Here is a 107,481-nt window from a genome sequence, read left to right as displayed (position 1 = left end):
AGTGTGAACCCCACGTGGGACGGGGACCGTGTCCATCCTGAATAACTTGTATCTACTCCAGTGTTTAGAACAGTGGTTGGCACACAGTAAGCGCTTAACAACTACCATAGCAAGGGGGATGTCAATAAATGCGATTACTACCGCTACTATCACTACTCTCGTACCATTACTATCACTACTATTACTATCAATCAATCAATCGTATTTATTGAGCACTTACTGTGTGCAGAGCACTGTACTAAATGCTCAATTACTACTTTCGCTACTCTTACCGATTACTACTACTATTACGACTATTGCTATCAGTACTAGTGCTGCTACTGTTAATGCTTATTTTACTACTACTACTTCTATTATAGCTACAACAAAATAAGGAAAGGTTACAAGATCTATTTTCTTTGCAGACAAGTTTTGAGACCTACCCCACGATCCCTTCTCAAGTACCTTCCAATCAAACCATGCTTGACAAATACCAAATCCAGTAACATTCCAAAGAAGATCAAGGTGACCCGTGCATGGGGTTACGTGACATGGGAGTGGTATAGAAGCAGAATCACATAAAGAAAGCCAACAAAAAGATGGGGTGGAGAAGAAATCAAATGCATGAATAGAGAGATTTTGGCGGAGCGGAAATTTTAGGAATTTAGGACGAGACTAGACTAGACTAGATCTTGTCAACAGAGTTGAGTGACTATTTGCCCATGAAATGATTTGGGGCAGAAGCCTTTTCTTTTCACATTTGTATATGCTTATTGTAAAAAGATTCACTGCTCCCATTAAAATTCTTCAACACTGGAGTGTCAAATGGTCTGCTTCATGAAGCAATATGTCACTTGGTTTTAATTCCATTCCAGGGAGTGCACTTAAAGCTGCATGACACACAGTCATTCATTCATTCAATCGTATTTATTGAGCGCTTACTGTGTGCAGAGCACTGCACTAAGCGCTTGGGAAGTACAAGTCGACAACCTACAGATACAGGCCCTACCCAACAACAGGCTCACAGTCTAGTTGAGAAGCAGCGTAGCTCAGTGGAAAGAGCCCGGGCTTTGGAGTCACAGGTCATGGGTTCAAATTCCAGCTCCGCCAATTGTCAGCTGTGTGACTTTGGGCAAGTCACTTAACTTCTCTGGGCCTCAGTTACCTCATCTGGAAAATGGGGATTAAGACTGTGAGCCCCCCATGGGACAACCTGATCACCTTGTAACCTCCCCAGCGCTTAGAACAGAGCCACGCTGCTTCTCAACTAGACTGTGAGCCCATTGTTGGGTAGGGACCGTCTCTATAGGTTGCTGACTTGTACTTCCCAAGCGCTTAGTACAGTGCTCTGCACACAGTAAGCGCTCAATAAATACGATTGAATGAATGAATGAATGAATGTCTAAAATCCCCATTTTACAGATGAGGTAACTGAGGCCCAGAGAAATGAAGTGACTTGCCCAAAGTCACACAGCTGACAATTGGCGGAGCCGAGATTTGAACCTATGACCTCTGACTCCGAAGCCCGGGCTCTTTCCACTGAGCCATGCTGCTTCCCCTATAACATATAATGCATTGTAACGTGTGCATATGTGCTTGTACATTCGACTGCCCCATCAATATCAACTAATCAGTGGTATTTACTGAGCACTTACTGTGTGCTGAGCACAGCACTGAATGCTTAATAATAACTGATTCTTGTTAAGCGCTTAAAATGTACCAAGCCTGGTACTGAATGCTAAGATAGACACAAATCATCAGGTCCAACACAATACTTTTCCCTTATGGGGCTAACCTTTGAAGAAAGAGAGAGAACAGGTAGGGAACACCTATTTTACAGTTGAGGAAACTGAGGCACAGATCAGTTAAGTGACTTATGCAAGGTCACTCAGCGGGCAAGTGGCAGAGCCGAGTTCAGAACACAGGTCCTCTTGATTCCTAAACTACGCTCTTCCCACTGGGTCAGACTGCATCTCATATTAGAATAGATATTTATAAATATTTATGTATTTTTATAAATGTCTGTCTCCCTCTCTAGACTGTGAGCTTGTTGTAGACAAGGAATGTGTCTACAAACTCTGTTGTAGTGAACTTTTCCAAGTGCTTGGTCCGGTAATCTGCACACAGTAGGCACTCAATAAATAGGATTGATTGATCAATAAGGCAGCGTGGCTCAGTGGAAAGAGCCTGGGCTTTGGAGTCAGAGGTCATGGGTTCAAATCCCGGCTCCACCAATTGTCAGCTGTGTGACTTTGGGCAAGTCACTTAACTTCTCTGGGCCTCAGTTCCCTCGTCTGTAAAATGGGTATTAAGACTGTGAGCCCCCCGTGGGACAACCTGATCACCTTGTAACCTCGCCAGCACTTAGAACAGTGCTTTGCACATAGTAAGCGCTTAATAAAAGCCATCATTATTATTATTAAGGCAGGAAAGAGGATTTCTGACCTTTCTAATCTCGGAGTGATGGAAATTAGAATAGTCATCTTCTTGGAAAAATGAACAGTTTCCCTCCCAAACTCAGCAGTCTCCCCCTTAATTGACCTGCATGAATTTATCCCCTGAGCTTGAGACTCAGCGTCCGTTTCTCCTCTGCCTTCAACTCGGGATTTGAGATTTTTGGCACCCAGTCAAGGAGACAGGTTTTAAATGCTTCTTAAATCAGTGAAGTGGCACTTGGGCTGTGAAGACTTGACTGCTCTAGTGCCTTGTAATCACTTCAGCTGAATAACTCAGAGCAGGCTGCCAGTTGGACACTCCCTGCCTGCACTCAGAGGAAGCCAGCCTTCTACTGGCAATTCCACATATGTCTGCGTGTGTTATGTCTGCGTGCGTTATGTGTGTCGGGGTGGGGGGGGGTCTCTGTGTGGGTCTGTGTTTGTGTGACAGAGCGTTAGAAACACAGAGACATGGCAGGCTGAGAGACAGAGCATGGCCTTCTGGATAGAGCATGGGCTTAGGATTCAGAAGGACCTGGGTTCTAATCCTGCCTCTACCACCTGTTTGCTGTATGACCTTGGTGAAGCCACATAACTACTCTGTGCCTCAGTTACCTTGTCTATAAAATGGGGATGAAGAGTGAGAGTCCCATGAGGGACAGGGCCTACATCCAACCTGATTAGCTTGTATCCCTCTAGACTGTAAGCTCGCTGTGGGAAAGGAATGTGTCTACCAACTCTGTTATACTGTACGCTCCCAAGTGCTTAATACAGTGTTTTGCACACAGTAAGCATTCAATAGATATGATTGATTGATTGATTGGCAGAGAGGCTCAGCCCTGTGTACTGTATGGAGAGGATTTTCCTCTTGGCTGCTCCAGGCCTCGAGAAATCCACCTGACTCGGGGAGTCTGCAAGTCAGAGTTAGGTTTAGCGAGGATATGGGAAGCAGCATTGCTTAGTGGAAAGAGCCCAGGCTTGAGAGTCAGAGGATGTGGGTTCTAATCCTGGCTCCGCCACTTGTCTGCTGTGTGACCTTGGGCAAGCTACTTAACTTCTCTGTGCCTCAGTTACCTCATCTGTAAAATGGGGATTGAGATTGTGAGTCCCACTTGGGACAACCTGATTACCTTCTATCTACCTTAGCGCTTAGAACAGTGCTTGGCACATAGTAAGAGCTTAACAAATATTATTATTATTATTATTATTATTATTATTATTATTATTATTATTATTTACCCAGCTAGATGCCTAAGAGTTGGAACAGTCCTTTGTCTTTCCTTCTCCTCCTCCTCTTCTGTCTGATTGCCTCTCTGCCTGGAATTGTAGGCAATGAACACTCAGTTGAGGGGCTGGAGGAGATGCAGGGACAATCAGTCATCAATCAATTGTATTTACTGAGCACCTACAAAATGCAGAGCACTGTACTAAATGCTTGGGAGAGTATGATACAACAGAATTTGCAGGCACATTCCCTGCCCGTAATGAGCTTATAGTCTAGAGGAGGAGACAGACATTAATAAGAATAACAGCAGGAATGCTAAAGGTACATTTGGATGTCTGATTTTGTCTTGGCTTCATTTCTTTGAGAAGCATTTGAGAAGCAGTGTGGCTCAGTGGAAAGAACCCGGGCTTTGGAGTCAGAGGTCATGGGTTCAAATCCCAGCTCCTCCAATTGTCAGCTGTGTGACTTTGGGCAAGTCACCTCACTTCTCTGGACCTCAGTTACCTCATCTGTAAAATGGGGATTAAGACTGTGAGCCCCATGTGGGGCAACCTGGTCACCTTGTAACCTCCCCAGTGTTTAGAACAGTGCTTTGCACATAGTAAGTGCTTAATAAATTCCATTATTATTATTATTATTATTATTATTATTATTATTATTATTATTTCTGAGCTCTCGGTGCTGAAGCCTGAAAAAGAAGGACATGTAAATCTGGATTAATCCTTTTCTCTTGCTGCTGCCAGCACTGTTCATACAAGCATTCAATTGTATTTATTGAGCACTTATTGTGTGCAGAGGACTGTACTAAGCACTTGGATGGTACTAACCACTTGGGAGAGTACAATATAGCACTAAACAAACACATTCCCTGCCCTGAACAAGCACAGTTCTGAGAATCTCATCTCCAGTGATGCTTTTATGAACTTAAAACAAAATACTTTCTCCATACAAACATTCAACTGAATTTAACACCTCAATTCACGGAGAGCCCAATGACCTCTCATAGCCAGGGTTTCTAGTGTTACCAATCATGAGAACAAATAGGTGAGTTGTTTCCAATCTAGCAAGATTTTCTAAAACTGGATAAAAGCTTTTTCAACTATTTTGTATTAGGCTTAATTGATCCCTTTTAAATGATTCTTCCCACTCCTCCGATGAAAAAAAATTAATAAATAAGATTTTCAATATATCTCGATCAGTCATATTTATTGAGCACTTGCTGTGGGCATAGCACTGTACTGAGCATTTGGGAAAGTACAATATAACAAAACAACAGAATTGGTAGACACATTCCCTGCACACAGCGAGCCTACAGTCTAGAGAGGGGAGACAAACATTAATGTAAATAGATTACAGAAACGCATATAAGTACTGTGGGGTTGAGGGAGAGGTGAATAAAGGGAGAAAATACAAGTTCAAGGGTGGCACAGAAGGGAGTGGGAGAAGAGGAAATGAGATCTTTGTCAGGGAGGGCCTCTAGGAAGAGATATTTCTTCGATAGGACTTCTAAGGTGGGGCAAATAATTTTCTGGACGTTCCTGGCCATAAGCAGGACGTGGGCGAGAGGTCGGCAGTGAGATAGATGAGAATGCGATATAGTGAGTAGTTTGGCATTAGAGGAGCAAATTGTGCAGACAGGGTTGTAGAAAGACAGCAGCGAGGCAAGGTTGGTGGGAGCAAGGTGATTGAGTGTTTTAAAGCTGACTGTCAGGAGTTTCTATTTGATGCGGAAGTGGATGGGCAACCACTGGAGGTTCTTGAGGAGTGGGGAAACATGGACTGAACATTTTTTTAGAAAAATAATCTGGGCAGCAGAATGAAGCATGGACTGGATTGGGGAGAGACAGGAGACAGAGAGGTCAGCAAGGAGGCTGACGCAGTAATAGAGGTGGGATAGGATAAGTTGGTAACATCTAACTGTTAAACTAAATTAGTACTGAATAATAGTATAAATTGTGTCTTCCTACTCTATTTTACTCTCCCAAGTGCTTAGTGCACTGCTTGGTACACAGCAAACGTTCAATAAATACCATTGATTGACTGACATTTTTTTAGCACAAACTAGGTTTCAAGCACTATTCAAAGCCCTGGGACAATTAGAACATAAATTGATCTGACAGTGCCTCTGCCTCACAGCAGACTCACAACCAAAGAGATAATAACAGTATTAATAATGGCATTTAAGTGTTTACTTTGTGCCAGGCACTGTACTAAGCACTGGGATGGATACAAGCGATTCACGTTGGACGTAAGAGCAGTTATCATATATCAATCAGTCAGTGGTATTTATTTAGTGCTTACTGTGTGCATAGCACTTTATACTAAGCATTTGGGAGAGAATAATACAATAGAATTGGGAGACATAATCCCTGAGCATGGGGAACTTCCTACTACTACTAATAATAATAATGAGGGCATTTATTTACAGCACTTAGAACAGTGCTTTGCACATAGTAAGTGTTTAATAAATGCCATCATTATTATTATTTATTAAGTGCTTACTATGTGCAAAGCACTGTTCTAAACTCTGGGGAGGTTACAAGGTGATCAAGTTGTCCCAAAGGGGGCTCACAGTCTTAATCCTCATTTTACAGCTGAGGTAACTGAGGCACAGAGAAGTTAAGTGACTTGCCCAAAGTCACACAGCTGACAATTGGTAGAGCTGGGATTAGAACCCATGACCTCTGACTCCAAAGCCCAGGCTCTTTCCACTGAGCCACGCTGCTTCTCTATTATGTGACTTTGCCCAGGGTCTCACAGCAAGCCAGTGGCAGAGCTGAGATTAAATTCTCAATCATAATAAATAATAATAGTTTTGGTATTTGTTAAGCGCTTACTATGTGCCAAGCACGGTTCTAAGCACTGGGGGAGATACAAGGAAATCAGGTTGTCCCACGTGGGGCTCACAGTCTTAATCCCCATTTTCCAGATGAGGTAACTGAGGCACCGAGAAGTGAAGTGACTTGCCCAGTCACACATCTGATAAGAGGCAGAGTCGGGATTAGAACCCTTTACCTCTGAATCCCAAACCTGCGCTTTTTCCACTGAGCCACACTGCTTCTCTGCCTTCTCAAGTCTTCTGACTCCCAGAACATTCAAAAGCCATGAGGAAGTTAGACTTTGAGGTATCTCCATCTTCCTTCTCCATGAGCTCCAGCACCTGAAACATTTAGTGGACAAATTACAACTGTGATTACTTTCACCCATAAATCCCTGAAGAACAGAGTTTCTCTTTGAGATTCATTTACTAGATTGAATGTTAATTTAGATTCCTACGCTAATTTCCTGAGAACTAACATCGGTAGTTTGAAGGTTTTGTTCCTCTCTGACATCCACTCAATTCTTTTTCACTGGGCCTCGAAACTTTCTTCGCAAACATCTGCAGATTATCCAAGAATTTTCGAATTTATCTGTTAAAACTTGCTCTAGAGAAAACAGTTTTACAAGGACTCCCGTGTTTTTACTAGCAACTGGTTTGTTAGGTGCCACCCATTTACACGATTTCCAGTCTCTTGGCTGAACAGATTTTGAAGTTGCGCTTAAACTATTAAAAAATCTCCTTTAGTATGAAATTTATAGAGGTTTGTTTGGTCAGGATCTGGGAGGAGAGCAGGCCGCGGCGGTGTATCCAAATAGTTTCCAGATGGAGAGCTTGACTGGGGAAATCACAGCCAAGGTGGGTGACCTAAACGTTTCACAGATACAATAAGGGGAATTAATCAATCAATCAATCAATCTATCTATCAGTGGTATTTACCGAGCATTTACTATGTGTGGAACACCGTACTAAGTGCCTGGGAGAGTACAATACAACGGAATTGAACCCACAGCGAGCTTAAAAAATGTGGCAAAGTCACAGGTAGAGAAGAAGGCAGAGCAGCCTGGGAGCGACCGTGCTGAATGAAATAATAATAATAATAATGGCATTTATTAAGCGCTTACTATGTGCAAAGCACTGTTCTAAGCGCTGGATGAAATGACTTTCTTAGAACAGCAAATCTGAGAGCTAGATTGTAAGCTCCTCCGCTAGACTGTAAGCTTCTTGAGGGCAGGGATCCTGTCTACCAACTCTACTGTGTTCTGCACTCGGCGAGCCTCTGTAAATTCCACTTACTGAGAAGAACGGACCACAAAAGAGGAATGATAATTGCTAATGATAACTGTAGTATTTGTTAAGCACTTACCATGTGCCAAGCACTAAACAAAGCACTGGGTTAGGCAACCAGGTCCCCCATGGGGCTCGCAGTTGAAATAGGAGGGGAAACAGGTATTGATTTGCCAGAGCTAATAATAATAATAATGATGGCATTTATTAAGCGCTTACTATGTGCAAAGCACTGTTCTAAGCTCTGGGGAGGTTACAGGGTGATCAGGTTGTCCCACGGGGGGCTCACAGTCTTAATCCCCATTTTCAAGATGAGGTAACTGAGGGCCAGAGAAGTATATATGTATAGATGTTTGCACATATTTATTACTCTATTTATTTATTTATTTTACTTGTACATATCTATTCTATTTGTTTTATTTTGTTAGTATGTTTGGTTTTGTTCTCTGTCTCCCCCTTTTAGACTGTGAGCCCACTGTTGGGTAGGGACTGTCTCTATATGTTGCCAACTTGTACTTCCCAAGCGCTTAGTACAGTGCTCTGCACACAGTAAGTGCTCAATAAATACGATTGATTGATTAAGTGACTTGCCCAAAGTCACACAGCTGACAATTGGCAGAGTCAGGATTTGAACCCATGGCCTCTGACTCCAAATAATAATAATAATAATGATGATGATGGCATTTATTAAGTGCTTACTATGTGCAAAGCACTGTTCTAAGCACTGTGGAGGTTACAAGGTGATCAGATTGTCCCACGGGGGGCTCGCAGTCTTAATTCCCATTTTACAGATGAGGTAACTGAGGCACAGAGAAGTGAAGTGACTTGCCCAAAGTCACACAGCCTACAGTTGGCGGAGCCGGGATTTGAACCCCTTAACTCTGACTCCAAAGCCCGGCCTCTTTCCACTGAGCCACGCTGCTTCTCTAAAGCTGTGTTAAGGTGTCTCCTCAGTGCTGGTGAGATGACTGTGAGCCCCATGTGGAACCTGATTATCTTTTATCTACACTAGCACTCAATAAAGTGCTTGCCACATGGTACATTACGAATATCACAATTATTATCAGTTATCATTTCTCTTTTGTGGTGCAATCTTCTCCATTATCAGACTTTATCGAGGCTCACTGTGGTGCAGAACACAGTATTTAACTCTTGGGAAAATAAGATAGAGTTAATGAACTGGATCCCTGCCTTCAAAGAGCTTACAGTCTAGTGAAAGAGCTTACAATCTAACTCTGGAATTTGCTGCTCTAAGGGAGTCACTTCCTTCAACACTGCTGCTCCCAGGCTTTTCTGCCTCCTGCATCGATTGCCACATTTTTTAAGCTCACTGTGGGCAGGGAACGTGCCTGCTAATTTCTGCTGTATTGTACTCTCCCAAGTGCTTAGCTCACCTCTCAGGGTAGCACCTGGAGAGTTTCCAGTCCTCTACCAGTCTCGGCTACAGGAAGGAGAGTCAGGGAGAGGCCTACCCATTCTATTCCTAGCTTGGCCGGTGGTTAGCGAGGGGCAGGCAATGTGCTACAAGTCAAAACTCGCTGATGCTGAGCAGCAGCAGCATGGGAGAGAGTCATTCATTCATTCAATCGTATTTATTGGGCGCTTAATGTGTGCAGAGCACTGTACCAAGAGCTTGGGAAGTCCAAGTTGGCAACCGGTAGAGACGGTCCCTACCCAACAGTGGGCTCACAGTCTAGAAGGGGGAGACAGAGAACAAAACATATTAACAAAATAAAATAAATAGAATAAATATGTACAAATAAAATAAATAAATAAATAGAGTAATAAATACATACATATATACATATATACAGGTGCTGTGGGGAGGGGAAGGAGGTAAGGAAGGGGGATGGGGAGGGGGAGGAGGGGGAGAGGAAGGAGGGGGCTCAGTGTGGGAAGGCCTCCTGGAGGAGGTGAGCTCTCAGTAGGGCCTTGAAGGGAGGAAGAGAGCTAGCTTGGCGGATGTGGGGAGGGAGGGCATTCCAGGCCCGGGGGATGATGTGGGCCGGGGGTCAACGGTGGGACAGGCGAGAACGAGGTATGGTGAGGAGATTAGCGGCAGAGGAGCGGAGGGTGCGGGCTGGGCTGGACAAGGAGAGAAGGGAGGTGAGGTAGGAGGGGACGAGGTGATGGCAAAGACTCAAGTTTACTGCGCGGAAGGAGGCAATGGGAAACCACTTCTGTACTTTTACCAAGAAAACTCTATGGATACACTACCAGAACGATTGCAGATGGGAAGTGGAGCATTCTGGGAGAGATGTGTCCATGGTGTCGCTATTAAGCGCTTAGCAAATGCCATCATTATTATTATTTTTCAGAATTTATTGAGTCCCTCTTTTCTGGAAAGGAATTTCCATGTGCAAAGTTTACCACCCATCTGTAACTTCTGTGTCTATCTTTTCCTCTAGATTTCAACTCCTTGAGGGCAGGAGCATGTCTGCTAACTTTACTGTGCTCCCCTAAACACTTAGTACAGTCCAACCCATACAGTAAGCACCCAGCTTATACAAATTGATTGATTGACCGACTGCTTAGTTAGTCGGTTGATTCCATGTATACCAGACAAGCTAACCGCCAATGCCTAGCCAAAATTCGCAGGGATTATAACTGAATTTTCACCCGGGCATTCTTTCCCAGAATTTAGTACAGTGCTCTGCACACAGTATGGGCTTAATAAATCCCATTACCACAACTTCTAGACTGTGAGCCTGTTGTTGGGTAGGTACCATCTCTATATGCTGCACACAGTAAGCGCTCAATAAATCTGATTGAATGAATGAATGAATGAACTGCCTAGCCTACAAGGTTAATTATTTTTACCATCGTGTTCTACTATACCTTCAATTCCACTAATATCTTCTAGAGAAACTTTTTAAATGGTACTTGTTAAGAACTTACTGTGTGCCAATCACCTTAGAATGCCTTACAGTAGATAGACCTCGGCCAAGTCACTTAACTTCCCTCAGTTACCTCATCTGTAAAATGGGGATTAAGACTGTGAGCCCCATCAGGGACTTTGCCAACCCTGATTATCTTGTACCTATCTCAACCCTTAGTACAGTGCCTGACACATAGTAAACTCTTAACAAATATTTTTTTTAAAAAGCACTCCCTTTCAAAGAATATTTTAATCATCCTGCAGTTTATATTGATCTTGTCACATTTCCCTGTGAAAATTGATGCCCCTGATTTCTTTCTGGTTTTCAGTTAATCGACACAAGGAAGCTTTCTTCCTCACAAGCCTTTTCAAGTCCTCTGCCTCTAACCAGGCTCTAGCTTCTTGTCTTCAAGACTCGCTGAACTCGTTTTCCTAAATTACCTCTAATTCCTCTTTCTAAATCCAAATCTAGCTCAGAAAACATCGCTTGAGCCTTGAAATGGCTGTGACAAAACGGTCAACCTCGGTCCCTTACACGTAGGCTGAATCAAGGATTTCTTGCCTTGCCCTTTTCATCAATAAGAGGCCCACAGGTAAGTTTTCGCTTTTGGTGCTTTGTTATCTGAGTTCATCTGCAAAAATGTCCAGAGTTTGTCGGAAAGCAACCCGTTTTCACAACTCTCCCCGGAAAGGAGTTTTACAGTGCAGCAAGGCTTCGTGGAAAGAGTAAACATCGAATGAAGAACGCAGTTCTTCTTCGTATTATTGTCATTTTGGTGTAGCTGGATGTGAATTTGGGAAGTGGGGTAGAAGGGGAATGATGGACCATAGTCATAGACATCTAAACCGCAGTTATGGAAGTGATCTTAACCTTCTAAAAATTTAGGAAGCCTCACATCTGACATTGGTTGAGTCCTTCCCTGGTTAGGGAAGAGGCTAATAGGAACCCCTGGTATCATGGGGGGGATGGGGTGGGTATGGACTGTTTCTATATGTTGCCAATTTGTACTTCCCAAGCGCTTAGTACAGTGCTCTGCACATAGTAAGCGCTCAATAAATACGATTGATGATGATGATGATGATGGGGTGGGGCGGAGGTCTCTGGTTGTTTGGAGAGCAGAGATCTGCCACATGTCTGCTGTGTGACCTTGTATTATTAATGCATTCAGCATTGTATTATTGTATTATTATTTTTATATATTGTATTATTGTATTATTATTTTTCCTCTAGAGTGGAGAAAAGACAGGGATTTTTTTTTTTGCTCAGAAAGCCTGTTCAAATGATCAAATTATTCAGACAAAATTAGGTGCTTCCCCCCTCCCAGCCCCACAGCACTTACGTACATATCTGTCATTTTATTTCTTTGTATTGATGTCTGTCTCCCCGGCTCTAGACTGTAAGCTCATTGTGGACAGGGAATGTGACTGTTTATTGTTGTATTGCACTCTCTCAAGCGCTTAGTACAGTGCTCTGCACTCAGCAAACCCTCAACAAGTACAACTGAATGAATGAGTATTTGTGCGTTCAGGAATCTTTCCAGGAAAAAAAAATCTTGGGGGACATCTAGAAGTTAACAAAGCTCAATTTCATGAGATGAGAAGCTGATCCTCAACAGCTGCGTGGTTGTGGTTGGGAGTCTAAACTTGATAAGGAAATAAATTGGGAGTCCTGGGTTCTGTGCTAGTCAGTCAGACAATCATATTTACTAAGTGCTTACTGTGTACCGAGCCCTTAGGAGAGTATGATATTCATTCATTCATTCAATCATATTTATTGAGCCCTTACTGTGTGCAGAGCACTGTACTAAGCTCTTGGGAAGTACAAGTTGGCAACATATAGAGACGGTCCCTACCCAACAGTGGGCTCACAGTCTAGAACAATATAACAATATAACAGACACATTCCCTGCCCACAGCGGGCTTCCAGTCTGGAGGATTGCAGCTTGGGGAGAGGGAGAACTTCACCTCTCCCCACCTTATGTTTCCCCTCGTGTTTCTCTTGGTAAAATGGAAATGATCCGGGCCCCTTCCCCCACCTCTTGACAGGGTGGTCACAGCAGGAGCTGTAGGAGCTAGATAATGAGTTATGAAAGTAGCTCTAAGCTCCCAGGCATCTATCAGATCTGGAGAGGCATCACTAGCATTGTTTTGTAGTTGTTTAGGACTAGTCATAGGCCCTACTTGAAGCTCATTTGAGCCCGGGATTGGCCTGCCCTGGCTGTCCACCATCACTGGGCCATACTTTCTCCCCCTCGTCCCCCTCTCCATCCCCCCATCTTACCTCCTTCCCTTCCCCACAACACCTGTATATATGTATATATGCTTGTACATATTTGTTACTCATTTATTTATTTATTTTACTTGTACATATCTATTCTATTTATTTTATTTTGTTAGTATGTTTGGTTTTGTTCTCTGTCTCCCCCCTTTAGACTGTGAGCCCACTGTTGAGTAGGGACTGTCTCTATATGTTGCCAACTTGTACTTCCCAAGCACTTAGTACAGTGCTCTGCACACAGTAAGCGCTCAATAAATACGATTGATGATTGATGATTTTCTGGAGCTTCAAGTGGGACAGGGGCTTCCAGGGCCAAGGACTCAAAACTGGGGCTTGAAAAATGTAGGAAATGGAGAGAGGGATGGAGAGAAAGATTAAAAGATTAAAGAGAACAGAGTAAATGGGTAAGCCGTGAAGACGCACAATCAATCGATCAATCGTATTTATTGAGTGCTTACTGTGTGCAGAGCACTGTACTAAGCGCTTGGGAAGTACAAGTCGGCAACATATAGAGACAGTCCCTACCCAACAGTGGGCACAAGACACACACACACACACACGTACTCAGAACCGCTTATCCAGAAGTCATCTCTGGGGGAAGGGCAGGTAACAATGACAGCTGCAGAAAAATGTCCAGAAAAGGCAGCCAGGGTGGGCCCTCCCAGATCATCAAGACCAGTGCTGCTGCCCCTTACATTTGTGTCAGTCAGTCAGTCAATCATATTTACTGAGCGCTGACTATGTGCAGAGCGCTGTACTAACCCTTTGGGACAGTACAATAGAACAATTTAACAAACACATCCCCCACCCACAACAAGCTTGCAATCTAGATGGTGAGACAGGCGTGAATACAAATAAATAAATTACGGATCTGTACAATGTAAGTGCTGTGGAGCCGAGGGAGGGGTGAATAAAGGGAACAAAGCAGGGTGACCCAAAAGGGAGTGGGAGAAGAGGAAATGAGGGCTTAGTTAGGGAAGGCCTCTTGGAGGAGATGTGCTTTCGAGAAGGCAAAGAAGGTGGGGAGAGTGGGGGTGATGAAAGGGAAACTAGATTGTGGAACGGGGTGAGGGAGAGGCCTGGTGAAACCAGGGAGAAGGAGCATAGTGTAACCACGGATAAACCATAAACCCCCCTAATGGGTTGAATTAGGCCCTTTCCTCCACTACCCACAATTCCCTGGAAGAACAATAAAAACAATTACCTTAATCATACAGCTAACACTGTACTTTTCCTCTATAAAATGCTTTTTACATAGATGACAAGGCATTAGGTATCTCCTCTTTAACCCTTGAACACTCTTCTGCAAAGGTCCATAGCTCCGACAACCTCCCTACTCCTGGAACAATCCACTCTACATTTCCCAAATTCCTCACTCAGTGCTCTCCCAGATGAAAGGCCACCAGATTTTCGTCACAGAAAGTCAGTGGAGTGGGAAGGGTGAGTTGGTTTGGAAACTCAACAAGAGCCTGGACCCTGGCACTTATATTCATTTATTTGTTCATTCAATAGTATTTGCTGAGTGCTTACTGTGTGCAGAGGACTGAACTAAGCGCTTGGGAGAATATAATATAACAATAAGCAGGAACATTCCTTGCCCACAACGAGCGATCCTCAAGGGCCCAGTACAGTGCCTTGCCCACAAGGAGCGATCCTCAAGGGCCCAGTACAGTGCTGTGAGCATAGCTTAGGTGGCTATTCATCCAGCTTTATACTGACCAGCCCATTTTTTAGCCAGTCTGCCTCTGTCTAGTCAACACAGGATGCCTTTCTGGTGAGTATTCTGATTTTCAGAGCCAGCCTCCCTCTCACCTGGTTCCTGACTCCAAGTTCCACAACTTGGAAGTGACTCCCGAGTTTACAATTGTCTCTCTTTATTGCTGTATTGTACTTTCAAAGTGTTTAGTACAGTGCTCGCACACAGTAAGCACTCAACAAATATGACTGACTGACTGACTGACTGAATGAATGAATGAATGAATGAAGGGAACTCAAGGGCACGACAGCAAGTTGGAGACACGGTCAGGGGTCCCTCCAGAAAAGCACTCCAGTTTGGTGGGCTTATTACGATATTAACATTAATTAATATTGTGGCGGTATTATGCTACACTGCATGTCCACACATGGCATCATGGGAATCCGAATAGCTCCTGCCTGCTATGCCATCACTAGCCAATTCCTCAGTGATCAATCAATCGTATTTATTGAGTGCTTACCATGTGCAGGTTACCACACTAAATATTTTGGACAGGATAAAGTCAGAGAATTAGTAGACACGTTTCCTTCCCACAGAGATTTTACAGTATAGAGGAATAGGGCAGAAGCCCAATCAATGCTGTTGAGAAGAGCTGAGATCTCTTCCTCTGAGCTGAAGCCTAAGGGCTCAGGGGCCACAAAAACAGACAACAATTTTCAGAGGAATTTTATGTGAATGTAGACAAGCTTAAACAGCATCCCAACTACTGCCTTGTGTCACTGCTTTCTGGTGTCGGAGGCCGGAAAGATGTTTGTGGTAGAAAATTGTCTCTACCTCTCCAGTTAACAAGACACAGGATCATCAACCAAAGCTTAGTTGCCTGGGAAACCATCATCCCAATCCAAGATCCTCCAAACTGTGACTCCATGCTGTTCCTCACAAGCAACCAGTTCAGAATGAAGAAACTCAAGAATTTTTCCTCTCCTGCCTCTGTGACAAGATGAGGTAATCAGAAACCTGAAACCAAGGAGCTGCTCAGGAGCTGACTGAGTGACTGGAAAATGAATGCTGGATTGAAACTTAATAGAAAGAAACTTGGATTGCTGAGATACTAGGCTCCACAGTAAATCACGGCATTCGGGTTGGAGTGAGACTTTTAAGGAAGACTTTGGAAGAGTGAAGGAGTCGTAAGCTGGCACGTATTCAGCTGCTAAGACGGTCATCGGGGGTCCGGGAAATAGCAAGACAGGAACAAGTCTGGGGAGCTGGGAATAAAGGGAGAGTGAGCAAACCCCATCTTTGGGGTGATCCAAATCATCCGAAGGTTGGATTCTTTTGGGAAATGGGCCAAGGCTGGTCCTGGGGAGAAAACCGGGTGACCTCTGACCCCAGATGGAGCCCCGGTGGTTTCGCCCACCTGCAATTCTTTTCCAGCGTATGATTATTTGTCGTTTATGGAGCGACATATATGCACTTGGTGCTTTACTAATGGAAAACTAATTAGTTAATGTGAGGAAAGCACTTTGAAGATGAAAAGTGTTATTTAAGGCCTAAGGATGATTACTACCATTATTATCATAAAACACATAAAAGGCCAGGGCCCTTCCTTAAGGAGCGTGCAAGCCAAATAGGAAAGACAAATAAGACAGTATGACAATGCACACCTGAAGATGTTAGCAAAGAGACAACTTCAGCAGGAAGATGAGCGCTGGCCACCTTGGCAAAGCAGGTAGGTCTTTAAAAAGAGACTTTAAGGAAGCGGGTGGAGAGGGTGGTTTCCTTCCCAAGAGAAACCTCCTTTGAGGACCTCAAGTCACTCAGGTAACTCAGAATGATTTATTTCAATCCTCTGTCAAAAGGAAGACTTCAGCTGGTAGAAGAAGCCTACGGTAATATTTGCAGCTCCACCTCCAGAAGTCTATCTAACATGTCTCGGGTAGCCCCAGACTGTTTCCTTCGGCTTTAAGGAAACTCTGCTCTAGGTGTCTGAAAGGGTATGATCTGTCTTCATGACTTTGCCAACTGGCGGGTTCTCAATTTCGAGAGTGCTTAATTTTGTGTTGGAAATCGAAGGAATCCGGTCGGATTATTTTCAGGTTTATAGCTGCTGTTGAGCGTCTTCGAGAATGAAGTCTGCATCCCGATCTGTTCTTTCTTTTCTAAACATACTCAAGAGTGGTGGACTCTTCTTTTGGAAAAAACTCTCGCCTGTGCCTTTACGTCCGTAGGTATATAAGAATGCCTGGGCTTGACAAAGAAGATGAGTGAAAAAGGAATTTAGGGCTACTTGCTTTTGGTGATTTTCTCTTTTATCTGAAGACGTTATTGTTACAAAGAACGTCCGATTTAGTAGCGTTTGCGGCTTTAGATTTTAAGACAAGGTGGGGCTGGGGTTGATGTGCGAAAAGTAAGGCCTTGGTTCAAAAGTTAACAAGCTCCACTCCTCATTCCATGGAAAGGCAACGATCAATAGATGAGGTTGACATTTTGTTTCTATGGAATCATGAGCATGAAGTTCTTACGTAACAGGGGCTTGCGGCACTAAATAAGATACACCCGTCAGGTCTCTAAGCTGCGTGGCTTAGTGGAAAGAGCATGGGCTTGTGAGTCAGAGGTTGTGGGTTCTAATCCCGGCTCTGCCACTTGTCAGCTGTGTGACTTTGGGCAATTCACTTAACTTCTCTGTGACTCAGTAACCTCATCTGTAAAATGGGGACAAAGACTGGGTGCCCCGTATGGGACAACCTGATTGCCTTATATCTACCCCAGCCCTTAGAACAGTGCTTGGCACTTAGTAAGCGTTTAACAAATGTTTCCTTCCAGACTGTGAGCCCGTTGTTTCCTAGGGACCGTCTCCGTATGTTGCCGTTTTGTACTTCCCAAGCGCTTAGTATAGTGCTCTGCACACAGTATGCGTTCAATAAATATCATTGAATGAATGAATTCACAACTTTCTTCTTTTCTCCAGTCAATCATTTGGTCAATGGTATTTATTGAGCGCTTACTGTGTGCCAAGCACTGCACTAAGCACTTAGCACTGTACTAAGTGAATCCATCACTGGTATTTTTTATGGTATTTGTTAGGCGCTTACTGCCAGTGCTTAGAACAGTGCTCTGCACATAGTAAGCGCTTAACAAATGCCATCATTATTATTATGTGCCAGGCACTGTAATAAGCACTGGGTAGCTACAAGCTAATCAGGTTGGACACAGTCCCGATCCCACATGGGACTCTGTTGTATTGTACTCCCTGAGGTGCTTAGTACAGTGCTCTGCACAGAGCAATTGTTCAATAAATGCAATTAATTGATATAGACAATGATAATAATAACAGTGGAATTCGTTAAGCACTTACTCTGTATCAGGCACTGTACTGAGCGCTGGGGTGGATACAAGATAAAAAAAAACGCTACCACATTAGTACAGTCACTCATCCTAACCCGACTGGATTACTGCATTCAGCATCCTTTCTGATCTCCCAACCTCCTGTCTCTCCCCACTTCAGTCTATACTTCACTCTGCTGCCTGGATTATCTTTCTACAGAAAGACTCTGGGCATCTCACTCCCCTCCTCAAAAATCTCCAGTGGTTACTTATCCACCTCCATATGAAACAAAAGTTCCTCACTATTCGCTTCAGAGCTGTCCATCACCTCGCCCTTTCCTGCCTCACCTCCCTTCTCTCCTTCTCCAGCCCATCCCGCACCCTCTGCTCCTCCACGCTCACCTCCTCACTGGGCCTCGTTCTCGCCTGTCCCACCGTCGACCCCTAGCCCACGTCCTCCCCCTGGCCTGGAATGCCCTCCCTCTGCACATTCATTCATTCATTCATTCATTCATTCATTCAATCGTATTTATTGAGCGCTTACTGTGTGCAGAACACTGTGCTAAGCACTTGGGAAGTACACGTTGGCAATATATAAAGACAGTTCCTACCCAACAGCGGGCTCACAGTCTAGAAGGGGGAGACAGACAACAAAACAAAACATATTAACAAAATAAAATAAATAGAATAAATATGTACAAATAAAATAAAATAAGCACATCCACCACACTAAGCTCTCTTCCCCCCTTCAAAGCCTTACTGAGAGCTCACCTCCTCCAGGAGGCCTTCCCAGACTAAGCCCCCCTTTTCCTCTCCTCCCCATCTCCCCTACTCCCTCCCTCTGCTCTACCCCCCTCCTCACCCCACAGCACTTGTATATATTTGTACATATTTATTATTTTATTTATTTTATAAATGATGTATATATACAAAATTCTATTTATTTTGATGCTATTGATGCCCGTCTACCTGTTTTGTTTTGTTATCTGTCATCCCCCTTCTAGACTGTGAGCCCATTGTTGGATAGGGATTGTTTTATCTGTTTCCGAATTGTACTTTCCAAGTGCTTAGTACAGTGCTCTGCACACCGTAAGTGCTGAATAAATATGATTAAACGAATGAATGAATATAGCTTTAGGTGAGCAAAGTGGGACTGGCAGGACTGTAAAGGGAAAGTCCTGAGACTCGAATTGGGGCTGGGAGGGTCAGCGTGACCTAATGGAAATAGCACAGTCTAAGGAGTCAGAAGACCTGGGTTCTAATCCCGGTTCTGCCACTCATCTGCTCTGTGACCTTCGGTTCTCAGTGCCTCAGTTACCTCATCTGGGAAATGGGGATTAAATGTGTGAGCCCTGTGGGGGACAGGGACTGGGTTTGACTCGATTATCTTGTATCTATCCCAGTGCTTAAGACAACGCCTAGCACATAGTAAGCACCTAACATATACCACGGTTATTATTGTTATGATTATTATTAATGCTTTCTAGCAGCAAAAATATGAGTTGTTTCATCAATCAATCAATCAATCAGTGGTATTTACTGAGCTCTAACCACTCCTCCTTCTAGACTGTGAGCCCGCTATTGGGTAGGGACCGTCTCTGTATGTTGCCAAATTGTACTTCCCAAGTGCTTAGTACAGTGCTCTGCCCACAGTAAGCGCTCAATAAATACGATTGAATGAATGAATGAATGAATGAAAGTGTGCAGAACACCGTGTGAAGCGCTGGGGAGAGTACAATACAATAGACTTGGTAGATCCAATCCCTGTCTATAACGAGTTTACAGCCCACAGGAGGGGCTTACAGTCTACAAGCCTATGGGTCCATCATGGCTAGATGGAGAGATGGGAGGGAAAAATGGAGAGGAACCCATTAAAAGATGCCCCCCGTGGGACAACCTGATCACCTTGTAACCACCCCAGCGCTTAGAACAGTGCTTTGCACATAGTAAGCGCTTAATAAATGCCATCATTATAATTAAAAGATGCCACATACAGGAAATCTCCTTAATCCGCATATTTTCTTTATATCTTTCCTAGCCTTGTTTTCACTGGGACTATTTCCTTGCAAGTCGAGAAGAATGGACCATCCATTATGAATGTATGCTCAGATGACTTGTGGGGGCAAGCAGCATGGAAGTAGCCCGAGCCTGGGAGCCCGAGGACCTGGGTTCTAATCCCAGCTCTGCCACTCATCTGCTATGCGGCTTTGGAAAAGCCATTAACTTCTTTGTGCTTCAGTTTATCTCATCTGCAAACAAGGGATTAAAACTATAAGACCCATGTGGGACACAGGCTGTGTCCAACCTGATTAGCTTGTACCTATCCCAGGGCTTAGTACAGTGCCCATCACATAGTAAACGCTTAACAAGTACCATTAAAAAACCAAAAAAAAACAGCACAAACACAAACAGACAAAGACGATGAGACACCTCTGTGACACTGGGCACCATTTAAGGCCCCAAACAGTTAATCACCTGCTCTTGGGCATTTGATAATAATAATAATAATAATGGCATTTATTAAGCGCTTACTACTTGCAAAGCACTGTTCTAAGAGCTGGGGAGGTTACAAGGTAATCAGGTTGTTCCATGGGGGCTCACAGTCTTAATCCCCATTTTACAGATGAGGGAACTGAGGCACAGAGAAGTGAAGTGACTTGCCCAAAGTCACACAGCTGACAATTGGCGGAGCCGGGATTTGATGACTTGTGGATCTCAGCTGCCTCCCTGATTATTATTGTACTTACCCTTGTGGGAATTACCCGAGAGACACAGAGAGAATTCTTTCCTAATTGTGATGGCATTTATTAAGAGCTCCATTTGTGCTAAGCACAGAAGCAGATACAATGTTATGAGAGCAGATACAGTCTCCCTCTCACACAGGGCTCACAATCTATTAGCCCTAGTTTACTGATGAGGAAACTGAGGCCCTGAGAGATTGTAACGGGCCCAAGATCACAACGGTTCAATGGCATAGCCAGGCCTCGAACCCAGGTCTCACAAACTCTTCCTACAAGGCCACACTGCCTCCTCATATTTAGATTTTCCTGGCCTCTTGAGAAAGAAAAAGTCCCCAGGTCTGCTTCAGAAATGCTGAGAAATTAATGGCTCCAGATGTGTTGGTGTAACAGTAACTTGGAAAAGCACGTGTTTTAGTTTTTCCAGGGATTTTTTCAAACCCAAATGAGACTGCACAACAACACGTTGATATAGCCTCTGAATTTTGGGAATCTTTGATTTGTCTTTTAGTAGTACCAGCCGGGGAAAGAACGGCCTACTCTGTGGTAGGTACTCGGAGATTGACAGAGAGAATCGTTTCCACTTCTCAATGTGATAGCTTCAGGATGCTTTCATTTGAAGAAGTCTATGAGAGTGATTTCAAGTTGCCTATTTTAAAAACGACGAAGATGAGAGCCAAAAAACAGGACATAAATTTAGTGCCGAGGATTAAATTTTATGTTATCTAAAGATTTTTTGGAAGTAATAATAATAATAATAATAATAACAATAATAATAATAATAATAATAATAACATTGGCATTTGTTAAGCATTTACTATGTGCCAAGCTAAGCGCTGGGGTAGATACAAGGTAATCGGGTTGTCCCATGTGGGGCTCACAGTCTTCATCCCCATTTTACAGATGAGGTAACTGAGGCACAGAGAAGGTTAAATGACTTGTCCAAGGTCACACGGCTGACAAGCGGTGGAGCAGGGACTAGAACCCATGATCTCTGACTCCCAAGCCTGTGCTCTTTCCACTAAGCCACGCTGAAATGCTTAATATGTGTCATGCACTGGGCTATTCATTCATTCAATCGTATTTATTGAGGACTTACTGTGTGCAGAGCACTGTACTAAGCACTGTACTAAGCACTTAGCACTATGCACTGGGGTAGGTGTAAGAGAATACCTCAGACATATCAGAATTTGATGATTTTGTAGTTACGCAACTCAAAGATTAACTCAGTCATCCTTTGGAACACAGTTTCAGAAAAAAAACTATTTTACTCAATATGTTGATCTACAGATATGAACTAAAAAAACAAGTAATTGCTTTGGGTTATCGAGAGTCATTTCTGCATACTCTATCCTTTCCAGTCAGGTTATATTTCATCCACCGTCATAGAGACAAATCAACTCAAACGATACTTTATTCTGAGAGAGACTTTTCTCCCCTCCATTGGTCAATAAGTCAGTTTTAGAAGCTTCTCGTCAGAAGAGAAATGACTTCCCTGCTCAAATTTCATCACGAGGTCATCGCCGGTAGCAGCAGCAGCGGCAAAACAGGCGGTTGGATTAATAATGGCCTTGCCTTATATCTGCCTTCGTTTTGTTCCAATCGAAAGAGAACATCTCGACAGCAAAACTAACGTGACGGTTGGGTGAAAGACGCCATCTGGTCCCTTCTTTGGCCAGAAATACGGCTTTAAAAATCCAGCCTCACTCTCGATCTCTGCTCTTCCCCAGAGAAAGATGAATGGACACGTGTCAGGTTCTAGTGGGGGCCTTCCTGCAGCCCCCAAAATAAGCCCTTGGGAGAGGAGAATAGAATTAGAAGGCACCGTCCCTGCTCTCAAGATGCTTACAGTCCAATTGGGGAGTCCATTTTCGCCCTCCCCTCCTTCTAGTAAAACACACAGCTAGCGGGCCACGTGTCCAGTTTTGTGTCAGCGGAGCGTGTCCCCATTCCTTTCAACCTGGTACAGGTATTTTAAGCACCCAGTGGCCCTTCGCTTTGGCCCCTGCCACTGAGTAGGAAGCAGCATGGCCTAGTAGATAGAGTTTGGGCCTGGGTATGAGAAGGATCCGGGTTCAAATCCCAGCTCCACAACTTGTCTTCCATGTGACCTTGGGCTAATAATAATAATTATTATTACAGCATTGATTAAGCACTTATTATGTGCAAAGCACTGTTCTAAGCCCCGGGCAGGATACAAGGTGATCAGGTTGTCCCACAGAGGTCTCACAGTCTTAATCCCCTTTTTACAGATGAGGTCACTGAGGCACAGAGAAGTTAAGTGACTTGCCTAAAGTCACACAGCTGACAGTTTTTTGCTTCACTGTGCCTCAGTGACCTCATCTGTAAAATGAGGATTAAGACCGTGAGCCCCATGTGGGACAGGGACTGTGTCCAACCTGATTAGCTTATGTCTACCCCAGCACTTAGAACAGTGCCTGGCACATAGTAAGCGCTGAACAAATTCCATAAAATAAAATAAGGGAATGCCATGGTTTGGAAGGGGAACCCATGGTCAGAGGGACCAGGGAGGAGTTTACAGTGGCTCTGAAGTAATGAGTTTATCCACCGATAAACTCAACAATTCTTAAGATTTTTCAAACTCCCCAAAGATCATTTTCTTGGGCGTATGTACACATTCTTATGGGGAATTTATGTGACATTTACCACTTCAGGCTGACAAAGGGGTGCCCAGAATCCTTTATCCCCACATCCCTGCCTCTGGACCCCTCTCTTCCGTAACGCAAATACTTAAGTCTGATTATTCATCGCATTTGCCAAGTGCTTCACTGGGGCAAGGCACCATATAGAGCCTCAGGAAAAGTTTCAAGTAGAGCCATTCCAACTCCGAGGCCGGCCCCCTGATAGCTCCTGATCTGAAAGGAAATCATGGGGTGTGAAGGAGTGGTCAACTGTTCACAGACACAAGGAAAGAAATCCCATAATAAACAAAACAGAGGAACGAATGAATTTATTACTCTATTTTACTTGTACCTATTTACTATTCTATTTATTTTATTTTGTTAATATGCTTTGTTTTGTTGTCTGTCTCCACCTTCTAGACTGTGAGCCCGCTGTTGTGTAGGAACCGTCTCTATATATTGCCAACTTGTACTTCCCAAGCGCTTAGTACAATTCTCTGCACACAGTAAGCGCTCAATAAATACAATTGAATGAATGAATGAATGAATAAAACCATACTGCAACAAGTAATTATGGTGTTCGTTAAGTGCTTACTATGTGCCAAGCACTGTTCTAAGCCTTGGGGTAATAGAAGTTAATCAGGTTAGACATAGTCCCTGTCCCACACGGGGCCCGCAGTCTAAGTGTGAGGGAGTAGAATTTAATCCCCATTTTAAAGATGAGGTAACTGAGGCAGAGAGAGCCCAGGTTTCCTGATTCCCAGGTCCGTGCTCTTTCCGCCAGGCCACGCTGCTTTTCCTTATACTTAAAGAAAAAAATGTTAGTTCACTCCATCAACCAACCCATTGTTGAGGCCTTCTTGTATGCAGAGCACTGTATTAAACCCTTGGGAGAGCACAACCTCGTTAAAAGATGTAACCCCTGCTTTAGAGAGTTTACAGTCTAGCAGGGGAGACTGACACAAAACAATCTGCAGATAAAAGAGAAAAGAAAAATGGGTATGAACTTGAGAAGTGCTCAAATGGCAGAGGTTCGAAATCTACCCATCCCACGGCTGAATAATGACCTTCACCTCACCTCCCCCTGCTCTTTGGCCTCACACCTGAGTAATTCATTCAATCGTATTTATTAAGCGCTTCCTTTATGTAGAGCACTGTACTAAGCCCTTGGGAAGTACAAGTTGGCAACATATAGAGACGGTCCCTACCGAACTACGGGCTCACAGTCTAGAAAGGGGAGACAGACAACAAAACAGAACATGTAGACAGGTGTAAAAATCATCAGAACAAATGGAATTATAGCTATATGCACATCATTAGCAAAATAAAGAGAATAGTAAATATGTACAAGTAAAATAAATAGGGTAATAAATCTGTACAGCTATATACAAGTGCTGTGGGGAGGGGAAGGAGGTAGGGCGGGGGAATGGGGAGGAGGAGAGGAAAAAGGGGGCTCAGTGTGGGAAGGCCTCCTGGAGGAGGTGAGCTCTCAGTAGGGCTTTGAAGGGAGGAAGAGAGCTAGCTTGGCGGATGGGCAGAGGGAGGGCATTCCGGGCCAGGGGAAGGACATGGGCTGGGGGTCGATGGTGGGATGGGTGAGAACAAGGCCCAGTGAGGAGGTTAGCGGCGGGAGAGGAGCGGAGGGTGCGGGCTGGGCTGGAGAAGGACAGAAGGGAGGTGAGGTAGGAGGGGGCGAAGTGATGAAGACTGGCTGCAGCTGTAGAGTAGGAGCCATAGCAGAGGAGGCCCCCAGCTGAGGAGAAGGTTAGAGATGACATAAATAACACTGCTAGAGGGGAAGAACTCATGAGAACAGAGGGTTTAAGCTAATTGGCTCTGCTCCTTCATCTCCCCGCTCAAGGAAGAGTTGAAGAGCTTAGTGCTTTTGAAGGCCTGGGTAGAAAAGCCCCTGCCCCATTCCCACCCCCATGTCAGCCTTGAGTTCAGCAAGAAGTTACCCTGGTAAGCATGAAGATAGCAGATCTGGAGAGCAGATCAAATCTGCCTGTCAATAGATCATGAACAGTCTCATTGGGACATCACATCCATTGGGACATCATAGCCCAGACAGATGAAGTGGAATGGGCCTTTTTAGTATCTCGAGTTGGTCTGCTCACTCTCACCCGTCTGTTTTCCTCCCTTCCCCTAGGCGGACACCATCAGTCGCCAAAATGAAACTCGGCCGGTTGGGAAAAATCGCCCTTGTCGTTCTGGTGGTGTTGATAGCTGTGGCAGCCATCGGTCTCATTATTTACTTTGTGGTCTATGGTGAGTATCGGTCCTAGCTTAGTTCCCTGGTGGTCATGTTCCCAGTACCCTGCATGGCTCAGTGGAAAGAGCACGGGCTTTGGAGTCACAGGTCATGGGTTCAAATCCTGACTCTGCCAGCTGTCAGCTGTGTGACTTTGGGCAGGTCACTTAACTTCTCTGGGCCTCAGTTACCTCATTTGCAAAATGGGGATTAAAACTGTGGCACAACCTGATCACCTTGTAACCTCCCCAGCACTTAGAACAGTGCTTTGCACATAGTAAGCACTTAACTATTATTATTATTATTATTATTATTATTACCCTTCCTTCTCTCCCAAAGACCACTTTTTCCAAACTTCTTTGGGAAAGAGATCTCTGGTAATACAAATCATCCTCTCTTTAGTAAAATGCGGATTAAAACTGTGAGTCCCCTGTGGGATACCCTGATCACCTTGTAACCTCCCCAGCACTTAGAACAGTGCTTTGCACATAAATACCATTATTATTATTATTATTATTATCCTTCCTTCTCTCCCAAAGACCACTTTTTCCAAACTTCTTAGGGGAAAGAGATCTCTGGTAATAGAAATCACCCTCTCTCTTGAGATGGATTCATTAAAAAAAAATAACATCCCAGAACACTCATTTCTGGTGGGCAGGGTTTGTGTCTGCCAACTCTGTTGTACTGTACTCTCCCAAGTGCTTAGTACAGTGCTCTGCATCAAGAAATTTGATTGATGGATTGACTTGGTTAAAGTCATCTACCAGTCACTGGGTTGTGAGTCTAAAGTAGGCACTGGCCTCTTCTTTGGGACAACAAAATCCACACCCCCTCCATCATACAAGCTTCCCTTGTATCAGAGTTCACTGTATATGGAGAATATAGCCAGGGACAGTCAGTCAATCAGTGGCATTAATTTTGTGCTCACTTTGTTAAGCATTCACCCTGTGCCAAGTATTGTGCTGAGGTACATACAAGACAATCAGGTTCCACATGGGGCTTACAGTCTAAATAGAAGAGAGAACAGGGAGTGAATCTCCATTTTAATTTGGCATTTGAGGGAACCGAGGCACAGAGAAGCTCAGTGACTCGCCCAGGGTCACAGACCTGAGATTAGAATCCAGGTTCTCTGAGTCCCAGGCCTGTGTTCTTTCCACTAGGCACCTTGCCTCTGTGTGTGCTTTACTGTGCACAGAGCACTGCGGTAAAACTCCTGGGAGAGTATATTAGGGTTGGTGGACACGGTCCTTGCCCCCAAAGAGCTTACAATTTCATTTGTGCAGTCACAGTCTAGTAGTAGGAAAAAAAAAATAGTGGTATTAAGTGCTTACTTTGTGCCAGGTACTGTACGAAGCGCTGGGGTAGATACACAATAATCATGGAGGACACGGTCCCTGTCCCACATGGGGCTCACAGTCTAAAGAGTAGCAATAGCATTTACTAAGCACCTGCTGTGTGCAGAGCACTGTGCTAAGTACTGGGAGAGAGTACATAGATGAGAATTAGACACAGTCACTCTCTCTCATGAAGCTCACGATCTAAGTCTAGACACCAAAGTTTTAGTTTGAGGAACTGCTCTGAGGGCTGTCTATAATGAGCTTTGGGGACAGTCATTCATTCAACCATTTTTATTGAGTGCTTATTCATTCATTCATTCAATCATATTTATTGAGCGCTTACTGTGTGCAGAGCACTGTACTAAGCGCTTGGGAAGTACAAGTTGGCAACATATAGAGACGGTCCCTACCCTGTGGGCTCACAGTCTAGAAGATATTGTGTGCAGAGCATCATGGACACCTGTGGAACGTCCTTCTGTTACATCTTCATGTGCAACATTATTAGGATTTAGTATCAAGGTTGCTTTTAAAGATGAAAATCAAAATCAGTCTTAAAATGCATCCCCTGGCCCATTGGCACTGCCCACGGTGATCACTCAATAGATATCAGGGCTATAACTACGGCTTTGGGACTCCAGGCCAGATATAGAGGTTTCCCCTCAAGTCTCCCCAAACAAAGCAAAGAAGCATTTGTCTTCTGAACACTGAGGTGGTCCCTGCCTTGACTCACTTTCTTTGTTGAACTAATCCGTGGAGAACTCCCAAGGAGCACTCCTCTTTGGTGACATAATTTCTGGTTTAATGTCCCCTTCTTTTTTCCCTTTCCCTCTAAACCGGGTTTACAGGTTTTTCCCCCATCCTGCCCTGAAACCCTGAGCTGAGGAAAATTTTCCTGACTTGTTCTGTTCCGTCCCTGGTGCCTGTGATTAGGTGCTGGAGGAAACTCTTCCTTCTCCTGCTGTCCCCTCCCAAGCCTCACCCTAAGGTATCTATTGGGTGGTTATTTCTGTGGGAGATAATACTTAAGAGGCTGAGGCAACTTTTCTGGGTAATGAGTAATGAAATAGAGCAGAGTCTGTAACTCTTACCTACGGGATCAATTGCAGAACATGGTGGAGTGGGGTTTTAAGGAGCATATGGAGGAATAACAACCTGGCTTTGTGAAAAGAGCACAGATCTGAGAGTCAGAAGATCTGAGTTCTAATCATAACTGTGACACTTGCCTACTGTGTGACTTCGGGCATCAATCAATCAATCAATCGTATTTATTGAGCGCTTACTATGTGCAGAGCACTGTACTAAGCGCTTGGGAAGTACAAATTGGCAACACATAGAGACAGTCCCTACCCAACAGTGGGCTCACAGTCTAAAAGACTGAACTTTTTTTAATGGCATTTATTAAGCGCTTGCTATGTACAAAGCATTGTTCTAAGTGCTGGGGAGGTTACAAGGTGATCAGGTTGTCTCACAGTCTTAATCCCCATTTTTACAAATTAGGCAACTGAGGCACAGAGAAGTTAAGTAACTTGCCCAAAGTCACCCAGCTGACAATTGGCAGAGCTGGGATTTGAACCCATGACCTCTGACTCCAAAGCCCGGGCTCTTTCCACTGAGCCACGCTGCTTCTCAAGCTGCTAACTTTTCTGTGCTTCCAGTTTCCTCATCTACAAAACGGGGGCCATTCATCTGACTTAGACCGGAAGCCCCATGAGAGAGAGGGATTGTGTCTGACCTGGTTATCTGATGGATTAATACAGGGCTGGACATGGAGAAAGAGCTTAACAAATACCACAGATTATCTTACTAGATTTTTTTATCCAACGGATACAAATTGTCCTGCTGTGACTGATCACTCCCAACCTGGCTTGCAATCCCAGCTCCTTCGTGTGTGTGCTGTGTGACCTTGAACAAATCATTTAACTTCTTTGTGCCTCAGTTACCTCATCTGCAAAATAGAGCCCCAGGTAAAATGGGGACCAAGACTGTGAGCCCCATGTGGGACATAGATTTTGTCCAACTTAACAAACTTATATCTACCCCAGTGCTGAGAACAGTGCCTGGCACAGAGTAAGCACTAAACAAATGCCATAAAAAAAAACACTAATTTACCCTAAAAGTGTTAATTTACCCTAATTTAATTTACCCTAAAAGTTCAAGTGCTCAGTACAGGGCAATTCACCTTGTGGGTAGTGACTATCTGCTGCTGCCACTGTCAGTGCTGCTACTATTAATTAGTTGCACACAGTAAATGCTCAGTTTATGGGATTGAATACTACTAATAAGAAACTGGAAGATAACAGGCTTCATTTCTTTTCCTCTCCATTGTCCCAGATCCAAATGCATATACATTCATGTAGGAAGCCTAATCATTAGGATTTTCTGTTTCCCAATCTTCTATTTTTTTCTCTTGATTGCCATATCTCTCACTTCTCTTCCACGTGGCAAGGGTTTAATCTCAACTGATATTTTCATTCTTTCCCTGTTTTTATTATTGTCTTTTATGGATCACTCTTTTCTCCACCAACTTTGTGTTATATATTAATGGTACTAGTTAAGCACTTGGTATGTGCCAAGCACTGTTTTAAACACTAAGGTAGATACAAGTTAAACATGTTGGACACAGTTCCTGTCCCCCCGAGGTTCACACTCTTAATCTCCATTTTACAGATGAGGTAATCGAGGTCCAAAGAAGAGACGTGACTTGCCCGAGGTCACACAGCAAACATGTGGCAGAGCCAGGATTAGAATCCAGGTCCTTCTCACTCCCAGGCCCATGCTCTATCGGATAACCTGGCCGTCATGTCCTTGAGAAGCAACGTGGCTCAGTGGAAAGAGCCCGGGCTTTGGAGTCAGTGGTCATGGGCTCAAATTCCGGCTCCACCACTTGTCAGCTGTGTGACTTTGGGCAAGTCACTTCACTTCTCGGCTTCAGTTACCTCATCTGTAAAATGGGGATTAAGACTGTGAGCCCCACGTGGGACAACCTGATCACCTTGTATCCCCCCGAGCGCTTAGAACAGTACTTTGCACAATAGTAAGTGCTTAATAAATGCCAATATTATTATTATTATTATTGAGGTCAGGGATCATATCTTCTAATTCTACTGCACTCCCCTATGGTTAGGACAGTGATGCAACAATAATGTTACATCAGAGTCACTCACTCCATTGTATTTATTGAACTCTATACTAAGCTCTTGGGAGAATACAACAGATTTGGTAAATGTGTTTCCTACCCCCAGGAGCTTACAGTCCAGAGGGGGAGACAGACAGTAAAATAAATTTCAGTTATGGACATTCATTCATTCAATCGTATTTATTGAGCGCTTATTGTGTGCAGAGCACTGTACTAAGCGCTTAGCACAGTACTAAGTGCTTAAAGGCTATCAATCAATCAATCATATTTATTGAGCTCTTACTGTGTGCAGAGCACTGTACTAAGCGCTTGGGAAGTACAAGTTGGCAACATATAGAGACGGTCCTTACCCAACAGTGGGCTCACAGTCTAGAAGGGGAAGACAGAGAACAAAACAAAACATATTAACAAAATAAAATAAATAGGATATGTACAAGTAAAATAAATAAATAAATAGAGAAATAAATGCATACAAACATATATACATATATACAGGTGCCTAGATGAGATAGAGGAGAGAGGGAGTTGGGGGAAAAGAGGGTTTAATCGGGGAAGTTCTCTTGGAAGAGTTGTGATTTTAACCTTGTAGGCCATAATCAATCATGTGCAGAGCACTGTATTCATTCAGTCACTCATTCAATCATTTATTGAGTACTTACCGCGTGCAGAGCACTGTAATAAGTGTTTGGGAGAGTACGGTAGAACAATAAACAGCCACCTTCCCTGCCAACAATGAGCTTACATTCTTAAGCAACTGGGAGAGTACAATACGAAAGCACTGTAAAATTCAATAGTGGTTGCCCATCTACCTCCACGTCAAACAGGAACTCCTTACCATTGGATTTAAAGCTCTCAATCACCTTGTTCCCTCCTACCTTTCGTTTCTGATTTTCTCCTACAAGCCAGCCCTCAGCATCCTGCTCCTTTGAGGCCTACCTATCCACTAAACATCAATATCTCATCGGCCTCACTGCTGACCTTTCACCCATGTCCTGCCTGTGGCCTGTACCTCTCTCCCCGCCTCAGGTCCTACAGATGATAATAATAATGATGGTATTTGTTAAGCGCTTACTATGTGCAAAGCACTGTTCTAAGCACTGGGGAGGTTACAAGGTGATCAGGTTGTCCCATGGGGGGGCTCACAGTTTTAAATCCCCATTTTACAGATGAGGGAACTGAGGCAGAAAGAAGGGAAGTGACTTTCCCAAAGTCACACAACTGACAGTTGGCGGAGGCAGGATTTGAACCCAGGACCTCTAACTCCAAAGCCCGTGCTCTTCCACTGAGCCATGATGTCATGACATATAAAACAATTCTGCACCTCTGGTGTTCAGAGTCATTCCCAAATCCTATCTCTGTGCACGTGTTCTGGTCGGAAAGCGAGTACACCACAGAGCGGGACAAAAACTAATCTTTTCTGTGAAATTGCTTTGGACACTCTGGCACTCGTTGGGTTGGTTTTCAGGCTGTGCCTGTAAGCATTCACTCTGGTACTTTCTAATACTCAGAAAATGCTGGGAATTTAAGGAATGTATACATTTGGCTACTCAGGATCATTGCTCCCACCTTCAAAGCCTTATTTAAAGCACATCCCCATCTAGGCCCTCATTTCCTCTTCTCCCACTCCTTTCTGCATCACCCTCGCACTTGGATTTGTACCCATTATTTTCCCCACCCTCAGCCCCACAACACTTTTATGTATATACCCATAATTTATTTAAAGTGTGTCTTCCCCTCTAGACTGTAAACCCCTTGTAAGCTCCCAACTCTGTTATGTTGTATGCTCTCCAGCACTTTAGGCAGTGCTCTGCACACAATAAATGCTCAATAAATATAATTGATTGAATTGGTAGATGTGGTCCTTGCCCACAAGGAGTTTACAGTCTGTAGACATGCCACCATCTTTGCCTACTCTGATAGAGAAATAGCAGTCCCTAGGTCAGAAGGTGATGCGGGTCTATGGCGACCAGATGCCTGGAAGGTTGCAAGAACATTCATTTTCCCCTCTTTTCCTCATAGGGAAGACGCCATTCTATTACCACATCCGCTTTAAAATCAATAACGTTGACTACAATACCAACTTTGAGAAGCTGCACTCCCCAGAGTCCCTAAAACTTGGCGAGAGGATAGAGTCTTTGGTAAGTTTAGATTTTTTTTTCAATGATGATGATGATGATGGTGACGATGATGGTATTAAGCCTTTACTATGAGTCAGGTACTCTACTAAGCACCGGGGTGGATACAAGCAAATTGTATCTCATTTTAGAGATGAGGTAACTGGGGCCCGTAGAATAATAAGAATTGTATTTGTTAAATGCTTATTGTGTGCCTGGCCCTGCACTAAGCGTCGGGGTGGGCGCTTTGCTTGTATTCACAAGCAAAGTACCTCTTACAGTTGAGGGAACTGAGGCACAGATAATAATAATAATAATGATAGCATTTGTTAAGCGCTTAATAATGATAGCATTTATTAAGCGCTTACTATGTGCAGAGCACTGCTCTAAGCGCTGGGGGGGATACAAGGTGATCAGGTTGTCACATGGGGGGCTCACAGTCTTAATCCCCATTTTACAGATGAGGGAACTGAGGCTCAGAGAAGTTAAGTGACTTGCCCAAGGTCACACAGCAGAAATGTGGCAGAGCAGGGATTTGAACCCGTGACCTCTGATTTCCAAGCCTGTGCTCTTGCCACTGGGCCACGCTGAAGCAGCGTAGCCCAGTGGACAGAGCATGGGCTTGGGAGCCAGAGGTTGTGGGTTCTAATAATACTAATGATGGTATGTATTAAGCGCTTACTATGTTTAAAGCACTGTTCTAAGAGCTGGGGGTGGGGGTTACAAGATGTTCAGGTTGTCCCACGGGGGGCTCACAGTCTTAATCCCTGTTTTACAGATGAGGGAACTGAGGCACAGAGAATTGACAATTGGTGGAGAAGTGAAGTGACCTGCCCAAGGTCACAAGGCAGACAAGCGGTGGAGCCGGGATTAGAACCCATGACCTTGTGACTCCCATGCTGTATCCACTTCATCACTCTTTTTCACCCAATGCTCTCGGATGGGTCACCTCCAGAACCCAGGCTGGCAATTCCCAGGAACCGCCGGGGAGGAAGTGGAATGTCGGACCCTTTGGGAACGGAAAAGCAGCAGGGCGTAGTGGATAGAGCACAGGCCTGAGAATCAATAGGTCACGGGTTCTAATCCCACTCCACCACTTGCCTACTGTGTGACCTGGGGCGAGTCACTTCACTTCTCTGTGCCTCGGTTACCTCATCTATAAAATGGGGATTGAGACTGTGAGACCCACATGGGACAGGGACTGTTTCCAACTCAATTTGCTTGCAACCACCCCAGCATTTAGTACAGTGCCGGGAACATAGTAAGTCTTTAACAAGTACCGTCGTTATTATTCATTCATTAATTTCTATTTATTGTCTGTTTACTGTGTGCAGTCAATCAATCAATCATATTTATTGAGCGCTTACTGTGTGCAGAGCACTGTACTGAGCACTTGGGAAGTACAAGTTGGCAACATATAGAGACAGTCCCTACCCAACAGTGGGCTCGCAGTCTAAAAGGGGGAGACAGGGAACAAAACCAAACATACTAACAAAATAAAATAGAATAGATATGTACAAGTAAAATAAATAAATAGAGTAATAAATATGTACAACCATATATACATATATACAGGTGCCGTGGGGAAGGGAAGGAGGCAAGATGGGGGGGACGGGGAGGGGACTCAGCGTGGGAAGGCCTCCCGGAGGAGGTGAGCTCTCAGTAGGGCCTTGAAGGGAGGAAGAGAGGACACACATACACACCCCTCGAGGTTGTTGCGAAGCGGCCAGGCGGTTTTAGAAAACACAACACCTCGAGCGAAAGCAGGGCTCTGCCCGAGTACTGTACTGAACTCTTGGGAGAGTACAATAAAAAGTAGACACAATCCCTACCCACAGTGAGTTTACAGTCTAGAAGGGGGGAGACAGACATCAACATGAATGAATACAATCACAGATATGTACACAAGTGCTGTGGGGCTCGGAGTGGGGAAGAACAAAGGGAGCAAGTCAAGGCAATGCAGAAGGGAGTCGGAGATGGGGATGCGTTGGGGGGCTTAATCTGGGAAGGCCTCTTGGAGGAGATGTGCCTTCAAGAAAGCTTTGAAGGAGGGCAGAGTCATTATCTGTTCGATTTGAAGAGGGAGGCTTTCCAGGCCAGAGACAGCATGTGGGACAGAGATCAGTGACGACACAGGCGAGATGGAGACACAATAAGAAGGTTAGCACTAGAGGACTGAAGTGTGCGGGCTGGATTGTAGAAGGACAGAAGCAAGATGAGGTAAGAGGGAGCAAGGTGATAGAATGCTTTAAAGTTAATGGTGAGGAGTTTTTGTTTGATGTGGAGGTGGATGGGCAACCACTGGAGATTTCTGAGGACCGGGGTGACATGTCCCGAATGATTTAGTAGAAAAATTACCCGGGCAGCAGAGCCAAGTATGGACTGGAGTGGGAAGAGGCAGGGAGATCAGCAAGGAGGCTGATGCAGTAATCCAGGCAGGATAGGATGAGTGATTGTGAGCCCGCTGTTGGGTAGGGACCGTCTCTATATGTCACCAACTTGTACTTCCCAAGCGCTTAGCACAGTGCTCTGCACACAGTAAGCGCTCAATAAATACGATTGAATGAATGAATTGTATGGACGTGGTAGAAGTTGGATGGAGAGGAAAGGGCGGATTTTAGAGCTGTTGTGAAGGCAGGACTGACAAGATTTAGGGATGGATTGAATATAATAATAATAATAATGATGGCATTTATTAAGCGCTTACTACATGCCAAGCACTGTTCTAAGTGCTGGGGAGGTTACAAGGTGATCAGGTTGTCCCACAGGGGGCTCACAGTCAAGCCCCATTTTACAGACGAGGTAACTGAGGCACAGAGAAATTAAGTAACTTGCCCAAAGTCACCCAGCTGACAATTGGCAGAGCTGGGATTTGAACCCATGACCACTGACTCCAAAACCCAGACTCTTTCCACTGAGCCACGCTGCTTCTCTATCATCATCATCATCAATCGTATTTATTGAGCACTTACTGTGTGCAGAGCACTGTACTAAGCGCTTGGGAAGTACAAGTTGGCAACATATAGAGACAGTCCCTACCCAACAGTGGGCTCACAGTATAAAAGGGAACAAAACCAAACATACTAACGAAATAAAATAAATAGAATAGATATGTACAAGTAAAATAAATAAATAAATAGAGTAATAAATATGTACAAACATATATACATATATACAGGTGCTGTGGGGAAGGGAAGGAGGTAAGATGGGGGGGATGGAGAGGGGGACGAGGGGGAGAGGAAGGAAGGGGCTCAGTCTGGGAAGGCCTCCTGGAGGAGGTGGGCTCTCAGTAGGGCCTTGAAGGGAGGAAGAGAGCTATCTTGGCGGATGGGCAGAGGGATTGGGGGCATTCCAGGCCCGGGGGATGACGTGGGCCAGGGGTCGATGGAGGGACAGGCGAGAACAAGGTACGGTGAGGAGATTAGCGGCAGAGGAGTGGAGGGTGCGGACTGGGCTGGACAAGGAGAGAAGGGAGGTGAGGGAGGAGGGGGCGAGGTGATGGACAGCCTTGAAGCCCAGGGTGAGGAGTTTCTGCCTGATGCGCAGATTGATTGGTAGCCACTGGAGATTTTTGAGGAGTATGTTGAATGACAGAGAGGAGTCAAGTATAACGCCAAGGTTACGGGCTTGTGAGAAAAAAAGGATGGTGGTGCCATCTACAGTGATGGGCATTATTATTATTACTTTTCCAAAGAAACCGGGAGGAGGAGGAGGGGCGAAAGCAGAGCCCCTGGACCACCCTCTCAGCTGCCCTTTTAATGATGCTGCTGTCCTTGGCTGATGGTACTATCAACCCATCCCCTTTCTAGACTGTGAGCCCACTGTTGGGTAGGGACCATCTCTATATGTTGCCAACTTGTACTTCCCAAGCACTTAATACAGTGCTCTGCACACAGTAAGCGCTCAATAAATATGATTGAATGAATGAATGAATGAATGAACCCATCAAGGCTTCTGGGAGAGCCTGGGGGTAACTTTCATCCTTCAAGGTCCTTGAGACAAAGGATCATGCCTACTGTCCTAAGAGCTTAGTAGAGTACTCTGCACACAGTCGGGGCTCAATAAACTTATAAATTCATTCAATTGTATTTATTGAGCACTTACCGTGTGCAGAGCCCTGTACTAAGTGCTTGGAAAGTTGAAAGTCAACTTGGCAAGTCAACAGATAGAGACAATCCCTACCCAACAACGGGATCACAGTCTAGAAGGGGAAGACAGACAACATAGCAAAACAAGAAGACATCAATAGCATCACAGTAGAGAAAAAGAATTATAGATATGTACACATCATTAATAAAATAAATAGAATAATAAATATATACAGATATATACAAGTGGTGTGGAGTGGGGAAGGGGGTAATAATAATAATAATGGCATTTATTAAGCACTTACTATGTGCAAAGCACTGTTCTAAGCGCTGGGGAGGTTACAGAGTGATCAGGTTGTCCCACGTGGGGCTCACAGTCTTTACCCCCATTTTACAGATGAGGTAACTGAGGCCCAGAGAAGTGAAGTGACTTGCCCAAAATCACACAGCTGACAACTGGCAGAGCTGGGATTTGAACCCATGACCTCTGCCTCCAAAGCCCGGGCTCTTTCCACTGACCCACACTGCTTCTGCATGGGTAGAGCAGAGGGAGGGAGTAGGGGTGATGGGGAGGGGAGGAGGAGCAGAGGAAAAAGGGGGCTCAGTCTGGGAAGGCCTATGGAGGAGGTGTGCTTTCAGTAGGGCTTTGAAGGGGGGAAGAGAGCTAGTTTGGTGGATGTGCGGAGGGAGGGCATTCCAGCCCAGAGGTAGGATGTGGGCCGGGGGTCGACGGCGGGACAGGCGAGAACGAGGCCCAGTGAGGAGTTTAGTGGTGGCAGAGGAGCGGAGGGTGCGGGCTGGGCTGGAGAAGGACAGAAGAGAGGTGAGTTAGGAGGGGGCAAGGTGATGGACATCTTTGAAGCCGAGAGTGAGGAGTTTTTGCTTCATACGATGGTTGAAAGGCCACCACTGGAGATTAAATACCATTAATTGACTGAAGGCCCCAGAGGATAGGAGCATGCGAAGTGTCAGCGGGAGGCTCAACTGCTGGAGGGAATTTGTTATTATGCCACCACCGAGGAACTGAAAAATAGAAAAGCGCTTTGCTGTAGGTCCAGGGACCTCTGCTGCATTAGTCACTGGGTAGCCACACTGCTTACTGGATTGCTACCAGTCAGTGGTATTTATTGAGCATTGACTGTATGTGGAGCACTGTACTAGGTGGCGTGGAGAATACAACAGAGTTGGTAGATATGATCCCTGCCCTCAGGGAGTTGACAGCCCTAAGGGACCAGGGGAGATCAGATCATCTCATTGGTTACTGGGTGGACATTAAACAGTGGTATTTATTGAGCACTTACTGTGTGCAGAGCACTGTGCTAAGTGCTTAGGATATGTGTTCAGTTCACTGCTTCAATTTCTGGAGGCCACATGATTGCCGCCTCTGTACAAGTTCCCAGCACTTTTCAGCACACCAAAAGGGCTTAATAAATACTATTACTACTCTGTGATCAGATTGTCACCTTGGTTCCTGGGTGACCACGTGATTAGTTCACCTCCTCGGTTACTGTGTGGCTATAAAGTCAACTCCTCTCATTGGTTACTGGTTGGCCATCTGACCAGTTCCTGGGGAGCCGTGTTTGTTGGGTGGCATTTGTTAAGCGCTTACTATAATAGTGATAATAATAATAATAATGATGGCATTTATTAAGCACTTACTATGTGCAAAGCACTGTTCTAAGTTCTGGGGAGGTAACAAGGTGATCAAGTTGTCCCACAAGGGGCTCACAGTCTTCATCCCCATTTTACAGATGAGGGAACTGAGGCCTAGAGAAGTTAAATGACTTGCCCAAAGAGTTGACAAGCGGAGGAGCCGGGATTTGAACCCATGACCTCTGACTCCAAAGCCCGGGCTCTTTCCACTGAGCCACGCTGCCTTATTGATCAATCAATCCTATTTATTGAGTGCCTACTGTGTTCAGATTACCAGACCAAGCACTTGGGAAAGTACACTACAACAGAGTTTGTAGACACATTCCTTGTCTACAATAATAATAATGATGGCATTTATTAAGTGCTTACTATGTGCCAAGCACTGTTCTAAGCACTGGAGGGGGATATAACGTGATGAGGTTGTCCCACAGGGGGCTCACAGTCTTCATTCCCATTTTACGGATGAGGTAACTGAGGCACAGAGAAGTGAAGTGACTTGTCCAAAGTCACACAGCTGACAATTGGCGGAGCCGGGATTTGAACCCATGACTTCTGACTCCAAAGCCCGGGCTCTTTCCACTGAGCCACGATGCTTCTCTCTTCTATTCTCTCTTATCCGCTGTGCCCTGCTTTTTCTGTTGGGTGTAGAGTGCAATTGGAAAAACAACCCTTCAGGGACCTGGCATTATTCCTTTTAAAGCTTTTGGGGTCTTTGTTATTTTCTTTTCCTCGAAACAAAATGACGCGGCGTAAAGCCCCTGCCTAAGGGCCTGGCTGGCATTCTCAGGGGAAGCTTTGGCTTTCAGAACCAAGAAAGGGAAGCCAGGGAGGGAGACTGAGGTAACTGGAGGGAAAGACAGGCCGGGAGGACCTAACACCTTGCTGCAGCACACATTTTCCAGAGTTCCCTGGGGATCCTTTATTCCTGCCAACTCTCAAAGCTCTTCTACTGACCACACCCTTATAATGCAGGGGGAACAATGCGATTTCCAGTGGTCTAAGACTTCTCCACCCTCCTTGCATAATACTAATAATTACGTCATTTAATAAGTGCTTTCTACGTGTCAAGAGCCCGGTAGATGCAAAATAATCAGCTCTCCTCCCGTCCCTATCGCTTCACTTGAGAGGGAATGCAGTCATCTTATTCCCACTGTACAGACGAGGAAACTGAGCACAGATGAAAATAAGTGACTTCCCCAAGCTCACACAAGCAGGTCAGGGCGTGACAGGGATCAGACCTGTCTTCGGAGAACTAGATCCCATGATCTTTCCTTTCCTTCCCTAATCAGGGGCGGGTGGAACAATCCCAAAACGTTCTTAGACAAACATTTACCTCAGGAAGCTGGATTCTGACACCATAGTCTTCTCTCAGGAGTAGTAATGCCAATCCTTGACTCCCACCCTTTTCAGGCCCCCCTCTTGTCTTATGCTGCGTGGCTCAGTGGAAATGGCAGGGGCTTTGGAGTCGGAGGTCATGGGTTCAAATCTCGCCTCCGCCAATTGTCAGCTGTGTGACTTTGGGCAAGTCACTTCACTTCTCCGGGCCTCAGTTACCTCATCTGTAAAAAATGGGGACTAAGACTGTGAGCCCCCGGTGGGCCAACCTGATCGCCTTGTAACCTCCCCAGCGCTTAGAACAGTGCTTTGCACACAGCTGTGTGACTTTGGGCAAGTCACTTAACTTCTCTGTGCCTCAGTTACCTCATCTGTAAAATGGGGATTAATCAATCAATCAATCAATCAATCGTATTTATTGAGCGCTTACTATGTGCAGAGCACTGTACTAAGCGCTTGGGAAGTACAAATTGGCAACACATAGAGACAGTCCCTACCCAACAGTGGGCTCACAGTCTAAAAGGGGGAGACAGAGAACAGAACCAAACATACCAACAAAATAAAATAAATAGGATAGAAATGTACAAGTAAAATAAATAAATAAATAAATAAATAGAGTAATAAATATGTACAACCATATATACATATATACAGGTGCTGTGATTAAGACTGTGAGCCCCACGTGGGACAACCTGATCACCCTGTAACCTCCCCAGCGCTTAGAACAGTGCTTTGCACATAGTAAGCACTTAATAAATGCCATTATTATTATTATTATTATTAATAAATGCCATCATTTTATTATTATTATTATTATGCTGTCAAGTCGTCTCCAATCCATAGCGACATGATGGACGCATCTCTCCCAGAATGCCCACTTCCATCCGCAGTCATTCTGGTAGTAGATCCATTTCTTAGTAAAAATACAGAAATGATTTACCATTCCCTCCTTCCAAGCAGTACACTTGAGTCTCTGCTCTTGACTCTCCCCCGGGCTGCTGCTGCCAGGCACAGGGGACTTTTGACTTGTGGCAGATTGCCTTCCACTCGCTGGCCACTGCCCAAGCTAGGAATGGAATGAGTATGTGTCTACTTGACTCTCCCCCTGGTAGTCGAGAATGGTAGAGTACTGGAAACCCTCCAGGTGTGACCCTGAGAGGGACTCAGGCCCCCTCGCCGTTCCTTATTCTCAGCCCATAACTTTCCGGCATCACAGTCGGTCGGCAGGAACATCTCGGCTTTCCCGAGGGGCTGGCTTTATAAACCTTTCCTCACCATTCCCATTCATTGCCATGATGCTTCTTGTATTATAGTTATTACCGCAACGACACCCCATTCATAACTACAGCACCTGAGCTAATAATATACACAACCTGAAGATGTGAATCATTTAGGAATCGACTGCCGCATACTGAACTTCTAGACTTCTAGACTGTGAGCCCGCTGTTGGGTAGGGACTGTCTCTATGTGTTGCCGACTTGTACTTCCCAAGCGCTTAGTACAGTGCTCTGCACACAGTAAGCGCTCAATAAATATGATTGATTGATTGATTGATTGAACCCAGCACTCATATCACACCTAGGTCACATGACTGCCGCCTCTCGCTTCCTCTTCTGAGGGAAGTTCCCTAGAAGAGACCCCGAAGACTTCATGGCTATTGCTTCCGTACTAATAGGGGGTCACAGAGACAGGTTGATTCATTCATTCATTCCTTCAATCGTATTTATTGAGTGCTTACTGTGTGCAGAGCACTGTACTAAGCGCTTGGGAAATACAAGTTGGCAACATATACAGACGAAAATGGCGGCCCTCACTTTTCAGCCTTGTTTTCGGTTGGAACGGCTGACGGAGGAGTCCTCTTTTGTTTCAAAACTCACCATCATCAATCGTATTTATTGAGCGCTTACTATGTGCAGAGCACTGTACTAAGCGCTTGGGAAGTACAAATTGGCAACATATAGAGACAGTAGTGGGCTCACAGAAGGTCAAGTACCTGATGCAGAGAAGCAGAAGTGCTGAGGAGCACATCCAAGGTGTGGAATCGGCTCTTCCTTCTCACTCTGCGGTATAAAGATTAGATGTCAGTCAGCCTGTATTCATCATCCTCATCAATCATATTTATTGAGCGCTTACTGTGTGCAGAGCACTGTACTAAGTGCTTAGGAAGTACAAGTTGGGCTCTCTTGGTCACTGGTCAATTTTCATCCTTCCATTACCCTCCATTTTGGTTTTCCCAGTCGTATCAACTGATGAAATCCTCTCTGCTTCGATTTCAAAACATGCTTCCGGGGATGCCGGGGCACAGCGTGAAATCACGAAGGGATTGGTTTCTGCCGGGTTATAATCCCAGCTCCACTACTTGCCTGTTGTGTGACTTTAGATAAGTCACTTCACTTCCCTGTGCCTCAGTTTCTTCATATGCAAAGTGGGGATTCAATCCCTGTTCTCTCCTCCACTTAGACTGTGAGTTGCTTGTGGGCTAGAGACTGCCAGTATCGTAGACCTGTTCCCTCAAATATAACTGCTAGATATTTGTATGTATTTATTCCATTTATTTTATTTTGTTAATATGTTTTGTTTTGTTCTCTGTCTCCCCTTCTAGACTGTGAGCCCACTGTTGGGTAGGGACCGTCTCTATATGTTGCCAACTTGGACTTCCCAAGTGCTTAGTACAGTGCTCTGCACACAGTAAGTGCTCGATAAATATGATTGAATGAATGAATGCATGTGATCCAGAAGCAGCGTGGCTTTTTGGCCAGAGAATGAGCTGCTGTGTGATCTTGGGCAAGTCGCTTCGCTTCCCTGTGCCTGTTATTTTATTTTGTTAGTATGTTTGGTTTTGTTCTCTGTCTCCCCCTTTTAAACTGTGAGCCCACTGTTGGGTTGGGACTGTCTCTATATGTTGCCAACTTGTACTTCCCAAGCGCTTAGTACAGTGCTCTGCACACAGTAAGCGCTCAATAAATACGATTGATTTGATTGTTACCTCATCTGTAAAATGGGAATTCACACTGTGAGCGCCATGCGGGACTAGGACTGTGCCCACCCGGACCAACCGGATTAGCTTGTATCTACCCCAGCGCTTAGACCAGTGCTTGACACATAACGAGCGCTTAATAAATACCATCATTATTTTTATCATTAGGGGATGAGTGAGGTAAGGCCAACTGACTGTCTGATGCACGAATGAGTCGACGGGCCAGGGCGGTCATCCCCTCCTAGAGGATGAAGGGCAAGTCATGTGATGGGTTGAACCGACATCTGCTCGGGTTCCCCTGGGTGACAGGCACCGGGTGGAGTCGCATCCTGGAGGCCTCAGGGCTTCTTGCTCGTCTCTGTCAAGGTGCCTCACAACTCTGGCCTCCTAGTTACAGGGCTGGCTGGAAGAAACAAGGGTGTTGCACCTGGGCCCTGCATTATTCCGGGGTAACAAAAGCCTCCACGCTGACTTTTCGAACAGATTCTAGACTGTGAGCCCGTTGTTGAGTAGGTACCGTCTCTATATGTTGCTAATTTGTACTTTCAAGCACTTAGTACAGTGCTCTGCACACAGTAAGTGCTCAATAAATACGATTGAATGAATGAATGAAAGAGAATCATTAACCTCTAGAGTCCTGGATGGATTGGGACCCTTCATTCATTCATTCAATCATATTTCAATCATAGTACAGAGCACTGTACTAAGCCCTTTGGAGAGTCAATGCAACAATGAACGGACATTCATTCATTCATTCATTCATTCAATCATATTTATTGAGCGCTTACTGTGTGCAGAACACTGTACTAAGCGCTTGGGAAGTACAAGTTGGCAACATATAGAGACGGTCCCTACCCAACAACGGGCTCACAGTCTAGAAAGGGGAGACAGACAACAAAACAAAACATGTGGACGGGTGTCAAGTCGTGAGAACAAATAGAATTAAAGCTAGATGCACACCATTAACAAAATAAATAGAATCAATGACCAGGTCACAAGAATATCATAATCACTTTGGAAGGACACATTCCCTGCTCACAATGAGCTTATAGTCTAGAGGAGGAGACAGACATGATATAAATAAATAAATGACATATACAGTGTGCTTCTGAACGTTCCCCATCATAGATCTTGGTTTGAAGTTTGGAAGAATCCAAGACCAGGCATTTTTCAATCAATCAATCAATCAATTGTATTGAGCGCTTACTGTGTGCACAGCACTGTACTAAGCGCTTGGGAAGTACAAGTTGACAACATATAGAGACAGTCCCTACCCAACAGTGGAGGTATCCCACTGTCTGAAGTGTCCCTCCCTCTCTCAGAATGATCACTATCCTGTAGATGCTTTTCTTCTAGTCAGCATTCTCCTAGTGCTCGTGGGGAGTGCGGTCTCGTCTTCCCGTGATTGTGTGGGCCTGGAATTCCCTGATCTGATTTCTCCGGGAAAATCCTTAGACAGGGAGCTGCTTGTCCGAGTCACACTGTAGACCGTCCTTGTCCTGTGGGTTGGACCGGGTTGATTGGTCCTGTTAAAAAAAAAATAGTGACTGTGTGAGTGTCACTAGAAGAATTCCAGTAACTCCACCAACAGCGTCTCTGGACGAGGTGAACATGAAGGCTGCCCCATGGCTTAAACTTATGACTCTTGTGCTCTCTCTATTGTGCAGGGTGACCAGACTAGACATTATTTCAGCTAGAGTATGGTTTTAATAATAATAATAATGGCATTTGTTAAGTGCTTACTATGTGCAAAACACTGATCTAAGCACTGGGGAGGATACAAAGTGATCAGGTTGTCCCACGTGGGGCTCACAGTCTTAATCCCCATTTTACAGATGAGGGAACTGAGACACAGAGAAGTGAAGTGACTTGCCCAAAGTCACACAGCTGACAAGCGGCAGAGCCAGGATTAGAACCCATGACCTCTAACTCCCAAGCCCGGGCTTTTTCCACTGAGCCAGGCTGCTTCTCTAGTTTGACAATGAAGCAGTGTAACCTAATGGAAAGTGTGCTGAGCTGTTATATCCGACGCTTAGAACAGTGCTTGGCACATAGTAAGGGCTTAACAAATACCATAATTATTATTATTGTTGTTATATACTGTCCCATGAACTTAGTACAGTGCTCTGCACACAGTAAGCGTTCAGTAAGTATGACTGACTGACTGTGAGTCAGGATCTGAGTTCTAATTCTGGCTCCACCACCACCTGCTGTGTAACCTTGAGCAAGTCACTTCACTTTCCGGCTCCTCATTTTCCTCATCTTTAAAATAGAGATTTGATGCCCGTTTTCCCTCCCTCTTAGACCGTGAGACCCATGTGGCACAGGAACTGCATCTCTCTTGATTGTCTTGAATCTCCCCCAGAGCTTAATCCAGTTCGAGGCACGTAGTAAGAGTTTGACAAATGCCACCATTATGATTATCATTATAGGAAAAATTACGTCTGGTGTTTGTATTTCGAACAACCAGCGTCCTCTCCTGCCACTCCCATCACCAGCTGCTGTGGCTTAGCCAAATTAACTGTGCTCACGTTGACCTTGGAAAAAAAGCGGGGGTCGGGAGTCCCCGTCCCCCGCCAAAGGCTGTAGGTTAAGGTGGCCTTGGACTCACTTCCCAAAGGGGGTGTACGACACCATTTTGCCGCACTTCAGGCCTGGCCTTGTGTGACATCACATATATTTGGTTCAAGAGTCACGAAAGCCTTCTTGACGCCCACGTTAAGTGATTCACTACCTTTAGGTATTACGGTGTCTCATAGTAATAATAATAATAATGGTATTAAGCACCGACTTGGTGCCAAGCAATGGATTAGCTGATAATCCACAGTTCCTGTCCCACGTGGGGCTCTCAGGATAAGGAGGAGGGAGAACAGGTATCAAATCTCCACTGGACTGTCAACTCCCACTAGAGTGCAGTGAATGTGCGTACCAATTCTACTGCACGTCTTTCTCCCAAGCGTTTAGTCAAGTGTTCTCCTCCCACAGGAAGTGCTCAATAAATACCAGCGATCGATGAGGAAACTGAGGTACGGGGAAGTCAGTTGACCTGCCCAAGTTTGCACAGTGGACAAGTGGCAGAGCCGGGATTAGAACCCAAGTCATCTGACCCCCAGGCCTGTGCTCTTTCCATTATGTTGCCAACTTGTACTTCCCAAGCACTTAGTGCAGTGCTCTGCACACAGTAAGCGCTCAATAAATACGATTGAATGAATGAATGAATGAATTAAGCTACACTGCTAAGGCAGTGGGAAGCTTCATGTTCTAAACACAAGTTTGACCCTACAGACTCCTAGAATCAGAAGGCACCTCTTGGGGTTTTTCAGTCTATCCCTCTGTCTGTCTGTATTTATTTATTATGTGCTTATTTATTATTTGTTACGTGCTTACTATGTGCCAACTGCTGTTCTATGCACTGGGATAGATACAAGAAATCAGGTTGGACACAGTCCCTGTCTTGCACGGGGCTCACAATCCTAAGCCTCATTTTCCAGATGAGGGAACTGAGGCCCAGAGAAGTGAAGTGACTTGTCTAAAGTCACACAGCAGACATGTGGCCCAACCGGGATTAGAACCCAAGTCCTTCTGATTCCCAGGCCCATGTTCTAACCACTAAGCCACACTGCTTCTCAGACCTCAGTTTCTCGTAGACAATGGTTTCCTGAACTATCTGGGCAGACAGATGTTTACCCTATCCTTAGAAATCCCCATGAAGGAGGTTCCTTAATACCTTGGGTTTGCTCAGGGCTGAGGTAGTCTGTACATCCTGTACACTGTCATCTGGGGGGAATGTACAAGACACCTTCGTGGGCTTTAAGGCAACCTTCATGGGCTTTAAGGCAGATTGGAGGAGGGAATGTGTTTGATGTTAGATTGTACTCTGTCAAGTGCTTTGTAAAGTGCTTTGCCCCCAGTAAGCGCTCGATAAATACGACAAACAACAATAACAATAATTAGAAGGGGGTTGCTCTTTGGGAAATCCATTCTTTCATTCATTCATTCAATCGTATTTATTGAGCGCTTACTGTGTGCAGAACACTGGACTAAGCACTTGCGCAGTCCAAGTCGGCAACATATAGAGACGGTCCTTACCCAACAACGGGCTTACAGTCTAGAAGGGGGAGACAGACAACTAAACAAAACGTGGAGATGGGTGTCAAAATCATCAGAACAAATAGAATTAAAGCTATATGCCCGTCATTAACAAAATGAATAGAATAGTAAATATGTACAAGTAAAATGAATCGAGTAATAAATCTGTACAAATATATATACAGGTGTTGTGGGGAGGGGAAGGAGGAGAGGGAAAAGGGGGATCAGTGTGGGAAGGCCTCTTGGAGGAGGTGAGCTCTTAGTAGGGCTTGGAAGGGAGGAAGCTTGGTGGATGGGTGGAGGGAGGGCATTCCAGGCCAGGGGAAGGACGTGGGCCGGGGGTTGATGGCGGGACAGGCGAGAGCGAGGTACAGTGAAAATAGTACAGGGAAATAGTGTTGTGACACCTTGAGTGCCACCCCTTTGAGTTTTTTGCAATTCATTCATTCATTCAATCATATTTATTCATGAATGAATGAATGAATGAATGAATGAGAATCATTAACCTCTATCATCATCATCATCAATCGTATTTATTGAGCACTTACTATGTGCAGAGCACTGTATTAAGCGCTTGGGAAGTACAAATTGGCAACATATAGAGACAGTCCCTACCCAACAGTGGGCTCACAGTCTAAAAGAGTGGGCTCACACCTCTATAGTCCTGGATGGGTTGGGACCCAGTGACCCTTCGTTCATTCATTCAATCGTATTTCAATCGTAGTACAGAGCACTGTACTAAGCCCTTGGGAGAGTCAATGCAACAATAAACGGACATTCACTCATTCATTCATTCATTCAATCATATTTATTTAGCGCTTACTGTGTGCAGGGCACTGTACTAAGCGCTTGGGAAGTCCAAGTCGGCAGCATGTAGAGACTGGTCCCCACTCGACAACGGGCTCACAGTCTAGAAGGGGGAGCCAGACAACAAAACAAAACATATTAACCAAATAAAATAAATAGAATAAATATGTACAAGTAAAATAAATAAATAAATAAATAGAGTAATAAATCTGTACAAACATATATACATATATCCAGTGCTGTGGGGAAGGGAAGGAGGTAAGGTGGCGGGAATGGAGAGGGGGAGGAGGGGAAGAGGAAGGAGAGGGCTCAGTCTGGGAAGGCCTCCTGGAGGAGATGAGCTCTCAGTAGGGCCTTGAGCTCTCAGTAGGGCCTTGAAGCTCTCAGTTGATGGTAGGACAGTGAGATACAGTGAAAATAGTACAGGGAAATAGTGTTGTGACACCTTGGGTGCCACCCCTTTGAGGTTTTTGCAATTCATTCATTCATTCAATTGTATTTATTGAGCGCTTACTGTGTGCAGAGCACTGTACTAAGCACTTGGGAAGTCCAAGTCGGCAGCATATAGGGACTGATCTCCACCCAACAGCGGGCTCACAGTCTAGAAGGGGGAGCCGGACAACAAAACAAAACATATTAACAAAATAAAATAAATAGAATAAATATGTACAAGTAAAATAAATACATAAATAGAGTAATAAATCTGTCCAAACATATATCCAGGTGCTGTGGGGAGGGGAAGGAGGTAAGGCAGGGGGGATGGGGAGGGGGAGAGGGAGGAGGGAGCTCAGTGTGGGAAGGCCTCCTGGAGGCCATCAGTAAGTCTTTACTAGTAGTAATAATAATAATGATGGCATTTATTAAGCGCTTACTACGTGCAAAGCCTGTGCATTTTGTCCGCTCCCCTCCCCTGCTGGAGGGAGAAAGTGGGAAGATGCTAGAGGCAGGAATCGGAAAGAAAGTGTAGACACTACGGAAGGCAATCACTCACTGCCATCAGTAAGTCTTTACTAGTAGTAGTAATAAAAATGATGGCATTTATTAAGTGCTTACTATGTGCAAAGCCTGTGCATTTTGTCCGCTCCCTTCCCCTGCTGGAGGGAGAAAGTGGGAAGATGCTAGAGGCAGGAATCAGAAAGAAAGTGTAGACACTATGGAAGGCAATCACTCACTGCCATCAATAAGTCCTTACTGGTAGTAATAATAATAATAATGTTGGCATTTATTAAGCGCTTCTTACTATGTGCAAAGCCTGTGCATTTTGTCCGCTCCCCTCCCCTGCTGGAGGGAGAAAGTGGGAAGATGCTAGAGGCAGGAATCGGAAAGAAAGTGTAGACACTACGGAAGGCAATCACTCACTGCCATCAATGTCTTTACTAGTAGTAATGATAATAATAATGATGGCATTTATTAAGCGCTTACTATGTGCAAAGCACTGTTCTAAGCACTGGGGAGGTTACAAGGTGATCCGGTTGTCCCACTGGGGGCTCACAGTCTTTATCCCCATTTTCCAGATGACGTAACTGAGGCCCAGAGAAGTGAAGTGACTCGCCCAAAGTCACATAGCTGACAATTGGCAGGGCCGGGATTTGAATCCATGACCTCTGACTCCGAAGCCGGGGCTCTTTCCACTGAGCCACGCTGCTTCTCTAGTAGTATTAGCAGTAGAAGGAAGGAATATATTAATAATAATAATAGTCTTTGCTAAGTGTTTACTCTACTCAAAGAGTCTGCCCAGTGCTGGGGTAGATGCAGTACAATCAGACACATTCCCTGTCCCACATGGAGCATTCAGTCTAGGGGGAAGGGAGAACAGGTATTCAATCCCCATTTTGCAGATGAGGAAACTGAGGCACAGAGAAGTTAAGCGATTTGCCCAAAGGCACACTACAGGCAAGTACTTGTTGTATCAGCTCAGTGGAAAGAGCCCGGGCTTTGGAGTCCGAGGCCGTGGGTTCAAATCCCGGCTCCGCCACTTGTCAGCTGTGTGACTTTGGGCAAGTCACTTAACTTCTCTGGGCCTCAGTTCCCTCATCTTTAAAATGGGGATGAAGACTGTGAGCTCCTCGTGGGACAACCTGATTACCCTGTATCTACCTCAGCGCTTAGAACAGTGCTTTGCACATAGTAAGCGCTTAACAAATACCAATATTATTATTATTTCTTGTTGTCATATTACTTGTACATATTTACTATTCTATTTATTTTATTTGGTTAATATGTTTTGTTTTGTTGTCTGTCTCCCCCTTCTAGACTGTGAGCCGGCTGTTGAGTTGGGACCTTACTATTCTATTTATTTTATTTAGTTAATATGTTTTGTTTTGTTGTCCGTCTCCCCCTTCTAGACTGTGAGCCCGCTGTTGGGTAGGGACCGTCTCTAGATGTTGCCGACTTGTACTTCCCAAGCGCTTAGCACAGTGCTCTGCACACAGTAAGCGCTCAATAAATACGATTGAATGAATGAATGAAAGTGAGGGAGCTGGAACTGGAATCCAGGACTCCCAGGCTTGTGCTTTTTCCATTAGGTCACAGTAGTAGCAGCAGTAGAAGAAGATGATGACTAATTCATTACATTCTAATAATAATAATGGCATTTTATTAAGCGCTTACTATGTGCAAAGCACTGTTCTAAGCGCTGAGGTAGATACAGGGTAATCATGTTGTCCCTCAGGGGGCTCACAGTCTTCATCCCCATTTTACAGATGAGGGAACTGAGGTTCAGAGAAGTTAAATGACTTGCGCAAAGTCACACAGCTGACAGTGGGTGGAGCCGGGATTTGAACCCATGACCTCTGACTCCAAAGCCCGGGCTCTTTCTATTGAGCCACGCTGCTTTCCCCACTAAGATGTGAGCCCCCTCTAGACTATAAACTCACTTTAGGCAGGGCATGTGTCTACCAACTCTGTAGGGGAAGCAGTGTGGCTCAGTGGAAAGAGCCCGGGCTTTGGAGTCAGAGGTCGTGGGTTCAAATCCCGACTCCGCCACTTGTCAGCTGTGTGACGTTGGGCAAGTCACTTCACTTCTCTGGGCCTCAGTTCCCTCATCTGGAAAATGAGGATGAAGACTGTGAGCCCCTCGTGGGACAACCTGATTACCTTGTACCTACCCCAGCGCTTAGAACAGTGCTTTGCACATAGTAAGCGCTTAACAAATACCAACATTATTATAAGGGGTTTTCCCAGGGCTTAGTATAGTTCTCTGCACCCAGTGTGCACTCAATAAACATAATTGATTGATTGGTGTGTTGGCGCACTGTACGAGGAACTGGGAAGTGAACAATTCCCCACTCATCGGAAGATTACGCCCCAAAACGGGCGAGGCTTTCCTGGTGGAGTTGCTCCCACACAATGGTGATGGGAAAGAAGAGGGGGGAAGGCATGGTAGATCCCAAGAATTGAGGAGGACAATCCCATCGGAAACACGGTGGATCCCAAGAATTGAGGAGGACAATCCCATCAGGAATCCCACTTAACCTCTCCCCGCTCCCGCTCAAGTCTGTGAAAACAAGACCGCTGTAGGAGAGGAAACAAAGCTGTTTTGCAAAGGGTCACTCGCCCAGCGTTAGACCCTGGGCAAGTAGAAACAAATGGGGATTTCTTTGGTCTTACCACCACTGGAAATCCAGGAGGAGGAAGGGTCTGCTGCTTAAAAATGTGGGTGGGCTGGGAATTTTGTGTTCTTCTTATAAAGACTGACTTAGAATCTCCGAATGGTTGACTGAAATTTCCAGGAATCACCTGCAATCTGTTGCTGTAATTCAATCGATCAGTCAGTGGTATTTATTGAGCACTTATTATGTACTGAGCACTGCTCTAAAAACTTGGGAGGGTATAATACAAGAGAAGTAATCTGTTGCTGTAATTCAATCAATCATCGGTGGTATTTATTGAGTGCTCATTATAATAATAATGGCTTTTATTAAGTGCTTATTATGTGCAAAGCACTGTTCTAAGCACTGGGGAGGTTACACGGTGATCAGGTTGTCCCCCGGGGGGCTCACAGTCTTAATGCCCATTTTACAGATGAGGGAACTGAGGCCCAGAGAAGTTAAGTGACTTGCCCAAGGTCACACAGCTAACAATTGGCGGAACCGGGGTTTGAACACATGACCTATGACTCTACAGCCTGTGCTCTTTCCATTGAGCCACGCTGCGTACACAGCACTGTTCTAAACACTTGGGAGAGAACATTACACGAGAAGCAGCGTGGCTCAGTGGAAAGAGCCCGGGTTTTGGAGTCAGAGGTCGTGGGTTCAAATCCCGGCTCCTCCAATTGTCAGCTGTGTGACTTTGGGCAAGTCACTTAACTTCTCTGGGCCTCAGTTCCCTCATCTGGAAAATGGGGATTAAGACTGTGAGCCCCCCGTGGGACAACCTGATCACCACGTAACCTCCCCAGTGCTTAGAACAGTGATTTGTACATAGTAAGCACCTAATAAATGCTATCATTATTATTATTATTATTACAAGAGAATTAACAGACACATTCCCTGCCCATAATGAAGTTACATTCAGGGAGGGGATTTACAAGTAGTTTAACTGCATGGATGCACCGTGCTTTCTCCCTCCCTCTGCTTTTTTATGGTATCTCTTAAGCGCTTACTGCATTCCAGGCACTGTACTAAGCCCTGGGGTAGATACAAGCTAATCAGGTTGCTTCTGTCATTGATGATATCAGCTCTGTTGCACTTTACTCTCCCAAGTGCTCAGTACAGTGCCTTGCCCTCAGTAAGCACTCAGTTAATATCATTGATTAACTGAGAAGCAGCGTGGCTCAGTGGAAAAGAGCCCGGGCTTTGGAGTCAGAGGTCATGGGTTCAAATCCCGGCTCTGCCAATTGTCAGCTGGGTGATTTTGGACAAGTCACTTCACTTCTCTGTGCCTCAGTTCCCTCATCTGTAACACGGGGACTAAGACTGTGAGCCCCACGTGGGACAACCTGATCACCTTGTAACCTCCCCAGCGCTTAGAACAGTGCTTTGCACATAGTAAGCGCTTAATAAATGCTATTATTATTATTATTGATTAAAGAGTAAATCGCTATTCTGCATGGATCGCTTATATCCTACGCTATGTGCCAATATTTGTGGAAAAGTTGAGTATAGGTGATCAGATCAGACCCAGGATGATTATATGATTTGTTACGTTATAACTCTATTCCAGGCACTGTTGTAAGCACCAGACTAGAAACAAGATAATCAGATGAGACAGTCTCTGTTCTATATGGGGCTCATAGCCAAAGGGGGAGAGAAAACAGGCATAAAAATCTCCATTTTACAGAGGAGGAAACTGAGATCCAGAGAGATGAAGTGATTTACCCAAGGTCACTCTGCAGGGAGCTTTCCTTTGTTTTCGAGCAAGATGCTCCATTTGGAGAGCTCCGCGTCCAGGGAACAAGTGTGGATGCGAAGGTCATCCTTCTACACTGAAAAGTGGAATCTTTGTTCTTTGAGACGCTGTTGCATTTGCCATTTGCAAATGCAAAAAAATTAATTTATTTCTTTTATTTGTACATATTTATACTATTTCTTTTATTTTGTTGATTTGTTAATATGTTTTGTTTTGTTCTCTGTCTCCCCGTTCTAGACTGTGAGCCCACTGTTGGGTAGGGACCGTCTCTAGATGTTGCCAACTTGGACTTCCCAAGTGCTTAGTACAGTGCTCTGCACACAGTAAGAGCTCAATAAATACGATTGAATGAAAGAATGAATGAATTTGCAGCAACTGATGATTTTTCCAATCCAACTCTTTGCTCCCAAATTACTCCAAACCACTGTTCCAGGAGAGGTAGACTGTAGACAGCTCGCGGTGGGCAGGGAATAAAGAAGCAGCGTGACTCAGTGGAAAGAGCCGGGCTTGGGAGTCAGAGGTCATGGGTTCTAATCCCCGCTCTGCCACTTGTCAGCTGTGTGACTTTGGGCAAGTCACTTAACTTCTCTGGGCCTCAGTTACCTCATCTGTAAAATGGGGATTAAGACTGGGAGCCCCAGGTGGGACAACCTGATTACCTTCTATTCTCCCACAGTGCTTAGAACAGTACTTGGCACATAGTAAGCACTTAACAAATGCCATTAATATAATTGATTAACGAGTAAATCACTATTCTGCATGGATCGCGTGCTATTTGCTAATATTTGTGGAACAGTTGAGTATAGGTGATCAGATCAGATCCAGGATGATTATGTGATTTAAGTTATAAATTATAGTTATAATATATTTCTTATAAATTATAGCTATAATATATTTGTTACAGAGAAGCAGCATGGCTCAGTGGAAAGAGCCTGGGCTTTGGAGTCAGATGTCATGGATTCGAATCCTGCCTCCACCAACTGTCAGCTGTGTGACTTTGGGCAAGTCACTTCACTTCTCTGTGCCTCAGTTCCCTCATCTGTAAAATGGGGATTAAGACTGTGAGCCCCACGTGGGACAACCTGATCACCTTGTAACCCGCCCAGCGCTTAGAACAGAGCTTTGCACATAGTGAGCACTTAATAAATGCCATTATTATTATTATTATTCTAACTCTATTCCAGGCACTGTTGTAAGCACTAGACTAGAAACAAGATAATAATAATGATAGCATAAGACAGTCTCTGTTCTATATGGGGCTCATAGCCAAAGGGGGAGAGAAAACTGAACAAATGCCATCATTATTACTATTATTAACATGCCTACCAACTCTCCCAAGTGCTTAGTACAGTGCTTTGCACACAGAAAGCACTAAAATATGAATGATCAAGAGGTATCTCTCTTCTGATTCCCCCAGATGAGGATGGTCTTCTGATTGCAGCAGTTACCTCTCAACACTCCACTGCTCACCCATTCATTCAGTCGTATTTATTGAGTGCTTCCTGTGTGCAGAGCACTGTACTAAGCGCTTGGGAAGTACAAGTCGGCAGCATATAGGGACGGTCCCTACCCAACAATGAGCTCACCCTTGTAACTGAGGGCAAGGGACTCTGTCTTATTTATCTTTACTCCTTGCCTCTTCATATCTAACAAACCACCACTCTCCTCCTCTTCAAAGCCCTAATAAAACCATACCTCCTCCAAGAAGCCTTCCCTGACTAACCTCTCGTAATAATAATAATAATAATTATGGCATTTATTAAGCACTTACTACATGCAAAGCACTGTTTTAAGCGCTGGAGAGGTTACAAGGTGATCAGGTTGTCCCTCGGGGGGGCTCACAGTCTTAATCCCCATTTTCCAGATGAGGTAACTGAGGGCCAGAGAAGTGAAGTGACTTGCCCAAAGTCACACAGCTGACAGTTGGCGGAGCCTGGATTTGAACCCTTGACCTCGGACTCCAAAGCCCATGCTCTTTTCCACTGAACCATGCTACTTCTCTCATCTCCTCACCCTATGTGCCCTCTCCTCTGGGCATTTTCTGGGGACCTGAAGTACTATGATACTTTTTTTAAAATGGTATTCATTAAGCACTGACTATGTTCCTGGCATTGTACCAAGACAGGGAATGTGTCTGTTTATTGTTATATTTTACTCTCCCAAGCTCTTAGTTCGGTGTTTTGCACGCAGAAAGCACTCAGTAACTATGATTGAATGAATTGACAGAACCTGATTACATCCTTGTGTGCTCCCATTTCCCTTACTTGTAATTTATCTGACTGCCTGTCTCCCCCAGTAGACAGTAAGCATCTTGGGAGAAGGGATCGAGTCTACTAATTAGTAAAGTGCTTTGCACACAATAAACACTCAACAAATAGCGCTGATTCTTTCCCAGCGTTCAGTTCTTTGCTTTGCACATAGGAGGTGCTCAGTAAATACCACTGAAAGAATGAAAAAGTAAGTACCTTGGCCTAAGGAAAGTGGAAAGGCCTGGGACTCAATGGACCTGGGTTCTCCTGGTCTGCCTGAATCCTCTCTTTGAGTGTAAATTCCTTGAGACCCAGGACTAAGTCTTCTATTTCTAATTAGTTCCCAAACACACGGTTTGAGAGTTAGAGGATTTTGCCCACAGTAAGTGCTCGATAAATCTCAAAGATAAGAATAATAATAATAATAATAATAATAATAATAATAATAATGGCATTTGTTAAGTGCTTACTACGTGCCAAGCACTGTCCTAAGCACTGGGGTAGATACAAGGTATTCAGGTTGTCCCATGTGGGGCTCACTTAGTCAAGTGTTCTCCTCCCACAGTAAGTGCTCAATAAACACCAGAGATCAATGAGGAAACTGAGGCACAGATAAGTTGAGTGAACTGCCCAAGGTTGCACAGCGGACATGCGGCAGTGCCAGGATTAGAACCCATGACCTCTGGCTCCCAAACCCGTCTTCTTTCCACTAAGCCACGCCGCTTACAAAACATTTTGAAATACACATCTCATCCCAAGATATTCTTTGGAAACTTTTCTGCCCCAGTTCCGTGCTGCAAAAACGGATATTTTCTGAAAGATGTGACAGAGAAGCAGCATTGTCTAGTGGATAGAGCTCAAATATGGAAGTCAGAAGGATCTGGATTCTAATCCCGCCTCCACCACTTGTCTGCTGTGAGACCTCAGGCAAGACACTTCCCTTCTCTGTACCTCAGGTACTTCATCTGTAAAATGGGGATTGGGATTGTAAACACCACGCTGGACTGTGTCTAACTTGAATATCTTGTGTCTACACCAGATTTAGTACAGTGCTTGGCCCACAGTAAGCACTTAACAAATAGCCTTTAAAAAAATGCATTAATGAATTACAATCAGGCATGTGAGAATTGATTCCAAGGCAGAGGAGAGAGTGATCTTCATGAGGTTTTTTCATTTTGATGGTTTCCAGCATCAGGGACCTAATGAGGCATCCTTCATACTTTTCCCTAGGCCTGTGACCATGCCCCTTCTCTTTTTTTTTCCACAGGTGAATGAAATATTTAAAAGTTCCAAACTGAGAAGATTATATGTCAACTGCCGTCTTGTCAAAATCAGGTCCGTAAGTGTAACCTCGAGTCCACAGGGCAGGAATAACAATAATAATAATATTTGTTAAGCACATACTGTGTGTCAGACACTGTACTAAGCACTGGATGAATTTGATCATATGCCCGCAATATTAATAATAATAATAATTGTGGCATTTGCTAAGTGTTTACTTAAGACCAAGCACTGTACTCAACACTGGGATAGTTTGGTTTTCTTTTTTTTAAGTGGTATTTGTTCATTCATTCATTCAATCGTATTTACTGAGTGCTTACCCACTGTTGGGTAGGGACTGTCTCTATATGTTACCAACTTGTACTTCCCAAGCGCTTAGTACAGTGCTCTGCACACAGTAAGCGCTCAATAAATACGATTGATTGATTGATTGATGATTGCAGAGCACTGTAGTAAGCGCTTGGGAAGTACAAGTTGGCAACATATAGAGACGGTCCCTACCCAACAGTGGGCTCACAGTCTAGAAGTGCTTATTTGTTAAGCGCTTACTATGTTTCAGGCACTGTACTAAGCGCTAAGGTAGTTAAAGCTAATCAAGTTGGACACAGCCCATGTCCCACATGGGGCTCACAGTCTTAATCCCCATTTTACAACCGAGGGATCTGAGGGATGGATTATTTAAGTGACTTGCCCTAGGTCACACAAGCAGACAAGTGGCAGAACCGGGATCAGAACCCGGGTCCTTCTGACTCCCAAGCCCGTAGTCTATTGACTAGGCAACGCTGCATTTCATGAAATGAAAACGTTCCCCAAAGATCCCAGAATTTTGCCCATCTCTGCTCAAAAAGGATGAAGCCTATGTTTTCTGTCCCTCAACTCTCTCCTCCTGGGATTAGAGGAAACAAGGAGGCACCATCAGGAGGGAAGTGGAGGCCCCTGCAAATCCTTGGCAATTGCAGGATGCTATCAATTGATTGATTGATCCATTGATTCCCTTTTGCAGCCGGGCCAGTGCCCACGTGATGGTGTATGCTGTGCTGAAACTCAAGTCCTGCTACACCAACAGTCAAGTGATGTTTCGGGAAAGGACGGAAAACATTTTACTTCAGAAACTGAAAAGTGACAAAGGGTCCTTATGCATAGATCCCTCTTCATTCCAACTCACAGGTGAGTCTCTGTCCGGACGGAAAGACCGCTCTCATCTTTTTGAGTGAATGTGGGTCTGGCGGGAAGGGGACTGGTGGGTTTTTTTTTCTCTCCTTGCTCTGCTTTCTTGGACGGCCAGGGCATTCTTACATCAAGGGGTTCGTGAGGTGTCAGCAGCTCCCCAAAGCAGAGAATCCCTAAAGTCCGGCTAGGAATTGGCTTGCTGTGGGCAGGGAATGTTTCCACCAACTCAAGCATTTTGTACAGTGCTCTGCACACAGTAAGTGCTCAATAAATGCCACTGAATGATAATAATGATGATGTTTTTGAGCATTTATCATGTGTCAAGCACTATATTAAGCACTGGGGTAGATACAAGTTAATGAGGTTGGACACTGTGCCTGTCACCTTTAAAGTACTGACTTGCTCCCTTTATTTATTTTATTTTGTTAGTATGTTTGGTTTTGTTCTCTGTCTCCCCCTTTTAGACTGTGAGCCCACTGTTGGGTAGGGACTGTCTCTATATGTTGCCAACTTGTACTTCCCAAGCGCTTAGTACAGTGCTGTGCACACAATAAGTGCTCAATAAATACGATTGATTGATTGATTCCCCCTCGTCCTCCTCTCCATCCCCCCGCCGTCTTACCTCCTTCCCTTCCTCACAGCACCTGTATATATGTATATATGTTTGTACAGATTTATTACTCTATTTATTTATTTTACTTGTACATATCTAGTCTATATATTTTATTTTGTTAATATGTTTGGTTTTGTTCTCTGTCCCCCCTTCTAGACTGTGAGCCCACTGTTGGGTAGGGACTGTCTCTAATGTGTCGCCAACTTGTACTTCCCAAGTGCTTAGTACAGTGTTCTGCACACAGTAAGCGCTCAATAAATACGATTGATCGATTGATTTCTGCATGTCTCCTCTTCTAGATTGTAAGCTCATTGTTGGCAGGGAAGGTGTCAGTTATATGGTTGTACTCTCCCAAGCACTTAGTACAGTGCTCTGCATACAGTAAGCACTCAATAAATAAAAATAACTGACTGACTGGTAGCTCTGACAGATTCCCAGAACAAGCTTTCTATTCCCTGGATTGGGTCACCTGAATCCCCTGTGATCCGGCAGCACCATGAGGGAAAAGCCATGAATCTCTCTGTTCTCCAGGGAAATCACCAGTGGAGAAGCTTGAGTTTGCTTCTCACTGCCATCAAAGTACACTTGTTTGACCACAAAAGCAAAGCAAACAGTCACTCCAAGAGCTTCCTTGTGACTCCCAGTGGATTTGATGACTCTTAGAGTCATCGCCTCGATGGGATGACATTCCCTGCATCATGATTTTGCAGAGATGAAGCCTCGGAAGGGGAAAGGCCGGTGATTACTAAATATTTACCACTTTGGCAGAAGGCAGACTATGTAATCTTCCTAAATGTGGCCTAATCCCTGTCAGCCTCCTCCCCTCCTGCCTCTCCCTCTTTCCCCAGCCTGAAACCTGAAGCTAGAAACCCAGCAGCCTCAGCTCTGTTCTCCTCCAAAAGCTCAAAAGTGTTGTTGTGAGTCCGGGAGGACTGGGGAGCTAGGGGAAGGAGAAGGGAGACCTCGCAAAGAGCAACTCAAAACCGGGCTGGGCCAGCTCTGCACAATTCCAGTTCACAAAGCTTAGGTTGAAAGCCAAGCCAAAATCTCAGTCATGTCAGGGTGACCGGGACATTTCTAATCTGAGAGATAGCTGGGCTTGTTCGTGCTCAGCAATTTCCATGCAGACAAGTTTCTGACTTGGCTGTCTGATGGACATAGATTTAACAGAATCATGTCTAATCAGGAATCAAAAATAATGTCTCAGCAATTTGGGTTACCGGTAGACTCCTTTTGTGCTTCAGCGGGACACATAATAAACTCAGGGAAGCCGCCCAGAAGGCATTGCATTCCCTAGCCGATCTCTAGGTAATGTGCATTGTCTTGGCGATGTGGCTTCCACAACATTTATTTAATTGTTCCATATCGGCTAGAAAACACCTGTGAGAAACATCAGGAGGTGAGGTTACCGACTTGTACTTCCCAAACGCTTAGTACGGTGCTCTGCATACAGTAAGCGCTCAATAAATATGATTGAATGAATGAGGTATGGAAGGAGTAAGTGACTTAGCCAAGGTCTCACTGCAAATCAGCGTCAGAGTCATATCTAGAATGAAATTCCTGATCTACATACATCAGACTGGTTCTCCCCAACTTTGACAAATCAAAAATTATAATAATGATTATGGTATTTGTTAAGCTCTTACTATGTGCCAGGCACTGTACTAAGTACTGGGGTGGATACAAGCAAATCACAGTCTCAACCCCCATTTTACAGATGAGGTAACTGAGGCCCAGAGAAATGAAGCAAGTGACTTGCCCAAGGTCACGCAGCGGACTAGTGGCAGAGCCACGATTAGAACCCGTGACCTTCTGAATCCCAGGAGAGTGGTCTCTCTGCTGCCCATTTAGCAGTCCATCATTTATTGCGGAGATACTGTCCTCAGGCTCCAACGCCAAGTCTGATGTTGACAGAATCCTACGTTTAATAAAATGGACTTATGTTGCTGTTTGGAAGACTTAGCTTTTATTAAATTCCCTTTATTTTGTGCGAATCAGCATGACCTAGTTGATAGAGCCATGGGCTGGGAGTCAGAGGACCTGGGTTCTTATCCCAGCTCTGCCACTTCTCTGCTGAGTGAACTTGGGCAAGTCACTTCACTTCTCTGTGCCTCAGTGACCTCATGTATAAAACAGGATTTAAGGCTGTGAGCCCCATGTGGAACACGGACTGCATCCAACCTGAATAGCCTGCATCTACCACAGTACTTAATAAGAGTTTAACAAATACCATTAAAAAAAAAAAATTATGTCCTTTCAACATGTCAAACACTCTTCTAAGCACTGGGGTTAATTAGGTCAGACACAGTCCCTGTCCCACACGGGGCTCTCAGTTTAAGTAGGAGGGAGAACAGATATTTAATCCCTATTTTACAGTTGAGGAAACTGAGGCACAGAGAAGAGAAGTGACTTGCCCAGAGCCGGAATTTGCTGAGCTGGAATTAGAATCCGGGTCTTTGTGACTTCCAGTTCTGTGCTCTTTTCACTAGGCCACACTGTTCCCTTCCACTGTCAGCCCCAAGTGGGACAGGAGTTTGTATCTGACTTGTGATTTTAATGCTTCTATCCCAGCACTTGGCACAGTGCTTAGCACTTAGTATGCACTTAACTAATACCACTATTGCTCTTATTGTTACTATCATTATTGTTCCCGACATTTCGATTGTGTTTGTTGTTGGTGAGCTAAAGCGAGGTGGTGTGGATCGGACCTAAAGACTATAAACAGCACATATTAGAGAAGCAGCGTGGTTCAGTGGAAAGACCCCCGTCTTTGGAGTCGAAGGTTATGGGTTCAAATCCCGGCTCCGCCAATTGTCAGCTGTGTGACTTTGGGCAAGTCACTTCACTTCTCTGGGCCTCAGTTACCTCATCTGTAAAGTGGGGATGAAGACTATGAGCCCCCCATGGGACAACCTGATCACCTTGTAACCTCCCCAGCGCTTAGAACAGTGCTTTGCACATAGAAAGCACTTAATAAATGCCTTTGTTATTATTATTATTATAATGCTATATTATGACTAGTGTCTGTCAAGAAATGTCTCAGAGATGGGTGACTGCGTATGGCAGCGCTGTCGGCAAAGCCCCAGTGTTTCTCACAGAAGTAATTCTTTTTGGACCCTCCCTTTCAAGATTAGGCAACCCAAAGTCTAAGCCAAAGATTAGGTAAATAGACACATGCAAAATGCATCCCGGCACTGGCAGAGGGAACAAGGAGAGGAGGGAGATAGAATTCTTTGGATGAGTCAACATCAGGGAAAAAACTAATGTTGATTACAATGTACTGAGCTGTCTTTTGGAAAACTACTCCATACCTCTCAAAAGCAGCTTGAAACACTGTATATTTTTTGTTTACGGTATTTATTTAAGCACTTACTCTGTGCCGGGCACTGTTCTAAATGCTGGGGTAAATAAAAGAAGTCAGGTTGGACACAGTCCCTGTCCCACTTGGGGCTCACAATCTTCATCCCCCTTTTACAGGGGAGGTAACTGAGGCCCAGAGAAGCGACTTGACTTGCCCAAGGTTGTACAGCAGATAGATAAGTGACAGAGCTGAGATTAGAAAGAAGCAGCGTGGCTCAGTGGAAAGAGCCCGGGCTATGGAGTCAGAGGTCATGGGTTCAAATCCCGGCTCCGCCACTTGTCAGCTGCGTGATTTTGGGCAAGTCACTTTGCTTCTCTGTGCCTCAGTTACCTCATCTGTAAAATGGGGGTTGAGATTGTGAGCCTCACGTGGGATAACCTGATGACCTTGTATCTACCTCAGTGCTTTGAACAGTGCTTTGCACATAGTAAGCACTTAATAAATGCCATTACTATTATTATTATTATTACTCCCAGGCCTGGGCTCTATCCAGTGGGCCATGCAATGAAGACACAGACTTTTTGGTGAAAAACAAATTTTACTATGACACTGGGAACTGAAGGAAGCTCTCCCCCATCCTCCCCACATCATTCATTCATTCAGTCAGTCAATCGTATTTATTGAACGCTGACTGTGTGCAGAGCACTGTACTAAGCGCTTGGAAATTACAATTCAGCAACAGAGACAATCCCATCCCACAAGGAGCTCACATTCGAATTGCCAAGGTGGTACTTTGACATTTGCCCACAGTGAGGGGTCCTGATCCATAAAGTGTCATTGGTACCAAAGAGAAAAAGTTATAAAAGATCAGAAAGTCCAGAAAGACTGGGATTGGGATAGCTTACGTTATACTTCAACCTTTATTTCAGTGATGATTGGTGTGAAAATCAATTTAGTTATAAGTGGAATAGTAATAGTAGTAGTAGTATATATATGTATATATATGATATGTATATATATGTATATATGTTTGTACGTATTTATTACTCTATTTTACTTGTACATATTTATTCTATTTATTTTATTTTGTTAATATGTTTTGTTTTGTTGTCTGTCTTCCCCTTCTAGACTGTGAGCCCGCTGTTGGGTAGGGACCGTCTCTATATGTTGCCAACGTGTACTTCCCAAGCGCTTAGTCCAGTGCTCTGCACACAGTAAGCTCTCAATAAATACGATTGAATGAATGAAATGAATGAATGAATAGTAGTAATAGTGGTGGTAGTATTAATGGCATTGGCAGGATTGGAGTGTTGGCTGTGAGCAAAGCGTTCTTCACCATTGCAAGGCTAAAGATATCAGTAGATTTGAAAAGGGACTGGATGAATTCATGAAAGAGAGGCTGATTATGAGCAATTAGAGATCTGGGGGGCAGGGGCCATGTCTAATTCCCACTTGGGTCTTCTCTCCCATCACTTAATACAGTGCTCTGCACTCAGTAAGCCCTTAATAAAAACCATTACCACTGAGAAAGCCAGGGTGGCTAAATCCAGCAAAATTTCTGGCTGACTTCTATTTCAGCCTCTGTCATCCCTACTAGGGTCATGATTCGAGGATGCTGAATGAGGGAATTCTTTCTCGAGTTGGGGAGATAAAATGCCTCTGGTCATTTTTACATGACTGCTCAACTTTCAAGGTTATTTGAAGTTCAGCAATCCCTTGATCTCAAGTTGCACAATCTTTTCATTTTCCCTGCTCACTTAATACAGTGGCAAATCTTTTGTTCTCGATTTGTGTCTATTCCACTCCACGCACTGGAAGCTGATCTCAAGATCCTGTACCCCTCCATGGCTGGGAAGTAAGCAATTCATTGAGCGCTTACTGTCTGCAGAGCACTGTACTAAGCACTTGGGAGAATACAATATGACAGAGAACTTCTTTCTTGGGTTGGAAAAATATTCCTTTGGAAATTAGAAATTTGAACACAGATTGCTTCCAACAAATAAAACCACTGATCTTGCTCTGAAAATCTTCCATGGTATATTTGCAATCAAAATTTTAAAAGATCTCCTGAGCAAAATGCCCTCTCTTTGGCTGAACCCACGATTCAGCCACGATTGTTCACGAATCACGACTGTTCACGATCAGTTCACGAATCGTGAACCCACGATTTGATTAAGCAAATTGAATGTCAATACCCAAAACTTTTGCGTAATCCACAGGTTTCTTCACAGCCCTAACGAAATCTCCCTCATCAGACAACTTAACAATAGGGAGTTTTGCTATGAAAACTTTTTGTCGCAATTCCGCCGAGAAGGACCGAAAAGAATTGAGAAAATTTTTTTTTTCCCTACGATGACGCCCTTGTGGTTAGATCAAGGGGTCCGCCCAGGTGTGAGTTGTTGCCAGGGGTGAAGGTAGGGCTTTACTGCTCACTTCCCTACCTGCCAGCTCACCTGGACATTTGGGAATGCACAAAGTCCATGTCGGGGGCAGCGAGGTAAAAAGACATAGCCTGGGAGTGTAAGGAGTCTGGCCTGCTCCCTGTCAAATGATGTCGGTACTTATTTTAATGGGATTTGTTAAGCGCCGTACTACGCTTTGTGTTGCATGCAAGCTGATCAGTTTGGACACAGGGCACGTCCCATATGGGGCTCACAGTTTTAACCCCCATTTTATAAATGAGGTAACTGAGGCACAGAGAAGTGGAGCAAGTCGCCCAAGGTTGCACAGCATTCCCCAGATTGATTCCCGAGGAAAGGATCTGTGGCTCCCCAGACATGAGGCCCTCCCTGTTAGGAATTGTTTGGTGGTAAAATCACATTTGATAATTTCTTTGCCTCTTTCACAAAATATCTCCCAGCCCATCTGTGGCATTCCACTTAGAACAGTGCTTTGCACATAGTAAGCGCTTAATAAATGCCATCATTATTATTATTATTATAAGATAAACTAATATATTTTTTTCCCACAAATCTCCACTGAAGCTTGTTTAGATAGATAGGATTTAAGTTTGGGAGAAAGACTGTGGATTCCTTAAAAACCAGTTTTCCCATTCCCTGCCTTCATTGCATTCTTTTGAGGTTTGGTTTAATCTATGTGTGTTCAGGGAGATGGAAGAACGTGGAATATTCACCAGGGAGACAAGGTTTTTGAGGTTTACATCAGCAAGCTTCGATTTGTCTTGTCAGAGACTATATGACTGTGAGGGTGTTTCTCTTCGCAAGATCAAACCTCAAATATCTACTTCCTGTTTATGTTCTAGCAGATGATTTTTCTTTAGTTTGAGTTAAAACTAATGCATCTGGAGTATTTCTTGTTTCTTTTCTCTTTTCTAAATAGAAGTTATTGAGGATGATCATGACATTTACTAAATCCGTGGCTCAGTGGAAAGAGCCCAGGCTTTGGAGTCAGAGGTCATGGGTTCAAATCCCCACTCTGCCAATTGTCAGCTGTGTGACTTTGGGCAAGTCACTTAACTTATCTGGGCCTCAGTTACCTCATCTGTAAAATGGAGGATTAAGACTGTGAGCCCCCCGTGGCACAACTTAATCACCTTGTAACCTCTCCAGCGCTTAGAACAGTGCTTTGCACATAGTAAGTGCTTAATAAATGCCATTATTATTACTATTATTAGTAAATGCATAATGTGTACCAAGAACAGTGCTAAATGCTGGGGTAGATCCAAAATAATCAGAATGAACACAATGCCTGACCCTTATGAGGTCCTCAGTCTAAAAGGGAGGCAAGAACGGACATTTAATTCCCATTTTACAGATGAGAAAATTGAGGCCCAGAGAAGGTAAGTAACTTGTCCGAGGTCACCCAGCAAGAAAATGGCAGAATAAGGCCTAGTACCCAGGTCTCCTGACTCCAGGGCCTAGGTCTTCCTCCACCAGGCCACCCTTCAGAAGGAGAACTTTTTTTTACCCCAACTTCAGGCAGGTCAAAAGTCTGAAACTGGCCAGAGTTCTGGAATTTACGGCTCCCAGGAGAACCAGAAGTTGGGGGATGAAATACCGATGCCCCAATTCACCTAATCACAGCCTAGAAAATCGAAAAGGGAGGTAGAATTCATGGCCACCACCACCATCACCTCATTCTGTGGCTTCGCAGAATCCCTCTGGGTTTGAGATAAAGGTATTATTTCCTCTCCCCCTCATCCCCTTCTCCATCCCCCCCATCTTACCTCCTTCCCTTCCCCACAGCACCTGTATATATGTATATATGTTTGTATATATTTATTACTCTATTATTTATTTATTTATTTATCTTACTTGTACATATCTATTCTATTTATTTTATTTTGTTAGTATGTTTGGTTTTGTTCTCTGTCTCCCCCTTCTAGACTGTGAGCCCGCTGTTGGGTAGGGACTGTCTCTATGTGTTGCCGACTTGTACTTCCCAAGCGCTTAGTACAGTGCTCTGCACACAGTAAGCGCTCAATAAATATGATTGATTGAATGAATGAATGAATGGTGTCAATGGAGAGGATCTGCGTGACTCGTGTGAGTTAAAAGAGTTCCCTGAAAGTGTGAGGGGAAAGCTTCTGAGGGAAACCTTGGTGCTAAATGAAGCACCCTCTGAGAGTGGACCACCACACACTGTTTATTATGTGCATGACTTTTCTTGGTCTGTCGTATGTATTATTTGATCCTTTCCTGCAAGCTTCATCCCAACAATGGCTCGGCAGAAGTATCTTTGGGAAATCTAGTCGGAGATAGACTTGTTTCTTCTACATACCTGTTATCGTGACCTTCATTAAAATTTCTCCTAGAATTTAGAGTCTTTTTGGACTCTTGTTTCCCATTTGTACATGCAATTAGCAGGTGAAAGATACCTTTTTATAATCTCATTACAAAAGTCTCAGAATTGTTTGAAAATGAATCTGCGCCCCATTAATGGGACTAGTAAATGAATAAGATATAATGCTTAGCAAAACAGATTCATTCTAATCCTAATTAGTTACACGGGCCCAAAGCACTAAGTGCACTTAAAAATACAGTCAAGTGATTTACCCAAGTCCACAGTGACTAAGCAGGCAGGATTAATTTTACTACAGTCCTGTTTTATTGTCTAACCAGCTGCTGGCATTTAAGAGTTCCTTAGTTAGCAAGTGTCTTTCAATGAAAAAGTGTATAAACAAGTGAAACCTTTGGGTCTATGGAGTGACAAATACCGGTGTTTTATATCCCAAATGATTTTAGGGGTTTTTTTTCGTCTTTTTTTAAATGTGGGAGCTTCTCCGAAACTGCTCACTCTCTGTTTTCCTCCCCTGTTCCCCCTCCCCAATCTGTTTCTCTGGCTCCCAACTGTCTCCTTTCGATAGTGTTACAGGAGCCAGAAATATAAGACTAGCTGGTCTACAACTGGTCAGGCTAATCTCTATACTGGCTCCAGGCCAAAAAGCCAGACTGCAGACCTGGGCTAGAATTGAGCCTAGGAAAATAAATCAATCAGTCATATTTATTGAGTGATTACTGTGTGGAGCACCATATTAAATGCTCGGGAGAGTACAATTTAACAGAGTTGGCAGACACGGTCCCTGCCCACAAGGGGACCGAATTGGAAACCGTGTGGCCTATTGGGAAGACCACAGGCCTGGGATTCAAAGGTCCTGGGTTCTAATTCCAGCTCTGCCACTTACCCCCTGTCTAATCTTCGGCAAGTTACTTAACTTCTCTGTGCCTTAATTTCCTCATCTGCAAAATGCGAATTCAATACCTGTACTCCCTCCTACTTATTCTGTGAGACTCATGTGGTTGACCTGATTATCTTCTATCTACCCCAGCACTTAGTACAGTGTTTGACATATAGTAAGTGCTTACCAAATGGCACAATTATTATTTAATAATAACAATAATGATGGCATTTGTTAAGCACTTACTACGTGCAAAGCACCGTTCTAAGCACTGGGGAGGATACAATGTGATCAGGTTGTCCCACGTGGGGCTCACAGTCTTAATCCCCATTTTACAAGTGAGGGAACTGAGGCCCAGAAAGGGGGGGGGGGGGAAGGGAGCCACCCACATATGCTCAATTACTCCTGGGGCTGCTGAAGGTTGTTGTCTCAGCAGTCCCAGGATACATGAGTGTAAGCTTATTGTGGGCAGGGAATGTGTCAGTTTATTGTTATATTATACTCTCCTGGGTGCTTAATACAGTGTTCGGCACACAGTAAGTACTCAATAAATACCATTGACTGGCTGGCTGACATGAGTGGAACTACCACAGCCTGAAATCCCTGGAATGGGAGAGGAAAGGGCAAGAAGGGTGAAAGCCGAGTCCAGGCTATGGACAAGACTCCCCTCTCTTCTCTGTAACACTTTTTTTATGGTATTTGTCAAGTGCTTACTATGTGCCAGGCACTGTACTAAATACTGGGGTAGGTACAGGTTAATCAGGTTGGACACAGTCCCTGTCCCACATGGGGCTCAGTCTTAATCCCCATTTTACAACTGTGGAGACTGAGGCACACAGAAGTCAAGTGACTTTCCCATGCACACACAGCAGATAAGTGGTAGAGCTGGATTAGAGCTCAGGCCTGTCTTTCCTCCAATGTAGAATCTCTTCTCTCGATACAGCCCTGCAGATAGTCTGAGGCCACCAGGTTTTGGGTGCTAAATTACATATTCTTCCAACCTTCCTTTTTACAGTCCAGTTAATTGGCCTTGACCAGCCCCTTTTCCCTGGGCCTTTGGCTAAATATAATAATAATAGCATTTATTAAGCTCTTACTAATGGCAAAGCACTGTTCTAAGCGCTGAGGAGGTTACAAGGTGATGAGGTTGTCCCATGTGGGGCTCACAATCTTAATCCCTATTTTACAGATGAGGGAACTGAGGACCAGAGAAGTTCAGTGACTTGCCCAAAGTCATACAGCTGACAAACGGTGGAGGTGGGATTTGAACCCATGACCTCTGACTCCAAAGCCCATGATCTTTCCACTGAACCACGCTGCTTCTCTAAAAAATATAAAAAAGCACTTGCTATGTGCAAAGCACTGTTCTAAGTGCTGGGGAGGTTACAAGGTGATGAAGTTGTCCCATGTGGGGCTCACAGTCTTAATCCCCATTTTACAGATGAGGAAACTGAGGCCCAGAGAAGTCCAGTGACTTGCCCAAAGTCACACAGCTGACAAACGGTGGAGCCGGGATTTGAACCTATGACTTCTGACTCCAAAGCCCATGCTCTTTCCACTGAATCACGCTGCTTCTCTAAAAAATATAAGAAAGCACTTACTATGAGCAAAGCACTGTTCTAAGCTGTGGGGAGGTTACAAGGTGATCAGGTTGTCCCATGGGGTGCTCACAGCCTTCATCCCCATTTTCCAGATGAGGGAACTGAGGCCCAGAGAAGTGAAGTGACTTGCCCAAAGTCACACAGCTGACAAACGGTGGAGCCGGGATTTGAACCTATGACTTCTGACTCCAAAGCCCATGCTCTTTCCACTGAATCACGCTGCTTCTCTAAAAAATATAAGAAAGCACTTACTATGAGCAAAGCACTGTTCTAAGCTGTGGGGAGGTTACAAGGTGATCAGGTTGTCCCATGGGGTGCTCACAGCCTTCATCCCCATTTTCCAGATGAGGGAACTGAGGCCCAGAGAAGTGAAGTGACTTGCCCAAAGTCACACAGCTGACAGTTGGCGGGGCCGGGATTAGAACCCATGACCTCTGACTCCAAAGCTCGTGCTCAATCCACTGAGCCACGCTGCTTCTCTAAGTACTGAAAGCAAAGACCCTGTCCTAGGCCAAGTCTGGGAGCTTGGCTGTGTGGATCTTTCTCCACTACCCAAAAGCAAAATAAAAGGAAAGACATAGAAAAAGAGGTTTTTTTTCCCTCCACTAGATGTTGAAGTTGAGTGTGGCATAAACATAGGGCAACATGCAATGATTGGATCAGAAAACCTTACCCTGGAACCACACCCATCGAATGCTTCTAAATTACATTTCCAGTCAAACACAACTTCCACTCTGTTTTGTCTAAGCTAGTGCCTCCCACACCCAACAGTTTTCAAATTCAAATCCCCAAGCTTCGTCACGCCCCCGGTTCAATGCTCTGCCCAAGCGGGGACAACATGAAACCTTGCTGACGGAATCAGAGGAATCTTACACTGGGCTACGGATTGATCAGTGACTTTAGTCAATTGGTCATTGATTAGTCATTCAATAATCAATTGAATTATTGGTTCAATTGGTTGGGCCCAAGCTCTGGACATCTGATCTGGAGATAATAAAAATGGTGTTTGTTAAGCGCTTACTATGTGCAAAGCACTGTTCTAAGCGCTGGGGGGATACAAGGTGATCAAGTTGTCCCACGGGGGGCTCACGATCTTTATCCCCATTTTACAGATGAGGTAACTGAGGCCCAGAGAAGTGAAGTGACTTGCCCAAAGTCACGCAGCTGACAATTGGCGGAGCCGGGATTTGAACCCCTGACCTCTGACTCCAAAGCCCGAGCTCTTTCCACTAAGCCACGCTGCTTCTCTAAGAAGCAGCTTCTCTGGCGATAATCAACGGGAGCCACAGAAACACAGGCATCGAGGCTTCATCGCTATATGTTGCCAACTTCCCAAGCGCTCAGTACAGTGCTCTGCACACAGTAAGCGCTCAATAAATATGATTGAATGAATGAATGAATGAATCTGTTATTGAGGTGATAAGCATCAGGAGTTTCTCCTCAGTGAGAGATTGAGGTGGCCATTTTGCTGCCCTGAGCCTCTTTCATAAAACCCCAGGGATTGAAGGGCCTATGAACAGTCATATGGATTTTGACTGAGCCCATCCTAAGGATAGCTGGTTCTGTAAAGCCTTGGGAAACATAATTTGTGAGGATACTTTTCAATGAAAAACGAAAATATTTCTTCCCTTGAACCACCCAGGAAAAGTTGGCATAACCTTTGTAAAAGGAGGGGCAAAGGTTTTTTTGTCAGCATAGACAAAAGGCCAACTGTAAAGATAGAATCTTCAGTACGCTGAGAAGCAGCGTGGCTCAGTGGAAAGAGCACGGGCTTTGGAGTCAGAAGTCGTGGGTTCAAATCCCGGCTCTGCCAATTGACAGCTGTGTGACTTTGGGCGAGTCACTTAATTTCTCTGTGCCTCAGTTCCCTCATCTGTAAAATGGGAATTAAGATTGATCCCCCTGGGGGACAACCTGATCACCTTGTAACCTCCCCAGCACTTAGAACAGTGCTTTGCACATAGTAAGTGCTTAATAAATGCCATTATTATCATTATTATTATTATTATTACCGCTTTTTCAGGAGGACGGGAATGCAATCCCAAGAACTGAATATCACAAATGTACAACCAAAATAGCCTCCCAAACATCAGCCCATTGGCAAGCAATTACCAGATCTGGCCTATCACTACCTGGTATTCTGCTCCTGAAAGAGATCGGGGGAAATTTATTGCCAGTCTGACATCCCCCCCTTCACAATCTCTGACTTTTCTCTCCAATAACTTCTCTTGGCCAAATCTTCTATGTGTCTGACTAAACTCTCAAGCCTCCTAACACCCTATCATCTGCCCCCAAAATATCTCTACATCTATCTTATATTAATCCATTTTTCTCATTCACAAGTGCACCCTAATCATTGGAACTTATTGGTCTTTGCTAGTGGAACCCCTTCCTCTAGTAATGAAGCCCATCTGTTGGGTGAGAAGTTTTTTGTCTTCTCATGACCAGTCAATCAGTGGCATTTATTGGGTGCTTATTGCATGCAGAGTATTGTACTAAGCAGTCGGGAGAGTACGCCGGAGTTGGTAGCTATGTTTTCCGCTCTCTAGGACCCTGCATCTTGTAGCTTCAGTGGGTGGTAGGATGGGATTCAGGGAATCATTTGGGTTGTATTTAGTGAGCACTTATTGTAAGCAGAGCACTGTACTTAGCACTTGGGAGTACACTATAACAATAAACAGACACATTCCCTGCCCACAGTGAGCTTACAGTCTACCAAAATTTCATGCTCGTCCCATCCACGCTCTTCCCGATCTAGCAGAAGGCAAATGAAGCATTAGGTAGCGGATATAAAGAACAGCTTGTCTATGTTATGGCCCAAATAACTCCTATTTCCAAAATCGCCCTTGGCCTTCTTTTGGGATAAGCTGCATCCTTGTCGAGGGTTCCCTCGCCTTTTCGGTTAATATTTCAACAAAAGGTAAGTACATATGGGATTGATTATAGGCTTTGTTACCGTAATTGACAGGTACTGTTGCTTACTTCCGCCCAGCTTCGTCTGACTTTATTACGCCAAGAAAGCTAATGCACATTGATTTTTACAGGGTTTAATTTATGATGCACCCTATGACTCCTCTGTCAGAGGAGCTTTATTAAGTGGAAATGGCTGTTGGGTTTATGGACTTCAAAATTTCTAATGTAAGTAGTAACGGTGACTCATGCAATAGTATTTATTGAGCACCTACAGGAAAAAGGGGCTGACTCAAATTGTATGCCCATGCTGAGAACAAGAGACAAACTGCAAAATCAAATGGACGCAGCAAGAGAAAGGAAAGATTAAACAATAGATTTATGAATGCATGAAATAACACATAACTAGAGAAAAGGTAGAGAAAGGGATAGGTAAAAGACAGAGCTTAAATAAGTAGGCAAATCAATTAAGAAAAAGAAACCAAGAAAGAAAAAGAGAAACGAATGAAGAAAGAGAGGAAGGGCCGGAATAAATCGATAAAACTTCCCAGCAGAATAAATAATAAAACTTAAGTGAGAATGAAGCGAAATCCAGTGATCCTAAATATAAGTCTCTGTGGTGACAACCGTTTTTTTCCAATTCTTTCTTCAATTTCAGATATTGACAAGGAAGCGGCAGAAAATCTCCTCAATAACTGTAAGTCCATAGATGAGGTCGTTTTAACAATAAACCTGAAGAGCAAAAGAAAGTCTGTCCTGGGATCTGGTTATCAGGTCAAGAGGTGGCCAGAGGGGAATACTAGCTGTTTGCAAGAGGCATCCTCTTCCACTGCGATGGTCGAGAAAATTTAGGCTCTAGGCAGCATCCCGACTTTGATGGGCCGTTAAAATAGCCCCCCATCCACAGGGGTTCAAGGGAGCAGGGTGGAGGTGGAAGAAGTAGGCCTTCGATGGAGTCTGCCCTAGTGAGCCAAGATTATGGGCAAGAAAAAGAGCAGGCAATAATAATAATAATAATTGGAATATTTCTTACTATGTGGCGAGCATTATATCAAGTTTTGGGATAAATATAATAAAAAACAGATCAGACGCAGTCCCTGGAAAGTGGAAAGAGCACAGGAAGGGAATTCAGGAGACCTTGGTTCTAATCCCAGCTCCTCAACTTGCCTGTTGTGTAACCTTGGATGATGAAACTGAAGCCCAGAGAAGTTAAGTGACATGACCGTGGACACGTCACTTAACTTCTCTGGGCCTTGGTTTCATTATCTATCGGATGGGGATTAAACGCCCGTTCCTCCTCTCCTTTATTATCCCGTATCTACTCCAGGGCTTAGCACAGTGCTCGGCCTATAGTAAGAGCTTAATAAATACCACACTGTTTATAGGCTAGAAAGGGCCCACGTAGCCAAGACCATTCTCCCCACCTCCCAAATCAGAGCATCTGGTCATCTTTACGTGGGCCTGGGCAACCTTGACTTGCTTGGGTGTGGCAATGCCAATCATAAATAGGTGTAGAAGCCGCACTAGAGCTTCCCAGGACACGGGTATCCCAGCATGCCAGCCAAGTAACTGAATGTGCCACCCTTTGGCCTGAGTGCCAGGTATGGTTGACACCTTTACAAAAGGGAAACGGGCACAAAAAGAGTCGCTCTGCAACCAGTCCATTTTCCCCAGAACCCACGTCTTTCATTCAATCATGTTTATTAAGAGCTTACTGTGTGCAGAGCACTGTACTAAGCGCTTCCTGATTGTAAGTTTGCCATCAGCTCTGTGAATGCATTGGAAAGAAAGGAAACACTGTCCTAAACTTCTAATTTTATGGGACATCTAAGGTCCTGGGGGAAATAAGAGGAAATAACCGCCTCTGTTCTTCTAGCTCCCAAAGCCGGTGGGCATCTGTGCACAGTCCGTGGCCACTGGTAAAATGTCCCAAACCCTCTTCTCACTTATCCTCAAGAGGCAAAGACTCTGATGAAGTTTCAGTCGAGGTTGAGTCAAGTTTGGGCTAAATGAGTGGCGACTGGGAGATTAACAGACACCATAGGTGTAGGATAAGAATTTCCAGTCTGAATCCTGGCCGAGGAGAACGACAGAGAGAGCGGGGGAAGAGAGCTGTCAAGGGCAGAAGAGGGAGTTGCCGAGGGTGTTTCTTACCAAAGAGAAGAGACTTTGTCTTGGACACTTCCTGCTGGAGGAAGTTGAAAACAAGCAATAGACTCCAGATGGAGAGGGAGGGTAAGGAGGAGTCATTAAACCTCAGGCTCTGCTTTAGCCTGTTTGTCCTTCTTGGCTTCGGTGATAAGGGAGTGGAACAGAAGACAACATCGTACTAGTCAGCACTGTCGCCCAGCCCGGCCCCCACCCAGCCTTGCCCGGGGCTACTGGTGCCAGCCATGGGAACCATCCCCTGCCGCACAGAGGATCTTGGGACCCTGGAGGAAGATGCTAACTGAGTCCGTGGGGCTCCCCTGTTGTGGAAGATTAATCATCCCGCTGCCGTCCATGCCTCGGCTGCTCCCAACTCCACCTCAGCTCTGGCCGCTTGGAGAAGAACTTTCCTGATAGGATAAGAGAAGCAGCGAGGCCTAGTGGTTAGAGCTCGGACCTGGTTTCTAGTTCTGGCTCTGCCACTTGCCAACTGTGTGACCTTGGGCAAGTGACTTCACTTCTCTGGGCCTCAGTTACCTCATCTGAAAAGTGGAGATGAAGACCGTGAGCCCCATGTGAGACAGGGACTGTGTCCAACCTGCTAATCTTGTATCTACTCCGGCGCTTAGAGTGGTGCCCGGTACATGCTTAACAAATACCATAAGTAAAAAGGAGAGAGGCAGGTCGGGACATCCTGAGTGTGATTGTCAAAGAGGCCAGGGCCAGAGAAGAGGGAAGCAGAGAAGCAGCATGGCTCAGTGGAAAGAACACGGGCTTGGGAGTCGGAGGTCACGGGTTCTAAACCCAGCTCCAGCACCTGTCTGCTGGGTGACCTTGGGCAAGTCACTTAACTTCTCTGAACCTCAGTTACCTCAGCTGTAAAATGGGGATTAAGACTGTGAGCCCCTCGTGGGGCAACCTGATCACCTTGTATCCCCCCCAGCGCTTAGAACAGTGCTTTGCACATAGTAAGCGTTTAACAAATGCCATCATTATTATTATTATTAAAAGGGGTGTGATATGAGGGGGTGGGGGCAGAGTGAACAGGAGGCAGGGGCTTTGGCAGAGGGAAGAGAGGCCACTGAGCTGTTTTGTCCTAAGGTATCTTCAACCAACCAAGAAGACTACCATGCAGGATGCCACATCGACACGCCGCCCTGACCCACACTTTAACTCCCAGCTAAGCTACCAAAGACACCCATTCATTATCACAAATACCCAGCCTGCTGACGAGGCACACATGTTGACCCAAAAAGAAAGAAAAAAAACACATACCAACCTAGCCGCACGCTGACACAGCACTCGCATGATGTCATACATTAATGTATATAGGTATTTGTTCAGAGAAATACAAACAGAGGTTGTGAGCCTCATGTGGGACAGGGACTGTGTCCTACCAAGATTGCCTTATACCTACCTTAGTGCTTAGTGCAGTGCTTATCACATAGTAAGCTCTTAACAGTAATCTTAGCAAGGTCCCTTACAAGAGCATACCTTAACCTTTCTGCGGCCAAGTTTCCTCAATCTGTAAAATTGGGATAAGATTCTCCAAAAATGATAGGGACTCTTTCTGATCTTTTTATATTTCATCTACCCCAGTGCTTACCTTATAGTAAGTGCTTAATAAGTAATGATAATCATTAACAGTCATCATAATAATGATGAGTGCCAAACTTCGAAGGAAATGACCTGGAATCATTGCAGAATTGCCTTTCCTACTTGGCTATATGCATGTTCTGCAAATTCTTTGGGACATCTTTGCAGACATTTGAGTAGAGGATCCTTTCTTGTTTTGTTTTGTTTTTTACAGTATTTATTAAGCATACTATGTGCCAGGCACTGTATTAAGTGTTAGACCGTTTCTGCAGTTCCCAAGTAACTTCACATCAAAGAGGTTTCAAAGCAAGCTTTGCTGGTAATAATGTTTGTCTTAAGACTAAAAGACATTTTTTTAATGGTGTTTGTTAGGCACTTATGATGTACCCAGGCACTGTTACTAAGTGCTTGGGTAGATTCAAGTCAATTAGGTTGGACACAATCCCTCTCCCACTTAGGCTCTCAATCTCAATCCCCATTTTAAAGGTGAGGTAACTGAGGCCCAGAGAAGTTAAGTGATTTGCCCGAGGTCACACAGCAGACAGATGGCAGAGCCAGGATAAGAACCCAGATCCTTCTGATTTTCAGGCCCATGCTCTATCCATTAGGCCATGCTGTTACTTAATATATCTAAAATTCTAAAACTGGAGTGCACGCCATTGCGCCTTAGAACAGCTAGCTGGGTTGCTACAGAACTAGGAGAGGCAGCGTGGCTCAGTGGAAAGAGCCCGGGCTTTGGAGTCAGAGGTCATGGGTTTGAATCCCGGCTCCGCCAATTGTCAGCTGTGTGACTTTGGGCGAGTCACTTCACTTCTCTGTGCCTCAGTTCCCTCATCTGGAAAATGGGGATGAAGACTGTGAGCCCCCTGTGGGACAACCTGATCACCTTGTATCCTCCCCAGCGCTTAGAACAATGCTTTGCACATAGTAAGTGCTTAATAAATGCCATCATTATCATCATTATTATTATTATTATGACCCTAGAACAACAGACTTTAAACTTACAATTTAATTTGAATTGTCAGAAAGTGTCTTCAATAGATTGCATTTATTAAGCACTTACTGTGTGCAGAGACTGTACTAAGCATTTGGGAGAGTACTATATAACGGAGTTGGCAGTTGAGTTCCCTGCCCACAGTGAGCTTACAGTCTTGAGTTTCCCTTAACCCATGTTTTTGCAAGAAACAACCCTGACATTTTATAAAATCTGTAAATTTTCAATCATAAATGTTTCCTCTAGTTTGTAAGCCCACTGTGGACAGGGAACATGTCTACCAATTCTGGGACACTGTATTCTCTCAAACACATAGTACAGTGTTCCACAAATGGTAAACACTACTCCCCCACTCCCTGTTACCTTGCTCTTGTCTCTTTCATCACCTAACTCATGCTCATGACCTTCCTTCTGCCTTGAACTATCTCTTCCTTCACATCCCTCAGATCTCTACTCTCCCCATCTTAGAAGTTATTCTGGAATACATCTACATTAGAAGGTCCTGATTAAGTCCCTCTTCTCATGAATTTATTCTCCTAATCTCCCACCACCTTTTCTTACAACCCTCTGCCTCCCCCAGTACCACCACCCCAACCAGGGTTATAGTCTTCCCTGTGGTCTATGATGAGCACACTCATGATGTCTCCTTAATCGTTGGCCACCCAAGTGTTTTGTGACACCTGGATTGATAGTAAATAATAATAATTATGGAACCTATTGAATTGCTTACTATGTGCCAAGCACTGTTCATTCATTCATTCAATCGTATTTATTGAGCACTTACTGTGTGCAGAGCACTGTACTAAGCGCTTGGGAAGTCCACGTTGGCAACACTTAGAGATGGTCCCTACCCAACAGCAGGCTCACAATCTCTAAGCACTGAGGTAGATAGAAGTCCCTGTCCCACGTGGGGCTCGCTGTCTTAATCTCCATTTTGCAGATGAGGTACCTGAGGCCCAGAGAAGTTGGATGACTTGCCCAAGGTCACACAGCAGACCTGAGAGTTAGAACTCAGGTCCTTCTGACTCCCAAGCCACGCTGCTTCATATTATTAGAACAGAAAACAGCAAAAACACCCTCCAGCCCTCAGAGGCGGCGGGCTCCACCTGAGAGGTTTCCGCCGGGTGATGGGCACGGAAACGGGAGCAGCACCAGGCACGGCGAGTTACTCATCTCTCTCGGACAGGCTGCGGGCGACGGACCGTCAAGCAGTCGACGATCCTCCCCATCGGCGACCGGATCGCTGGAGGCCTGGATGCCCAGGAGGGAGAGTGGCCATGGCAGGCCAGCCTGAAACAGAACAACGTCCATCGCTGCGGGGCCACGCTGATCAGCAACAGCTGGCTGGTGACTGCCGCGCACTGCTTCCGGAAGTAAGTCCCGGCGCGTAGGCCGAGGGGGACGATGGCCTGGTGCAGAATCTGGGCCCTGTGAAACCCCAGAGGGCCTCGGGGAATGGCTGGGGTTTGGGCGATCCTGACTGGGGAGGGAAGGACTGAAACTCCATCGGGGCACCTGAGCCGTGGCAAGGAGTGGCACAAGAAAGGAAGTGTGTGTGTGTGTGTGTGCCCACGTGCCCTCTATCTCTGAAGACACCACTAAGTGAAATGGGCCCCAGAGGAGTTCAGCGATTTGTCTAAGGTCACACAACAGGTCAGTGGCAGAGTTGGGACTAGACCCTGGGTCTTCTGACTCCCAGTTGCAGAATGATGGCACTTCCGTAGAGTTAAAGAAGCTGGGAGTAGAATGTTTCAGACGTGTGAGCAGCCCGAGCCAAACCAGAGACCTCCTGTTGGCCCACAGACCCAACTACGCTTGCTGGCTTCTTCCAAGTTGACACATGCCTCCCCTTATCCACCAGAATTTCTAATCCTACATGCTCAGGAGGGGAAGGGGAGATCGCCCAGCCACAAACCCCTTCCCCACGAATGCACATTTAACACAGAACTAAGTTTGCCTAAAAAGGGCTACAGTTCATGCTCGGCCAGACGTTATGGTGGGAGGGGAAAGACCTTTTCCTCGAAGTAAACACTGAAGCGGGAAGGATCCCACTCCCCGGCTGTGGGGCCCAACCAGTTTCACCCCCCTCCTCTCTCTCCCTTCTGAGTTGTCTATGCACTTACTTGGATCTGTATATTCTCCCCACCCTCAGCCCCAGAGCACATATGTACATATCTATAAATCACATATTATAGATTGGAAGCTCACTGTGGGCAGGGAACACATCTACAAACTCTGCTGTATTCTCCCGAGTGCTTAGTACAGTGGTCCACACAGAGTGAGCACTCAGTAAATACGATCACTGATGAGGATCATAGGATGTTCCAAAGCTCCCAGGCAGGCCTACTCTGACAGGATCAATCGGCTACTGAGCCTGCGGCCTGATGAGTTTCTGGCAGAACCGACTTCCTTTCCTGTTCTCACTGCACCTTTTCCTTGCTGGAGCATCGATCCCCTCGGGAAGTCTGTCAACATGATTTGAGGGGATTTTCCCTTTCACCAAAGGCAGTCGGCTCTCGCTAATGGGACCGAATCTCTTTTCAGCGCCAACGACCCCCGCCAATGGACCGTTAGCTTCGGGCACCTCTTAAGCCATCCGAAAATGAGACGAAAAATCAACTACATCATCATCCACGAGAAGTACCACTACCCTGCACATGACCACGACATCGCCTTGGTGCACCTCTCCACGCCAGTGCTCTTCTCAAACATCATCCGCCGCATCTGCCTCCCAGAGTCCGGTCATTACTTCCCGCCCAATTCAGACGTGATGGTCACGGGATGGGGGTCGTCCAGGACAGACGGTGGGTCCCTCTGCCTCCTCCGCTTCCCAGCCTGTGAGGCTGAAAGCACCGTTTCTGGGGGCCTAGGTGGGGTGTGTTTCAAAAACCGACCACACAGCCATTCCCTGTCCCACATGGAGCTCACGGTCTAAATAAAACGGAGAACGGGTATGGAATCCCCATTTTACGGTGAAGGAAACGGACGCACAGAGAAACGAAGTGGCTTGCCCAGGACCACACTGCAAGGGATTGGCAGAGCTGGGATTCAAACCCAGGTCCCCTGACTTTTGGTTGTTCAGAAAAATCAGTGAAAGTGGGGACTGTAATGATGGTGTTTATTATGTGTGCATTTTGTGCCAAATGCTGTGCTAAACAGTGGGATAACTGCAAGGTAATAATAATAATGGTATTTGTTAGGTGCTTACTATGTGCAAAGCACTGCTCTAAGCACTGGAGGGGAAACAGGGTGATCAGTTTGTCCTACGTGGGGCTCACAATCTTAATCCCCATTTTACAGATGAGGGGACTGAGGCCCAGAGAAGTTAAGTGACTTGCCCAAAGTCACACAGTTGACAAGTGGCGGAGTCAGGATTAGAACACATGACCTCTGACTCCCAAGCCCGGGCTCTTTCCACTGAGCCATCCTGCTTCTTTATCAGGTTGGGTGCTTGCTGTGTCCCAGCCAGGACTTATGGTCTGAGAGGGAGGCCGAACAGGAACTTTATCTCCACTTTACAGATATTTGGGTTACACAGGACAAGGTGTACGCCACATACAGACCGACTCTCCACTGTGAACAATGGAGAGTGAAAATTGGAGAGGTTTAAGAGGGGATGGAGACAGACACAGGCTGGATGTCCAGGGCAGATAACTGTTGAGGGCCGTCGATCATTCAATTAAATGTATATACTGAACGCTTACTGGGTGCAGAGCACTGTATCAAGCACTTGGGAGAAAACAATATAGAGTTGGCAGACATGTCCCCGTCACCCTGGCAGGGTTGGTGGGGGCCTGTGTTTATAAAGGAAATCAGGTGTGGCATTTCCCTCTTGCAGGAGCAAGACCTAACATTCTCCAGAAAGGAGCAGTGAAAATCATCGATACGGAGACATGCAATAGAGAAGAGGTGTACAGTGGCGTCATCACACCAGGAATGCTGTGTGCTGGCTACCTGGAAGGCAATGTAGATGCCTGTCAGGTAGGCTGGAATGCAGGATTGACGGGAGGTTGCCGGAAGAATCCCCCCGACAGGATCGGCAACACACTCTGACTTATTTCCCGGTGGTAGTTGTCTGACTGACAGATTGACTGACTGACGGGTTGAAGTCTAGACTGCAAGCTTCTACGCTAGAGTGTAACATCCTCATTTACACTGTAACCTCCTCCTCTATATTGCAAGCTCCCCGTTTAGATTACGAGCTCCTCCTTTAGATTGTAAGCTCCTCCTCTAGACTATAAGCTTCTCTTCTACATGGCAAACTCCCCCTCTAGACTGAAAACTCACCCTCCAGCCCATAAATTCCTTGCGGGGAGAGATCGCGTTTACTCACTCTATTGTATTGTACTCTTCCGAGTGCTTAGTCCAGTGCTCTGCACACGATAAGAGAGGCAGCGTGGCTCAGTGGAAAGAGCACCGGCTTGGGAGTCAGAGGTCATGGGTTCAAATCCCAGCTCTGCCAATTGTTAACTGTGTGACTCTGAGCAAGTCACTTCACTTCTCTGTGCCTCAGTTACCTCATCTGCAAAATGGGGATTAAGACCTTACGTGGGACAACCTGATCACCTTATATCCTTCCCAGCGCTTAGAACAGTGCTTTGCACATAGTAAGCACTTAACAAATGCCATTATTATTATTATTATTAAGCAATGGATAAAAAACATTAAATGACCGATCTGTGCACATCCCGGGACTCTGGTGTCAGAGAAACCTTCTCAGCACGTGGGACGATTCCGCCAAAATGCAGAATAAGAGATGAACTAAATTTTCTCTTCACCTCAGTATCAAACTACCTAGATTTTCCAAAGACTGTTAACCCTGTCATCCCTTTTGTTTTGAAGCAAGGAAAAAAGACAGGTCCTGGCTGTTCATCAGCTGTTCTCTTTCCCTCTAGGGCGATTCCGGAGGGCCATTGGTTGGCTCTGATGCTCGAGGCATGTGGTACCTTGCTGGAATAGTCAGCTGGGGAGATGAATGTGCTCTGCCCAACAAGCCTGGCGTCTACACTCGAGTGACTTACTATCGCGACTGGATCAAGTCCAAAACGGGCCTCTAGTACACTTCTTCCTCTGGACGAAAGAAAGGACACTAACGAATCACGTCGGCTCTTAACTCTCAATCCACACTTCATCCCACGCTCCCTTTATGCCCATCTGAGATGGCAAATTTAAACACATACAATGCACGATCTGAAGAAGGGCCCTCGGCTTAATTTCACACCCACATGATTTACCCCAGTGTCATTCAGAATCCATTTTGGCCTCTGAATGATATAGGGGTGCACTCACCAGTCAAACCCTAATTTTTGGAGGGCTTCAGGAAAATTGAAATGTGAAAACTTAAATATTGAAGTTGTAGCTATGTCATCTGAGTTTTTTAATAAGAAGGAATGGGAGTCAAAATAAAACTTTCTGGGCAAAATGCACAACAAAAATAATGCAATGGGTTTAGAAATACTCCTGGAACATTATACGAAACCAAATCTGTGTTCTGTGGTTCTTCGAGGGCTGCAGCGAAGATTATCTCATAAAATGATTTTACAGCACTTAATAGCTGTGCTACAGAAACCCATAGGGGCAGCCTAGAAAGTATGCATTATTTTCTACTAGAGCTGGTTATATTAAGCTACCCCGTGGGATAATGCATCCATGATGCTCCTCCACAGAGGCGAAAAGCCTGTCACTCTTTTCTGGTTCCTAATCAACTCACCTGGCTCATCTTAAATATTCCCATCCAAAAGGAAAGGCTCAAAATACAGCTCTTCCCTCCCATCAAACCTGGAAAATCCAGGCATCGGGAATAGCTCTGGGAAAATTGCTTGACACTTTGCAGTGGGAGTCAGAGAATTAATTCACGGCAATGCGTATCCTTCTGAAATACAAAATGCTCATCTCTTTGGGATTTTCACTGAGTGAAAAGCCACTTGACATAGCAGAGAAATAAGCACTACAATTGGATTCTACAAAAGGAAAGCAGGAAGACACGCGCCCTAGTCAGATTTTGACTTATTTGTTTCCAGTTGGCCAACTTTTGCGAAGATGCTATTGTGCTTCTTACCTAACACCTGTACGTCCCACCCTGTGGGGTTCTTGGGGCCGGGAGGGTCGAGGGTTATGGGCGCGGTCCAGTATTTGTGGGCTCGTTTCTTTATTACATGATTGGATAGTGTACTTTAGTAACCAGATCTCATCTTTCCATGTTTCTTCCACACCCTTTATTTGAAGAATTTTGTCAGAGCTGTGACCAAAGTACTTCAGAGTACTTTGAGTTCCTGGGCCATGGGGCCCAAATCAGGTATCGGGGACTTTCTCAACTGTGTTGTGTATTGGGGATTACCAGGGAGATTTGAGTTGGCCCAGGTGACTTCCAGGGACCTCTTGGGACTATAAGCCCCTTGGTGGGGGGAAATGAGCAGACACGCCCCACCACATACATGCCCACAAATGGCCCAGAGAATATCTAAACCCCTCCCAGGACCCCTACGAGATGTGGGAGAATATTGGACAGATGTGGTAAATTTGGGTGAAACGAGGCTTCTGTAGATTTCCCTTCTAATGTGCTGGGGCCCATCCAGACTCCACAGAGATCAATCAATAACCATCCAGAACGGTGTAGTGGATAGACCATGGACCCGGGAATCGGACGGTCATGAGTTCTAATCCCAGCTCTGCCACTTGTCTGCTGTGTGGCCTTGGGCAAGTCACCTCACTTCTCTGGGCCTCCGTTACCTCATCTGTAAAATGGGGATTAAGACTGAGCCCCATTTGGGACAGGGATAGCGCCCAACACGATTTGATTGTTTCTATCCCGGTGCTTAAAACAATGCCGGGCACATAGTAAGCGTTTAACAAATACAATAATTATTATTATTATCCCCAGCCCCAAGAGGTTTCTGGGTTGGCAAGCTACCCCGGCCTGGACCGCCATACTGGGCACAGCATCAAGCAGATCTTTTGGCAATTCATCGAGCCATTCTCACTGTTTTTGCTGATCACCAGACATTCCCAAAGTGCCGCAAGATTCAGGAAGGGGGAATCCCTCTGGCTTCCATGTTCGATTGTAACAACACCATAGTAGTATCGGTCCTGTCTCCTACTAGCAGCAGCAGGTCTTGGGCTCTCCGATTTGTTCACACACTTCCCCAGCACAAGCCCATGGTGAACCAACCTACTACAAGAATAATGCCCATCCACAGAGTTGAGCGATTGACTGGTTAGGGAACTTTGTTGATAGTCACAAATTATAAATAAAAAATGCCGGCCCATACAACTCGGTAGCTGACTGGTTAGGAACCTTCAATGATATTCACAAATTATCAGCAAAAGGCCTGGGATGCTGTGAAGAATCACAGATCACCCGTTCGATTGGAAACTCCTCAAGGACAAAGGCCATGCCTCTTACTTTTTTAATGTACTCTCCCAAGCATCGAGAACAGTGCTCTGTATAAAGTAAGTGCTCAGTGTTATTGACTGATTGGAAAACCGTCCTGAAATCCTTTCCCCTAAAAGATGGAGTTACACTGGGGAGAAAAAGACAATTAAAATATATATATATATATCAGATTTATCTCTAATTGAAACTGATTTCAAATGCTTCCTTCTTTTGTTCAGGGTGATTTTTGTCTGTTTTTAATTAATAATAAATAAGATCTTTTGGTGATTATTTTCCATCTGCTTCAGAACATTCTCTTTAATTTGTTTTTCTTCAGTTTCATTGCCTAAACTCTGGATTCTTTTTCATAGATAGATGGATAGATAGACTGACCGACCGACTGAATGGTGATGATCATTAAAGCAGATTAATAGTTAGATGTAGTTGCATAGGCAGGTAAATGGCTAGGCAGATTTGTGGAGGGATGAAGGACCTTACTTACCTCCTCTGCACTTGGGTGGGTACCACTTAAGTGTTTTGATTTTCAACCCAGTCCTACAGAGCTTTATTCATTCAATCGTATTTATTGAGCACTTACCGCGTGCAGAGCACTGTACTAAGCACTTGGGAAGTACAAGTTGGCAACATATAGAGACGGTCGCTACACAACAGTGGGCTCACAGTCTAGAAGCTTTAGCATATATCCTTAGAGAAGCAGCATGGCCTAGCGGATAGAGCCCAGGCCACGGAGTCAGAAGGACCTGGGTTCTAACCCTGGCTCTGCCACTTGTCGGCTGTGTGACCCTGGGCAAGTCACTTCACTTCTCTGTGCCTCAGTTCCCTCGGCTTTAAAATGGGAATTAAGACTGTGAGCCCCCTGTGGGACAACCTGATCACCTTGTAACCTCCCCAGCGCTTAGAACAGTGCTTTGTACATAGTAAGCACTTAATAAATGCCATTATTATTATTGGGGAATGAAAGAGACCCGGGGGAGTTGTGGAGATGGGGGGAAATGGTCTCTCCCTCAGCTTCTAACTCTTTCCTCAAGCTTCCATGCCCTCAATTGATCAATCAATGGTATTTATTGAGTGTTTGCTGTGTACAGACCACTGTACTAAGCAGTTGGGAGAGTACAATACAACAGAGTTGGTAGACATGTTCCCTGCCCATAATGGACCCAGCCCAAGTTTTAACCTGGGAAGAGATCTCTCTCTTTCCCTCCTTCCCTCCCAACCCCAAGTCTCCACCTCAGATTCGATGCCGGCCATCACAGTTTTGACCTCTTGACTTTAACTCCACAATCTCACCTGAAACCATGATTATTACCTCTGTGCTTTCGACTGGACAAGCTACAGGTGGCCAGAAAGCACGTGATAAGAATTCTGTGTTCCTCAGGAGAAAAACATTCTGGAAAATCAGAGCACATTACTAGCGAGAAAATTAAATAACGGTCACGGCTCATCATGTTTCATTAAACTGCTCCTGACCTTGGAGGAGGAAGAACATTTTACAAATAGTTATACAAGCCAGATGCATTCTAGGGAAGTTAAAAATGTCAAGCCAGCCACATTACTAACGTTTTGCTCTTTAAATATGAAGCACGAGATCGTCTGATATCGGGACTGAGCTTGGATCAGTGAGCTTTTGAACATTTTCATATGACAATTTCTAGAAGGAAGGAAACAGCTGCAAAGTGAGGGAAAGCATAGCATAGATGAGCTATAGCACAGAATAAATGTGCTATAAATAATAAAGAATAATAATAATAATAATAGAATAAATTAAAGGCACACGAGACTAGAACTGATCTATGGGAGAGGGTAGTGACTGCTGAAAAACCACTGATGCGTGCTAACTAGGGAAGAGAGAATGAAGTGGGGTGGAGGATAAATAAATACATAACAACCGTAGCCTCTCTATAGAGAAGCAGCCTGGCCTAGTGGAAACAAGCAAGGGTCTAGGAGGACCTGGATTCTAATCCTGGCTCTGGCTTCCAGCTATCTGCCAGATCAGGTCGAGGATTATGGAGGATTCATGGGATATCACATAATTGAGAGTTTCTGGATGAAAGTCATGATAACACTCAAATTAATCTTCATTAACAAGATCAAATCTGGCAGCTACCAGAGGGGAATCTTGGAAAGTAAAGCATAAAAGCCAAGGGAGGTGAGGGGAAAGTACATCCATTGACACTTGCAATTCTGGGATTCTGGGATTAGAGATTCTGGGATTTCTGGGATTCTAATTCTGGGATTAAGAGAAGCAGCGTGGCTCAGAGAAAGAGCACGGGCTTTGGAGTCAGAGGTCACGGGTTCAAATCCGGGCTCTGCCAATTGTCAGCTGTGTGACTTTGGGCAAGTCACTTCACTTCTCTGGGCCTCAGTTACCTCATCTGGAAAATGGGGATGGAGACTGTGAGCCCCCCGTGGGACAACCTGATCACCTTGTAACCTCCCCGGCGCTTAGAACAGTAAGCACTTAGTAAGCTCTTAATAAATGCCATTATTATTATTATTATTGTTATTATAATTCTAGACAAGAGGAGGGTGCTCCAACAGAAAGGTCCAGCTGGGCCCATCCTGAGACCAAACGGCTAATCAATCAATCAATCAATCAATCGTTTTCATTTTTTAATGGTTTTTGTAAGTGCTTACTATGTGTCAAGCACTATTCTAAGCTCTGGAATAGATACAAGTTAATCAGGTCAGACAGAGCCCCTATCCAACCTGAGGCTCACAGTCTAGGTAGGGTGGAGAACAAGTATCAAATCCCAATTTTACAGTTGGAGAAACTGAGGCACAGAGAAGCTAGGTGACTTGCCCAAGGTCACGCAACCAGCAAGTGGCAGAGGCCAAATTAGAACCCAGGTCCTTTGACTTTCAGGCCCATGCTGTTTCCACTAGGCCACGTTGCTTCTAGTGAGCACTTACTGTGTGCAGAGCACTGTACTAAGCACTTGGGAGCGCATAATATAACAGAGTTGGTAAAAACGGTCCCCACCCACAAGGAGATCATGGAGATCTTTTAGACTGCGAGCCCACTGTTGGGTAGGGACTGTCTCTATATGTTGCCAACTTGTACTTCCCAAGCGCTTAGTACAGTGCTCTGCACACAGTAAGCGCTCAATAAATACGATTGATGATGATGATGACTAGAGGGAGAGGCGGATGTGAAAATCAATTATGGAAGAGACAAGATAGATACAATCAGGCAGGGAAAGAGAACAGGGAGACGGAGAAAAAAAAATGGCAGAGATGGAGAAGTAAAGAGCCACAATCCAAGATCGAAGATGGAGCAGTTGAGAAAGAACAAACGAGAGGGATAGAGCAGACCAGAAAAAGAGAAAGCAAGTCATAGGGACCAAAACTGAAAGAGAACCAGAGATGATGATACAGAGGCAGAAATGTAGAAATGCAGAAAGTGATTCACAAAGAGACAGAGAGAGGCTGAAATAGAATAAGGCAAAGACAGACACAGAGAGGAAGAGACATTCTTTATTTACATTAATGCCAAGACTGTAAGCTCTTTGTGGGCAGGGAACATGTCTTCCAACTCTACTGTACTGTAATAATAGTAATAATGGCATTTGTTAAGCGCTTACTATGTGCAAAGCACTGATCTAAGCACTGGGGGGATACAAGGTGATCAGGTTGTCCCACGTGGGGCTCACAGTCTTAATCCTCATTTTACAAGTGAGGTCACTGAGCAGCGTGGCTCAGTGGAAAGAGCCCGGGCTTTGGAGTCAGAGGTCAGGGGTTCAAATCCCGGCTTTGCCAACTGTCAGCTGTGTGACTTCGGGCAAGTCACTTAACTTCTCTGTGCCTCAGTTACCTCATCTGTAAAATGGGGATTAAAACCGTGAGGCCCCCCGTGGGACAACCTGATCACCTTGCAACTTCCCCAGCGCTTAGAACAGTGCTTTGCACATAGTAAGTGCTTAACAAATACCATCATTATTATTATTATTACTGAGGCTTAGAGAAGTTAAGTGACTTGCCCAAGGTCACACAGCAGACATGGCAGAGCTGGGATTAGAACCCATGATCTCTGACTCCCAAGCCTGGGCTCTTTCCACTGACCCACGCTGCTTCTTCTGTACTCTTCCAAGTGCTCAGTACAGGGCTCTACACTCAGTAGCACTCAATAAATCAATAATCAACCAATCAATCCATCAATCATATTTAAATCACTAAGTGCTTGGAAGAATACAGTACAATAGAGTTGGTAGGTATAATAATAATAATAATGGTATTTGTTAAGCACTTACTATGTGCAAAGTGCTGTTCTAAGCGCTGGGGGGGATACAAGCTGATCATGTTGTCCCATGTGGGGCTCACACTCTTAATCCCCATTTTACAGGTGAGGGAACTCAGGCACAGAAAAGTGAAGTGACTTGCCCAAAGTCACACAGCTGATAATTGGCAGAGCTGGGATTTGAACCCGTGACCTCTGACTCCAAAGCCCGGGCTCTTTCCACTGAGCCACGCTGCTTCTCAAGGTATGTACCTTGTCCACAACAAGGTACCGTTTATTAATTTTCAAATACTCGTTTAGTATTTGTGAATCTAAGTTACAAAGCAGGTTCACCAAACAAGTTAACAAAAGACACTGTCACGAGTGACGTTAGCATAGGAAAGTAATTCGTTCTTGAAGTCTAAACAAGGCTCCGGCGGCTCCAGAAACAAACGGTTGGGGTGAAACAGAACCAAAAGGGATAAAGACCATCTGCTCAGCTTCTACCGTTACATCTGACCCGCATGGAACAAGCGGCATTATCTGTTCCAGGACTCGTGTCCATCCCGATGCCACCAAACAAGTTCTCCCTGAGTTTCTCCACTACGTCCCGAGGATCAGCCTTTGTTCCCAGACGAAGCGGAGGGAGCTTCCGTTTAGAAAAGTCAGGAATAAAACCCGACCCTTCCCATTAGCAGTCGCCCTACCCGGACCCGAGTCGGCCAGAGAAATCAGTAACGATCATGACGGCGGGAGACTGTCCCGGGCGAGACCCAAAGTCCTGCCCGGCCGGCAATGCCAGCACCCTCCTGCCCGAGGGGCTGGCCGACCTCCCCGTCCTGACCCTGTCTGGAAAGATCCGCGTGTTGCTCACGTTCCTCCTTTTCCTCGTCTCCACGGCCTTCAACGTCTCGTTCCTTCTGAAGCTCGGGAAAGGGGGCCAGAGGCAAGAGGAAGGCAAGAAGAGGAGGCTGCCCCGAATGAAGGTGCTCCTCAAACACCTGGCGGCGGCCAACCTTTTGGAAACCCTGATCGTCATGCCGCTGGACGGGGTCTGGAACGTGACGGTGCAGTGGTACGGCGGGGGGCTTCTGTGCAAAGCCCTGAGCTACCTGAAGCTCTTCTCTATGTACGCCCCCGCCTTCATGATGGCGGCCATCAGCCTGGACCGCTGCCTGGCACTGACCAGGCCCCTGGCCGTGCAAAACCTGACCCAGATTGGACGGGGCCTAATTGGCCTGGCCTGGTTTCTCAGCGGGGCCTTGGCCGGGCCGCAGGTAACCAACGTCTCTGCCCGTCGGCCCCAGGGAGGTCACGCCCAAAGTAACTGGGAGAGGGCTAGGCGCAGAGGGGGCCACGAAGGTGGGGCTTGCAGGTTACTTGGCTGGTAAAGAAAAGAAGCAATGTGGCCTAGCGGATAGAGCACGGGCCTCGGAGTCCGAAGGGCCCGGCTTCTAATCCCGCCTCTGCCACTTGCCCGCTGTGCGAGCTTGGACGAACCACTTCACTTCCCTGTCCCCTGTTCCCTCATCTGTAAAATGGGGATTGAGACCGTGAGCCCCTTGTAGGCTGTGTCCAATCTGATTTGCTCGTATGCATCCCAACGCTTAAAACGGTGCCTTCCACATAGTAAGCCCTTAACAAACACCCTTATTATTATCGTTATGATTGTTTTTTATAATGGCATTTATTAAGCGCTTACTATGTGCAAAGCACCGTTCTAAGCGCTGGGGAGGTTGCAGGGCGATCAGGTTGTCCCACGGGGGGCTCACAGTCTTCATCCCCATTTTCCAGATGAGGGAACTGAGGCCCGGAGAAGTGAAGCGACTTGCCCAAAGTCACCCAGCTGACAAGTGGCAGAGGCGGGATTTGAACCCATGACCTCTGACTCCAAAGCCCAGGCTCTCTCAACTGAGCCATGTTGCTTCCCTATAATAATGTTGGTATTTGTTAAACATTTACCATGTGCCACGCACTGTTCTAAATGCTGGGGTAGATACAAGATCATCAGGTTGTCCCACATGGGGCTCAGTCTTCACCCCCATTTTACAGATGAGGGAACTGAGGCCCAGAGAAGTTAAGTGACTTGCCCAGAGTCGCACAGCTGAGAAGTGGCAGAGCCAGGATTAGAACCCACGACCTCTGACTCCCAAGCCTGGGTTCTTTCCACTGAGCCACACTGCTTCTCTATAATGATGGTATAATTATTATTATGGATTATTATGATAGTTGTTATCATTATTATTACCTTTCTAACTCCTAGGTTCCTCAGTTTCCCCAGGGAGATTGCAGGTCAGATCTGAGTTCCATTGGGGACTGGGGGAAGACCATATTGCAATTAAATAATAGAATGATTGATTAATTGCAACTCATTAATTATATTTTAAAAGGTTAATGTGTTATTAATTTAGGGAATCATTATTCTTGCCTCTAAACTTGGCTAGGTTGGTGAAGTTAGAGTTTCACTGGTGACCAGAGTCCCTTTCAATGAGAAAAACATTTGTAACTTGTCAGTTTGGGGGTAGAAAATGGTCCAGACTTAAACAATCTTAAAAAAAACTAATGTAGAACCTTGCCATATTCAGTCAATGATATTTATTGAGCGCACAATGCGAGGACAGCATCATACTAAGCACTGGGGAGAATATAATATAGCAGAGTCGGTAGATGTGATCCCTGCCACGAGGATCTTACAGTCTACAGCAGGAGACAGATTAGGGCTGGGGGAAATAGTCAAGTATACAAATATTGAAGTATTACGGGGCTGTGAGGTGTACCAAAGTGCTTAAGGGATACACATTCAAGTTCACTCATTCATTCAGCCGTATTTATTGAGCACATACTGTGTGCAGGGCACTGTACTAAGTACTTGGAAAATACAATTCGGCAACAAATAGAGACAATCCCTACCCAACAACGGGCTCACAGTCTAGAAATGGGCTCACAGTCTACAAGTCCCAGTCGATACCGAAGGGAGGGTGGATGGAGGAAATTAAGGACTTCACCTGGGAAAACCTCTTGAAAAGATGTCATTTTAGGAGGTTTTTGGAAGTGGGGAGTGAAGTGAATGCTCAGGGGAGGGAGAAAGTGAGAAGGGGTTGGTTGCAGGATAGATGATATAGAGGTTGGGGTTAGTGAAGTGGAGTTCTGAGGGAAAAGGGAGACAACCGATTGAATTTCTCAAAGCCGACCGCAGGGAGTTTCTGTCTTACATGATGGTGGTAGGGCAATCAGTAGAGGTTTTTGAGGATTCGGAAGATAGAGACTGTTTTTTTATTTTCAGAAAAATGGTCTGGGCAACAGAGGGACGTATGGACTGGAGAGGGGAGAGACAGGAGGAAGGGAAGTCAGCGAGGAGTCTGACGCAGTAGTCAAGATGGGAAGTTATGAGGGCCTGATTATCTTGTCTCTACTCCAGCTCCAGCTTGGCTCCTATACAGTGCTTAGCAAGTACTACAGATATATTGCCACTGTCAATCAATCGATATTTATTGAGCACTTACTATGTGCAGCGCATTGTGCTGAGCACTTTGGAGACTACAGTACAATGGAGTTGGGAGTCACATTCCCTGTCCACGATGAGCTTACAGTCCAGAGGGGGAGAGAGACATTAATGCAAATAAGTAATTTATTACTTAATTTATGTTATAAATTTATAACATAAATTATATATAGTAATTTATAGTAGTTTGATAGTAATTTATAACATATGTACTACGTACTATAAAGAGAGGCAGCATGACCTAGTGGAAAGAACATAGGCGTGGGAATGCCAGGACTTGGGTTCTAATCCCTCTTCTCATCACCGCTTGCTGTGTGACCTCGGGCAAGTTAATAATAATAATAGCATTTATTAAGCACTTACTATGTGCAAAGCACTGTTCTAAGCGCTGGGGAGGTTACAAGGTGATCAGGTTGTCCCACGGGGGACTCACAGTTTTAATCCCCATTTTACAGATGAGGTAATTGAGGCACAGAGAAGTGAAGTGACTTGCCCAAAGTCACACAGCTGACAAGTGGCGGAGCTGGGATTTGAACCCATGACCTCTGACTCCAAAGCCCGGGCTCTTTCCACTGAGCCACGCTGCTTCCCACAAGTTACTTAACACTTCTGTGCCTCAGTTTCCCCAACTGTAAAATGGGGATTAAATGCTTGTTCCTTCTCCTTAGACTGTGAGACCCAAGTAGGAAAGGAATAATGTCCAATAATAATAAAAATAATAATAATAATGACATTTATTAAGCACTTACTATGTGCAAAGCACTGTTCTAAGCGCTAGGAAGGTTACAAGGTGATAAAATTGTCCCACAGGGGGCTCACAGTCTTAATCCCCATTTTACAGATGAGGGAACTAAGGCACAGAGAAATTAAAAGTGACTTGCCCAAAGTCACACAGCTGACAATTGGCAGAGCCAGGATTCGAACCCTCGACCTCTGACTCCAAAGCCCAGGCTCTTTCCACTGAGCCACGCCGCTTCTCTAATCTGATGAGCTTGTATCTACCCCATTGCTTAGAGAAGAGCTTGGTGCAGAGTAAGTACTTAACAGGTATAATAATATTCAACCATACAACCAGGAATAGAAGCAGAGTGTATAACTATTGTATTTAATTGCTGTGCTTGTTAAGCACTTTGTGCCAGGCACTGAACTAAGTGCTGGGTGGATACAAATAAATCAGGTTGGATACAGTTCCAGGCCCCCGTGGAGCTCACAGTCTTCATCCTCATTTTACAGATGAAGGAACTGAGGCACAGAGAAGTTAATTAATTAATTGTTATCATATTTGTTAAGCACTTGCTGTGTGCCAAACACTGTTCTAGAGCTGAGGTAGATACAAGGTAATCAGGTTGTCCTACGTGGGGCTCACCGTCTTAATCCCCATTATATAGATGAGGTAACTGAGGCAAAGAGAAGTTAATATCCTCCTGTCTCTCACCACTTCAGTCTATTCTTCACTCTGCTGCCTGGATTATCTTTGTACAGAAACGCTCTGGGCCATGTCACTCCCCTCCTCAAAAATCTCTAGTTGTTGCCTATCCACCTTCACATGAAGCAAAAACTCCTCACTCCCGGCTTCAAGGCTGTCCATCCCCTCCTACCTCACCTCCCTTCTCTCTTTCTCCAGCCCAGCCCGCACCCTCCGCTCCTCTGCCGCTCACCTCCTCACCGTGCCTCGTTCTCGCCGTTCCTGCCGTCGACCCCCGGCCCACGTCCTCCCCCTGGCCCGGATTGCCCTCCCTCCACACATCCGCCAAGCTAGCTCTCTTCCTCCCTTCAAAACCCTACTGAGAGCTCACCTCCTCCAGGAGGCCTTCCCACACTGAGCCCCCCCTTTTTTCCTCTTCTCCTCCTCCTCCCTTCCTCGTTGCCCCCTCACCTCTTCCCCTCCCCACAGCACTTGGGTATATTTGTACATATTTATTACTCTATTTATTTTACTAATGATACATATGATATATATATATATACATATGATATATATATATATACATATGATATATATATATATATATCTCATTCTCGTTCTCACTCTCGATCTCGCCTGTCCCGCCATCGACCCCCGGCCCACGTCATCCCCCGGGCCTGGAATGCCCTCCCTCTGCCCATCCGCCAAGCTACCTCTCTTCCTCCCTTCAAGGCCCTACTGAGAGCTCATCTCCTCCAGGAGGCCTTCCCAGACTGAGCCCCTTCCGTCCTCTCCCACTCATGCCCCTCTCCATCCCCCCCATCTTACCTCCTTCCCTTCCCCACAACACCTGTATATATGTATATATGTTTGTACTTATTTGTTACTCTATTTATTTATTTATTTATTTATTTTACTTGTACATATCTATTCTATTTATTTTATCTTGTTAATATGTTTTGTTTTGTTCTCTGTCTCCCCCTTCTAGACTGTGAGCCCACTGTTGGGTAGGGACCGTCTCTATATGTTACCAACTTGTACTTCCCAAGTGCTTAGTACAGTGCTCTGCACACAGTAAGCACTCAATAAATACGATTGATTGATTGATTTATATATATATATGTATATATATAGTTATAATTCTATTTATTCTGATGGTATTGACACCTGTCTACTTGTTTTGTTTCGTTGTCTGTCTCCCCCTTCTAGACTGTGAGCCTATTGCTGTGTAGGGACCGTCTCTATATGTCGCTCATTTGTACTTCCCAAGGGTTTAGTACAGTACTCTGCACACAGTAAGCGTTGAATAAATACACTTGATTGATTGAATGAATCATTCATTCATTCATTCATTCAATCATTCATTCATTGATTGAATGAATAAATGAATGAAATGGCTTGCCCAGGGTCACAGTGGTGGGGCCGAGATTAGAACCCATGTCCTCTGTCTCCCAAGCCCGGGCTCTTTCCACTAAGCCACAGAAGCGACTTGCCCAAGTCAAGTGGAAGTGGCAGAGCGGAGATTAGAACCCAGGTCCTTCCGACTCCTGGGCCCAAGCTCTAACCATCAGGCCATGCCGCTTCTGCTTCTGGGTTACCCCGCAGATATGACGGGATGCAGAAAACGGTTTAAGTGACATACTCGCAACCCGACAAGGAGATTCTAGACTCTCTCCCCACTGCACCCGTGCCGCTTACTCTGAAGGCCAACCTTTCAGGAACACCCTCGTCGCTCAATATAGGAACAAAACCACCGAGACTGTGGAAGCTTAATTTTCCAGAGAGGGATAAGACAGCTGGCTTCATTCCCCGCCTCGGGTGGGGACTGATTAGACTGTCGGTGGTTAGACGTATGACTGACGACTCATTAGGAGGGGCGAAGACGTGTCTCAGAAAGGGTGTGTCCGTATCGAATTTAAAATTACCGCTTCTAACATTACAGTCTTGTTTGACCACAAGAATCTCTCAGAAATCGGCATTTCTAGAAACACCCCTGCCCCGCTGACACTTCAAGGATTAAACTTCCTTCCTCAGTGACAGTAATTATTTTGCGATGGGAAGCAGAATTGAGGGTAGCATAGCTACCAGGTCAGCAGGCATGATTGGAAAATCCCCAATCCTTCAATCAACTAATAGTATAGAGTGAGCGCCTACTGTGTGCAAAGCGCTGTACTAAGCGCTTGGGGGAATACAATAGAGGAAGATACAATCCCTACCTTCAGGGAACTGATGTGTCTCATTTAATGTGGGCAGGGACTGTGTCTAGCGACTCTGTTGTCGTTTACTCTCCCAAGTCCTTTGTACAGTGTTCTGCAAACAGTAAGTAGTCAATAAATACTGTTGATTGATCCGTTATACCGCAAATGCCAATTATCAGGCCAGGCTGAACCAGCTTGAGTTAAGGGAACCGATGTTGGTATGGTGAATGGAATCGGAGAATGCATGCATGGTATTTATTGAGTCCTTCTCCACGCAGCACTCATTCATTCATTCATTCAATCGTATTTATTGAGCGCCTACTGTGTGCAGAGCACTGTACTAAGAGCTTGGGAAGTACAAGTTGGCAACATATAGGGATGGCCCCTACCCAACAACGGACTCACAGTCTAGAAGGAGGGTGGGCGAGTGCAATAGCAGCTAGTGCTAGAGGAAAAATCACAGGCCTGGGGGTCAGAGGACATGGGTTGTGTTCTAATCCCAGCTCTGTCCCTTGTCTTCCGTGTCACCTTGGACAAGTCACTCAGTTTCTCTGTGCCTTAGTTACCTCCTCTGTAAAATGAGAAGTAACTCCTACTCCGTCCTAATAATAATAATAATAATGGGATTTGTTAAGCGCTTACTATGTGCAAAGCACTCTTCTTAGTGCTGGGGGGGGGGATACAAGGTGATCAGGTTGTCCCACGTGGGGTTCACAGTCTTCATCTCCGTTTTACAGATGAGGCAACTGAGGCTCAGAGGGTTAAGACACCTGCCCAAGGTCACACAGCAGACATGGGGCAGAGCAGGGATTAGAACCCATGACCTCTGACTCCCAAGCCCGGGCTCTTTCCACTAAGCCACGCTGTCTGTGAGGCCCACGTGGGACAGAGAATATGTCGAACCTGCTGGATAAGGGTTATTCCCGTGGTGGAAAAGAAAAGAACCAAGATTTCAGGTCATGGCAAAGGAAAACAAGCGTTGATAAAACACACACCTTAAACATCGCAATTTAATCACTCAGAGGAGACCCTTGTCCCAATAATATATTGAAGGACTTTGGCCAGACGTGCTAATGAGTCCAGTCCGGATTCTGAAGGAAATTAGTTTGGGTTAAAAGAAATCCCTTTTACTAAGATTAGGCCCTTCCATTTGGAAGGGTTTGTTGGGTATGTCTGTGACTGGGCTTTGGGTTTGCTTTCTGCACGTATGCACGTCTCTTTTCGATGAAGAAGCAGCAGGGCCTAGTGGATCAAGCAGGGACTTGGGAGTCAGAAGAACCTGGGTTTTAATTCTGGCTCCGCCCCGTGTCTGTTGCGTCACCTTGGGCAAATCACTTCCCTTGTCCGGGCCTCACTTATCTCACCTGTAAAATGGGGGTGAAGACTGTGAGCCCCATGTGGGACACAGACTGCGAGCCAACCTGATTAGCTCGTATCTACCCCGGCACCTAGTAAACTGCCTGGCACATAATAAACACTTAAAAAATACCATAAACATAAAAAATAAAAGTTTGGGCCAGTTAGAATCTGGATACTGAGGGAAACTTTGTCCTTCCACACTGGTTCTGGATGTCAGGAAACCGAGATTTGTGACCCTCAGAAACGTCATCATGAGGGGAACTGCGGGTGGGTGTTTTCCAAATGGACGAAAACCTACAGACTGGAATTTTAGCTGAGTCTTTCAGCCTTAGAGAGAGAGTACAACAGCAAAAAAATATCTAGGGAAGCAGCGTGGCCTAATGGAAAGAGCACGGGCCTGGAAATCAGAGGACCTGGGTTCTAATCCCAACTCTGCCACTTACTTGCTGTGTGACTTTGGGCAAGTCTCTTAACTTCTCTGCACCTCACTTTCCTTAACTATAAAACAGGAATTCAATAGCCATTCTCCCTCCTACTTAAACTATGAGCCTCACGTGGGATGAAGGACTCTGTCTGACCTCATCAACTTGTAACTACCCCAGTGCTTCATTCAATGCTTGACACACAGTTAGCCTTCAATATATATCACAATTATTAAGGATAATTATTCAGAGATGACAAAGACCTTGCCGTGATCAAGAACTGCCTGGCCAATACCCAGGTTTCCTGGGTCTGGTGAATTCCATGAGGGAAGGGATCATTTATTCTAATGATATTATACTCCTCATTCATTCATTCATTCAATTGTATTTATTGAGCGCTTACTGTGTGCAGAGCACTGTACTAAGCGCTTGGGAAGTACAAGTCGGCAACATATAGAGACGGTCCCTACCCAACAACGGGCTCATGGTCTAGGAGGGGGAGACAGACAAAACAAAACAAAACATGTAGACAGATGTCAAAATCATCAGAACAAATAGAATTAAAGCTATATGCACATCATTAACAAAATAAATAGAATAGTAAATATGTACAAGTAAAATAAATTGAGTAATAAATCTGTACAAACGTATACAAGTGCTGTGGAGAGGGGAAGGAGGTAGGGCGGTGGGGATGGGGAGGAGGAGAGGCAGTGGATAGTAAGTATAGTGCTCTTCCTCAGAGCGTGACTACTGTTGATTGATTAGTTGATTGATTCACAACAAACTGGGGTTAATAATAATAAATAATAATAAATAATGATAACATTTGTTAAGCGCTTACTACGTGCAAAGCACTGTTCTAAGCACTGGGAAGGATACAAGGTGATCAGGTTGTCCCACGTGGTGCCTACAGTCATTCATTCAATCGTATTTATTGAGCACTTACTGTGTGCAGAGCACTGTACTGAGTGCTTGGGAAGTACAAGTTGGCAACATATAGAGACAGTCCCTACCCAACAACGGGCTCACAGTTTACAGATGAGGTAATTGAGACCCAGAGAAGTGAAGTGACTTGCCCAAAGTCACACAACTGACAAGCGGCAGAGCTGGGATTTGAACCCAGGATCTCTGACTCCCAAGCCCAGGGTCTTTCATTTCATTCATTCATTCAATCATATTTATTGAGCACTTACTGTATGCAGAGCACCATACTAAGCGCTTGGGAAGTACAAGTTGGCAACATATAGAGACGGTTCCTACCCAACAGCGGGCTCACAGTCTACAGATGAGGAAACTGAGGCCCAGAGAAGTGAAGTGACTTGCCCAAAGTCACACAGCAGACAAGCGGTGGAGCAGGGATTAGAACCCATGACCTCTGACTCCCAAGCCCGGGCTCTTTCCACTAAGCCAGGCTGCTTCTCATGAAATATTCATTCATTCATTCAATCGTATTTATTGAGCGCTTACTGTGTGCAGAGCACCGTACTAAGCGCTTGAGAGGTACAAGTCGGCAACATATAGAGACGGTCCCTACCCAACAGCGGGCTCACAGTCTAGAAGGGGGAGACAGGCAACAAAACAAATTAACAAAATAAAATAAATAGAATGAATATGTACAAGTAAAATAGAGTAATAAATATGTACAAACATATATACATATATCCAGGTGCTGTGGGGAGGGGAAGGAGGTAAGGCGGGGGGGATGAGGAGGGGGAGGAGAGGGGCTGACTCTGGGAAGGCCTCCTGGAGGAGGTCTTTCCTCTGAGCCACACTGCTAAGCCACACAGACTCGAAATTGTTGTTACTAATAGCACAAGTCTGGCTGATTCAAGTAAAATCCTAAGGCCATCAAGGGGATATGGGTGTAGACTGTGAGCCCACTGTTGGGTAGGGACCGTCTCTAGATGTTGCCAACTTGTACTTCCCAAGCGCTTAGTACAGTGCTGTGCACACAGTAAGCGCTCAATAAATACAATTGAATGAATGAATGAATGAATGAATGAATGAATGAATAAAAGCTTATTATTTTCTCCTTATTTGCTCGTGAATGAGTGATTAACCTGAACGGAATTATGATCATAGCCCGCCCTCTGGTGGTGCATACTAGAAATTACTTTTTTAGTTTCTTAATAATAATAATAATAATAATAATGGTATTTGTAAAGCGCTTACTATGTGCAAAGCACTGTTCTAAGCACTGGGGAGGTTACAAGGTGATCAGGTTGTCCCACGGGGGACTCACAGTTTTAATCCCCATTTAACAGATGAGGGAACTGAGGCCCAGAGAAGTGAAGTGACTTGCCCAAAGTCACACAGCTGACTGTTGGTGGAGCCGGGATTTGAACCCATGACCTCTGACTCCAAAGCTCGGGCTCTTTCCACTGAGCCACGCTGCTTCTCTTTCTTTCATCCAAGGCTGGACGTTTGCTTTTATAATAAGAAGGAGAATAACGTGAGCCCACTGTTGGGTAAGGACCGTCTCTATATGTTGCCAACTTGTCCTTCCCAAGCGCTTAGTACAGTGCTCTGCACACAGTAAGTGCTCAATAAATACTATTGAATGAATGAATAATAGTATTTGTTAAGTGCTTACTATGTGCAAAGCACTATTCTGGGGAGGTTACAAGAGAAGCAGCGTGGCTCAGTGGAAAGAGCCCGGGCTTTGGAGTCAGAGGTCATGAGTTCAAATCCCGACTCTGCCACTTGTCAGCTGTTTGACTTTGGGCAAGTCACTCAACTTCTCTGGGCCTCAGTTCCCTCATCTGTAAAATGGGGATTAAGACCGTGGGACAACCTGATCACCTTGTCAAATCCCCAGTTCTTAGAATAGTGCTTTGCACATAGTAAGCCCTTAATAAATGTCATTATTATAGAGAAGTAGCATGGCTCAGTGGAAAGAGCATAGGCTTGGGAATCAGAGATCATGGGTTCAAATCCAGCCCCTGTCAATTGTCAGCTGTGTGACTTTGGGCAAGTCACTTCACTTCTCTGGGCCTCAGTTTCCTCATCTGGAAAATGGGGATTAAGACTGTGAGCCCTCTGTGGGACAACCTGATCACCTTGTAACCTCCTCAGCGCTTAGAACAGTGCTTTGCACGTAGTAAGCACTTAATAAATGCCATTATTATTATTATTATTAGGTGATCAGGTTGTATATATGTATATATGTTTGTACATATTTATTACTCTATTTTACTTGTACATATTGATTCTATTTATTTTATTTAGTTAATATGTTTTGTTTTGTTGTCTGTCTCCCCCTTTTAGACTGTGAGCCCGCTGTTGGGTAGGGACCGTCTCTATACGTTGCCAACTTGTACTTCCCAAGCGCTGAGTACAGTGCTCTGCACACGGTAAGCGCTCAATAAATACGATTGAATGAATGAATGAATGAATGAAAAGTGACCGGCCTGCAGTCACCCAGCTGACAGTTGGCGGAGCCGGGATTTGAACCCATGACCTGTGACTCCAAAGCCCGGGCTCTTTCCACTGAGCCACGCTGCTTCTCAGGCTGCTTTTACTCATTTACTCGTTTAGCATTGTGCTAAACACTTGGAAGAGAACGATACACTCTCCCTCCTATCAATCAATCAATCAATCAATCAATCGTATTTATTGAGCGCTTACTGCGTGCAGAGCACTGTGCTAAGCGCTTGGGAATTACAAGTTACCTTGTACTCCTAGTACTCCTACCCAGACTGTGAGCCCCACATGAGAAGCAGCATGGCCTAGTGGCTAGAGCACGAGCCTGGGAATCCAAAGTCATGGGTTCGAATCCCAGCTCTGCCACTTGTCGCCTGTGTGACCTCGTGGGACACGGACTGTGTCCAACCTGATTAGCTTGTATCTACCCCAGTACTTAGTACAGTGTCTGCCACAGAGGAAACACTTAACAAATACCATTAAAAAAAGGAAGTTTGGGCCAGTTGGAATCTGGATACAAAGGGAAACTTTGCCCTTCCGCCCTGGCTCTGGATTTCAAGACACCGAGATTTGTGACCCTCAGAAACGTCATCATTACTTCACTTCTCTGGGCCTCAATGACCTCATCTGTAAAATGGGGATTAAGACTGTGAGCCCCACGTGGGACCGGGATTGCGTCCAACACGATTTGCTTACGTCTTTTAGACTGTGAGCCCGCTGTTGGGTAGGGACTGTCTCTATATGTTGCCAATTTGTACTTCCCAAGCGCTTAGTACAGTGCTCTGCACATAGTAAGCGCTCAATAAATATGACTGATTGATTGATTGATCCACCCCAGCGCTTAGTACGGTGCCTGGCACATAGCGTGTGCCTAACAAATACCAAAAGTATTATTATTATTACTATTATTATGTTGTACAGGGACTGTGTCCAACCTAATAATAATAATGGCATTTATTAAGCGCTTACTCTATGCAAAGCACTGTTCTAAGCGCTGAGAAGGTTACAAGGTGATCAGGTTGTCCCACAGGGGGCTCACAGTCTTAATCCCCATTTTCCAGATGAGGGAACTGAGGTACAGAGAAGTGAAGTGACTTGCCCAAAGTCACACAGCTGACAAGTGGAGGAGCCAGAATTTGAACCCATGACCTCTGACTCCAAAGCCCGGGCTCTTTCCACTGAGCCACGCTGCTTCCCAATTAGCTTGTACCTAGCCCAGTGCTTAGAACAGTGTTTGACACATGGTAAGCGTTGAACGTTGGGAAGCTTTGGTTGTGAGAAGCAGCGTGGCTCAGTGGAAAGAGCGCGGGCTTTGGAGTCAGAGGTCATGGGTTCAAATCCCGGCTCCGCCACATATCAGCTGCGTGACTTTGGGCAAGTCACTTAACTTCTCTGTGCCTCAGTTACCTCATCTGGAAAACGGGGATTAAGACTGTGAGCCCCACGTGGGACAATCTGATTACCTTGTATCTCCCCCAGCGCTTAGAACAGTGCTTGGCACATAGTAAGCGCTTAACAAACACCAAAATTATTATTATTATCATTATTGTGACTAGACACTGGCTAGCCCAGGTGACTACACCTCTAGGTAGGGAACGAGAAGCAGCGTGGCTCAATGGAAAGAGCCCGGGGTTTGGAGTCAGAGGTCTTGGGTTCAAATCCCGCCTCTGCCTATTGTCAGCTGTGTGACTTTGGGCAAGTCACTTCACTTCTCCGGGCCTCAGTTCCCTCATCTGCAAAATGGGGATGAATCCTGTGACCCCCCATGGGGCAACCTGATTACCTTGTACCCCCCAGCGCTTAGAATAGTGCTCTGCACATAGTAAGTGCTTAATAAATGCCATTATTATTATGATTATTAATGTGTTTGATGATCTATCATACTCTCCCAAGCGCTTAGTACAGTCCAGGCACTGTTCTAAGCGCTGGGATAGATATCAGATAATCGGGTTGGCACGGTCCCTGTCTCACATAGAGCTCACATAGAGCTTCCAGAGAAGCAGCGTGGCTCAGTGGAAAGAGCAGGGGCTTTGGAGTCAGAGGTCATGGGTTCAAATCCCGGCTCCACCAACAGTCAGCTGTGTGACTTTGGGCAAGTCACTTCACTTCTCTGTGCCTCAGTTACCTCATCTGCAAAATGGGCATTAAGACTGTGAACCCCCAGTGGGACAACCTGATCACCTTGTAACTTCCCCAGCGCTTAGAACAGTGCTTTGCACATAGTAAGCGCTTAATAAATGCAAAAAAAAATAAAAAAAAATTAATTTTCATTTTGTAAATGAGGCCCTGAGAAGTGAAGCGACTTGTCCGGGGTCACATAAAGGACAAGTGGCAGAGCCGGGATTAGAACCCAGGTCCTTCTGACTCTTAGGCCGGTGGTCTAACTACTACGCCACGCTGCTTCTGCTAGCAGCTCCTCCTCCAGACCGTAAGCTCCCTGGGGACAGGGAACGTGTCTACCAACTCTATTCCATGGTACTCTCCATGGTACGGTGCATCGCACACAGCAGGCATTCAATCAATACCATCAATCGATAAGTACGATTTATGGATTTGGAAAGCTCATTCAAAGAACGTGCATTCCAGACCCTTTAAAATAGAGGACCATCGATGGATGAATACGATTTATGGATTTGGAAAGCTCATTCAAAGAATGTGCATTCCAGACCCTTTAAAATAGAGGAGAGTTTCAGGGGAAAAAAATAGTCATTTTTCCAATCATCGTAACCTTTTATTTCGAACTTCTTCTTCTAGCTTTACATTTTCCGAATGATTTACATAACGGACAGTTCCGGGAAGATGGACACTTTCTCGCAGTGCGTGACGCTCAGCAGCTTTCCAGAATGGTGGCAAGAGGCTTTCTATAACCTCTTTACCTTCCACTGCCTGTTCATTGCACCTCTCTTCATCATGCTGGTCTGTAACGTTAGAATCATCTTCGCCATGACACGGGGCCTTCGTCAGGATCCCCGAAGTGCGTATCCCTGAAATCTTCTTCTGACGGGAAAGGGAGGGTCCCCCTTCTAAATTCATAGACCCCCGACGGGCAAGCTAAGGGGCTGTGTTCAGGGGCAATGAATCAGCAGCAGCGTGGGATCTAGCATGGATAGAGCCCGGGCCTAGGAGCCTGAGGGCATGGGTTCTAATAATAATGATAATAATGGCATTTATTAAGCGCTCACTATGTGCAAAGCACCGTTCTAAGCGCTGGGGAGGATACAAGGTGATCAGGTTGTCCCCCAGCTCCCAGTCTTAATCCCCATTTTCCAGATGAGGGAACCGAGGCACAGAGGAGTGAAGTATACATATATACACCTGTATAAATAGAGTAATAAATATGTACAAACATATATACACCTGTATATATGTATATATGTTTGTACATATTTATTACTCTATTTATTTATTTATTTTACTTGTACATATCTATTCTATTTATTTTATTTTGTTAATATGTTTGGCTTTGTTCTCTGTCTCCCCATTCTAGACTGTGAGCCCGCTGTTGGGTAGGGACTGTCTCTATATGTTGCCAACTTGGACTTCCCAAGCGCTTAGTACAGTGCTCTGCACACAGTAAGCCTCAATAAATACGATTGATTGATTGATTGATTGATCACCAAACCAAGGACAGGAACCAAGGTGTCTACCGGCTCTATTATACTGTCCTCTCCCAAGTGCTTAGTACAACATCAGCATTCAGTAAATACCCTCGAATGATTGATGCAGTTCTCATGGGCTTGGGAGTCAGAAAGACCTGGGTTCCCATTCCTGCTCCACCACATGTCTGCTGATTAGAACTTGGGTTCTAATCCCCGCTCTGCCGTACGTCTGCCGTGAGACCCTGGGCAAGTCACTTCACTTCTCTGGGCCTCAGTTACCTCATCTGTAAAATGGGGATTAAGACTGTGAGCCCCATGTGGGACAGGGACTGTGTCCAACCTGATTAACTTGTATCTACCCCAGGGCTTAGAACAGAGCTTGGCACATAGTGAGCTCTTAACAACTCTTATTATTATTATTTCTTCTCCAATTTTGAGTCATTGAGGCAGCATAAAAAATTCCAAAGTATTTGTATCTGCCAGCGGGGAGCAGAGGGGAAGGGTTTTTGTGGTTTATTTGCGGCTGAATTCAGGGAGATGTAACTGAGGAACCCCGCTGAACAAACGCTTAGTACAGTGCTTTGCACACAGTAAGCGCTCAGTAAATACAGTCCCTACCCAACAGTGGGCTCACAGTCTAAAAGATGATGCAGCTCCAGTAATAATAATAATACTGATGATGGTATTTGCTAAGTGCTTACTATGTGTCAAACACTGTTCTAAGCGCCGGGGGGCAATATAAGGTAATTAAGTTGTCCCACGTGGGGCCCACAGTCTTTAACCCCATTTTACAGCTGAGGGAACTGAGGCCCAGAGAAGTGAAGTGACTTGCCCACCATCACACAGCTGACAAGTGGCAGAGCCGGGATTAGAACCCATGACCTCTGACTCCCAAGCCCGGGTTCTTTCCATTGAGCCACGCTGCTTCTCAAGTAAGCTCAGGGGGACCCAGAGTCCTTTCCCAGGATCGTGCATCATCATCATCATCAATCGTATTTATTGAGCGCTTACTGTGTGCAGAGCACTGTACTAAGCGCTTGGGAAGTACAAGTTGGCAACATATAGAGACAGTCCCTACCCAACAGTGGGCTCACAGTCTAAAAGGGGGAGACAGAGAACAAAACCAAACATACTAACAAAATAAAATAAATAGAATAGATATGTACAAGTAAAATAAATAAATAAATAAATAGAGTAACAAATATGTACAAACATATATACATATATGCAGGCCACGGCTAGAACGTCCTCTGGGCTCTCACCTCTGTCGGGAGCAGCAGGCCTCGGCGGAAAGAGCCCAGGTTTGGGAGTCACGGGTTGTGGGTTCTAATTCCGGACCCACCACCTATCAGCCGTGTGACTTCAGGCAACTCACCTGACTTCTCTATGCCTCAGTTACCTCATCCGTAAAATGGGGATCAAGACTGTGAGCCGGACAACCTGATTACCTTGTATCTACCCCAGCTCTTAGAACAATGCTTGGAACATAGTAAGCGCTTCAGAATAACAATAATAACAATAATGATGGCATTTGTTAAACACTTACTATATGCAAAGCACTGTTCTAAGCACTGGGGGGATACAAGGTGATCAGGTTGTCCCACGTGGGGCTCGCAGTCTTAATCCCCATTTTAAAGATGAGGTAACTAAGGCCCAGAGAATAATAATAATGGCATTTGTTAAGCACTTACTATGTGCAAAGCACTGTTCTAAGCACTGGGGGGATACAAGGTGATCAGGTTGTCCCACGTGGGGCTCACAGTCTTAATCCCCATTTTAAAGATGAGGTAACTAAGGCCCAGAGAATAATAATAATGACATTTGTTAAGCACTTACTATATGCAGAGCACTGTTCTAAGCGCTGGGGGGGATACAAGGTGATCAGGTTGTCCCCTGGGGGGCTCACAGTCAATCCCCATTTTCCAGATGAGGGAACTGAGACCCAGAGAAGTGAAGTGACTTGCCCAAGGTCACACAGCAGACATGTGGTGGAGCTGGGATTCGAACCCATGACCTCTGACTCCAAAGCCCGGGCTCTTCCCCATTGAGCCACATTCAGAAATACCATCATCATCATCATTATGCCAAGCGGGGGCATCTTCCCAGGGCTCTGACAGACTCCAACCAGGGGCAAAGCAAAGAAGGCTGTGTGTTTTTCCGTATTTCAGTTGACCCAGCTCTTCCTGCGTTGGCTATGACCAGTCCCCCTACAGCCCAACTCCTACTCCTGAGTCACACGCCCAGAAAGAAAATAAAATTGCGGTATTTGCTGAACACTTTCAAGGTGCCGAATCCTGTGCTAAGCTCTAGGGTAGGTACAAGATACCAGGTCAGACGCCATCCCTGACTCTCGTGGAGTTCACAGTCCGAGGGGGAGGGAGAACAGGTATTAAATCCCCATTTTAGAGGTGAGGAAACTAAGGCCCCTGAGAAGGGAAGTGACTTACCCAAGGTCACAAAGCAGGCAAGCGTCAGAGCCAGGAAATAGGACCTGGATGGCCAGACAATCAATCAATCAATCGTATTTATTGAGCGCTTACTGTGTGCAGAGCACTGTACTAAGCGCTTGGGAAGTACAAGTTGGCAACATATAGAGACGGTCCCTACCCAACAGTGGGCTCACAGTCTAGAAGGGGGAGACAGAGAACAAAACAAAACATATTAACAAAATAAACTAGAACAAATATGTACAAATAAAATAAACAGAGTACAAACTGGCAACATATAGAGACAGTCCCTACCCAACAGTGGGCTCACAGTCTAAAAGGGGGAGACAGAGAACAAAACCAAACATACTAACAAAATAAAATAAATAGAATAGATATGTACAGGTAAAATAAATAAATAAATAAATAGAGCAATAAATATGTACAAACATATATACATATATACAGGTGCTGTGGGGAAGGGAAGGGGGTAAGATGGAGGGATGGGGAGGGGGACGAGGGGGAGAGGAAGGAAGGGGCTCAGTCTGGGAAGGCCTCCTGGAGGAGGTGAGCTCTCAGTAGGGCAGTGCCCAGCGCTTAGAATAGTGCTTTGCACATGGTAAGTGCTTAATAAATGCCTTCATCATTGTATTGTTTCCACTCGGCCTCGCCACTGAGTGGAAAAACTGAAAACTTGGGGAAAATAATTTCGGAATGAAGGTGGCTAGCTAATAGGAGCAGAAGGATCAAAATATCGCATATGGATTTAATGGACTATGGCATCATCGGAAAGAATTACATAGGTAAGGGCCGGCTCCTTTGGGGGTTTTCTGCAGGGGCCAGGTTATTTGGGAGTTCCTTCGTTGCCCAGGGAGTAGGGACTGTCTCTATATGTTGCCAACTTGTACTTCCCAAGCGCTTAGTACAGTGTTCTGCACACAGTAAGCGCTCAATAAATACGATTGATTGATTGATTGAAGGTTTTTCTGTGATACAGCGGATCGGAGCTCAGAGGAAACTAAGCATGTATTTTTCTCTGTTTGGTAGGCCTGGAACTTAATCGATCCAAGAACAATATCCCCAGGGCCCGTTTGAAGACACTGAAGATGACTGTGGCATTCGCCGTCTTATTTACCGTTTGCTGGACTCCCTACTACGTCTTGGGAATCTGGTATTGGTTTGAGCCAGAAATGCTAAATAGGGTGCCTGACCCTGTAAGTCACTTCTTCTTCCTCTTCGGCTTACTGAATCCATGCTTGGACCCGCTAATATACGGGTATTTCTCTCTGTAATGGTTGCATCTCCAGGGCTACACAAAAGGCCCACAGCTTGGAACTCGCAGGAGAGAGAGCTCCCTTAGGGAAGCAGCGTCCAAACAAAGCACCTTTTTACATCCTTTCTCTAGTCCCGTTTTCTTTTAGAAAGCTTTCTCCATCATCATGCCTCTCCATTGTTCCTGAGGTGGTTGTGCATCCACCTCTGCCTCAAGCAGAAACCCTTCACCGTTGGTTTTAAAGCCCTCAAACTCTTTGCACCCTTCTACCTGGCCTCTCTACTCTCCTACTACAACCCAATACGCTTACTTTACTCCTCTAATGCTAACC

The 107,481-nt window shown here is 45.1% G+C and overlaps 2 protein-coding genes across 2 annotated transcripts; both read left to right on the top strand.

Moving 5' to 3' along the window:
- The first annotated feature begins 22,223 nt into the window (after positions 1 to 22,223).
- Positions 22,224 to 81,156, top strand: LOC119938987 (transmembrane protease serine 11C-like). The gene is made up of 11 exons (XM_038758772.1): positions 22,224 to 22,303; positions 23,271 to 23,396; positions 25,450 to 25,568; positions 32,044 to 32,162; positions 55,953 to 56,020; positions 56,970 to 57,133; positions 71,858 to 71,896; positions 77,124 to 77,310; positions 78,482 to 78,741; positions 79,776 to 79,918; positions 80,833 to 81,156. The coding sequence occupies exons 1-11, from the start codon at positions 22,224 to 22,226 to the stop codon at positions 80,992 to 80,994; spliced, it is 1,467 nt and encodes a 488-aa protein (XP_038614700.1). The 3' UTR covers positions 80,995 to 81,156.
- A 7,130-nt stretch (positions 81,157 to 88,286) lies between these two features.
- GNRHR (gonadotropin releasing hormone receptor) lies at positions 88,287 to 107,169 on the top strand. Its single transcript, XM_038758747.1, has 3 exons — positions 88,287 to 88,820; positions 102,607 to 102,826; positions 106,925 to 107,169. The coding sequence occupies exons 1-3, from the start codon at positions 88,287 to 88,289 to the stop codon at positions 107,167 to 107,169; spliced, it is 999 nt and encodes a 332-aa protein (XP_038614675.1).
- The last annotated feature ends 312 nt before the right edge of the window (positions 107,170 to 107,481 follow it).

This window comes from Tachyglossus aculeatus, chromosome 17 (genome assembly GCF_015852505.1).
Source record: "Tachyglossus aculeatus isolate mTacAcu1 chromosome 17, mTacAcu1.pri, whole genome shotgun sequence".
Taxonomy (NCBI): domain Eukaryota; kingdom Metazoa; phylum Chordata; class Mammalia; order Monotremata; family Tachyglossidae; genus Tachyglossus; species Tachyglossus aculeatus.
Note: the sequence above shows the minus strand (reverse complement) of the source record. Positions and strands in the feature narration are given on the sequence as shown.

Excerpts from the sequence above, each read along its gene's own strand:
- GNRHR (XM_038758747.1), top strand. The coding sequence starts at position 88,287 with ATGACGGCGGGAGACTGTCCCGGGCGAGACCCAAAGTCCTGCCCGGCC. Across the intron at positions 88,821-102,606 it reads GGGCCTTGGCCGGGCCGCAG|CTTTACATTTTCCGAATGAT; the intron begins GTAACCAACGTC and ends TTCTTCTTCTAG. Across the intron at positions 102,827-106,924 it reads CCTTCGTCAGGATCCCCGAA|GCCTGGAACTTAATCGATCC; the intron begins GTGCGTATCCCT and ends TCTGTTTGGTAG.
- LOC119938987 (XM_038758772.1), top strand. The coding sequence starts at position 22,224 with ATGGCCTTGCCTTATATCTGCCTTCGTTTTGTTCCAATCGAAAGAGAA. Across the intron at positions 22,304-23,270 it reads AAAACTAACGTGACGGTTGG|ATCATTTTCTTGGGCGTATG; the intron begins GTGAAAGACGCC and ends AACTCCCCAAAG. Across the intron at positions 32,163-55,952 it reads GCGAGAGGATAGAGTCTTTG|GTGAATGAAATATTTAAAAG; the intron begins GTAAGTTTAGAT and ends TTTTTTCCACAG.